A 116,531-nucleotide genomic window follows, 5' to 3' on the forward strand; every position below is an offset into this window, starting at 1 on the left:
GTTCTGTGTGAGTAAAAGGGGCAAAATTTGACTTTGAAAGTGAGTAAACATTAAGGACTTGCTTCTGCCAGACAGTGGCACACTGAACATTAGGTTAGTTCTTATATAGTTGTGTTGATGGTACGGCTTCTTTTCCTTTCTTTCCATCTTTTCCTTTCAAATTCCTTTCTTCTTTTACTTCCTTCTACCCAGCCCAAAGCAAAGATCTATAAGCAATGGTCTTGTTCAAAGTGTGGAAGCCAGCTCCAAAACCAACCAGATCTAACCTTGCTTCAGTTTTAAAACCTTGCTTGAGGGAGCCAGAATCCCTTTACTTAAATGACTTAATTTTCAAGCAGTATGAATCATGCAGCAACTGCACAAGCTCTGGCTAGAATATATTGTACATATGTTCTTTAGGCAGTAAGAGAATACAGAACTGAAGGTCATCTGAGTTACAACTACTTTGGGGGATTTTTTTTTTTTTTTTTTTAAAAACATTCCTTCTAACAAATGCAGTTTAAATAGGTTTGTTTATATGGCGTGGAATTGGAAAGGCCCAGACTAACCAGGCTTTACACAATGTGGCCTTCTTCCAAATTAATCTAAAATATTTTAATCCCTCTGGAGTTTCTTTATCCTCTGCATCTGGGCTATAGTGGAGACACATTTTTAACATTTCTTTGAGGAAAATTACCTTTCTTTCCCTCCAACTGTACTCAGCAAGGTCAATGGAGCACTGTTATATGCTATTTAAACATCTGAGATTCATCATATATCTGCACACCAGAAAGAATCATCATAAAAGGTCTAATGAATCCCGACTGCTAGCCAAGCAAGGGAGTCCCCTTACGGACACCGAGTATTAGAAACAAAGAGTACATGCAAAATACAGGTTTTTACACTTTAGCTTCATACAATTAAGAATTAAACTGCCCCTTAAGAAGGGGGCAGGGAATGCTTGTGACCCCCAGAACAATTTTTGGCAAATCAAACTAATTTGTGAGCCAAATTCTGAAGTCGTTGCATGGGCCAAGATGGTTACTGGGTCTGCCTGGGAGTAAGGGGCCCTCTCACCCTGTGGGACCAGACAGGGCCTGAGTGGGAGCCTGGTGGGGCTTCTCATTCCTAGGGAAGGAGATGCTGCAAGTCATGGTCAAGCTGGCTCCGGAGCTGGCTATCTCAGCCTGTGGCTGTGTGCCTATACTTGGTTTTAAGGACTTTTTGTTTTCTAGTTCAGTAGCAAGTTTATGGGACTGAACTCGTTTTACTACCCATGAACTGAAATACTGAGGGAGGCCTAGGTGGTGGGTGGTTTTTTTCTATTTTGATTTTTATAAAATTATTTTCCAGGCATTTCAAAAGCCAGTGTTCCTCCTTCGGCTGCCAGTGGTTCCAGTCAGTCTGAAATGGCCACAGGGAGCAGATACAGCTCTGATCTTTTGGAGTTTTTATCTGGAAAACTGTTATAGGGGGCATTTTTATCTGAAATACCGTTATATAACTGTTATACTGTTATAGATGACACCAGGGCTGGTTTAATACCAGAGTTTATTCTAGAGTCATTCTTCCTTTGAATACTGATAGGTCATGAAGTTCAGATAGCTTTAACAAAGTTCAACTAAGCATTTGAACCTCTGAAGGAAAAATGATATGTTGAAGGCCTTTGTTCTGTGAAGGTTTTTACCACAGTTTTTTTTTTTTGTTTTTTGTTTTTTTTTTCCCCTCATCACTGAAAGTCCTGCAGGGGCTGCAGAGAAACAAGCTTCTCTGCCATCCTGCTCCAGGCTGGTGTTGGCCTTCTCCTTAATCCTGGTGTGCTCCGCTTTTCCCAACTCTGATGTGCAGGTAACAGTGCTGGTGTCCGGCACAAGGGGCTGCAGGGCATGGGTTGTGGGGTGGCATGCCAGGATAATGACAGTCTGAATGAAATCATCTGCTAAGATCAATCACCCCAGGCTGTCCCTGCTTTTGAATGAAGAACCGTACCCACCCCAAACACACTTTCCCTGTCTTTTCATATAGTCAGAGGTATTTTGGGACCATTGCAAGCCATACAGTAATGGAATAAATTCCAAGTGCAGCAGGAGACCACATCGGAGGAAAAACTCATTAAGTGCCAAGGGCATTTCTTTTACTTTTCTTACTGGGACTGGAAAATATTCCCTAAATAATACATCTGGATGTAGAGGACTAGAGAAGGAAAAGATGAAAAACAATCCTTTAAATTCAGTAGGAGTCTACTTTAATGGCTTGTTTAATCTGCCAGCTGGCACAGCGTTGACTTCTTGCTACACATACTTTAAGGAGACCTATGTAGTTCTTGGAACCAAGTTCATATTAAGTTGTAGAGACTTAAATATTAATAAATTGGCAGGATTGCTTTTTGGTACTTAATAGAAATCAAGAAACTGCTTAGTCATCTCCAAAGATATTTCTGTCTCCTTTTTAATGTAAATACCAAAATAATATGGACTTAAAGCAGTAGCAAAGATAGTAAAAATTCAGATCTGTTCCCAATATGTGCCCTCTCTAAACTATGTGCACATCCTTCAGACTTTGCAATCGTATGTATACCCTGTACAACACCTTGCTTTGGGCAGAGTTTTTTCTAATGTCATTTGTGACACCATTTTGTTTGAAAGAAGTACATTATGAGTTTGTGTCTTCTCCAACGCTTCTTGGCCGGGAGAAGAACTGGTGCCATCTTTACATGGATTTTTATTTGGTGTGTCTTGCAAGTGGTATCACTTAATATGTGCTCTAGGGTATATTGCATAAATATTTTATATGACTGTAAGTGTTCATGCTTTTGTTTTTATCTGGCTTTGTGTGAAGGTATATGGGTACACTGAGCACAAACTTGAAGTGCAGTGTCAGCTATACAACTAACTTTTATACTTTCTGTTCTTAAAAAGTTAGGCTCCATCAATAAACATGTCTTCTGTTTTCAATTACTTTCAGCAGTGGAAAAGCAAAGGAGAAAAGATTTAACTGCAGACCAACCTGTCTTTTATATTTAGGGAATCCTTTAATAATATCTGAAGTGACACTTGTGAGTATTTACAACTTGTAAAGGTTTGATTTGGTCCAGGTAAGGACTGAAAAATCTGGCTAGTTTACTCATGTTTATTTATGAATTTCAGATCTAGCTTTTATTTTCTTTGTTCACCTTAAGGGTGCAAGCTATTTTCAGGATATTTATCTGGGGTATGGACTATAAAAATCCTTCAAATTTGTAAGCAATATGATCTGGGATTTTAGTTTGATCCTTCTCTGTATATCTTTTCCAAAGTCTATTTCTTTTTTCAGACCTCTATTCCCATTCTTCCCTCTGTTCCCTTGCCTTCCTGATGCTTTTCCCCCCATATTTAATAGGGTATCTTTGCAGAGATTGTCTCTCTATTTGTACTCTACTCCTTTAGAGCCATCAGATCTGGTGAGCTGTGAAGCACCCACCATCAGGAGGCCTTAGTGCACACGTGCCAGTCATAAATGTAATTATTTCTGGTTTTGTAATTTTGAAGAAGGCATAAGATTTGAAGGCTGAGTTCAACAATATTTTTTTTTTCCAGCTAGCCCATAACTAAAGATGAGGTGACTGAGTTATGAAAAACAATTTGCTTAGTAAACATAGGCTGCTTTCCTATTTGTAGAGCATTTACAGACAGATCGGAAATTGTCCTCCCTTCCCTCCCCTTCCACCTTTGTATTTCTGGTTTTGGCCAACATTTTGTACACATACAACCCCACTCTGTGAGTTGACTGTGAAAAATGTGCTTCATGTGCCTTTGGAGCCCAGCACTTAGACTGTGAGCAGCCATGTGTGCTCTGTGTCTCATTCTGAGCTGGGTGGACCTAACATGGCAACAAGGGAGGCTGGAGGAAACCCCATAGGGGTTTTGGATCCTTAGGGAAAAGGACTTAGGGAAAGGTAGCAGATAATGCACGGTACAGAGATTCCCCCCCCGCCCTTTATTTTTTGAAGGAAAATTAAACATTTTCTTTTCTGGACCACACAGACATTGTCTGAGGCACTGTTCCTAAAAAAATTAAACAACTGTAAAATTTATTGGCTTGATACAGTGCTCAAGTGTAACTTTCCTTTGTCACATTAATACAAGGTAAGTATGTATGTCTGTGTACTCTCAGTATTAAGTGCACAGGATACTGTCAGGTCTCACCTGTCTTGTTTAATTGACTCTGAGCCAGGCTCTGTTGAAAGTTTTGGCTGTTCTCCTGCAAGGCGAAGCAGTGCACAGTCTCATACAACATTACTGATGTACCAATGCATTGCATTACTGTCATGGTATTTGGTGGCAATAAGTGTTTGTGCCTGAATGTCTAGATAGCAGTCAGATTATTGTCAAGACTATTTAACAGCTTCTTTGTGTGAGTCTCATGAAGGCAGCCAGCGACACCGTAATCTTGCTGTGTCAGGTTTTATGCTGGCTCATGCACAGCATGAGTGGGTGTCATCTTGCCTATCATTTTTTTGTTGTAACAAAGCCTCACTGCTGTTGGGTCTTTGGTTTGGTGACATTGTTGTGTTAGTTTTTCCTTGCTTTCAGCTAAACTCAGCATAAAGTGCGGTCTATGATGTAAACTTCAAATATGGCAAATGGTTTGTGGGGCATCTATTTGCGGTACCTTGTTTGAGTTGTCCTGTTGAAAGGCTTTGCATTTTTGCTGCCCTGCTTTACCTCTTTAAAGCTGGCACTGACCTCATGCTTCAATTTTCAACCAAAATGACACAGAATTGCTGCTCATTAGAGATAAATTGATATAGCTACTTGGCAGGAAACAATCTGGGTTTCATTTGTAAAGATGGCTTTAAAAGTGTGAGCTGGAAAAGCCCAGTAGAAATTTCTGCAGCTAGACCCATTCCTGGTGGAATTCCACAGATTTCCATGATGCTCTGTCATTGAGTAACTGGACTTCCAGCTGCAATATATCTGTCATGGTGACATGCATTGTGTCTGTGCAAAGTAAGTGTACAGGTACTGGGACAGAAGATGAGTTAATTAAAGTTCAAGAGCAACTTGCAAGACCTTGAAAATGTATAATTAATTTTTTCTGAGGAACCGGTTGGATTCAAAATACTTAGTGTCTCTTAGGGCACAACTAGTAAGATCAGCAAACCAAAGAACTTCAGGGGTGGTTTTTTGTAGTATTTATTTTTTCTTTAAAAATGTAGGGATGACAACTAAAACTTGGTATTGTTGCTTATCGCTGGTTCAGCAGAGCAAGGAACAGAGAACCCTCAGCTCTCATTAGAGTTTATGATGCTCAGCACTAGGCAGAGCTGCATCCTAGGGCTGCATGTTTTAACAGGAAAAGAAGAAGGGTTGAAAAACACAAAAACAAAGCCACAGTAAGCTGGCTGCATTGTATCTTCATATTATTTTCTATTACTTTTTTATGACTGACTATGTAGCTTAATATATCATGATTTTGTATTCTGAAGTGCGTTCCAGAAAACATGTGAAGTCTGGCTGAATGAATGTTGCTGTTGGAACCTTACCTTAGACTTGCTCGAACATTTTATTATTTTTAACGGCACTACCTTAGCTTTTTAATTCAAGACCTGAGAGATGCAGAGAAAGAGTGTGAATTGAGTACTAAAACATTCATAAAACTTACTTGGACACAAATAAGTTCAGACAACAGATTGATGAAATATTGCATGTGAGCATGAAGGTCAACAGGGGTGGTGCAAGGGTGGGACAAGAGAGCAGCACCAAATGAGAAGGAAGGGAGCTTAGTAGCAGAAATTGGGGAGGCAGAGGCAGATACTTCCCATCTCTGATCTTGCCTGGAGAGGGAAACTCTTCTCTCCAGAGGAGAGGCAAGTATTGAGAGCTGCACTGCTACTGCTGGCTTCCTTGCCAGTTCTGGTGCAGAAGAAATGCTCCTGCACTTGGACAAAGCAACATCTTCCCTGGCTGACACTTGCCCTGCTCTAGCCCAGACCCTCTGCCTATTCCCAGAGCTGTGACTGCCGCTTCCAGTGCGAGCCTCTGCTTGTCATGATGGACACCAGACCACCCTGCCTTGTGTCACTCCTGCCTGCATCATCGGGTGACTAACTCCAGTCTGCATGAGTTGCCAGCATGCTTTCTTCTCCCGTGGCTTGTCCTGCTTCACGCCACTGTGGTGGTACCTCCCCATGTGGGCTTGTTGTGACTTTGTGCATCAAGAAGGGACTAACAGCATCATGGTGATTAGCACTCAGTGCATGGTCATCAGCTCCTGCGGGTATTTCTGTCCCCAGCTGTGCCTCCACTGCACCTAGCTCCAGTTTGGAGTCAGGCTCTGCCCCTCTCCCAGTTGGTTGCTGTCCTGGCTGACAGCTGTGTTGCTACACATCTGTCCTGATGCACACTCCACCGGGCACACTTGCAGTTATGTCGTTTCCCTCAGAGAGGAGGCAGCTGGCAGGATCAGGGCACGTGGTGCATCTGTAACATTTGCCAGCTGAGCTAGCCTGAGGCTTCCTCTCCAGAAGATGTGAAGTCAGATGAGAGAGCATTGACAAGAACAAGTAATATTTCCTTTTCCCTATGCCTTTAAAGGCACAAATTGAATGGATACAACGTGGCAGTTTTAGTTGTGTAGGCCAGAAACTGAAGACTGGCTTTTCCATAGTTGTGGCAGCTTCTTCTGCCTGTGTGATATTCTTTCCCATGCTCTGATTTTTTTCTAATAGAAATCAATGGGAGAATTGGCATTGCCATTTATAGGACAAGAGGAAATGCATTCTCCTCTTTAGAATCATAGAATCATAGAATCGTCTAGGTTGGAAAAGACCTTTAAGATCATCCAGTCCAACCATTAACCTACACTACCAAGCCCACCTAAACCAATCAAGGGTAGACTAGACTAAACCATATCCCGAAGTGCCACATCTACCTGTTTTTTGAACACTTCCAGGGATGGTGACTCCACCACCTCTCTGGGCAGCCTGTTCCAATGCTTTACCACCCTTTCTGTAAAGAAATTTTTCCTAATATCCAGCCTAAACCTCCCCTGGCGCAGCTTGAGCCCATTTCCTCTCATTCTATCGCTAGCTACTTGGGAGAAGAGACCAACACCCACCTCACTACAACCTCGTTTCAGGTAGTTGTAGAGAGCGATAAGGTCTCCCCTCAGCCTCCTCCAGGCTAAACAACCCCAGTTCCCTCAGCTGCTCCTCATAAGACTTGTTCTCCAGACCCTTCACCAGCCTTGTTGCCCATCTCTGAACACGCTCCAGCACCAAAATGTCTTTCTTGTATTGAGGGGCCCAAAACTGGACACAGTATTCCAGGTGCGGCCTCACCAGCGCCGAGTACAGGGGGACAATCACCTCCCTGCTCCTGCTGTCCACAGCATTCCTGATACAAGCCAGGATGCCGGTGGCCTTCTTGGCCACCTGGGCACACTGCTGCCTCATGTTCAGCCGGCTATCTACCAACACCCTCAGATCCTTTTCGGCCAGGCAGCTTTCCAGCCACTCTTCCCCAAGCCTGTAGCGTTGCATGGGGTTGTTGTGACCGAAGTGCAGGACCCGGCACTTGGCCTTGTTGAACCTCATACAGTTGGCCACGGCCCATCGATCCAGCCTGTCCAGGTCCCTCTGCAGGGCCATCCTACCCTCGAGCAGATCGACACTCCACCCAATTTGGTGTCGTCTGCAAACTTACTGAGGGTTCACTCAATCCCCTCATCCAGATCATTGATAAAGATATTGAACAAGACTGGCCCTAAAACAGAGCCCTGGGGAACACCGCTCGTGACCGGCTGCCAACTGGACCATTTACCACAACTCTCTGGGCTCGGCCACCCAACCAGTTTTTTACCCAGCGAAGAGTATGCCTGTCCAAGCTGTGAGCTGCCAGCTTCCCGAAGAGGATATTATGCGAGACGGTGTCAAAAGCTTTGCTAAAGTCCAGGTAGATGACATCCACAGCCTTTCCATCATCTACCAGGTGGGTCACCAGGTCATAGAAGGAGATCAGGTTGGTCAAGCAGGACCTGCCTTTTGTGAACCCATGCTGGCTGGGTCTGATCCCCTGGTTGACCTGTACTTGCCTGTGGAGTTCGCTCAAGATGAACCTCTCCATAATCTTCCCCGGCACCGAGGTCAGGCTGACAGGCCTGTAGTTCCCCGGGTCCTCCTTCCGGCCCTTCTTGTAGATGGGCGTCACATTGGCAAGCCTCCAGTCATCAGGGACCTCCCCTGTTAACCAGGACTGCTGATAGATGATGGAGAGTGGCTTGGCGAGCTCCTCCGCCAGCTCCCTCTACTCTCGGGTGGATCCCATCCGGCCCCATAGACTTGTGAGTGTCCAGGTGGCGTAGCAGGTCATTAACTGCTTCCTCCTGGACTATGTGGGCTCCATTCTGGTCCCCATCCCTATCCTCTAGCTCAGGGGCCTGAGTATCCTGGGGATGACCGGTCTGGCTGTTGGCTATCTGAGCTGGACCTAACCTGTTTTTTTAGTGATGTCTGTCTGTTCTTTGCTATTATTAAGATACAAGTAGCTCTTGACTGGAAGGTGTTGGCGTGGGCACTGGTTTTCTGCTCTTAGAGATTTCAGTGAGAGATGAAGCTGGCCAACAGTCAGGGTGTTGCCACACGTTTCAACAGTCAGGCCACAGATTTGTGACAAAGCGTGCAGGAGGACTATATAGATGGTGTGGACATTCTTGTGATTAGATTAACATGATGAAGCTGAAAGTCTTCATGGGTAGAAGCAGATAAAAGACAAGAGTAACTAGTGAATGCTATCCCATCAGCCTGCTTCCCAGTGTTTGAATGCACAGAAAAAGGGAATGCAAGTCAAGGCTTATTTTGGGACTAAGCACTTTTACAAATTGTTTTGTGGACTATGAAGTCCCTTTGATTTCAGTGTGTTTTGTCCTTCGAGATGGGGGTCTCACTGTCTTTACCTGGGATACCTTCATTTATGATTAAACATTAGTAAAGGGCAATGCAATTTTCAGCTGCCCTTTCTATCTGCAGCAAAGGCTAAATATTTCCTCGGTGATAATGATATGAGTAAAAATTGTTTCCCACAAGTAAGCATTGCAAGAGTAAAAGAAATTCTGCCTTTATGTGTGCGTGCACAAAGGTATGAGAGGACAAAGTAGCCTATATTGGCATAATCTGAGATCACACCATTTTCTGACGCGCAGGGTAACCTCACTGATCTTTTGTAGTGTATATTAGATGAATTTGGCCTGCGAGGGTGGAATCCAGTCCTAATTGAAATCTCTGGGAAGTCTGCCAGGGATTCCAACAGGACCAGGATTTCAACTCTAGTCTGTATACGAATAATATTTCAGTATCTTCTGATCTTTGGGGACAACATATTTGAAATACTTCAGAAGACACTTGAAGGGGAGAGTCAAGGGTCAGTCCTTCTAACATGAGAACCAGTGGCTGTGCCAGCAGCTTCCAGCTATGTTTTGTTTCTTCCTTTGTCTGCTAATGGGAAGTGATAGACAAATGTCACTGAGATCAGGGGTGGGACCAGTATATGCAAATCCAAATGTCAAGAGAAAGCTCTGCCTGGCACTTAATGTCAATGTGCAGTAGGAGAAAGATGAGGAAGGAAATGGGAGGAGTGGAAATGGCATACCCGCACTGAGCCTGCCCAAGGGAATAGAGACAAATGGGGACTTTCCATTGCAACTGACTGTCTCTGAGATGATAGGTCCTACTGCTGCATGCTTAGAAGTGTATTGCAGCATTAGCAGCAGCACGCTAGATGTTTGCTAATACCTCTGGTATGGTGCAGCTCTGTAATGCTCCTTCCCCAGTGCTGAATTAGATCATGGATATGAGAGATGGACCTGAGCAGGTATTTAAAGCCATGGATCTTTTAGTTGCAGACCTAAGGAGTGAACTCTGTGGCAGGAAAAATGTCCTATAAAAAGTTTCCTGTCAACACTTTCATGTGGTTCACCCTGCAGCAGGAGCCGACACAGGGCCTGGCACCTGCAAGAACACGTGTGGCACTCACTTTGGTAACCTATGCTGTGGCCAGGGTCATGAAACCTGTTCAGCACCTATTTGAATCAAGGGTCTGGACCATGGTGTGGTCCTGTGGGCCATCAGTAGTCTGCAGAGCACCAACTGGGAATCTCTGTTCTATGTAATCACCACATAGTTTTGCTCAGGATGCCACAGAGATGTTAACTTGTATGTTAATCAGGTTTAAAAATGCCCCACCAATGTGCACAAGCTTTTTTTACTCCCGTGAAAGAGGAGATGGAAAATGTACCCTATACCACAAACAGAGATTTTAACAAATGGGTTTTTTGACTTCCTTGTTGAAATTCTAGGTAATTTTCTGCCTCCTTCTCATAGAGTCAGTGGTTTGTACATACACATGTAGACAGAAGTGAAATGTTCTGAGAACAGAAATTGAGACTTTGAGAAACCTCCGAAGTTTGATTTTCTGATGCTAAGTATGAACTGCACTTGGTTGGTTTGCCATTGATAAATTTTCCTTGGAAGTCCTAAGAAACACGGTCAAATGAAACAAGACACAGTCTAGATTGGAATAAAACTGTGTGTTCACATGACCTAATACGTTGCCTTGAGTCCCAAATGAGCTATTCTGTTTGGGAAGGACTAAAGCTGCTTGATGCGAGTGTGTGTGTGCACGTATGTGTGTATATATGTACAAGAGTTCATTATCTGCAGTCAACATGAATACCTGGCCAAGTTTATAGTAACAATTGCAGATGTAGTTTTACAGGAAAAGAACATTAAAAACAAATTTATGGAGGAAAGAAGAGCGTCTTTAAATGTAAGCTTTGCTATTGGTAATATATGATTGCCAGTGATATCCAACATCTCAGATTAAAGAAAGAGCATGCATAAGGTGTGACAAAGGACAAATCAATCCATTGAAATCCACCTTTTGACTTCAACAAAGTTGCACCTGTTTCTGAAATATCTGAGTGGCACTGAATGCTTCTAATACAGAATAAAAAGGGGAGCAGGGAAAGTAATTTCCGAATGTTTTCTGACAGGTTTTCATAAAAACCAGATTTGTTTTGACTGAAGATAGATTAAGGAACTCTAATTCTTCCAGATATTGCAGTAGAATGCTTGTCATACCTGCATTTCATGGGTGCCAGATTAAACAAGTCGCACTTAGACAATGAATGTTGCTTGCTGAGTTGCTCTCAGCTGCAAAAGGGGCAACGAAGAGGTTCTGTTTTCACTTCTGAGGTGGAGGAGGTAGAAAGAAAGGGTGACGGTAGTCCTAGGGATACAGTGGGTATCATGGCATGTAGCCAGCTGGAGCAAAATATTCTTTGTGCTTCTCACTGACCAGTTCTTTACTGACATATGAAAGGTCCACACCTCCACACCAGGGCTTTGGGACAACTGAAGTGGAGACAGATGGGAAAATGGGACACTTGGATTAATGGGGTACAACTCACAAAGCTGCTTGCAGTCTCAGTTTATGTCAAGCTTTAATGAGACATTTAATCCTTTTTGTGGGATTATTAATAAAAAAAAAAAAGGGCAATGGCGGAATAACTTACGTCTTGTGTTACCACCTGATCCTGCAGTGAGGACAAGTCAGAGGTCCAGCTGCATGCATGTAGAAAACCTTTGCGTAGTTGGACTTGGAAGCCATCCCTTTACTACCTCTCTGTAGGAAAGGTTCAGAAAGAATTTCCTTTTATCACCTTTGTTCAGCCCTTCTCTGCAGCAGGCATTCCTATTTGTAGGATATGGCTTTTTCAGTAGTGATGTTACAGTTGTATCTAGTGGCCGGGACCAAACTGGGGGCCTGGTTGTGCTTTAGCCTTCTGTAAATGCACAGTGAGAATTTGCAATTAGTGGACATAACATAAGGACTAAGAGGCACAACACTGACTAAGGCTCAGTCCCTAAGGCCACAAAGTAAATGAGAGGTAGAAGCAAGCAGGACTATCCCCAGCTGCTGGGTTCACCCCGAATCATAGAATCATTTAGGTTGGAAAAGACCTTTAAGATCATCAAGCCCACTTGTTGACCTAACACTACCAAGTCCACCACTAAACCATATTCCTAAGTGCCACATCTACACGTCTTTCTGGGTTTAAAATGACTGTGGTCCTGAAGCTCTTCCCAAGGCCCTGCCTTGATTTCAGTTAAGGGCAGCACTCTGAAAAAAAAAAAAAACACCAAAAAACCCCAAACAAATAATGGTGAATCTCCAAGTAATATGGCACTGGGACATGATATCTCATTGGCCTCCTTGTTCTGCACTGTGCTACTTGAGTTCTCCTGGAAATTCTGAAGCTGTTTTTCTTTCCAATGGTCCTGCCTCCTGCTGCTCGGGATGAAGGAGGGAGGAAAAGAGGGAGGGAGGTGCTAGGAACTGGTCATGGTTTCTTTCATGAAGAAACCTGATATTGTCCTTTTTACTACTGCAGCCCTTTTCTGTGCTTCCTGTAGGTCCTAAAATTTCTACCAGCTCCCACAGAAATGGGGTCCTACAACAGTGCAGGATGGGTCTGAGTTGGTCCCCCACTTCAGTCACCAGTGTGAGAGGCTTGTTGGGCTAAGGAAGGAAGGGGAGGTACTTGGTGCACAGTGCATGCAGGTGTCTTTAGCTAGATAAGAAAGGAAATTTAGCAGAAAATCTCTCTTGTTACAAAGAAACCAAAGGCCAAATCCTGGTGCTGAGCAAGCTCCCCTTCAGGTGAATGAAGCTATGTTCTGCCCTCATTCTTTAATGAAGAAAAAGCCAAACTGCTGAGAACAGGGTCTGGCAGGAGCTCTGATCCATGCTCTCTTGCATGGCAGTCATCACAGCTTGCAATCTGCCTAGCAGTTGTCTGCGTAAAGCTTGCCCTGGGCATTCACAGCACTGGAGCGGTGAGTGATCCCATGTTAAGGAAGCAGGCGTGACCTTCAGGCTCTTTGGGCCTGAAGGTCACCAAGAGGAAATCTGCAATTGTTTCATTGTACTGGGAGGGAAGCAAGATGGCATGTGTGTGCACAATGCTGCCACCAGACGTGGCCGGCGTAGAGCCATGTGCAATACATAGCTGTGCTATATTAGGGAATATGCTCTGTCTTGAACTTGGCTCAACTAGGTTGAGGCTGGTGCAGAGGCTCAGCATAAACATTGCAGTCTGGGAGCTCATTCAGTGTAATGGAAAGGTGACTGGCAGGTCTTGAAAGAATGATATTTCTGTTTGTTAAAGACCTGAGTAGCAGTTTGTATTTTCACGTTTGTTACAAGTCTAGCTCATCTGTTTTTAAGGTCCATTGGGTGCTGAGTTGTCTCTGAAATCAGTGCTGGGAATAGGGTGAGGACAGTATTATATCTGAGCCGGAGCAGGAGGTGATTTTGCTCTCCATACTGGAATTATACAGATATGTAGTTGTGTGCGTACTTCTACCTAGCCAATTTATTTTTTGCTTTCAAAGAGCATATTCCTGTTAATTGCGGTTAAAATATTTTGTCACATATTTACAATTACTGTGCGTTCCTCTGATTTTCCACCTTGATGAAAGCTGGAAGAAGACAAAACTTTAAACTCCCTCATGGGATGAGACATAAAGGGGAGTGGGATTTGCGTGTGTATGTTTTGTACGGGGGGGATTAAATGTGGCTGTCCTTGAAGGAAGCACTTTTTAGCAAGACAGTGAAAAACTCAACAAATTTTAGCAATAAACCATGGTCAACTGAAGATCAAAGGCATTATGTGAAGTGCAGAGATGAAAAGGGGAGAGAGAGACTGCTACTGCTCTTGAAATGATGAGTATTTTTACAGGGAGATGGTATTTGCAGGGCACATACTTTGCCATGATTCTGATTCAGGTAATGTGGCAATGCTGGTAAATGTTGTAGGTAAGTTACTTTGTTTATCTGCCTTCTCTTAGTCTTATTTAGCATGTCTTCAGGAAGACCACAAGGATCACCAGACATCCTGTGGTCTAAAGGTTCAATCTCAGGGACCCTGAGAAGACCCTTGTATGTGAGGCTGTGGGAAATCTGAGGTCCTGAGCAAGAATTACCTTCAGTAGTTTCTGAGAGGTATTTTTTTTAAAAAAAAACAAGTGAGGTCAAAGATCTTTGTAATATTCTTCCATAGGTCCCTCTTCTGAGTCTGGTAGCAGAAAACTCCCGAGAGTTCACTTCACATTCTTTCAGTTGTGTAAAGGTTGAAAAGATGCTGAGGGTCTTGTTTTGAGGTAGAAGCAACAAAATGATAATTTTTGTGGTGTGCCCTTTCACAGTGTAAGAGTAGCCCATATTCTAGCAATTTACGTATGTGTGTGGATGTCAGGGGAACGGAACTGGTCAAATAGTTTCAGACATCTACTTCTATTTGCTAAAAAATATATATATATTTCTGCTTCTTTAAAATTTATTGATGACTTCTGATTGAATTGGGTGAAAAACATACCTGGAAATAATTCAGACAAAAAAATTAAGATATCGAAAAATTTTCTATCATGCTTTGAAAACCAACATTTTTATATTTAAAATAAAACCAAAGAACTTTTTTTTTTTTTTTTTTTGAGGTTCAGTGAAACATCACGTTTGATTTGAAACAGTTTTCTTAAGGACAATTTTCCTTTTTTCAGAAAAATGAAACTTTTTTGGTCTGACACGAAATTATTAAAAATGTGTAACAGGAAAAAAAAAGGATGCAATCAAAGATTAAAAAAAAGTAATTTCTTTGCACACTTGGGGGTTTACAAAGAGACATTTTCACATTTGGCTCTGAAGGCAGGCCCTGGAGCAGAGCTGGGTGGAGTGTTACATTTTGGCCCAGGATGTGTTCACTCATGAACAATTTTCCTTTTAAAAATAGAAGCATCGAAAAGTGTATGCTCCCAAAAATGGTTTGTAGAAAATACTTCAAATAATTGGTACCTTCATATATAAGCAAAGCAATTTTAGAATCTTCTGAGAGGCAAGAACACCCCAAGAAACTCTTGATTTTATACTCTCTTTGTGTGGAAATAGGAAACATTTTTAGAGAAATTGATTAAGTTATTGTCTAGTAGTATTCAGAGGCTGAAAGATAACAAGTCATTTTGGGGAAGACAGTGAACAGCACTAAATAGTTGACTTCTTCAAGTGGACCTTCTAGGTGATGACTCATTTTCTTGCACTGATATGGCTTCGCTAACTAAAGGTCGTACTGTTGACCTGACCTCCATTTCCCAAGTGGCTTCCTCATTTTTGAAAGAGGGATTTGGCTTACAAGTCACCTGAATGCCATGAAGTGGCTGGACCTCAGTTCTTTGAGAGGAGACACTATACTATAATAAACCCTAGACGTCCATCCATCTGATCTTCATCAAACAACAGAAAAGCACTCTGTAGGTGCAGAAAGATTGTTGTATCAGGGAACTTCTCTTGACTGCTGTGCAATTTCTCCTATGCTCCTGGACAGGAAAGAGGGAAGGAAGAACAGAAATAGTTCTGGGTTTTTTTTATTATCCTCCTCAGCTTTCCTCATGAGGAAGAGAGCTTGAGTTTTTGGAGAAGAGAGGTGGTGCTGAGGAGCATGTAGGAAGGGAAGGGGTAGAGGTATTGGCTGGGACATTTGGAGAGGGGATGGGGGAAACGTGGGTGCACAGAGTATGGAGCTAGGGGGAGGGAAGAAGTGTACCTTAGTCAAGAGAGGTGGAGAGAGGGATGTACTTGGCTGGGTAAGAACTGATGAACGTGCAAATAAATCAGATATCAAAACCTGTCTGCTTTGGGGAGGTAGAGTGGGGAAAAAAAACTTTGGGATTCTCAGTTCTAGCACATGAGTTGTCAGTCTAACAGTCAGCTCTTTATATTTGAAATCCCTGACGGTGACTATACTCCACAGACTAAATGCTGCTGCCTGGTACAGTCTTAGTTCCTGTGGACACTGTCACCTGCGGACGCTGCCATCTGCCCTCTGTGCACAGAAACCCAGCACGCTGCTTCGAACTTGGTTTCTAGTGTAGTGTACCATCCCTCCTCTGATCCTCATCTCCCAGACGGGGGGAACCACATCAGTCCTGCAACTCACGGGCCCTCTAGCAAAGGAACTGAGGCAGGATTTATCTGCACACGTAGGCTGAGATGAAAACACTTCTCAGGAGAAAACAGCAGATTTGCTTTTCTATGTTCTTCAAGGGGTACATGGTGGTAAGAGTAAACAAACACAAGATTTGAAAAAATGTCTTGTTACAACTTGCTTTTTATATATATCGCCTAATTGTGCATTAAAAAAAAAAGCAGCAGCAATTGTAAAGTCACTATTAGATTTGCAAGATTAACTTTCCCTTTGAACCTCCATAAAATATCCCCAGCCAGCCAAACACGAAGAAAGTCACAACAACAACAACAAAATTTTAAATCCCCCAAACCAGGAACAAATCAGAAAGAAAAACACCCCCAGGAAAAGTAAACTAATAAAATAACCTTCACAAACCCCCTACCCTCAGCAGTGTTTTAATCCCAAAAGGGGGGCAGAAAAAGCCACGGATTCCCTTAAGTCATGAGAGGCTTTGCTATTGCCAGTGATTTTATGGGGAGGGCACTTGGACGCTGCACCGGCGGGCAGGAATATGAAGCCACAAGACAGATCTACATCTGCAAATAGAGCACTTCAAATAATTTACAAAAGCACCTTGGCTTCGTTTCCCTTAAACTGCAAGCAGTTCAAAAGCCACTTCTGAAAATTTTAGTCTGCATGTGCACGCTGGCTTTCTCTGCAGCGTAAATGGCCGGTCTTGTACTAATGGGCTGGAAAACTTTTTTTTTTTTTTTTTTTTTTTTTGGGGGGGTGTATGTGGGGGGGGGGTGGAAATCCTCTGAGTGCAGCGCATAGGCTAGGATTGCAGAGGAAGCTGAGGCCTCTAGCCCTGCACAGGAAGCAATCTTAGAGCAGGCCTTAAATGCCAGATTCCAGGCAGAGTTTAACTAACCACTGACAGCTCTGTAAACAAAGCAGGGACAAAAAGAGAACAGCTTTCCCTTTTCTGGTAGTCATTTTTGGTTTGGGGGCTGCAGGGGAATTCTGTAATACTCGGCTTGATGGGATATAAACCAAGGCTGGAAAGGCTTCGTATATGAAGAACTGTAAAGGGGAAAATATTTCATGGACTAAATCATAAAGAAGAAGGTAGGGCATGGAGAAAATGCATGGATTAAACTAAAAAAAAAAAAAAAAATTGTTACTTTTGGTTCTTTGAGCAGGATTTATACATAGTTTGGCTCCTCCTGGGTGGTATTTAAAAGCTGTGGCTTATTTTCCTTCTCTTCTTTTCTCTTTTCCTTTTCTTTTCTCTTCTTTTCTCTTTTCCTTTTCTTTTCTCTTCTTTTCTCTTTTCCTTTTCTTTTCTCTTATTTTCTCTTTTCATTTTCTTTTTTCTTTTCTCTTCTTTTCTCTTCTTTTTCTTTCTTTTCTCATTTTCTCTTCTTTTCTCTTTTTTCCCCCTTTTTTGAAGGGAGGGTGGGAATAGACAGATGAGGACTAACTTTTGCAAAACTTTTAATTATCTGTGCAACTAAAGAAAATAAGAAATCTTTTGTGCAGCGTTTTTACTGCTTCCAGTAAAAATTGGAAGCTTAAAGTTGAAATTCTGCTGAATTGTTGCTTTTGTTTGTAGAAAAGACCTCTGACGTTACAAATAGCTAGTCTGCGGCTAGCAGATGTATACAGTCCTTACTTAAAGCATGTTGATTTAATTTTAACTAGGAAACTGAATGCAGGCATGGGCTATGTTTATCCTACAAGGCATTTCATTAATCTTGTTTATCTCAACAATACTGAGGAAGTTAAATTTTTTGATGGAAAAAGAAAATAGTCACAGCGAAGTTAAGAAAGCAAAACAAAACTAAACGGACTCAGTTGGTGAAACGCATCCATTGTGTTTTCTCTCTCATCTAAGTGGTCATCTCCCTTTTAGATTTGGATCTTTCCAGAGCTCAGAACGCTTGAACACCCACCATGGATGACTTTGAACGCCGCAGAGAGCTCAGGAGGCAAAAGCGTGAGGAAATGCGCCTTGAAGCAGAGAGGTGAGGTATTATGTATGGAAAATGGTGCCGGTGGCTTCCCTTTGATTAGCAGTGGCTTTGGGGATTTCTGTCCTAAATTCCAAAGTATGCTATAGCTAACCAAAGAGTCCTTGCTAATGATATGTGCCATAAAATAGCTTTACTTAACATTGTGGGAGAGGCTGGAAGTCAGGGGTGTCTAGTGTCTAATACCCATAGGCTCTTGTAAATGCCTTGGCTTCTGGTTATTTTGTTATATGGATAAATGTAAACAGTGAAGGTGGACTATGGCCACGTGAAATTATTGATAGGAAAACTCATGCTCAGGTGCCATGTGAGTGAGTGCTGTGCAGAAGGGATTGTGTTTGTCTTTTCAGACAGAGAGCTAAAATTATAAGATATCAATTGAAAGCTGAGATACACTTGGTATATGTAGTATAGCATATCTGAATTGTCTGCCATTACTGTGCAATTGTTGTTGTATTGTACTGCCTGTCACTTTTTATTCATTTACAGCGACTTTATGTGGGCAACAAGGGCAGCATTTGCTATCAGTTATTACAGGTTTACTTTGGTGCAAATGAGAACAGAACTTGACGTGGGTACGATGATGTCAATTTATGAAAGAAACAGCATGAAAATACTGGGAATGACATTTCATTAACTAACCCCATTTTACACCTGTACAGTTCCATTTGCTTTAATGGAATTTCCTATGATTTACACTGGAGTAAGCAGGAAGAAAGTCAAGCTCCATTTATTTTTGAAATGTCTTCGCTGATATAAAGATTTAATTTTGTTTATTAACACTGCAGGGATTTAAAAAAAAAATGGAACTTAGGCTTAAGCACATTTTGTTCTCATTTTTGTATTTAATTTCGAATATGGGCTTCATTTTCATTTCTGGTCTTTCCCATGTGTTGACAACACCATGGTGTTTCGGGTTCTGAATGCTGTAGGAGAAAATATATTTTCAGAGCAGTTTTAAATGGAAGTCAGCAGAATGCAATACTAAATATATTTTGTATGCTGCTTTGAACTTTTTAATAAGGTCCTGGTACATAAGCAGGGCTCTCTGACAGAAGTTAATGATTCCTGGGGGGGAAATCCCAGGTAGACGAGGTGCAATAGCCGCCTTTCTTTCCGAGAAAGTGTTGCTATGCAGAAGTGGGTATGTCAGCTCTCGTCAGGCTATAAGCTGAACCCGTGAGCTCTGGAAAGCAGCAGCGTTACCTGCAGATAAATAAACTCACGTGAAGCATGGTGGCCAAAGGCAAATGAGGCAGTAGCCTCCCTTTGCAAAACACAACCGTCACCTGGTTGGTCACCTCCCCAAAAGGCAAAGGAGCAAATGTACCGTGGCACTAAGCTGCCATCTCGTTCCAGAAGGTCTCCCCTGAGGCCTGGAGCAATGTGTTTTTGTTGGGCAGCATGGGAGGGATTGCAGAGGCCATGCTAGTGCACGGTATAGCACATGGTATTTATATACTTCGAGTGTACTTCTGCTTTAAGAAAATCTTTTCAAGGAAAGGCAAAGACTTTAGGGTTTGTTGCTAACAGAGGTCCTGGGTGACCTGTGGAGGATGCTGGGGGGTGTAGTTCAGGAGGTGTTTTCTACTAAGGAAAATGTTTCTTGAACTTCCCTGTGAAAGCATCCAAGCTCTTACGTGAGTGTGCAGAGGCTGTGGGGTGGTCTGGGCATGGCGATGTGGTGTGGCTGGCTTGCGGAGGCAGTGACAGCCGCAGGGGGGCTGGGGATCAGGGGCTCTGCCCTTGCTGCCATGGAAGCTGAAATCCAAGACTTCAGGTGTACCCCTAAGTCACCGTGTGGCCTGCAATTTCATGCATGGGCCCACCTCCTGTCCCTCACCACGCAAGAGGAAATTGGAGCCCTGGGGAGGCGAAAACTGCAGCCAGCAGCTCACCGGTGTCCCTCGAAGGAGCCCTCCCTGGGGAGCCCTGCAGAGCGATGGCGATACCTGCCCCTGCCCCTGCCCCTGCCCCTGCATGATGGGGAAGCCGGGCGGTTGGGCCAGAGAGTGATGGCTGCTGCTAAGAGAAACAACCTCCTCCTCACCCACCCACGCCTGCTTTTGGGAAGTGTTTTTGTCATGTCTGGGGCAGCTTTGCTGCGATTTTGTGTGGTAACATTTGTGGAGGAGGCAAGCTCAGTGGCAGCCCGGCTGGAGGAGAAGGGCTTGGGCTGTGTTCCTATTTTCTGCCAAATTGCTGCAGAAGCTCTCTGTACCCTTTCCCACACATTTGAAGGCTGTTAGCAACAAATTGCTGTATGCTAAATCTTGCTGTACTCCCTCTGCTGCTGCCAACTTCAAGCATCCAAGTATCATGAGTCAGACCCCTTAAAAGTCACAAGACTGCTTTAATAATTCTGAGATCTTAAAAATAATTTAGTGTAGCCTTTTTATTTTTAGTTTGCCTTAACAGTATCAGAGCCTGATTCTCAAGTTCAGATGTGACTCTGGGACCTACTGAAACCTGCTCCAGCAGGGGCAATGCCAGGGAGGAGCTGAGCATCTGCCCCTGTTGCATTGCACCACTCACGCCGAGCTAAGGGCAGTAGCATTTGGGTAGTTATTAACAAATGAATTTGTCATGCTGGATTGTTCTTGGTTTTTTAGGGATTTGGGGATCATCTTCACCTTTAAAAATACAAAGTGTTTGTGTACAGGTCTTAAGCTACAGCAATCTGCTTGCCAGACCTCCCTCTGTCTGAACACTTTTAGGTGTTTTATCAAGTTGATCATGTGGTCCTAAGAGTGGCATGGAGGCTGAAAATGCTCCATCAGCTCTGAGCACTGGTACCTGCTGCTCAGGCACAGGGCATTTCCCTGCACCCTCCCATCAGTGGGCTGTAGCCTTGCTATGGGGAAACCACTGCTGGTTGCAAGGGTTTCTGCTGGGAGATGGACAGATGGATCATTATGTGTAGGGTGTAACGTTTGCTAGGTTTCCCAGATACTGTTTAGGCTTTTTTGAGTGAACAGTAAACCCAGAAGTGCAAGCAGCCATATCAAACAGCAGAATTTGTAACTCAGCCAGCCACAGTGACGCATTTTGCCATTTCCTGGGATAAAGGCACATGGAGGGCCTGTCTTCCCAGCCTGACACCTGTGCCCAAGAGGGATCGAGGGGTGAAGATGACTTGTAGCAGCATGGACTCGTGCACTACATGCCCAAGAAGGAGTGACTTGACCTTATTTTGTCTTCCCCAGGGGCCAGAGGCCATGTGAGGACTGGTCAGTATACATGTGCCATCAGCTTCCCAAGTGTCTGTCATGCTGGAGCCACTGATGTCCAGCCACTTATGTCTGATCTTTGGAAATGCTTAGTGCAAGTTCGATCCTTGAGGGCTGATGTTAGGCTTTGTGTTTTGTTTTTTTTTTTCCATTAGAAAGCTGTAGGAAATGATGCTTTGTTGTGCTGTGTAGCCCTGGCATTCTGGGTTGATATGCTTAGGATTGATCCTGAGGAGGCTTTGTCTTTTAAAGACCAACAGTGCGGTTCACCCCTGGCATTTGCATTGGCTAGTATTCATGCTGTGGCAACTCAAATATAGATTGTCACCAACTCAGAAAGATACTGTTATTTTGGCATTTAAAGCCCTTATCATTTCAAGGTATCCTACATGTCTTGGATTCCCCACATGGGCTTGCTGCAGCCATGCAGAAATTTTGTCCAGCCAGAATTTTTTGACTATTTGTATTTGTCTGGGATTTCTGGAGGCCTATCAGCATATTTGGAGTAGCAGTGCAGACCTGTCTAGAGTGCATGTGGCCAACAACAGACATATGGCACTTTGTCCAGCTTTCTCCCAGGCTGTCACATTTACTGCACGTGCTCAGGCTGGTGGGGACCGAGCAGCTCTTGTACCTCATGGGGGAACAAGGTTTTCCAGGCATAGGCTGGAAAACCCAGGACAAAGTATGGCAACGTTAACTGTGCCTGTCTGCTAGCATTTTGCATATGGTTTGTATCAATCAGGTGCGAGGTCAGGGAAAATAGGACCCTACCAGCCATTTGGGTGATGGGATGTGCTACATCTCTAACTGCTCTGCGGCAAAGCCAAAGCTTTATCCTGCTGCTCAGAGCAAGAGGGAGTTGTGCGCCTGGGACAGTGGTTGTATAAAGCCCTGAGGTCCCTGTCCAGAGCTGGCTGAAGTCAGTGGGAAGCTTTCCACTGATTTCAATGGGCTTTGGATTAAGCCCTATCTGAGTTATTCCAGCCAGATGATTTATGAGACAGTCTCAGTGTCAGCCTTGAAGGAGCTGGACGAATGTTTTGCCTTCCCAGCCACAGGGTACATACCGTGCTGGAGTATCGGGGCCGTCACCGAAATGGGTTGTACTTAACAGACAGGAGAAATCCCAAATGTAATTGAGGCACAGGGGATTGACTTCTTTCAACAAGGGGAAAAACAAATGCCACCTGCTGCTTTGTGCCTCCTCCTAGGCAGTAAAAGATGTTCTCTTGAACAAAACCATCAGATTTTGTCATCTTGTTGTAACTGATACTGGAAGAATTTAGCCTGGGCCTGGGTAAAGTGTGTGTGTGTGTATCTGGAGGGGTGGTGCTTTGCGAGTATCTTACTGATGCACTTTGGTCTGTCTCAGCTGCATGCAGCTGCAGTGAAAAATTGAGGTGAAATACTTCTTGAAGTGACAATAGACCTACTTCCTTGACTTCAGCATAATTGAGAGCAAAAATTGGCCCCTTGAACTCTCTAAAGAATAGCTCTCAGGTTAATCTATATACCACTTAAGCCACAGTTTTATGATTGGCTGACTTGCCATTGCCCCAGCAATGTATTTTCACCTCTCCCTGGTGTTGGGGCTCTTTTAAAATTTATACTAGGAAACTGATCCAATTTGCTTTATTGCCATACCATCACTACTGCAGACTTCAGGAAGGTCTTAGGGTCATTGTCAGACTGGTCTCCATTTAGCTGAACCTTAGCTTTGAATCTGAACCACAGCTTTGCCCTGCATGATGCTCTTCCTTAATGGATTGCAGGTCATTTCACAGGGAAGGAGATGTATTGGTCATCCTGCTGTAAAAATGCAGCAAAGAGGAGTGGCTATCTAGCATCAAATCACAAGTCACTAAAAGGACTCTCTAAACCCACCATATTATTTTGTAGACTGTGTAGGATCTCCTGTCAGGGGCCACAGCTGCTCTGACTGAAGGACTCATCTTCTTGCAGACCAATCAGATATTACTAAAACCCACTGCCATTATGGTCAGCTTTATGGTTCCTGATAGCATTAATTACTAAAGGCAGTAGGTAAAGATTCTTTTTTTAAAAAAGCATCCAACAGTTCAATCACAAATTCTCCAGCCTCTCATTTAAACAGTTTTATAAGGCAATGTCGTTCATGTTCATGGACACAGGTTGGGGAATGCTCATAGAAATAACCCAGCTTGCAGGTCAGGGATGGCAGCAGCCTGCAACAGGCTGAAAGTCTCCTGGGGTGGTAACTTGCTCAATGCAACTTCAGCTGAAAGTGGACACATGGTTAATCCCCAAATTTATCTCGGTACCACTGAAAAAGAAGTCAAGTGAACTTCAGTCCAGACCTGTCTTCACAGGTACTGTTCTAGTGTTCCCGTTGAGGCTGGTGTAGCTCAGGTAGACATACAAAGGGCTGATTCACCAAATTAAGGTGGTAAAACCAGCAGGATCAGACAGGGTACATCTTTGCAAGACTTAATGAGAAGCACGTTGCTTATCTTCTGGATGGGTAAGACAGGACTCATTTGTTGCCACAGCATCTTAGTGCTTCTGGAGGGCAAGGAAAGGTCATCCTTGTCAGCCACAGAAAGTATACAATTTCCATTCTCCTGTGCAGGACAGTGAGGGTACGTGAGTGTTCATATTAGATCAACATTGATCACAAATAGTTTTTCTCTTTCCTGCAATGGAGTTATCTCTGGTATAGAGTGTACTTTAGTGGCAAATGTTAAACAATGTTGAGAGTTTAGGAATGAACATAGATGTTTCCATTTTAATTATCCCCTACTTCTTGAAACACTAGGACTTGCCCATGTCTTGTTCCCAAATGTCTGGTTACATTTTTATTAAGAGTTTTCAGAGACCGTGCTTTGATTCAGGCTTGTGCAACGGAATGACGAATAAGATCTTAATACAAATTTTCAAGGAGTGCATGTTTAAACATAAGAGAAGCTGGCTACATGTGCCTATCATGTCATTTCCCAATGTTCATGATTTATTTCAGAATAGTACTTCCAAAAATATTCAGCCTCTGTCCTCTTAAGGGCTGTGCCCTTGTCTGGTCCAAGCCTCTTTTGCTACTAAAACAAGACCTACAGTGGTTTTATTTCTCCATGAACTTCATATATCCTGAAGTTCCAAATACTTCGGGGGTTTCTGCTTGTCTTTCTGTAAAATACCTTCTGGTAGAGCTGAGACATGACATTTTCTGCCTAGGAGTTAAATATTAAGACAATGAATAAATAAGATTAGAAGTGCGTGAGTGTTGAAAACAAATTGAGGCAATGTGCTCCAGCTGTTAACCTGTCTTTGTAGCTACCTTGAATTCCAGGACTGACAGGACATATTTGCATTGTCAAGGTGAGTTTGGCCCTTCACATTTCCTTGACTGCTGTTCCTGCAGTTCTTGGAGCTCACTCTTAACCCAACTCTTAACAGAAAAGCATGACCCAGTGGCTCGTTAAAGCATGCCCTACTGCTGTCACTCTCAAGTGAGGGTGGATACTAGACAAATCTTTGCTATTGTAGCATTTCAGATGCCCTGGAGGAAATAACCAAACATATGCAAAGCTGAGTAGAACCTACCACTTAATTTTACATCTATTGTGTGTTTTGCAAATTATATTTTCTTTAAAGTCCTTATGGAGAAATGTTTCGTAAAAGAAGCTTTATTCTTCCAAATAGCTAGACATACAGAATATAAACTTTACTGAGCTAACCCCACTGCAATTCCTAAGCAGACAACAAAATCAGCTCCTCAGTATTTCCGATATTAATCCCACATGTATGTTAAGATCATTCTGTAATATCTGTACTACATCTACTATACCAGCCAAGCTTTTAGGAGGACAGCCCAAATCCAGCACCCGGACAGCTGGCAAAATGCCTCATCTTTCACGTCTTTCAACAGAGTGGCAGGTTTGCTTTGGAAGCACCAAGGAGTTCAGAAATTCTTGGGTGAAAAGCACCGCTTCCAAGCCTATAACCAGGTAACCCACCTACCGGCAAAGGGAAGTCTGCTCTTCTGTTGCCTATTGTATTTTTATTAGCTTTAACTAGACTGAAGTCCTTGATGAACTGGATCTTATTTAAAAGCCTAATAAATATAGGCATCGAGGCACAGCTTTTGGTGCTTGTTATTGACAACTTTAGCATGCATATTTAAAAGGGCACCATATGAAGAGTAATATAACATGGTATTTTATCACGGTTTTCAGAATTAGACTAAAGCATAGGCACTGCACAAAGGAAATCATGAGGCTGAAGGAATGTGGCCGGTATAGTACAAATAAGTGTCAATGGCTGTCCTGGCACATTTGTTGAAATGTTGAAAAATAACATCTCTAATATCTTAAGTGCAAATTGGCAGCATGCAGTCAATTAAGCTAGGGTAGCCTGCAGCGCTCTTGCAGCACTCTTGCAGCTCTGTGCATCTGTCATTGTAACTTTAAAAGGTGTAAATGATATCTGCCATCAGAATTTTCTCATACAAAAGACTTCAGACACTTGAAATGCAAAAAGCGGCTTTAACTGAACATTGGCCTAAGGTTTGTGAAGGCACAGAGCCTTCTTGTACCAGCCACAGCAGAGCAGTGTGGTGCCTGTGACTATAGGTATGTCTGTGCCTTGGAGGCAGACATGGAACCTCAGTTTCCCCAGCAACGTTTTCTGTTCCTTGGCAAGGAGTACATCAGCCCTTCACGTAGGTTACCTTCAGTTAACTCAGTATGGCAGAGACCAAAGATACTGTCCTAAAACAACCCAGAATAAAGGAGGTTCAGTTCTTGGTCCCTGGGTGTATTTTTGTCAGGCTCTTTCTTAGGCAGGGTGATCCCACATCTTCATTGATCTGGACAGCCAGTGTCAGATGTCAGAAAAACCTGCATGAACCATAGCTAAGTCTTACTAGATTCCTAACCCAGTCTCTCTTCATAAATAAAACCAGTTGATCTGTATTTCTTTCTAGACAGTAAGTATACAATTGAGCTCTCAGCTGCTTAGTCACTTCCCATGTGCCTAATATCCACAAACAGCACAAGAGGCAGGGTTAATTTACTTCACTGTATAAAGCCTTCTTAGGCCTTAGGATTGTGCATACCTCATCACACAAATGTATATGCTTACAAGTAAGTTGACTGAAAATTCTACATTAACCCTTCTTCTCTCGATTAAAAAAAAAGCCTTATTATTAACAGTGATGCTCTGCAACAAATTTAATTTAGTTTAAAGAAAAGCAAAAGGAATACTGCATTGTTCCCATACAAAAGAAGCTGATGGTTCAATATTACTCTGTCTTAAAAAATGTAAAAAAAATATTTTCAGGCAAATACATTGTGCATTGATATATTCACCTGCAATAATATATTCTGTAGCCTGCATGTGCTTGTTGCAAGTGGCTGATGGCATACATCCTGGTGGTCCAGCCTGCCCACTGAGATGGGCCATGTAGGGTCTTGATGCTTTTTCGGACAGAGGGACATCAAGTGCTGCTCCGGCAGCTGGTTACTTCTTGCAGCCTCTGCCGTGCAGCTTGATTGCTAGTGCAGCCCTCCTTACTGTTGCCTAAGAGGCAAGGTGGGAGCAAAGTGAGCAGGGCTGCCCTGCACTGCCTCCCTGCCACAGCACCCGCACCCTGGCCCCAGAGGCTGAGCAGCTACTTATGGGTCGTGCACCTGGAGCTGGACTTGAGCTGGGTCCTGAGCCCAGCTGCTGAGGTGTGAACTACCCTGTGCATGTGGTGACACACTGTTGTGGGTGGAGGAGGTGTTGAGTAGAGGCTGCTGTGGTGTTTAATTTGCTCTTTTGCTCTGAAGAGAAGAGAGGAACTAAAAGCAGCCTCTAAAACTGCAAATTTCCAGACTTGGATGGGTATGATCTCTCAGCTGTTAAATTGCAATGCCTTCTTTTTACTGAATAAGAATGTTGTTGAACTTGTTGCTTAATTGTGTCACTATTCTTCAGGGCATTCTGGGCTCAGAATGGTAAAAGTTATTAGGCACGATAGAAACTGCAGTTACTACTCTACTGTGAGGCTTTTTAAGGAGTGACATGAAAATGAGTTTAGCCAGTGGATTTCTAGGACCATCTGCTTAGTGTGAGTTTCCATTTTATTAACAACTTTATGATCTAATATCTGAAATTAAACCAGATAATCAGAAGATTAGATTTCCCTTTAAAAAGCCAAGGCCAATTTGTTTGCAGGGATAATAGATTAAATGAAGTAAAATCCTAACAAGTTTTACACAAGAATAAGCGTACTATGTAAACACTATCAAATTGCTGGCAGCCTGGGCAAAGTTACTCTTTCACAGCTCAGTTCAAAGAACTATAGAGGAAAAATGTGATTTGCAAATGAACTTCCGAACTGATTTCAACTTGCAGAAGCATCTCATTTGGTCAATTAGCTCCTGCATTTTTGGCTTTGTGCCTTTAAACAAAGCTTTAATTACTGAAGATAAATGTTTATAAGCAGCTTTATTTCTGTCATCATAACCTACTTATTAGCTCGCTCTAAACAAAGAAAATCATCCTTGCTAGCAGATTGTCTTTGTGTGACCAAGGTCTTTCATAGCATGAACGGAGACATTGGGTGGCTGTGCTTCTTGGGCAACTTAATTCATCAGCACGCAGCTCAAGAAATATTCCTGACCAGAAATAAGGTCGGTGGACAGCTGCTCCTTAGAAAAGAAGTTTGGCGACAGCTCAGTCCCCAGGGATGCTGGCATGCAGCGTGACCAGAGGGTTGGGTTAACAGAAGTGATACAGCTATGGATTAGAAGGAACCCTAGTCGTCAGCCTTGCAGCTGGGCCCTTCTCTTTCTGAGGAGCAGTGAGGTTGATGGGAAGTGGAAAAGTAAGCAGGACGCTTTTCTTTTCGTTTATTGGAAAGTATAAACCAGTGGGTACTGTATTTGACAGTTAAAGGTTAGCCTCATCTTGGTTGACATTAAGAAAATGTAAATAGATGTTGTTTTTCTCCCTTTTATGTCAAAACCTGTTGGTTGGACTAAATAAGCGTGCTTATTAATAGTCTCTGCTGGATAGTCTCTTGAGAAAAGGCCAGCATGTTTGTCATGCTGACGTGAAAAATCAAGGGAAAGCTGTAACTCAACAGCTAGTTTTGACTGTCCTTTTTTAAAACTTATTCTTTTTTTTTTTTTTCTTTTTCTCTGATATTTGCTGGAAACATGCCTCAGTGTCCTTCAGGGTAGCTTGTGATCCATTTTCAATGTGGACATTATTTAAGCCAACAACAAGGACTGCTCTAGCAAGAGGTTATCTTCTAGGCACACTGTGTTCTTGTGCAAAGGCCATAACAGAGGTGCTGAAAATTGGTACTCAAAAGTAGGGCTTCTTCAAAGGTTTTGTTAAGTTACTTCTCCATACCAGTACTTCCCTCTTCCACCAGCACGAGACAACATCTTGTCTACTGGCGTTTAAACTGATTCACTTGAACCAGCGCTCCCTTTGTGAGCCCTCTTTGTGTGATTTAAACCTGATGTATGTCATGGTAAATTTTTAATGCAATTAAGTGCATACAGTGGAAAGTAACCAAATTACCATGACTTGATTTACTGCTTCTCAGCTGAACCTTTTGCAAGGGAGGTATCTTATTGTTAAATACCGTGGGAGGGTAAGCCTGTTTCCATTTGGACATTGGTCATTGGGAGGTTTGCATAGATGTAATGCACTTGGTTTCAAACCAGGTTTGAGTAAACTTCTGCAACCTCTGTGTACAGACAAGGTCATTGTGACTGTGGTGAGGTGTATTGGTGCTGGACTCCCGATTGAGGAAACTCTGTTGATCTTCATTTTCCATGCAAATCCTGTCTCTCCTTACAGCTGCTTGTTTCTGTTCTTAATGTGGCTCTGTGGAGAGTTGGGTGGCACAGGTGATGATAGACAGGGAAGCTCAGACACTGACCTACCTCCAATCCCTTCATGTTACCATGTTTTATGAGGTCAGGTACAGATTAGGGGAAGGCTGGTATTAGATGGGTGAATCAGATGTTATGCACATCCACCAACTGCTACTGACCACATGTCAAGAAATGGAGAGCTCAGGGACTTGCTGCAAGCCGCTGTGGAGTCAGCAAATGACTACAGCTATTCCTGGTCCTGGCAGCTGGTTTCCTGCAACAGCTTGGATCATTATAGCTAGTTGTTTCAAAAGACTGTCCTGCAAAGATGAAAAGAGAGAGAGAGAGACTAGAAAGAAAAATCTGACCAACATCACTTTCAAAGTTAGAAAAGCACTGTAGAAGTGACTGAGAACATATACACTTGTTCACAAGGCATACAGCTTCTTACCGTAAGAGGGGTTCCTATGTGTAATAGCTTAATTCTCAGAAATATGTCTTTTTGGGTTGGGGGGAGGGGCGGGGTGTTTGTTGAGCAAATTTATGACTTCAGCAAGCAGACAGTTCTTACAGGACCAAGCTGGTTTTGTTTATAAAATTGCCAGCCCTCTAGTAATAAGGAGAAAATCAGATACTCTGTGTATCAATCCTGGGCATTTCTGAAAGGCATTATTATAATACAGAGGTGAGAAAGATACAGGGGTGAAGTTGGCCCCAGAGCAGAATGCCTCCTTAATATAAAAAATAAAACCTTTTTCATCTGTATTTTGAACAGAGAAAAGGAAGGAGGTGCTATAAATGCCTTTTAGTGAAATGGACCTTTCGGTGGGAAAAAAAGATATCGCAAATTTGTTTGTGGCCTTCATGTGAATTCAAAAACTTTTCAGCAAAAACTAGCTATCAGATTTTCACAAAAAATGTTTACAGTTAGAAAGTCAATGACCACAAAAGACTGTCTCCACTTGTCCCACTTGGTGCTTGTCATCTTGTGAGAGGACCAGAGCACAGTGGAGACTGGAGAGGAAAGCCCTTCTGACTATCCATATACAGATGATTTTTGTCCTCATGACCCCTTATAAGATGATTATACCGTTGCATTCATATGGCACATCATGCCATTCCTTGAAATGAAGTCTTCAACATCCAGTCTGGTTTTCTACCTTTTCCCCATGCAGAAAACTTCTATGACTGGATTGAGAGGAAAAAAAATCATGTGTATTTCCACAGGAACAGCATGTAGTTTCTTTAGAATAGGTTTCTTTTACTAGCCTGCAACTGCTAAGCTGAACAGTCCTCACAGCTTTTTCAAGTTCATCTTCAGCCCATACAAAATGATGAGCTTTTTCTGGGTGCTGTTGCTCAGAACATTCCTGAGATTCTCCAGCAGCTATTACTTCAGTGTCTTAATAAGGCAGTGCCATAGCTGGGAAAGACAAGGAGATGGCTTTTCTAAACAGTGGCTACACACGGATTCCTTTTATGGTCCAGCTTGCACAGTGGGGTATTCCTCTGAAGGTCAGTGACGCGGATAACAAAGTGCTTCCCACTGCAGCTTACTTTTTGAGTGCAGGCATCGTGTGTCTGGTGCCACACGTTCAGCCTGCTCTGAGAAGGAGGAGAAAGAAATCGTTTGGTAGTGAAATGTAAAAAGAGGGGAAAAAAGTGTTAAGTGCTGTGTATTTTGTATTGATGCTATTGCTGTGCTCACTGTGGCTGCAGGATGTGGTTGTGAATACCATGTACAGAATATGTGTGCATGCGCTGGGCTGATATTTTTTAAAAAATGCCCCTTATAAACTCCTCACTAGGGCTTCAGGGTTCAGGTCATCCCACAGCAATACGAAGGGCAAATTTTCATGTCATGCCCATGAATTTGGCTTTTCATTCTCCCAACAAAATGGGATAGAGTACTAAATGACCTTTTCAGACTAGTGAGTTATGATGGCTGGAGGGGTTGTCTGTACTGGAATGCCACAAGATGAATTTGTTTAAGCAAAAGGTTTAATTCCGCCCCCACTTCTTGTACAAGCTAGTGAGTTTTTTCTCTCATTAGCATGTAATCATCTTCTTATACTGAAGGGCTGCATAAGTTCCTTCAGGGCTATTGTCTTATTTCTCACCAAAATTTTTAAGGGAATGGATGAGTCATTTCAATATCCTAAAGAGAAGGAATGTATTGGTGATTAATTTAATATGAGAAAACCCCCTACTAAGTAAAGAAAATCTCATCGTGTTTTGTCAGTCCTGAATATATGTCTAGGATATACATAAATTGAATGAAGGAAATATATCTTCAAGGCAAACCAGAAATGTTTAGGCATATTCAGTGGGTCTGTAATCTAATTTTTCATTTACTGATTACTGTCAGATGGACTAATACAGTACCTAATTAGGCATGAAGACAATGAAAGACTCTACTGTGTCACCAGCTCTGACACTGTTTGAGAAAAGAGAAGTGCTTGAAGGTGTTGTTTTGGTGACTCACATCTTAAAAGTCTAACTTTCTTCATCTGTTTCCCCGTTGCTTCACTGGCTCCATCCTGATTTCACCTATCGTGCTCACATCATGCTTACAATGAGATCCTGATGTACCGACTTTGATATCATTATAGGTCTCGCATGCTTGTGGTTATGCTGGCTTTGGAGGGAATGTGACTTCTTGGTCTGTTGGCTGTATGGTTTTGCTGGATATAATATCTTGCTTTGAGGAGATAAAGGTATAAATGCACAGAAGTGGAGCAAAGATGACAAAACATGCGGTTTGGTTGATGAAAGTTTTTAAACTCTTGTCAATGCTTGCTGATAACAGAAGAATTCTGAAATAGAAACAGTTATTAATGAATATGTTTTAAAGCAGGATAGATCTAGGAGGAAAGGGTAGGCCCCCAGTTAAACTCAGAGCACCCATTTAACAGGCTGTGTCACACCTTCATAGCTGTTCCATGTTATGTTGCATTCAGTGTTATAAGGCTTGCTTTCACTCATTTCAGTCTGAATCCTGTTTTTAGTGGTTGTGCATGTTTAGCAGTTGCTCTGGATTTAAGGGATTGGTATAACTGAGAGCAGAGATCATCTGTCCTGTCCTCATTATACTGCTGGAAGAAAATATTGGTAAGATGTCTTGGTGACTAGGAATGACTTTTCCGTCACCAGCCCATCTTCCTTTATTTATTGGTTGTTCTTCCCTCAACTTGGGCTGTACCCTGTCATCAGTTTTTAAGCCAAATTCTTTATGGAAGTCAACAGGGAGTCCTGCGCAAAGGGAAATGACATAATGTTGCCCTTTAGTCCTACCTACAGAGAAGCAGACTTGGGAAACATGCACATTTTCCTAATTACCAAGCACTGAATTTACAGCATGTGTTCATTTTCTATAAACATCCGGCAGCTACCCAACATATTGTAAATTGGGCCATTTGTATTCAAGACAATTGTTTTTAATAAAAATATTCTGAATGTTGTCTTTATTTGGATTACATATGGTAAATGTTGAGGTCTTCACTGCTTTGAGGTAAAGAATGTGCCATTTTTATGGGCAACATTGAGTGTTCTTAGCTAAAATGTCTCCTTGTCCCACTGGAGTGCATGATTTTGTAGGCTGCCACCTTTTACTCAAACAGTAACTGCATTTTGCTAGAGATGTGTGTGTCTATAGTTTCTAAAACATTTCTGATAAGAAAGGTTTTTCTGTAAATGTAAGCTATTGTTCTGTGAACTGTCAGCTTTTACAGGGGATGGGTTGCAGGTTCATGGCCCACTTCTATAGTGCCTTCAAGTTGTTCTTCTGCAGGGCAGGATAAACAAAGTTGCAGAAGGGGTTTAAAATGAAGACTTTTTAAATAGGATAATCTCTTTGCTAGTTAGAATTCAGACTCTTTAAACCTTAAGTACTTAAATTAGATGAAGTAAGGATGCAAGTATGAGGGCATAAATATGAAATTTGGCCAGAGGAAGCTGCTTGAAAGGTAGATGAAAGTGATTCCTTCTGCTGGGAAGAGTAATGCCATTTTAACTCTTTTTACTCCTTCCTTTAGCACTGTAGTGCCTCTCATAATATAAGCTGCTTTATACATCCCCATAACCAGAGCATCTGAGATCTTGTCAATGATTTAGTAAATGTATATATCCCTGTAGCATCCTTGTAATGTGGTAGTGCTGTTCCTTTAGCTTTGCTAATAGGGAGTGAAGGGGGACTCAATGGCACAGCCAAAAACCTGCCAGAGGGGATGTATGAATCTGTTTTTCTTGCCTATTTGTTTATTAGATCTTCTTTAAGCTGCAGAATTTGGAGAATGATGTAGAAATCACCCAGGCCCACAGTTTTTAGCACCATCATTTTGGTACAGGCCATTTCTAGAAGCAGCCATGAAAAGCAGCTTTGGCGATAGGCTTCAAGAATCCTCCTCAATTTAAGGTCCTTAGATTGGAGGTTGTCCTACCTCTGTTGATTACATTTAATAAGAACTCCATGCTCTGGTGGGTTGATCTTGGCTGGATGCCAGATGCCACCAAGCTGCTGTATCACTCCCCTCCTTAGCAGGACAGGTGGGGAGAAAATGAGATGGGAAAAAAAAAAAACCCTCGTGGGTCAAGATAAAGGCAGTTTAATAAAAAAGCAAAAGCAAAGGCCGCACATGGAAGCAAAAAGAAGAAAGCAAAGATTTTATTCTCTACTTCCCATCAGCAGGTGATGTTCAGCCACTTCCTGGGAGGCAGAGCTTTGGTACATGTTGCGGTTGCTCTGGAACACAAATGTAAATAATGAATGCCCTCCCCTCCTCCTTCTTTCTCTTAGCTTTTATTGCTGAGCCGATGTCATATTGTCTGGAACATCCCTTTGGTCAGTTTGGGTCAGCCGTCCTGGCTATGTCCTCTCCCAAGATCTTGCCCACCACCAGCCTACCCGTGACAGGGGGGAAATGTTGGGGAGACAGCCTTGATGCTGTGCGAGCATTGCTCAGCAATAGCCAAAACATTGGTGTGTTATCAACACCTTTCGAGCTACCAATGCAAAGCACAGCACTATGAGGGCTGCTATGGGGAAGATTAACTTCATCTCAGCCAGATCCAATACACATGTATATTTTATTGCATGGAAAATTGGATGCAGAGCCTTTGATTATCTCTGCCACTCACTTACTGTTGACTCTTGGATGTTGATATGGAGATATTGCAGTGCATGTGCTGATGATTTCCCCTGGCAAGGGAGGATGATTAGGATGACACCCTGATAATACTGGACTTGTTAGCTGTTAGGTGGCTGGCACTGAGATGGCATGACCTGATTTGCATAGCCTATAGGGTTTTTGCAGAACAGCTCTGTTTTTAATTCATTAAAGACTTCTAGAAGCTGGAGAGGAGTAACAGCACCTCCTTGTAGCCCTTTTCTACTGAATTTTGTGGGATTGCACCTGGTATATCTTTTGTTTAAGGGCAGACTGAAGAGTCTTTCAGATGCCTGTGCAAGCTTTAGAGTCACATCTTGAATGGTCAGTGGATAGGGCACTTTAATGTGTTGCTGAGTGTCTGTGTGAGAAGGACGTGCAAGACATCTGGAGACTTCTTCTGGCCAAAACTAACAAACATGATGCTGATTTTTTTTGGTAAAGCATTCAGAAAATAGGGCAGGAGCAATACCAGAACCTTTCACTGAAGGTACTTTTCTGCCATTTGTGAACTGAATTCATGACCTGGGATAGCAGCTATGGCCATATTAGATTATTATTTTTTTCTCTTGTTTTTGTCTTCCTTCCCCCCCCTTAAACAAGAACCACGTCCCTGTTTCTTGTAAATGTGCCTTTGTCATCACGGGTTTAGGCTGTCATAACACATTTTACCTCAAGCTCCATCTTTATTCATTTAGTGGCAGACCTGGGAATAGAAGCCATGTCTCAGCCACAGGACCGCATTGTCTCTCTAAGGCAGAGAACAGCTGTGATGTTTCTTGCAGAGCAGCCTGCTCTGCAGTTTGCTTGCAAGCTGTATTTTGGGCATCTCAGAAACTAGGACAAATGCAAGTTCACCTTTTAATAAAGTGAGGTATGAGTCTCAAAAGACACAGAACTGCCTGCAACCTTGTTTACGAGGAAGAAGGGAATGTGGCAGTTGAACATGTATATTTAGTGAACATTTTGAACAGATAATAAATTAAGACTTTTAGGAAAAAAAAAAAAGTCACTTATGTAATTCAACTCCATTTGTTAGACTTCCTCCTCCCTAGCCCCACTCCCCATTATTTATGAATTAAATATGTTAGTAGTGAGCTGCTGACCACAGAATTGGGGAGGGGGTGGGATAGTAGTTATTATCCTGTTCCAAAAGCTGTAATACTGGATACCAGAAAGAATGGGAGTCAGATGTAGATGATGCTGTTGAGTTGCCATTGATAGAACAGAATGTACTGTACTATCCAGCTATGGTCGTTGCTGTGTATAAAACCATATACTATGACTGAAATGTGGATGTCAGTCTGTTGCACTTGTGTGGTTTATAGGCTCCTCATTACGTCGCTAAACTGTGTGCAATAGATTAAACTACCATTAAAATTCCATGTCTCAAAATGGCTTATTTTGCTGTGCTAACTTTCCTCTCCTTCCATGGAGAGTTGCATGCAAGTGGAAAGAGTCTTATCATTCAGGCAGTCAAAGGTTCCTGTTTGTTACTCCTTCTGTGGGCAATCCTTACAAAAAATAGATGAAATGCTTGTTTTCCATGAAAACCTGCATTGGTAGAAGCTTTCTGTGATGGGGTGCTAGAAAAGAGAGCTGAAAACTAGGAAGGTTTATCCCAAAGCATTTTTACAAATGAAATTTGGGAGGAGGGGGAGGAGGAAGAGTTCTACATTTCCTGCAAGATGACAATGAGCAGCTCTGGTTTTCTCCAGATGATAATTTGTTCCCTTAAGAAATAAGGGTAGAGGCCTTGCATCCTAGTACTGAGCTGTGAACCACGTGTCCTGAGAGGGCTGGGGAGCAGGGCAAAATGCTCTCTGTTTCTGGTGGAAGGGACAGCAGTCGATGTTATCACTGTGAAACATGTGCTGCTGCAACATGAATTGCTTTACTGCTTGGCTTCTCTCTGCATTATCTTGCTTAGCAATTCCTCTTTTGCTGCTAGGTGTACCTAACTTCAAATCTGTGGTGTTTCAGTACTATCTGGAGTCACAAATTAGAAAACAGCACCAAAGATTTAAACTGAATGTGAACTCAAAACTAGTTTAAGCTGTTATTCTTTTCTTGAACAGCAACTCAGTCCAAATCATTATTTTAAAGTATCTTTTTAATTCAAATCTTAACTTGAAGGAGCCAAACTCAAGCCAAACCAAAGCTGAGCTGAAAAATATACATTAGTTGAACTTTACGATCAGAACTGTACTGCAAAGTCCCTTACACATACGCAGTGAAGAGAAAAGCCTCTGCTCAGAAATTCTTGCAGTCTTAATTAACACAGGGTGTGCATGGCTGATTGACAGAGAAGTGGCAGAACGTACAGTCAGGCAATTACGGATAACACAAACTGTGGTCACAACTCAGCTCATTAACTGTGGAGTTATTAGCAAATGTGACCCAGGCACAGTGATTGCACTGAAAGACAAACTTTACAGGGAGATCTGAAAAATGACAAAGCAGGATCTCTCTCACCTACCCTTGCACCCCAAGATGCAACTGCTTACCTGAGACCAGGAGGTAAAAAGAAAGGATATAGTCCTGGCAGGGGGGTGGGGGGTGGGGGGGTGTAGAGGTGGGATTTTGTCACCCTGTTAGACCCATCTAATGGGTCATGTGCACTTTATCATGTACAGGTGGTGCGGGCACAGGCCCCTTCCCTCATTCATGTCACAGGTGTACCCTGCGCTAAAAAAAACCATACCAGTAGTACCTGCAATCTGATATCATGGGGTATCTCAGCAAAGCCTCCCAAGGATTTAAAAATTATATTAACAAACAAATTGCTTTTAATTTTTTTGGGTTTTTTTGGTTTTTTTTTTTTTTTTTCCTAGTTCAAAGCTGAAGGTAACCAAAACAGTAAGAATATATGTTGGTGAGTACTGGGAGTGATAAGCACGCTCTTTCTTTTGAGCTCTACATGTGATTCCCATCCTCCCCTTCCTCTCTGCTCCCATTTTTTTTGAACACTAAAACCAATCAGGACTCCCAGCACTGGGGTCAAAGCCCTCCATGCGAACCAGTGACTGCTTACTTTTACATGGCCATCTTCACCTTTCTGAAGATGTGTGGTGCTTTGGATTCTGTTTTCTTCTAAATTAAACAAGTTCCACATATTTCTCAGTCCCCTTACCACCCAAGACAAACAACAGTGAAAAGATTTAAAAGTGGAAGAGCAGACTAGGGGAAAGAATAAATTTTTAAAGCAACTCCTGTGTGATAAGTTGCTGGCAAACCGTGCCACATGACTCTGCCCCAGATGGTTTCCCAGTGGCACAGGATCGTACCCACAGTGCCTGGCCTGTGCGGGGGCCCCAGCACAGGCCCCTGGTCCTTCTCTAGGTTGTCCCATGCAATTGGGCTCTGGGCTGTTGCTGCGCAGGAGCCCCTGGGCACCCACGGAGGTATAGAGCAACTTGCATGCTCTTTATTTCAGCCCAGCACCTCGCCTTGCACAGGCGCTCAGGTGTTTGCCTTTATGACAATGGGTATTGGGCTTGTGATAAATATACCAAGGGATTTTTCTTCCCTCCCTTTAGTATTTAATGCTCAATTGTCAGCATCCAGGAAAACAGTGTTTAGACTGCATTGGAAACAGGTACCAATACGGCTAGCTGACGCAAGAGTGCTTTATTTTCCATTTTAATAGTTCTTTAAACAGGTTCTGCATTCGTATACAGCTCCTTTGTTGGAATAAAAATCTTTGTCATAGGCTACCAGACAGCTATAAATAGCCGTCGTGAGTATTTATGCTGAGAATAATCTCAGGAGAAAGTATTTTTAACTTTGCACATTGTTTAGAATAGGAAATTCTTTTAATGCCCACATTTTCCATTCCCGGTGCCATTAGCTTTTCCCCACCCCCTCTTACGATGTGTGCCTTGCTCTTTCTCCCTCTCATTTCCTTTAAGGTTCAAGGTTACAGCCAATCTGGTCCAGAGGCAGACTTGAGTTTATTATTTTTTTTTAAGGAAAATGCTAACTTTGGCCTTTTGCAACTGTGTGGGAATTCAGTTCATTTCATAGGGCTATCAGAATGTAAACGAGATATCTCACTAGGCTGTCACCTCAAATTGGGTAATGAATGAGCACTTTATTTCTCTTGCACATGGAACTAATGTGCTTGTTAAAATAACAGTGGCCAATCTATTTTATACTCCCACAGAAAGTATTCCACTTTTTTTGGCAAGTTTGTGAGAGCTGCTACTTGTACCAATACTCAAGTTAATGCTGGACAAGGAAAAAAAAAAAAAAGAAAAAAATATTATGCTGAACCATACTTGTAACTTAAAAATATGGTCCCCAGCAAAGCCTGTTCTCACACAAGTCAATAAATAATTGCAATCTACAAAATCATCAAATATTGTGTTAACTTGAGAGAAAGTGCTGTGTAGACTGTGGGCCAGATTCAAAGCAGGTATAAGCTGACTCAACTTAAAGTGCAGCCTTTAAGAGAAGTTCACAGTTGATCTGTGAACAATTGTGCAATCTAGTAAGGCCTTTGTTTTTTTTTTTTTCCTTTACAGATTGTTTTTAATTTTAAAAGAGACTGACTTATGCAAAGCCTCACAGTTAATGGGAATTAGGTAGCTTCTAGACAGGGGAAGTCTAGATCATCAGTATGAAATTTTAGCTAATTATTTGACAGCTAAAATTAGGTGAGATATGTCCTATCCAGAGAGTCAGATTTTAAAAGGTATTTCAATACCTTGTGAGATCGTCTTTGAAATCTCTGTGGATCTTTAATGGGGCTCCACAGAAGCCAATCTGTGCATGCTCTTGAAAATGTCACCCAAGCTGCTGCCAGCAGCTCTAGACCATCCTTTTAGCCCCTGTGAGAGGGGATGGTGTTTTTGGAGATGAAAGATGGATGTTTCAAGCCTCACTTTCTCTGCGGAGTTGATAAGGATAGAATTTGTGGCCTGTAACCCACCCACCCTGTCTGTAAAACAGTGCTGTTGACTTTATGGGAATTGTGTTTGTGTTTTTGACAGCTCATGTTACTGTTAATTTGGCTATTATTTTTGTGTTTGCCACATAAATATGTAGGTAGATATGTACACATATCCTGAAGTTTTGAAATGCTGCTCTGTCTTGAGGCAAGGGCTGGCAGCCACACAGCCCACTCACTGTGCTAATGGTAAGAGAGAAGAAATGGGGAGGACAGGAAAACTCACGCAAACCCTTTTTGGTGCAGACTGCACCTTGATTTGACCTGCTGAGTGAGCGATGTAATGTTCATAAAGATCAGGGCTTAATTTCCCACCTGTAATGTTGTTTGCCTGAAGATCACAGGTTATTAAATGTTACTGTTAAACAGAAAATTTAACCTTCAAGACTATGTAAATGTTAGGGAAACATGCTTGCTGCTTGGTGTCTGGAAAGAGGCTGAGTGCTTAGATACACCTTGCTGGAGAAACTGTGGTATAAGTCAAGCAGACAGGCAAAAGGGCTGGGTTCTTCTGCCCAAAGGCAGCTGATGACCTACCCCAAGCAGATTTTTGCAGTCTTGGGAGGTCTTTGCTGAAAACCATCAACAATCCACCTGGGAAAGAGCCCTGGGAAGTACAATAATGAGTATGCAGTAAGCTCAGCTACCCTGGGGGGACTACTGCCCTGGGCAGGCAAAACTCAGGGGGAACAGTAGCAACCAGGCGGATGCAGGACTCTGTTTCATGCCTTATCCTGGGGTCAGTATTGGCCATGCCATTCCAGCAGGGAGGCCAGAAACCATTGGAGGTCAACAAGAAGAAAGGTGATGGATTGCAGCCATGTTGACGTCTCGACTCCCAAGCCAAAGATGGCAGGGTGCGTCATGAATGGAAGTTTTCTGCATGTGCCATAGCCTTGACTGGGAGGAGGCTTTGCTGAGTTAGCTTTCAAGGGTGCCAGGTATAATGTGTCCGCTAAAACCTGGCTAGAGACCACCAAGTTTCTCACATTCTCAGTCTATGGGATTTAGTCAAATGATTTCTTTTGCAGTTACCTTGCCTTTCTTATCTGATGAAACTGTGGCTTTATTCAATCTTAGTATTTTTCTCCTTTCTCTGTTGTCTAGAATGTGACTAGATCAAATTTCCCCCTTCTGTCATGACCATTAGTAGCTTAATTTTTTTTTTACATGAAGTTTTTTTGAACAATAAAATCTCTCCCAGACTGCAGTTACATAATATTCAAGGTCACAATAATCATAACAGAATCCATCTCACTTAGTAGGACTGTGCTCATGGAAATGAAAATGCCCCAGCAGGATTTTTTGCAGGATTTTGCTACTGCACACATAATTCGTGAGACTTGATCCGTGAAAGATGATGCCATTTTTAGGCCCATTGCATTGAGCTGTTTCGTATCTTAAATTTTTTACTTGTGAGGCAGAAGTAAAAGGCATGTGAGCTCTTCTCTCAGAGCATAAGGGACAACATTTTAACTGCAGAATTTTTTTGATATTGCTGTTCTACGCATATTCTTAAGGGGCTTTGAATCGAAAGTGGCATGAAATTAAAAATTAGCATATCTATGGGGGTACAGGGTCTTCTCAGAGATGTTTTGTGCTTTCATTCCTTGTGTTCCATCTGTTTCCTCCCCACTGCCTTCTCAGCACCACAGTCCTCCATCTCTAGTTCACAGTCATCCTCCCAGGAATTATTCATGTCAGGAAAAGCTTTAATGGGCCTTTGGTGGCTTCACTGCAGGTGGAGAAATGGCGATCTAGGGGAAAGCTGACCAGCTGTAAAACTCATGGCTTTTTCTTCATTCATATTTTTCTATATCTGATATTCTTTGTCCTCTCTCCAGGATGGCTGGGAATGTATTTTATCTTTGAAAATTGTGAGACCATACATGACTCTCTTCAGACAATCTCAGGACAACAAATTTGGTGCAGTTTCACTGAAAGAAAAACCTGTTGCTAAAGGGACCTCCTATTCAAGTGAGACATTCATCTGGACTTGAAAACACAATTAAGTCCTCAGTATTGAAAAGTATATTGTAAACAAAGAGCTGTGTCCACTCCCTTGCTGCTTATGGGCCCCCCTCTGTGATGTAAACGTAGGACGTGATTACCTGAGGACACTGACATCAGTGATGCTGCACAAAGATTGAATTTGGCTTGATCTTTGTCAGGGATAGTCTCACCTTGCTAAAGGTGACTTCAGCAGACACATAGAAGCTCACAAAACATAGTCACTGCTTGATCAAACTTTTTGTTTAGAGTCTTCAAGAGCAATTAGGGCTGGTAACAGTTGATACAACACTTGTGGGGTAAGAATTTGTGCTACTGGTATTCTTCTGTGCCCATTGTGTACAGGGAGGGAGAAGTCCTTTACTTGATTAGTGTTATCTCTTTAGGATGAGCTATAATAACTTGTGTGGTTATTCCTGCAATCCTTTGTGTTCCAACTGCAAACATGACGGTGGTGCCTTCAGCATGGTCTAGAAGTCTGTTAGAAGTCTTCCACTGCTGTTGCTAATCCAGACTGAGCCTTTTACTCTTGTAAAAATACCAGCACTTTAATAGCAGATGTAGATGTGTGCATCTTTGGATTGCAGTGTGTCATGAAATGTCAATAACGTTACCATGCTTTCCCTGGGTAAGGATGCCTTCAAAATTTATGTGGTGGCTTCTAATCCATCTATGTGGGCTACAACCCTTGGACATGTACACACTCATTGCTGTCATCAGGATTTAAGGAAGTTTTCAAGAGCTTTGCTGTGTTGGGACCTGAATGGTTTTGAAGTGCCCCTTGCATTTCTGCAGGAAATCTGCACAAGATTAGAGTTAAGTTTTAGTGTGTTCAGCCTGTTTTCATCAAAACAGGCACTATTTAATTCTACTGATGGAAGTATGGAGGGCATATGATTTCTGGCACTGCACAGGTGTGCTAGAAGAGGTGTAAGGTGTGGGGAGTCGTCTTCCCCATAATAGAGCAAGGTGACAGTGTACTATGCAGCGGGTGGAAACTGCTAGAGAATAGAAACACCACTAGAACAAAAGAAATTTTGCCAAATGGTCTGTGTTGGGGGGGATGCCTGGCTACACCATCCTAGCGCACTGGTGAGACATTGCAAATTTCTTAAAATTCTGGGTTAAATTCTGAAAATACAATCCAGGTGACTACATTTGGTTTATAATGGTTTGTGTAATTTGATGGTAAAATAATAAAGATTATTTTAAAAATGTGTTTGACATCAGTAAAAATGCTTGGCTTTATTCTCCCTTCAAAACTTATGGGCAGCTTAACTTCAAAATTAAATGCAGGATCTTGTAAATATGGACAAAGGTAAAGGCACAGTAGAGTATCACAGTAACAGGCTCAAGACTGTGCCAACAGTGGTTAATTTCGAAGGAAGCATTAATTTCCTTTTCCTGTTTTTCAAGAATTTTTATGTGTAGGAGAAATGCCTCTGCTACATAAACATTTTTTAAAATAATGGCTTTAAAGGGCATGAACAAGAGCCTGAATCCAAATGTTTTGCTAGTACTTAAAGAATCTTTGTTTAACTCTTGCTTCCTATTTTTTTCATGCTGTACTATGGCTGGAGCCAAGATCAGTATAGGGCAGATGTGGACAAAAAACAATGATGAAATAATAGTATCTGCCTGTCCATCATAAACTGTTCGGTTTGTCTGGCTAGCACTTTAGCCAAAAAAAGATCCAAAGCAGCAAGAAGGAGGATGATTTTCTCTTTCTGCTGCAGATACAAGAAAGCAAATGAACACTACAGCGATTTGAGATCCCAGGTTCAAGTACACTTCTCAGAATATTTACTTGGTACATTCGTCATTCATCTTCAGGGGGAATAAAGACACCAGGTGATGTTTGTTTCTAAGAATACCATTTGGAAGTAGCAATCACCTGTGCTGGGCACGTGGAATGCATCTGGTTGCTTGGATAAACAGTTAGAGGAGCACAGTTGGTCTAAAATGGGGCTAAAATAGATCTAAAGACAAGAGCTGGAGCACCAGATTACTGCAAGGTGATTTGACACCACTGGGTGTGGAATATAGACCAAACTGGAGTAACTTTCTTCACTGTTGCTCTTCACCATCAATAACACCTCCTTAAAACAGATTGAGAGAAATTGCTGCATTTGGTGGAATAAACAAAAGTTACAGAATTAATAAAATATTTTGTGTGCTCTTTCAAGCTAGCTGCTGGGAAGGTGATAAAATCTGTCACCCAAAACAGAAGAACTTGATCCACCTGCGACTGCTCTCAGCAATACCATTGCTGACAGCATTTGAGCTGATGTGTGTATTTGTGGGTGATGAGGCCATCCCTCTGCTTTCTTCTACTGCAGCTGGTAGCATTGCTTTTCCTGCTGTTAATGCAAAGAAACCCAGTTGCTAATCCTTAGGTCTTAATCTAAATCTGCAGAGTGGGCAGTGAACTCTATAAACATGAGCTCTGGGACTGATTGGGACAGAATGCGTGTGTGTGAAGATTAACTAACTTTTTAGTGTCATAAATTTATTCAGTTGGTAAATAGTCCAAACAAATATTGTGTGCTGAGTTGTGAGATGTATCAGTTATTTTCTTTTTACCTGTGCTAGGTATGTTGTTCTTGAAGAGGTGTGTTGTCACATACAGTAATGCACACATGTAGAAATAAAGCATGACACCTGACTGATTACCATCACTTTGTGGAGAGGTGGATTGGAAATCTCATTATCCAGCCTACCTTTTAGGGAAGAGCCACACCATATGGAAGGGGATAGCTGGTAATTTGTCTTGATTTACTCAAACCAGTCTGTCTTTTCCAACCTGTATTTGTAATTTGTTCACAAATGAAGAAAGTTAAAGCAGAATATAGAGAAATTAAATGTTTGAATATAGAGAAATGAAATGTTTAACCTCATGCTAAATAATGGACCTTCTCTGAATTTATATGATATGTCTAAGCCTCTTATGAGAAAGCAGATGGAGTGACTCTTAACAGAAGGTAGCAAAGATTATGCTTATTGTCTCCTTTAACCCTGCTTCAGTAGCACAATTCCCACAACTGAGGACACTTAATAAGTAATGATTAAGTGACCTCTTCATTGCAGGCAGTTTCCTTAGAGTCCTCTGCTTGGCTGTGACCATATGCAGCCAAGATCTTGGGGTCTAGATGCATTCAAAAGATGGGAACAAATCAGGTTTTTTTCCATGCAGATTTCCTACTTTCCTTACCAGAAGTTTAAATATATTGTTAAAGAATTAGATAGGCTTTCCTCATTTGGTTTCAAGATCTCAGTCTGCCACTGTTTAGAGTGCATTATTTTCTGATCCCAGTGTTGTCTTAAAGTCTATAGGAAAAAAGCTGTTGCTTTGGGGTAACATGTGAAAGAACTGCCCTAAATGACACTGCCACAGAAAAACAACGGATAGAGGAACTATGTCTGTGGCTTTGACTTTCCCTTATTACTGATTCTTCCAATCCATCCTGTCACATACATTTGGGTTCATCAGGTAGCAAAGGACTATAATGCATAGGGAAGAGACTGCAGAATTAAGGATGCTCTGGCAATCTGATTTTGGCATGTTGAAGGTATGTTCTTACCATAACATATTTTTCTCCTTTGCTTTGTGCTTGGTTTTTGTAGACAGGCATGTACAATGACATATTACAATTTGATACAAAATAATATGGATTGTATGTGCAGGGGCTACTACTGTAAGCATGAATTGTATATATCTACATGAAAAGAGCTTGTTATATCTCTAGCCAGGCAGACTGTACAATTATTTCTGATCTGTCTGATAGTTGCACATGCAAATGGCACTTGAGCTTTGTATGTTTCACCTCTGGATGAAAGCTACTCTTCTTTATTCAGTGTTAGCAGGCTCAAAATTACCATCCTGTGCTTGTTTTAATTTTGGTTCTTTTGTTGGGCAGGGGCTGAATGTTTTTTCTAACTTTCAGAATTTTTGCCTGTAGAAATTTTTGGACAGAAAACTTTTTTATAAGGTTCTAACTCCTACTTTTGAAACTGTCTTTCACTTCTAAGTAAGGTAAGTGCTTTTGGAGAATTTCACATAAGTAATTATCCTACTATATATTAAAGATAATGGAGAGAAAGCTGGAAGTAACATGTTGGAAGTGATGTAGGTAGAGCAATGCTGTAGGTTGAAGTAAACCACAATGGTGTCTCTAGGCCCTTCAGCTGCTGTTTACTTTTTTTAATAGTTTGCTCTTCCTTTCGTTGTGATATTTTGGCACATCACACGGATGGGGACCACAATAATTATTACTTAATCTAGCAGGTTTGGGTTATAAACTGTAGTTTATAAGGTTATGGGGTAGAAAAAGTAGTCCTTTGGCCCTCTCTTTACTGGGGCAGGAAACTCCTGAGAGAAGGGAAGACACCACTGCCTGTTTGATGCCGAGCGTATGGCTGGGGTGCCGCCTTGTCTTTACATAGACTATACAAGATCAGGCAAGGCTCTATACGCCCACTCCTTTAACTGTGCTTTTAAGGAAGGATCGTGAAGCATCTGGCCCTCAGCTAGAAAGTCAGAATGCAGGAAATGCCTTTGCGTGTAGCATTTGCCAACTGTGGTTTCTGGTATGTTGGTGGGTGGGTTCTGAACGTGGCCATCTTGATAAGAAAATGCCTAAAGCCAGACCCCGTTCATCAAAGGATCCTTTTCTTTATCTCTCATTTCAATTAAAAGTAGAGTTTCTAAAAACAAAAGCCGCACCGTACTCCTCTCAGAATCATATTTAAACTCTTAAGCCTGGTCATGTCCATCAGGAGTAGCCAGGTCACAGTTAAGGATAAAGCTTATCTTCCCAGTTGAATCAATTTCCCTTGACTTTCTCCAAAGAATTTTGTATCCCCTGAAATTTTGCGTATCATGTCTTATCATAGATGAGAGTTTTTTCTGGGAAGATTTTAGATGGAAAAATAACAAAAAACGTTATAATGTTTCAAAAAGTGTCCCTATTTTGATTTTGTAAATTATAAAAATGTAAATATAAGAATATTCTCCTGTCTAGGCATTATTATGATTCATATTTTTCTTCCTAAGGAAGAATGGAGAAAGAAAACATCCCATAATTTGATTGGGTTATTTAAGAGGTATATTGTCTAGGTTTTCTTTTTTGAGAAGTACACTTCTAAAACTGTATTTGGGATTCAAATGGAAGGGCGTGGACAAAGCTGGGTTTTGGAAAGGGATTGTGTTTAAGAGGAATGCATGTTTAATAATACTGATAGGAATAAAATACCAATGAAGGATCACACTATGCTTGTTTCTTTTCTCTACAGTTTCTTATACTCCCAAAATGTCTGCTATCTACTATTCTTTGGGTTCAGAACTGGTCTAGGCCAGCTGTTTTTGTATAAGACCCCAAGTGTTGCAGATGTTCATTTAAATCCCATCAAGGGATGCAGAAGGAGTCTTTGTCCACGATGGTGTTTGGAGAGGTGGGACCTGCTGTTGGTCCCTTCTCCATTGCTGTCTCGTGGTATCTCCACTGGGGCTTGCTCGCAGCCTGTGGGGTCGTGCTGCAGAGTGAGAAGTTCACACAGCCTTGTTTCTCCCAGTTGCCTTCGTTGCATGAACGCCCTAGCTCCCACTGTGTGGGGTCAGGGTGCTGTTTTCCTGCCCTGTGGGATGCACACACCACTGCCAGGTCCTCCTTGCATGTGAGGACAGGTGGCTGGGACACGTGGGCGAGGAGGAAGGGAGCAGGGTGTCCTGTGGGCAGCATCACCCTGGGATCGCCAGCTCAATTACACCATTGCCCTTGGACAGGCTGCCCAACCTGGCCTTGAGGAAGGAGCCTGCTTGCCTGTTGCAAATCCCGTGCTGTCACAATGCTAGACATGAACCCATTAAGCACCCACCCAAGATCTGTTTGGCTTTGATTACGCGGTGTACTTTGCACACGTATCAGTGTCCTTGGTGATTTTAATGAGCATATCAGAAGTATGTATCTTGGCTCCCCTTCCCCTTTCTGAACACATTGGGAAAGCCCAAAGATTCTTGATTGATTTCAGAACTCTTTCGAGGCTTTAGAAGCCCTTGCTGAGATAGCATCTGGCTTATCAGAGCCTGAAACAGTCTTTTCAAGAGCTTCAACATTAAAAAAAGAGCCAAGTTTTATCACAGAACATCTCATCGATAGTTAGTTAACTTACTTGTTGGCAGATTGCAATGATTCAGTTTAATGCTTCCATTCTGCTTTTAGGCTCTACCTTGGCATTTGGAGCTGATGGGATTTTTCTACTTTCTACAGGGCCAAATCCTGAAGTCCTCGCTTAGTTTTTAGCTCAAAATTTCACAGCAATTTCAGTGTAAATGAATGAATGCTGATGAAAAAGCTGCAAACCTTTTTTGAAAGAGGAAAAAAAAAATTGTTCTCAAGCATTAGAAGTCTTTGAAACTCTGCCAAGTTTTTGAAAATGCTCCTGATTTTTTCATACTTTTCTGAAATGTTTATTGGAAACATGATTTTATTAGTTTTGAAGAGTTTTAGTGAATTAAAATTTCTAGTGGCCATTTTAGTGAGATGTTGCTAATTATTACTATGAAAACCTTGAAATGTTGGTGGGAAGCTCTGTAAGTGCAAAGAAAAGATGGTGCTACAAGAACGGGTTTGTCTCTAGTTGCCTGCACTTTGGAATGATAGAAAATGCTCACTTTCCAAACATAAGTTGTTTAGACTGGAAGGGTAAGTTCCTGTTATAATGACTTATTTTAGGAGGAAGGTTGTAATACTGCATATGCATTAATCTCTCCAGAAACTCTAAATCCTGCAAGAGCCCATGGAGGAGGAGTTCCTGGAATCCTTCCCATCCCATGAAGTTTATTCATAAAACGTGATGCTCTGAAGCCTTCTCTCAGGGCACAAAACGTCGTTATGAAACCATAGCCACGGGTCTAGAGCTCAGGCTGCAGCTTTTGGCAGATCTGGGGGGGAGGTTTGCCATTTGAAAATGAAAATTATTTTTCTTTGTAGCCAGTGGTCAATATTTCTCTATGCAAGTTGGACTGCTACTGACTCTTTTGATAGCTACATTATTTAAATCTCATTGAAGACAAATCTGTCAGCTGTTTTGGGGAAAAGGTTATGTTTCTCTTAGGCCACTTATGGACAGTTTTTCCATCTTAATATGTGGAATAGAATGGAAAAAGGAGACTATTCGTTAGTGGCAGATTGCAGAGGATGCAAGACCATCCCAGCTGTGAGAGCTGATAAGGAATTCTTTTGTGTTCAGTAGTGGCAAAGGGGATTTGCCTGTTCTTTGCCTAGTGAAAGAACAGCTGAGGTTTAGGCCCTTTCTTCACCATCTTGTAGCATGCCAAAAAACTTTACTGGCTAGTGCAAGTTTGGGGAAGGTGTATTTTTGTACCCAAATCAAGTCCCAAAGAACACTGTGCAGTGACATGGGAGATCCAGGAGAATTGTACAGGGATGCTGGTCCTTGTGAGAGTGGTCCAGTAATTGAGTTTTTAAGATTGTGGGAAGGCAATAATTCTATATTTATCAGTTTCCCTTAAACACAGAAGAACACTTACATTTGCTTTTCCTGCTCTCAGATCTATGAGGCTTTTCTCACTCTGTTACCCAGCTAACTGACAAACTGTTTGGCTGCTTAATGTAGACACATGGTTAAAGTCCTTATGCAATCTCCTGTGTTACGCCCACAGAAAAGAAGAGGTGGGGAATGTATGCCACCTCATCCCTGCTCAGGTGTCTCTGAGGTTATCCTCATCATATGACCCATCTCTCCAATCAATGTTAAGAAATCTTTATGCTGTTGTGATGATGGGTAGGTTTTGAAGGAGGGACGTGACACTGTTGTGACAGGGAAGCATGCCTGGGTTGCAGTTGTGCAGCTTGGGGACTTCACCTGTCACCCACATTGTGCTGCTTCATCCCTCAGTTGCTGGCTGCTGGGCTGATGGGGATGCTTTCCTAAGTCTGTGAACGATGGTGAAGAGTTGAGACAGACTCTGTCTTCAAATGGAGAGCACTGCACAGATGTTTGTTTACAAATGCATTTCTTCATGGATACCTTAATGTATAAGATGTTTAAAAATGAAAACCAAATCAGACCTAGAAAAATAACAAAACAACCCATGTACAGTGTAAGGGGTTGCAGCTGCCCCTCTTCTCCCTTCCCACAGGTCTGCCTCCCAAGTGGCTCACGGCTTTTTGTTGACAGGGGGACCCAAGGACCCATAGTTGCTGGAGGCTCAAGCGTGCTCAGCAGAAGATTGGAGCTGAGAGGCTCTCCTCATATGCTGTTACCTGTGTGGTGAACGGTTCAGATGCTAAAACGTTTAGACTTGTGGTCCAAGGCTTCCCATTCATGGTGCCTGCTGCTGGCCATGCTGGGCTGTGCTTAGGAGGCACTGGACTGCGGCGGTCATTTGTAATGGTGCTTGCACTTGTCTCCACCCAGGGCATCTGGGTAGCGTGGATGAGGTCTGGAGCCTCGAGCATGTTGGACTGTCCTGTTGCAGACAGGTCAGGACCCTTAACATGTGTTTGAGGGCATACAGTGTAGATGGCAAGAAAATCACGGTCTTAAGAGTTTGCTCAGACCTGGCCTATCCTGATAGTGTAAGGTGTGACCTAAGAGCCATTTTCCAGGAGAAGCTAGGGAGTAGATATGCAATGCCTTAAAGAGTTGTTCACGTGCCGTTGTTACTAAATTACAATAGATTTTAGGAACTTCGGTGCAGAAATAAGTATTAGCACTTGCGTACGCATAGAAATAACAAAGAAAAAAATATACTTGGGTCTTTTATTACACTGGAGTAATTTAAGTCCCCAGATCATTACGTCCTGATGCACATGCTGTGATGCAAGTACTGAACATTTATGGTGATTTCATTTTAACTCCTTGATACCCTTCTATGTGTATTACCCTGCAATAAATTACTTAGTTTTTGGTTTTTTTTTTTTTTTTTTAAAAGACCCTGTAGTGTAGACAGCAGTGCCTGTACGTGGCAGAGCCCCAGCTGCCTGCCTGCAGGGGGCAGAGAGGAATTTTGCTGTGCAGGGAGAGCTTTGCTCAATGGACCAGGTGCAGTGTGGTTTGCCTTTTTTCTTTTCCCATTGCTTTTCTCTAAAACATTAGGCATGAGCCATAGCTGGAGGCAAGAATCCAGCCTTGAGGAGTGCCATCCTGATCTGATATGACAGGACTTGAGGAAGTGTTCAGCCTTGACCCTTTTGTTGCTTTCAAGAGGGAAATCCCATTAGATAATAATTATACCGATGAGACTGGAAGATTCTGTGTTTAGATTTCCCTAAGACCTGAAGAAAGTGAAGAAAGAAACCTTTTCTGTTTGGGTGGGGTTTTTATGTTTTGGTCTCCTTCAAAAAAGGAGAACTGTTGGAAAAATAGAAGTTGGATGTATCCTGTTTCTTGAATAGTCCACAAAGTGTTACGCTTCTAACGCTGTTTAATTTCCTATTCGGTTCCTCCCTAGAAGAAGTTGGAAAGGCTTGCTGCACAGGGACAATGTTTCATGAGTTGCTAGGTCATCTTGGAAAATGAAAATGGATTGGGACAGGAGTGCTAAGGAGATTTATCAGACAGCAGGAGTTGTGAGTGAGTCTAAAAATTAGGATAGAGATTAGCATGCTGAAGAAACCTCTGCTGTGAACCACAGAAGTGAAGGGATAAGGGGGACAGTTCAGATCCACTCCTTGCCAGTTTGCTGAAGTGGATTTGAATGAAATTGAATGTATAACTAGCCCCTAATTTCCAAAGCATTTTTGTGTGGGTTTAGCAATCTGATTCCTGTCAAACCCAATGACTGTCATATTGACGCAAATACCAGACAATATTTAGAAAATTTGGGAAAGGTATTTTGCCAAGCAAGAAAAAAAACTCCCACCCTCTTGTTTAACATGCATTCCTATAGGAATCAGAAATACAGAAGGGGAAAAAACATACCAACGTGTTGACCATTCTAACAAAACTTGTACTGTACTGGTCTTTTTTTGGAATGTTTTTTGAAGCTTTCCACTGGCTGGAGACTTTTGAAGGAAAGAAAAGAAAAGACTCATCTTCTGTCTTCAATTAACTTTGTTAATGATTAACAGAGCAGTACAGTATGTGTGGTGTGTTTTAATTAAATCAGAGGAGACATGATTTGGACAAGATTTTAGTTTCACTTTGAAAGTTATTAAATAAACTGACACTGTTTGCTCTCCAAAAGTTCCTGGGAGCATCCGGTTAGTCGGTAATCCCTGTGCAGCTAGTGAAATAAAGCCCCTTCCAAAACACCTAAGGGCCGTTACCAGATATTAAAAATGAGCAGTCCAGTCAGACAGGGGTATAACTGATCATTAACCTGCATGAGGCAGGGTCCTGGTCTGAGGCTCCAATTTCATATTTTTAAGCTAAGTTCAGGGCTAAAAAAGGCCCAAAATGAGTATTTCTAGTCGAGGTTTGTGTTTTGAATACCTCCAAGTTGTTCAAGTGGCATAAGCTGTTGAACAGCCACTGCCTTCGGTGGAATTCAGATGGCTTTTGCTAGCTGAGTTCATGGGCTCTTTGTGAAGTCAAGGTCCCGACCGGGGCTTGGATGTTATTCACCAGTAAAATTCAGAGTATCATAAGATAGGAGCTTTTGGTACAGGAACGTTTCCATAAATTGGCCCAGCAGGAAATGGTCTTCTTTTTCCAGAGCTCTGTGTGTGTGTTCCTGTGCACACATTTATATAAACTCTGCCAGCAGAGAAGGATCAAGCCTGAAGCCTGGGCTCGGACCATGGCTTCAGACCGAAGTGAGACAGTGGATGCTGTATGTGGTAGCACACAAGGGTGAATAGTTCCCATGCTTCACACTTCATGAGTTTGCTGTTGTTTACTGGGGTGTCTGATAAGGAGCTTTGGCTTAGGCTTTCACCCATGCCTGCTCAGCAGTAAAATCAAGACATAACCTGTTTTGGCTAGAGATGCATCTATCCTCTATGTTTGTATCACACCTACCACATTGTGGCTCCTCCTGGCTTTTGTGGCTAAGTTTGAAGTCAATAATAATGTTTGGAGCATGCCTGTTAATATATTAAAAAACCCAATAATTTCATATAAAATCTGTTGTTGAAAGCAGTGTTGAAATTAACTATTGCCATAGACAGTTGGGGAGGAGAGAACTTGCATCTACATCATTAGCAGCTTATTCAGCTTTCCGTTTTGCGGACTCTACAAGTATTATCCTACATGGCTGTAAGCAGAAGTCCTACAAGTCCAGTCACAGGTTTTTGGGCTTTGAGTGTCATCCCTCTCACTGCTAAAGTTGAAATTTATTAATTGCAGTTGTTGCTCCAAGCAAGCTACAGTTCAGGTATAAATGAGAGACAGCAAATTTTGAAATTTGCCAGCCAAAAGAATAGATTGCTTTTTATTGCGGTGAGAATTGGCATGTGTCCCTGAAAAGCATAAAGCACAAAAGAATGGATGCGGAAGTGAATGGGGAAATGGTGGCCCTTCCCTCGGCTGCTGCAGAGGCTGGAAAGAAATGGGCTCCTGCTCAGAGCAGGAGGGGACCCAAGTCTGTCCCTTGCTAGTGATGGTGCCAGGGCATAGGGAGAGGAGGTAAAGAATTTTTTTTGTGAATGCTTCCCTCATAAGGTTTCCTCCATTTCATTTGTTCAAATGACCAGAAGGTAACTATATCCTGGCTGTTATATGGAGACTATTGTTTGGATCTTAGTGTTTATTTGAAAGCAGTGAAAACATGACATAAAACAAAAGTTATGCTTTGGTGGAAATAATCTATCACACCCGTGAAATATTATGCCTCTTTATTTCTGGATTGTGCATTGCCCCATAAGTAACTGATAGAAAATGCAAACACCAGCAAATATGTTTTTCTAATCAAGTTTCAATTTACAGTGGAAGTTCTCCTTGGAATATCATTTTAATACTTGTCTTGGAGTTTGTTTTGTTTACTGCTACAGCCATATATGCAGTCAGTAACTTTTCCATGTGAGGAGCAGGATAATATTAATACCTCAAGAACTGAGGACAGTCAGAGAAAATTAAATTCTCTTCCCCACAGAGGACCAAACTCCGGCCTGCGCTATCCAAGGCCAGCCTGTCCCAGCAAAGCAGGCATCAGATAGGACTGAGTGCTGCATGGGCTCTATATAGGTCTTCAGTATCTGGAAGTAGATTATTACAAGTGTTTACAATTTCAGGCTTCAGGCTCTTGTGTTTTCATGTACAGGGTTGTGTTCCTAATCCTGCAGAACTTGTCTATGCAAATAGTTCTATCGTCCGTTAAGGCATTCACTACATGCTTATGTGTCCATGTGAGCATGCAAACTCTGTTTGCATGTGCCTCCATGATTTGCACATGCATACATCCAACCCCAAAACTACATATTCCAATCTGAGTATGTATTTTAATATATATATCCACTTATGTGGCTGGGTAAGTATTACTCACAGGTCTCACTGAACACATTAAAATTTTTGGCACTGCTGCTGTTTATAGTCATCCAGGCAGATATAACTATGGGTTATGGTTAAAAAATAACAGGAGGAATAGATGTAGCCGTAGGATGGCTTCTTAGTACTGAACCCTGTAAGAGTGTGGAAGACTTACCACTGGGAAATGGCAGAATCTCCATTACTTGAGACGTTTAGAACTGGACTGGAGAAAAAAAACATATAGTAAGAGACAGTTCAGTGTTATTTGATGATGAAGTACATAGCTTGTTTTTATGAGTACTCAAGAGATTTACTCCAAGACTTTATGTATGGGTTGCCAGACTTTACCTACTACATATGATTTAACATGCCAAGTGTTCATCTGTGAAATGAAGTCCCTGCTCACATGCCAGTGTCCTAGAGTGAAATCTCACAGGAGGGTGAATGCAGATCCTTTTTGCCCTGTGAGATGCACACAGAGTTCCCTGCAGTGAACTGTATAGGGACATTTCAGAACAGACCTTAAAAAAAATAGAGTTTGTCTACTCCATGAGAACATGGAAGAGACTGTGGCATCTTCCATTTTCCCAGGGAGGGAACAGTTAAAAATATTCTTCAAACCAGGAACAGATGTTAATGTCATTAGAATGGATTTTCATAAAAAACAGAGTTCTGTTTCTCTTGCAAAACGCCAGTAGCTTTGCAAACTTCTCTACAAGTCTGCCTACTTATTTCAGACTAGTGGCACAGAAGAGAGGCGGTGCAGGGTGAGCTATTTACTGTCTCTGAAATGAATCAGATACATTTCTGTAAGTTATTTGCCTGCCCATTTTAAAACTGCCTCAACTTGGATAAGGGCTAAACAAAGAGCTAAAGAAACATTAAGGTATTTGAATAAGAGGGCAAGAACAGTGAGCTGGACAGCAAATCCGCTGTTGACAAACAGGTACAGAAAGGAATAGGCAAAATATGGAAAGGCATGGTCTGGATGGTGCGCGTTCCTCTGTCAGGTTCTAAATTCACTATAAACTCAAAAGAAAAAGGATTCATGGGCTCTTGTGATCAGTTCACTGAAAACTCTGCTTCACACGCAGACATGGTTAAAGTAAAAATAACAAACAAAATATTAAGTGGCTCTCTGGATGACCTCTGGACATTTTTGTTGTTAGTATGAGTAGATGTTGGAACCTCCCAGTAATAATTTCCTTTTGGAAAGCTCTCACATCTCCTTCCTTCTAGTTTTGCTGCTTTTAATGTTGAGAAGCTAGGAAAGACCTTGTAGTTCCTTTCATTGTTGTAATAGATGAGCCTACACTCTTATAGAGCCATTTGACTTGAGTTCATTGGCGTGAATGACACCTCTCAAGTGCCCTAGTTTAGTTAGTTTGTTTAGTTTTTTCTCTTTCTAGTGTCTTCCTTAGGGTTCTTGGTGTCCTAGCGCCAAGTAATAATCTCTGAAGCATCAGAACATACAAGGAAAGCAAGTTGAGACATGGATCTCCTGCCTCCATCATTTTTCATGCTTTAGATGCCCATGTGAAATTTTGAAATGGTCTAAGGGAAGGTGATTTGCCTCTTGCTGCTCCATATGCAAGATATTCAGCTCAGGGCCACAGTGTACTGAGAGTATCCCTTTCAGTTAAGTTACTGAAGTAAACAACAAATGTTTGGCTTCAAAATAATAAAGGGATTATTAAGTGCAAGGATCTATAACTGACTCGGATCCTCCTCCCACTTCTTTTTAAAGGGGTTGCAAGCATGGCAAAATCCTGGCTGTGTCAGCCTCTTTTAGGGGAACCAGTTCTGCATTGCTGTAAACTTATGGAGCTGCTGGGTCCACACCCGACTGATTGTGAATGCTTGGCATTGCACGTCTTGGCCTTGGCGGAGCCCTCCTTTGTGTTGCAAACTGAATTACAAAATGTCCCCGTAGCTCTTGTTAAAACAGTGATGTTCCTCAGCTGAATGGGCCTTATGACTTAAATGATGGGCACAGCTCCAAGGACAGCTGAAGGTGAAGCCTCCTGGACACTCACCAGTACAACCGTATGCTGCTCATATGGGTCAGCCCAGGTCCACTTGGCAGTATGCTCATTGCCTGTACACAGTGGATTAACGTGCCTGTGTCCAGAATTGCACATTTGATCTTGCAGCTTTGCAATCGTGACAAATCATGATTATAGCAATTTCTGGATGGGGCAGGGGGGGAGGGGGAGGGGGGAGGGTGATGGTGGAAATCAACACTAGTGCTGTCAAATTAAAAACTAGTATGTGGGACACCAACCTGCAGAGTGTTTTGAGCAGTTGTTGACAAGGATACCTCTCATAGATTAACACTACAGACAGTTGGGCAGAGAGACTGATACTGTTTGGAAGTGGGATTTGCTCACCTTATTTATTTTCAGTTCTTAATTTGCAAGCAAAGATGGCACACGAGTTGAGGATAGACTTGCGTGGTCAGCGTTGCTTATTGCTCAATCAGTAGGCAAATGACATCTATTCTTAGTAGTGCTGTAGAGGTATGGGCAAGAAGATGCAGTTTGGTGTTAGAAGTCTTGCTCCAAATAAAAAATAGGCTGACCAAGTGAATCATTGTGTTCCATCTAGAGTGAAGTTCTCCTCCAGACTTTTATAATTCAAAAAGTTATTTGGAAAAGTGAAGAAAAAGAAATTAAGATTCTTCTGGCTGCCCTAGTCTAAGGGGGACATTTAAAAACACTTCTGGGGTCTACTACAAGTGCAAGAGTCTTCCCCTATTCCTAATGACCCAACAAATAGGTCAGATTTGCCATCTAGAGCCAGAATCTGCATGACAGTGGGGGCAGATTTTTGAAAAATCTGGAACTATTGTTTGAAGATGTGAAGTGTAATGTTTTAGAGGATAGTCAATTTGCTTTTATTTTTTATCCTGCCTGAAAACAGTTTTGTTTTTGAGCACTGCAATAACCTAACTATTCCAGGATGGATTGAAAAGGGTGTAGAACTCACTCAACTGGGAAAAAAAAAAAAGTTTCTGTGACACAGTAGTAAATACAGACGTGTATTAGAAATCTGTAGAGCTGCCTTGGAACCCAGTTTATAGTTTCATAAACATCAACTCTTACATCTGGCATCTGATTAAAATGTATATTTTGGCAGAAGAGCGATACAATCTCTGTTTAACTAATGCTCTTCCAGAGGGAAGAATGCTGCTTCTGTAATTCCCCAGTAGTAGAAATGCCTTTTCCTGGAACAGTAAAGATGACTCCCTTCTCACCAGCATTTTTTAAGGACTCTATGCATTCACACTGCCTTACATGCCCTCTTTCCCTTGAGGACAGAGTAAAAGAAATGGAGATGGCCTGCCTGCTGCACCCTCATGTCATTTGCAGATCTCTCTGTCATCACAGAAATGGAAACCATGTTTTTCTTCCTTTGCAATCAGCACTGTTGGCCTTTCCTTGCTCTAGACCAGAATTCCAGTATATGTTATACACTAAAAGATGGGTTTTCTACATGTATTTTAGAACAAGGGGCTGGGTCTCCAGAAGTGTACGTGAAGAAATAGCAACTTCTTGGGGTATTGCACACCTGTCTCTGCACAAAAAAAAAGTGAACCTGTACATTCTTGCATGGGAATCCTTGACCTATCTATAAAGCACAAAATTGTTACCTTCTCACAAAAATCTATCTCCTTGAAACCATAGAGGGAGTTTTTGGGAGGAAAAAAACCCAATTATTGAGTGCAGGATTTGAACAGAAAGTAAGTGAATATCGGTGCCCCATGCAAAGTGCAGCCGTTGGATTCTTGCAAGCTCTTAGAAAAAAAACTGTCAAGGTTGATGCCTCCCTGGACATCCAGCATCCTCCATGGCTTCATGCAGAGAGGATTGCCTTGGTGCTCACTCCGAGGTAAGAGTGCCACCTACTGAACCCACACACTCCTTCCCACAGAAGGGCGAGCTCACAGGAGAGATTTCCCTTCAGAGCACTAATCCATCCACACCCACCCTTGTAATTTATGAGGTTTAACAAGATCAGAGCCTGGGGTGGAATGGCTGCAGGACTGCACAGTAAGCTGTTTCAGTTTACTCACATATGCGGGCTTAAAGGGGTATGACAGCCAAGCATGTGAAATCATGGTAACTGATGGTGCCTCCATTTAAATCACTTTGTTTGCATTTCTATTTCCTGCCTCATTCACTGCATTAGATGGAAGAACATTGAGGAGAGTCTGTTAGGTTGGATTTAGCTCCAGCCCTGTTTTTAATCCCTTTGCTAAACACAAGATGGTCTTACCCTGACTGCAGTTGAGCTTGCAACAACTTCCCACCTCCCTGGATTTGCTCCTGTTTGGCAGTCACCCTCCAGTCTTTTGAGCTATCTGAACCAGCTTGACCTTTCACAAGTTAGACTGGATGCAAGTGCCTGCAAAATGCTTAGACAATGATTTATGTCAAAAGGGAGGACTGTTTCCTGGATCATTGTTTTATATTTGGGTCCTCTCCCCTCATCGTCTCTCGGCAGGCTGGAATGTGACTTTCCGGCAAGCAAATACTTGTGAAGGCACCTCTGTGCAGTGCTCGGGCTGCTCGGTGCTCAGACAATCTTGCTAAACAGAGACACTTCTCGTGAAAGGTGAATGGGAATCAAGCATTTGTCAGTCAAGTTGAGCAGCTGAGAAATCTGCAGGAGTTTCTATAACTGGGGGCCCAGGCATAGCAAAGAGGATCTATTAGAGAGAATACAGTAAAAAATAATAATCATATGATCACAGAGCAGAGGGGGGTGAAGGGAGGGGAGGAGGATACAAGATAGATAATGAGCTTGACAATAGGCAAATAGAGAGTGTCATTGCGGGAGCTACCAGACTGACCAAATGGTTAACCTGTGGGGTGGAAAGAGCATCCAATGAGTCTTGCATGCCTGAAAGGGTAATAGCATTTTTATTATCTCATTCCACGCCCTGATCATCCGTCCATTTGCTCCCTGGAGCTGGCAGCAGTTTGCACTGATTCACACGCTGCAGACATGATCAGCAGATCATACTGCAGGCAGAACTTGTCAAGCCTTTCCAAGTGAGTTGCCAATTTATTATGATATCTATATGGATTTAGCCTTTTGGTGTTGTGTAGGAAGTGCTGGATGGTGGTGAAGGGAAAGGGGAACAGAATGGTGTAACAAGTTGGGAAGCTGGTTGAACTAGGGAATAAGCACTGGATGTAGACCAGGTTCTTTTGCTTCTCTTTTTGCTATATTGTGCTCTATTGTCCAACGGAAATGTCTTTGCATTTATGAATTTCTCTTACCTGAACTGCAGAATTTAAATTGCTTTGTTTGGTGGAAGAAGAATATGTTGGAAGGACTGGTTGCTAATTGGAGTTCTGTTAATAGGAAGTTTGCAGAAGTTTCATAGTTTGTGTGAAAGCTTTCACATAACTCAGATTGCTTAATTCACTGAGTAAATAAAGTCCTCATGGCACATTCATCCCTGAATGTGGGAGGGAAGTGAGAGAAGAAAATCAATTAGCCTGTGTAATATCACCAAAGAAATGATCTGCTTTATTTGGGTCCTGTGTTGTTTTGTTTGTCTGCTTTATATGTTGAGGGGTGGGAAACAGGACACTGCTGTGTTTCTAAAATACTGTGATTTATATCAGGGTTTTGTTTAAAATTTGGGAGAGGTTTTGAAAAGCAACTGGCATTTCTGGGTGCCTGGTTTTGGAGTTTCCAGCATAAAATCCTGTGCTCTTGGAGGGAGGGGGAGCTGAGGGATTTCTGAAACTCAGCCCCTCCAAGAAGTCCCTTCCAGGAATCTGAAATCCTTCGTCGTGATTTCAGAAATAGGGCAATAAATAATAATTTAACTAAGAGCATGTCAAATGGGTTTGTTTTGTGTTGGTCTGTGGTGGAATACAGCCACAAGCTGCGGCAGCCATCCCTCACGTACTGCTGTACGGGAATGGGGAGCAGCCGTGGCAGAGCATCAGTTTCTCTGCAACCAGCACAAGGGGAAAGCAAGGGAGGGGAAAGGGCAAAGTGGGTGAGATTTGGGTACTTCAGTGCTGATGTAACTGGTAGAAACTTTGACTCTTGATACGTACTGTGGGGAGCTGGCCCTGCGTGCTGTGACCCAGGCTGAAGCCTCTGAGGCGATCTTCAGACCCTTTCAAGGGTCTGCATTGCAGCTGGTTTAGCTAGATGTCAGGGTCTGGCTGTTCTGCTTAAGAAACTAGAAATCATTGGATATCTTTGCTGAGACAGATTCTCCTCCATTCCCCTTTGGGCAAGAGAGGGAACAGGCAGTGTGCTAACTTTATGCCTGGGATATAAGTGTTGGGCCAGCGCTGGGAGGAATGCCCTGGCTTGCGTACACTGTAGCACCCACGATTATGTTATGTGAAATGAGTTCACTGGAGTCAGTGAAATTATATCTGAATGAAAACAATTCAATCTCTTCCTCTTGAAGCATGATTAGCTATTATACTGTTGGTTTCTTGTATCTTGGGAGATTTGTATCCTGTAGCACCTTCTAAACAAGAGCAGACACACCTTGACAACCAGACATGGGTTTTCTTTTGTCAAGACTCACACTAGCATATTTGGGGAAGAAAAGCAAAGCTCTCTTTGGTGAGGACTCTCAAGAGAAATCAAATGTGTGGCCAAAATTTGGAAACTGATTTATTCCCTTTTAACAAACATCTCTGTGACCTCAGGCCAAAAGCAGGGAAGACACCTTTAGCATTACCCACAAAGGCTTCTTCAAAGCATTGCTTAGTGAAATATGTGATGAAATACTGCCCTTCCCAGGCTGAGGCATAACGTAATCATTCCAAGTGCTCATGTCTTCTCAGGAGACTGCAATGGAAAAGAAAAGGAGTATGAAAATCCTTATAAGTTAACTTACTGGAGACTCTCCAGGGAAAAGGAGGCAGCTTTTATTGCACTGTTTTGAATGAGGTACAATGTGATTTTTAACTTCTTGCAAACGTCCTCTAATGGCCCTGTTTCAGCTGCATCGTTTACAGATACTCTCTACACTCTCAGTGTACTTCTAGTATTTGTAAAAAAATTTGTAATTGCTAAATAACTGAATATAATCCTGTTAGCATTTGATACACTAGAAATTAAAAGCAGAAGCTCTCATTATAGCCAAGAAATCATTCCGGTTGGCTTGAAAATATAAAGACTGCTTAGTACATGTATAGGGATTGAATTGGCTTACTTTGCTGGACACTAAAATAAGTGTTTACTGTGCAAGTTTCTAAGGTAAGCAAAAGTCTGCCTTGCCAACAGGTAGAATGTTTTCTTCCAGCAAATTATAACTTTTGTTCAAAGTTCAGAGATCATTCATGGGCAGTTTGGTTGCTGGAAGTTCACTCTTTCACAGCATTTTCTGGTTGGTTCTTCATATTGCAGGTTATCTTTTCTGTTTCTTGGCTGGATGTTCAAGACAGATAATTGGCTAGTTTTGTGAAGAGAAGGGTGGAAGAGGCTGCTTTTCCACAGACAGCAGCAGTGTTGGAGGCACTATGTTATCTGGTTAATTCTGGTCCAAAAATTGATGCTATTCATTTTCGCTTAAAGCCATCTCCTTCCTTCCTTCTGGTCTTCTCTGTTGGCCATGCTTTTCATTCCTGTTCTCCAGTGGGCAATGGCCTGAATCCTTAATTTGTAAAAGCACTTTTACATTACTGAGGTAAAATAAGAGGGACATAATGTAACTAAAGATCAGATGCACAAAGATATTAGCCTGTAGCAAGCCTATTTGTCTCCATTTTGAAAATTAAGAATGCCAGTTAGCCTCTGAACATGGCTGTTGCCCAACAGTGACAACTGTGCCATGGACCAAGAAATAGGCAGTTTTCTTACAATGTTCTGTTCATTTGTGAGGTGCACTGTTTATATCCAAGTTTCAATCCCTGCTTACTGCAGGGGGGTTGGGGTTGGGCTCGATGATCTCTCAAGGTCCCTTCCAACCTAAAGCATTCTATGATTCTATGATTCTATGGTAAGTTGCACTCCAGTGCACTCCAGTGGGAATGAAATCCGAAACACTTGGGATAGTAGGTGAGTGCTCTTGATGCAAATATATTTATCTGTGGGTGGACCCACAGATTTATGTTAAACACTGTGGTAACAATACTCCATGTATACAGAGCATTCTTGACCTATTAGTTGTCGCTACCTGAATGAAATTAATGTGCTTTGCTGTCTAGTTTACACATCAACAGGGACAGTGGTTATTGAAGACTGAATGTCCAGTTCAAGATTTTGTAGCTGGATTTAGGAACTTTCCTCGTAGTGGGTCAGAAGCAATTTACTGGAAGAGCTGAAACATTTTTGAGTGAGATTATCCTTAGTGGAAGAAATATTATGACAGAGAAAGGACAGGAAACATCTCTGAGATTTCACAGCCTTCTTGCCTCAGTGAAAGATGTTTTTCCTCCTCCAGCACAAACAAGACATTGGGTGTTGGGAGCACAGAGCTGGATTAATATGTGTGGAGTTTTGGGCATCCACCTGAGTCTGAAGTCATGTAACTCTGTGTAAATCAAATTTCTAAGATTTTGTCAGAGAACAAGTGACTCTGGAGAGTTTCATGAAAACCCTGAGCTGAATTCTCCACCCTGTCCAAGCTTAGGTTCAAGCCAGGACAGTGATGAGAGATATCAGACTCAACCTGTTACTGCTCTCTGGGAATCCAAATGCCTGAAATGAGCTGTGAGAATTGTTTCTGATGAAAGGTAGATTTAGCAAAACCAAGAAAAACTGGGAGAGTTCTGGGCAGAACAGAACTGGTTGGGAGTTCATGTCAGGTTTCTGAGATCAGCTTTGTCTAAATGAAAACTAGAGGAAATACTTTTTTAAACTAAAATGCTTTTTTTTGGCACTTTCTAAATAAGAAATTACCAAGATGCATCTTTGCAATATTTTTTTGAAATAAAACATTCTGATCTTTTTTTTGAATCTTTTGATTCAAATTGACCTGTATTTTAAAGAAAAAAGTTAAAAGAAAAGAAAAAAAAAAACTATAGATGAAGGATTTGCCTTCTTGTTTCAGGCTGAATTAAAATAAAACAGCCCTGAACATTTTCCGTATCACTTCACTCTGACAAGGGTTATTTATTCTGCTTCAGCAAAACTAGAAAATTCATTCTTAGTGCAGATCTCAAGTCCAGATAGCTCCTCCACAGCCACACTGTTAGCATAGGTGTTCAACCAGCGTGGGATGGTGGTGGCAGAACTTCATCCTGCTTCTTCATACCCCTCCCTTTCCCTTTCCTGCCAAACCTGCAGTTGCAGGCCTCCCCATCCACCCTGTTCCCAATTCAGAGTAAAACAAGAAGGTTCAAAGAACCAGGAGATTCTCTGGTGATTATTTTAGGCCCTCTGTGTTCTTCTCTCCATATATATAAATATATGTCCATATAATGCAGATGCAGTAAACTAGATAATCTAAAACCATACGTTTAAAAATTCAACCAAGTAAAACACTTCCATCAATTTACGTTTAAATATTCAACCAAGTAAAACAATTCCATCAATTGTTGAAATAATTGAAACTTGGAGAACTGACTTTGTAACTTTTTACTCCTTTTGCATTTTATTTTGTTAAAGAAAACATTAAAAAGAACTTTCTTTGCGCTATTTTCGTGTACTGACATCTGATTTATATTTTGAGCCATGTAAGCACTTAAGTGTAGTAAAAAAGTCTTGACTTCAGTAAGGCCGTTTACATGTATAAGTAGCTGCAGGGCCAAGTTTATAATTATATATCTGTATAATGTTAGCCTTCATACATTTATCCATTCTAATTTTAATTCTCCATTTCATAAAATCTATGATCAAATTTTGGAGCCCAAACTAAGCTGATGTCGTCTCTTTTAATTTAGGACTCAGCCCTTTTATTCTCCTCCTGTGTTTTATTTTTATTAGTTGCTTTCTTTTTGTGCTGATGTGCAGCACATATTGTTAAAGCCACTTATTAGAGCCAGAATTTTACAGCATGGAGACTGTCCTAATAAGGGAAAAAAACCTAGCCCTTTATTGGTGAGGTAAGAGAAATCAGGCAGCGGATAATTTTTTTGCTGATTGAGAAGGATAAGGTGCGGTTTGGCAGGTATCGCATTGGTTTGGCATTTGCTGACATGGTTCCTCTCTTCTGCAGTTCAAATCCTTTGCAGAGTAGACAGGGAGGGTTTCCCCCACGCTCCCCTTTGCCTTTCCCTTCCCTTTTCCTTCTCGTTTTCACAAGTTCTCAGTGTTGCCATGAAATCTCCCTCTGACACACAAATTGGATGTGGTAATGAGAAGTTTTTGCAAGTTTAACAGTGCCATGCTGTAATCACCTTTTTAGGGAAGAGCGGGCACGTTGGAACATAGTTTTCCATGTGAGTTGTTCTACATCTAAACCATTTAAAGAGTTTGTGAAGTTGTCAGAAAAATCACACTTTAGTCCAAGGTATTATGATCCAATTTCTCTCTTCTCAAAAATCTGTCACTGAAGGAATAGTACTAACTAAAAGGTTTAGTTGATGCTTTTAAATTGCTCAGCTGTTTTCCTTTCAAATTACTTTGAAGGCTTATACTGAATTCCAGAGATGAGTAATGCATCCCAGGCTTAAATACAGGCTTCAGATCTGAAGTCAATAGAGTTCCTCAGGTTTTAAACTGAGTTACGATGAGCAAAGTTTCAAGCAAGGGCAGAAGCTGGTATCTAAATTCTTTCCTTCCTCAGTCTCTGTTTGTCTCTTGGCTACTAAAATATCAAGCCAAGTATTGGCTCTGCTTAAATTCACTCTGTGCTGCACCAGGAGACCAAAAGTGATGTAAAGTGGCTGCCCCCTTCCCACCTGGTGCCCTGGTGTGAGGTTCTTAGACTGTAGGAAGAATAACAGTTAACCTAGTCACTAAATGCCCAGTTTTCTCTCTCACTTGCTTATTTATTTTCTTCTTAGTTGGGTAAGTTTGATTGTGTCACTTGTGAAGGAAGTTTTTCCCCTTTTTCCCACCCCATCATAGTAATTCTAGAGTATATATCCTGTTATTGTTGAGGTTAGCTTACTGTAGGCAAAGGATGTGAAAGATAAACTTGGATGATAATAAAGAGAAAAGAAAAATAAACAGCATTAGTATCAGGGGTTGGATGTACTAGTTCACATTAAATATACAGATGCACCATAAGGAGTAGGCTACTCCCAAAAGCTTGCTGCACAACCACTTTTCTGGGGCTTGGTTGTGTGGGGTTTTTTTTGTTTGATACCTATTTTTATTCAGATCCTTCTTCCTCAAAGTCACAGTCTCTCTTGAAGATCAGGGACTTGGCTAACTTTGTTGTCTTCTTTTTTTAATTTCCATCCACCACATTTTCATATACCTTGACTAAGCAACAGTGAGAAATATTCAGATTCTCGTGAGCAAGAGGGACTCCAGCAGAAACTGGCATGCCAGCTGGGGAGGTTTAACTCTGTGCAAGCAGTTTTGATTCTGAACTCTGAATCTTTTCAGATCGCTTTCAATCTGCTTTATACTTCTACTTAGGAGGATCTGGTCCTGCTGTGGGTCCTCCAGGTAAAGGTTGCTGTATTACAGAACAACAACAAAAAGATTATTCTTGTTCCAGACAGCTTAAAACCTTGTTCAGAAAATATTTCCTAACTGGCATTAGGAGAAAATTTCAAAAATTTGAGAAAGCAGCCCCTGCGGAAGCAGTCCATGTACACTTGTTTTCCTTCCCCTGATACTCTAAGAAATGAGGAGGCCTGTCCTAGTGGTGTGTCCTTGAGACCAATGCACTTGTCACTACAGGATGTGAGATTTTGGCTTCTGTTCAGTTTGTTGTAGCTAAATTGCCTGCAGATTTTTTTAACCATAAAAATATATTACACGTTTCTGAACAGGAGGTTTTTGGCTTGCCAAATTCCATCTGCAATACGTTCAGCACTGGAGTTACTTCAGTGTAATTACAGAAGTACCTTCTAGCATCACAACTGTTGCTGTCCTGGCGCGATCCTTACTACAGGTTTTTGTTGTTTGGGGTTTTTTTGGTTTTGTTGGGTTTTTTTAGTGGAGTTTGTAACTCAGCAGTAGGATCATGGGATGGGTGAGCCTCACAAGGCTCAATACACTGTAGGTTTCAGCATCCACAAATGATGTGGACAGTCATCACACACTGACACAGCCATGGTGGAACCTTTATAGTCTCGTTGTTAATTTTGGGTTGTTCCTGGCTTTCCAGGTCCCATGAGCTACAGTGGCCTCTCCTTCGCCATGCGCTTCCTTTCCCTCTTTCTTTTGTTCTTCCCTTTCATCTGTCTCTTGCTACTGTGTTACACAGTATTTTGCAAAGCTCAAATGAAATTTGTTCCAACTATAACATATTCTCTTGCATACTAATTTCTTCAAAAGTAGCCTCCTATTTTTAAACTCTTGTTGAATCATAGCCTTGTGTACTTTGTGTAATGTCCATCTTTCATCTGTGAAGCAGGAGATTTTTAGGATGGCACTTCTCCTGTAGGAGCAAAATCACTGGCATGGATTCTGGGTGTGTACAATGGTGTTGTGCATCTTGGCCTTAGTCATCTGCCTCCTCCTGGAACAGGAGTGGTCAGACACATCGTGTCAGCAGTTTTCTTTCTCAGGATTTGAAAAAGCCCCAAAACCTAATTAGCAGAGGTCACATCTGCTTCCAAAGCTAGCTAAACTTTTACTTTAGTTAGAAAGATTGAGGCTGAGGACTAACTTTCTTCTAGTTCCTCTGTTACATTTCCCATAAAGGCTGTAGCAAAGCAGTTTTGAAGTTCTCTGCAAATGCAGCTTTTCCTCAAGACTTAGCAACATGCTAAAAAGCTCTCTAGCAATGAGATGTCATCTAGCAATGCTATCTTGGTATTCTCACAAGTCCTTATCTATATGGCCATGAAAGCTTCCCACTGACAGCATGTGCATTAGCAATGATTTGCAGCCCATCCAGTTGAGGACAAATATTCCTGTCTTGTGCATATCTGAGAGCTGCATTTGGTCCTTTGTCATTTTGGGATAGCCATGGGGTTAATTCCTTACTTGATTTCCTGGATTTTTCTCTCTCTTTCAAACTCACCCAACACCCTGCGATCAGGTAGGAGACAAAGTCTGGCTTGGTACTTCCCATCCAGTCCTGTGCTTATAGCTTCTGAAGTTAGAAAGGTGAATGCTCTGAACCTATGAAACGGTATTTGTTTCTGTTACATTTTCTGTCTGCTAGTTGTTTCTTGTGCTGTTCTGCCCTGGCAATCATACCAACGTGTTTTCTTTCCCCCAAAAGGATATAATTATGGTTTTCACAAGATTATAGCAACCAGAGGTTTTGCTGTTTAGTGCGTAGTGCCTGGCTTTCAGTCCCTTCCAGCACTTCTCAAGATTCATGAGATCATTTCAGTGAGAGCCTGAGTCCTGAAAAGGCTGAAAGTGTTGCAAGGGTAGGCAGTAGGGAGGTTCAGGCTTGGGGGAATTTAAGGCGCAGGGCTCACAGGTGTGGAGGAAGAAGATAGAGACACCCATTAAAATGCCATTAGGTGAAGAGTGACAGGGGCTGCCTGGAATGTGAGAAGAAATTGGAGAAGGAACTGGAAAAGCTTCTGGGGATCTGAAATACAGGAGAAAACCATTTGGAAGTTTTCTCTGTAACATAGGAAAGTAGGTAGTGGGTCCTTCCCTGGAGCTTCCTAAATCTTTGTTAATTTTGTGGGAGTATTTTGAGCAAACTTTGGGCAAGGATCCAGAAAAACTGTTTGTATATGCTTATAGCTATGCACTAACACTGACAGTTACTCTGTTCCATACTCATCTTGAGCTGGTAGAAGCACTCATAAGTATATCCAAGATCGCCTCATTGGCAGAGGATTGCTAGTGTTACTTAAGTTTTATGCCTGTGTTTACATTAGACCAATTGGTCTTACAATACTTTATTGATGGAGGTAACGCCTGCTGTGCTAGCCTCTGGATCCCCCAAATGGATTTTTTTTCACTGAACATTCCTGTGCCTGAGTCAGATGGGAACTGAAGCGCAAGGGAGTTTAAGCATCTCATGCAGGAACTTGCAGCAGAGAGGGGCCGAATGAAGACCTGTAAATCCCATATTTAGCATCTTAACTATCAGCATGTTAGCTTGAGTTAAAAGCAGGCTTAACTTATTTTTGCAATTTGGAGGATTCCTGATCTCCAGATCCTTTTGTTACCTCACAGCTGCTAAAGTTTTTGTCTTCAGACAGATGATTACCATATTCTTATTTACTCAGTAATCTCAGTCAATTGAGTTGTGGTAACAGGTTGGACCACACAATTTGTGAGCAGGAATTCAAATTTTCTTGTGCTTGTCCTAATTCTTTATTGTGCCAAATATTCTGCAATTTATATTGCCAAATCCTTGCTTGACAAATACTATATTTTCACGAAAGTATATTAAACATAGATTTGCTATCCAGTAATTGATTTTTGGCCCCTCCCAGTGCCTTTCAGGATGCATGACTTAAATTCAGTGAGAACGTTCATAAAAGGGTAAATTGAATTGCATCTTCCCTGCAATGGGCTCGGTGTGAGTATATGAATAGTTACTATGGATGGCTGGGAAGAGGACACTTGGATGAACCTTGGCATATTTGGATCAAGTCTAAGGTCTGTTCTCTGCTGTTGTTATTTCTAAGGACCCGTCTGCTGTGCAAATGCCTTGTTATAGGAGTCTCAGTGGCTTCCTAAAACACTCTTCTGTCTTGCAGTGCAGGTAAGACAGTCAACGTTTTGACTTTGAATCAAGACAAAGTCCTGCAAGATCCAGTGTTGGAAAGGTTGACTGACATTCAGGTCAGTCCCATCTACACTGTGGGACTGAAGAGGGTGCAGTGGGTGCCATGGTGCACAGAAACTTTCCCATGTGATGTCTTCTACAGTTTCTGTAGGACTAAAATCTCTCTGGTGTAGAGCTGGTGTTTTCTCACTCAGTCACCTTTTGGGAGTCCTACCTCACCACGTTGGCTTTCTGCACCTGTTGAAGCTTGAGAAACAGAAGGATTTGGCAGCAAGATAACTCCTTGTTTCCCAATGGTAGGGTGAGGACCCTGCACCCCATTTTCCATACTTTCGGGCACTTAAGTGTATCTCAGTTCACAGCCTGGTGCTTCAGAAAGGTGCCAGGCTGTGCTGAGGCATGCTGACCCTTGCACAAAGACTGAGGTGCTTTTGCAGTGACATGGCCGCAAGATCCCCTGGGCTAAGCTAGCTTTTTGCCGTTCCTTTCCCATTTCCCAGCAGGCACAACTCTTTTTAAAATGTAAACTACTGATTTGGAAGTACCTAGCAACAGAAGGCATTGCACAGAGGAGAGGCAGGCTATCACTTGCTCAGAGAGAGCTCAGGGGAGGATGTCTCTTTGTTCAGTATGCCAGCAAAAAAAGTCCCAGGATAATCAATTCTGCCAGTGGCTTTCACACGCTTTCAGGCACAGTGATGGAAGTCAGCATGGTGCAGGTGTTGGAGATGGGCCTGGGAGGAAGCAGCCCACGTACCTGCAACAGCTCCCTTTGGAAGCTGCTGGAAAAGCTCCTGGTAGCTTCAACAGGTTTTGAAGCAGGCATGAAATAGTGCAGTCAAAGCAAGAATCTTATCTGCTGCGTGGTTTAGGCTAAAGGAAGTACATTTATCTATGTCTCTGTTTTTCCATTCCATAAACTGGCATTATAGTAGTAATAATATCCACCAAGCAGAAGTCAGAAGGGGTTGCAAGGATTAATTAACGTTTGTGAAGCACGTTGAGATCTTTTAATGGAAAGAAGTTAGCGAGTGCCAAGTACTAATATAACAACAATGGGAAAATAGCCATCAGTCTGCATTCACTCCTGGAATGTAATGGATTATACCAGAAGTGTTGGCTTAAATATTTGTGTGTGTGTGTGTGTGTGTTTAATGATGAATTTCTTGATTACCTTTTCTTTAAAAATGTTAGTTGAACTTGTAAAAAGGCTTTGCTTCTTGGCGATGGAAACTTATCATCTCTTGTCTGCTCTCACATTTGGAATTAGACTCTTTTGCCTGCACTTGCAGTCTGTTACTGTTAGCCATATTGCTTTCTTACCACAGCAGCCATTTGTTGTCCTCCCCGCCTTGTTGCCCACCTCCCCTCACTTTCCTTCTACTGTTGATCACACTTCTGTCTTCTGTAGTCCCATCTGCTTTGTTCCCTCACCTTTGCTGCCCTGGACTCCCCTGCCATTTCTTTTGGCAGTATGATGAAATGCAGATAAAAGAAAGTATATGTTGTGTGGCATCAAACCAATGCTTTGTGGACCAGTGCTTTGGTCGTGGTGTGCAGAGGCAAGGACAATTACAACATGAAGTAATGCCATGCTCTCCAGCAAGGGCACACTTATCACTATCTGGAAGCAACCCAGAGCTCATAGGTCCACCCCAGGTTAGTGCTCCTCATCCTCTCCTGCAACCCAGGTGCCAATGCAGGAGCAGCGTGAATGTATTTTGCCTGTTGGACAGGCTGGACCTAGGACAAGGACTGAAATCTTGGGGCCAGGGTTTGTATCTGATGAACACGAAGCACAGAAGGGGCTGGAGGGAAGGCTGACCAGTTAGGGCAGAGGATGGCTGTTTAGCAGTGGAAGATTTGCTGAAGAACCAACAGAACCCGATCAATAACTTACTGTGAATGTACAACTGGCACTACCGCTCAGCAACCTGTGTCCATGCAGAGCTCATCTGTGTGGGGATGCTACAGCATAAAGCATTTAGCAACAGCTATTACAGACTGTTTCCCTCTGTGGAACTGCTATTCCAGAATGAAATTGAAATTTAAAAAAAAAAAAAAAAAAGCATACCGTAATAATTGCTGTAATTTGGAAACATGCTGTATATTGCAGAAAAGCCCCTTAGTCTGGCACAGTACCTTCACAGGGCAGTTTCTCTGTGTTAGGTACCTTATGCCTCTAACAGCTGCATGTGTCCCATTGGAAGTCTACAGGCCATGGGCACTTCTAGGGCAAGCAAACTTATTTTCTTCCATTTCCTAGTTTTTATCTGGGTATTTTCTGTGAATAACTCATGACTTGTAGATAGGATAGTTTGTTAGTGAATATTTGAAATGAGAGAGGTTTTCGTTGAACTTGAGAGTTCTGTCAGAAGGTTTTTTTACCCATTTTAAAGAACTGTGTCTTTTAGATTTGTATTTCCAGTGTGATTGATCAGCTCTCATGAAGTCAAAGTCAGCTTTCCACAGACTTTCTCCAATAGTTTACACTAAGTTGTTTAGTTGTTTCTTACGAGTAACTTCTGGAATAAAGATCGCAGCAGAGCAATGTAAGGGGAACAGGCACATCTGAGGGAAAGCTAACTGAAAGGATGAAGCCAGAATATTTTATTGTGTTTATGCGGGTGTAGTTGCAATGGCTGCATTTCAAACTTCCAGCTGTTTAAATTGCACAGTGCTGTTATATGATGTCTGCAAATCATTGTAACATTAGTGTGCTGTTCAAAGTGCTGTACGTGACCTTGCATATCTGTACAGGCCTGTTTTATGGAAGGGTTTTTTACCTTTCATGAAGGTGAAAGACACATCGGGATTAGCTTTTGGAGAGATGCATGGAATGTATCTGCCCCTAATCCTGTTAGCAAATGACAGGATCTGCGCTCATAATTCCTCTGCTGTCTCACTGAAAATGTCTCCTAATCACCTTGGCTGTTGACAGTAGGTTTCTTAAACACCTGAGAAGGAGACAGATGCTTGTCCATGTTAAAAATGAATAGCCATGAATTTCCCTTGAAACCAAGTAAGCACCTGCAGAGCATCCATGAGTTGTGTGCATGGGGAATCAGTACTACAAAACTTCGAGACATCTGATTTTCATTATTTTTTTTCCCATTCACCATATGCTGTAGCACTGAACGTATTTGTAATGCTGTATCCCCCCTAAAGTGGTTTATTTCAATTAGCATAAGGCTTCACAGTCCACTCTGTTTTGGTGCTTGTTCTGCTCTTACATTTCAGATGCTTTCCTGTTTGCAGCATTCATTTCAATATTTAGTCTGTTGTGGTATGTTAAGGCTGTGTCCTGCTCTTGCATATTTTGTGCCGGGAAGAGTGGATGAAAAAAAGATTATTCTATGATTATCTGAATGATTATCTGGTAAAATTATTTTTCCAGGCTCCCTGTGTGCAAATACATGCCTTGTTCCTGCAACACAGACTTTGCTGTATTTCTGAAAGCTCCAGCAGACATCTTCAGGGACCTGTCTGGCTCTGAGCAATAGTCATTTAGTTACAATCTTGAATCCCCTGGGAAATATAGAGGGGTTTTGACACTTCACAGAGCCCAGGCTAATGCTAACACTTATGCCTTTTATGAATCGAGCAATAAAAACAGCAGGTTCTGACCATTTGTAGGCATTTCAGATCACGTAACATTTCAGGCAAGGCCAAAGGAGTTACCAAGCAATGTGTAGTTTGGATAATCTTGACCCGCTATCTTACAGTTTCCATTCTGTTGGTCATGGTAGATTTTGGCTTTCCAGGCCCTGGACAGCTGTGTGAACCTGGCCCAATGCTGGATGTTAACGGCAGAGCCGCATACCCAGTCTGAGTGCTTTCGCACCCTGACAGATCCCTTTCCCTCTTCCCAGTCCCCTGGGTATTTCTCCATCAACGTTTCTCCATTCCCCATCTCATGCCTTGCAGGGATGGAGGCTCCTCATCCATTGCTACTGTCTGTGTCTCTCCTTCCCCAGCCCAGGGAGATGTCTTGTTCCAGGCCCCTTCCTACAGCCCAGTCCTTGTTTGATCCCCACTTCCAGCTTCCGGCCCCACTGATTCTCTCTCCCAGTCTTGTTCAAATCCATAATCAATTTCAGTCTTAAATCAGTGACTGATGCTACAGTTACGGAGCCATAGCTGTAGCCTACGTGCTGAGCCACTCTAGGTGCAGCTGTATTTCAGTGATATATGAAATAACTCCTTTCAAGATGGGTCCAGCACTATAGGTGAGTGTTGTCCCTGGTATCAGTCAACGTGATGCTGTGAACTTTCTTCCCTTCAGGATTCACCTGTAGTAGAGTCCTAGCCCCTGGTTCCTCATTACACCCTGCAAAACCTGACAGGCAAGTGAAGAAAAACCATGAATGCAAAAGGGGATTCTGCTCATAGGGAAGATTTGTCATCTTAGAAAACCAAAGCCGTGTTTCATCTCAAATTTCACATCTTGTTTTGGCAGGGTGGATGGTGAGTAAGTATATGCTGGAAGTTAATTGTGAGAAGGTTGGGCATGGTGATGGAGGATTAGAATGCGTGACTGAGATTGGTTTGGATGTTAATGAATCCAGTGATTCCCCGAGTTAACTTTTTTAGTAGTTGTTCTTACATGATATTCAATGGAGCAAATACAGGTTGAAACAAAAGCAGCTTCCTGTGGATAAGACTTATCCTCATGGTCCTGTACTTCCTTTTAAAATACAGTCCTCTTAAAATGCAGCAATCTTATTAATCTTTGTGGAGGGAATGAAATGCAAGCATCAGTTTGCTAAGAGGCTCTCTTATTTCCTAGTGTGCTGCATTAAACAAGCCTTCAAAGCAGGTAACCAGGGTGGAGGTAGAGAAACAGATGAAACTGAAGGGCTAGAGGTTGTGTTTCCAGGTCAGCGATACATACATAATTTCTAATAATTCAGTTTGTGCATTCCTGAAATCGTAGCTTTGTTTTTGTTTGCTAATTTTGGAGGATGCCGCATACGGTTTTGGAATAAAAAAATAATACCAGAAATAATCTGGTTGGTTTTGTGGTTTGGTTTGTTTTTTTTTTTTTAAAGTTTAAACTTTTTTTTTCTTCAGAAAACATTACCTGCTGCAGTTACAGGGCTAAACTAGATGGGCAATGAGCAGAGAAGAGTGAAAACCAATTCTCCTTCCATCCAATCTCCTTGCCTTTGTCTCTATAGTGAAACCTTGCTAAAATATCCCTTGTTTCTGTCACTGATGTAACTACACTAGGGTGGAGGAAGCCTGTACTTTGAGCACCATGTTCTGTAAATCTGATTTTAGCTCACCTAGCCAAGGTGAGCTTACAATTGCAGGGCTTGTCTGGAAGTTCTGCTTTATGCCATAGCTGCCCTCAGAATTGAACCGTTAGGAAGAAACACTGGGATGTTGTAAAAAGCCTGGCATAAAAAAATGTTGAAGTTGCTATTGCGCTCTAATCCCAAATGTAGCAAACCCAAAAGTGCAATTCAGCTGGAAAATACTTGTATCAGTCTAACAAATAAGCTGAATTTATTGTATTTTACCCCCTTTTTATTCATTAGTTTACCCCTCTCAAAGTTTATCCTCCAGGTACAGGACTAAGACAGACACTGTTCTGCTTAATCTGCAACTTTGATTGAGTTGTATTTTGGGAGTCCAAGCTGGAGGAGCTACAGCTTTGTTCAGTAATAGCACTCTCTTGCGTTTAAAGGGAGGTGGTTACATCAGGAAACTTGGCAAAAAGAGACCACTGCTATAGATATAGGGAAACTGAACAATAGTAATTGGGAATCCTCTTGAAATGGATTACAACTGTTGTGCTTGAATAAAAGAAAAAACTCCATTTCCTAATGACAGCACAATTTCCACTCCAGCCTCTGGTGGAAAAAATATATTGCATGTGATGTGAGTTTTTTATTTTTAAATAGAAAGAACAACTGTTTCTCATATTAATTTCTGAGAAAATATATATATTTTATAGATGTATGCATATAAAAAATACATATAGAAAAACTGCTGTTGGGCCATGAAAAATGGTCCTGTGCTCTTGTTCAGGTTCCTCCACAGAAGGCTGTAGAGTTCCTTGTGTGCATTTGCTCCAGATTCCCCACAGTCTGTCTGATGGGGCATCCATCCCTGCCTACACCTACCTCACGGTCATAGTTTAATGACATGACTGTGCAGCATGAGAAAATGGCCCAAGAGCAAAAATCCTCCTCATGCCTGCCTTCCCTCCCTTGCCTTAATTTAGTGATCTCTGATAGAGATCATAGATGATGACATGAATTTTGTACGAATTAAAAAGATGTTTGGAGGAAATGCAGAACTTTGTAGCTTGAGCATGACACATTGGAGACATCAGTTTGCCTAAAGGTGCCTATAAGAAAATTTAGGTTTCATTCTCAAATCTTTTGCATGTTTTCTAGAAAGACCACAATTCTCAATATGCAGGGGAATTTTTTAAGTTACAAAATGCCCATGTCTGTCTTCATTTTTAATTCCTTCTGTCTTGAGTAAATCTCTCAATCATGTCAATTGGAGTTTTATTTGCAATGAAATAAAAAAGAGGAGGAGTTAGATCTTAACTTTGAATACATTCAGTAAGCTAGTAATTTGAGGTATGAAAGTGCCTTGAAGGGCATATTGAATACAGGGGCCCAAAACCACAAGAAAGAAAATTTACGATTTGGCTTTGTAGCAATTGTGAATTGTATATTCTGGGGTGAATTCTGTAAGTCCTTACTTATGCCTCAGCTAGGCAAAATGCCCATTATTCTCAAGTCATATGCCTGAAATATTACTGGGTAAGGCTGTGGCATAAATTATTTTGGATTTTATATGCAATAAAGGACTAGAAACTGGAGGTGGTGGCAGCAAGCAGAAAGCAATTTGCTGCAGAGTCAACAAATGCCACATCAAGCACAGTGGTATGCACAGCAATTGGGTTTTGCTCCCACTTTTTTAAGTTTAAAAAAGTAAGCTTGTTTTGTACACTTTTTTCTGTGTTTGTCATCTGCCAGGGAAACATTTCTGGGTGAATTCCACTAAGCTTCAGGGAAAGCAGTAAAAAAGTAATAGTTATCAGCTAGAAGGCACTTGGCCAATTATTGTTTTCTGCCCAGTTATTTTTTTCCTTTTCATGTGAAACTTCTAAATTAAAACAGGTTAAATATACCACACTGGTCACTGGCAGGTCAATGTCAAGTCTGTTGTGGATGAAGTAAAACTGCAGAGCATTACAGACTTCGCATATTGAGAGAATTACATGCTTTTCCCTGGGACATTTCCAACAAGTGCTTTTATCTAAATATAATATATGTCGGAGGCAAATTTGACATTGTTTCAGTAGCTGAAGGTTTTTACCCTTCATGTTAGCAGCCCTGCATGCGATTTATGCTGAGGTACTCAGAGGCGATTTACCAGAGTTATTTGAATGTGGTTGGAGAATCTGCTTGCATTTCATATTATGAAACAGATCATCAGTTTTCAGCCATGAGGAAAAAAAAATAGGCGCGTGCATGAGTCATTCTGTCTTTGTGCAGAATGATGCAGTGATGTTACAGACCTGGCTCTAACTACGAGGCCCAGGTTTTAGGGCTTGTATCTAAAACCAAAGCAACAACGTTGTTATGAGCAGAAAACTGCAAGAAATGAGACAAGGTATTGGAAATCCCGGGCGTCTACACAACTGAAACTTAGATTTTCAACTGAAACCAGTAATTTGGGAAGCTAGGATCTGTCCTAGAGGCTTCAGTGCTATCTTCAGCAATGAAATAAAATCTCTGGCTACTGTTGGCATGAATTACTTGGTAGTCACCAAGTATTTTTGTCATCAGTATGGAGTCATTTTCTCTTGTGGTTATTGGCCCGCATATCACTTTTTATACTTCATTCTTCCATGTGGATTGCTTGCACCTTAGTTTTTTTTAGAGTCAAACTGCTAAAGGGATGAGTGTACTTACTTATCTGTGAAAAAAGCCTAAATGTTGAAAACATCAAAAGAAAAGAAATCATAAAGAAGAATGTACACAAGCTGGACCACTCAGAAGACTTTTTCTTTCCCATACTTAACTGTTTTGTCATGCAAACAAAATAATGATCTCACAGCCAGATCCTTAACCAATGTAAATAATCTAAAGATTTTGCTCAGCTAAAGCAAAAAATGAGTTGTTAAAATACACATTGTTTTATCTTTTAGGTATTCTAGATTGAGGTTTAAAATAGGAGAAAGGCTTCTAAAGGTATGGTAGGAAATTAAGGATGCCAGATCTGACAGAAAGTATGTTCTTCTGCTAACCCATTCAGTAAACAGAAAAATAGTAATCCTTGAACTCTTTGGAGCTGTGAAAAATAAGAAAGGATATTGGAAACACACGGTATGAACATGATGTACATGAGAAGGGAATACGTTGAAAGATGTATCAGTCCCTCTATTTTTCCCAGACAACTATGTGGATAGCTGGGTAATTTGCCTGCTCAGGAGTGTAGGCTGTGTAGCTCTAGAGAATGTGCGGGTGAAAGGAGTAAAAATATTTGAGAGACATAGATAAATTATGAGCAGAATGAGAAAGCATGTACATTCTGTAAATGGAAGACTCTAGTGTTTAAGTCCAGCAGGTGCCACTGTATAATCTAGTCTAACTTTCCATACCTAAGAGATAATGGAATTTCACCAAGTTGTGTCTATAATGAGCCCAAGAATTGCTATTTCACTGTAGTATAACTTGCAAAAAGGCACCTATCTTAATGTGGAGATGCAAGAGATGGATGTTCCATCATTTCTTGTGTACTTAATCACCCTCACTGTTAAAAACATGTGCTTAATTTCCAGTTTTAATTTGTCTGGGTTTAATTTCCAGCCATTGGTTAATTTTATCCACTTGTCTCTCCTACATTCAATATGAAAAAAAAATGGTGCATGTCAAATTGAGAAATATGTGAAAAATACGGGTGTTAATAACAGCATTCATGCACAACATTGGACTGAGAACTGTGGTGGCATGTCTGCATGTCTCCAGCATAATCCCCTGTTTTCACTCACTACATCTTTTTGAAACATGAGCATTTTGGACTGGAATTCTGCTTGTTCCCTCATAAAAATGAATCTTCTTAGAGCAGGTCTGAGCAGAATGCTGGCAGCTCTCATTGGATTATGGAGGAACGGTTAGAAGAAACAGTTTTCCCCACAACTCCCCCCCCACCATTCACCACATTTTTAGATATGACTTGAATGAAATGCAGCTGACATTTGACACGCAAAGCTTGACAGAGGCATAATCATCTGGAAGCATGTGCACTTGTTATGTTTTTTTGAGGCGAAGACTGATCAGTTGTTTATATCTACATTTTGAAGCATGCCTATCATAACACAAATTAAATGAACAATAAAAAAATGAAAAACATATGAAATCATAAATAAAAGGGGACTGAATATCAACAGTGACATGAAGAGAACTCCCCAATGGGTATTGAGTCCATCCTCACCCCATCCATCCTTTCAGGAAGAGCCTGGGTAAATAGAAAGTCTTTCTAAGAGTGCAGAAGGCCAACAAATGCAGCTTCTGTATTCTGAGACTGGCAGTGAAATTTGTCATCAAGGACGTTTTACTGATGTCCTCTGTCTGCCATCACTTAGGAGATATACAAGTCAACAGATGCCACGTTAACTGTTGTGGTGTTAGGTAATGAAGTGTGAAGGTCTTTAGAAGTAGGTTGGTAGATTGCAAGAGGAGATGCAGCAGTTTGATACAAGATGAATGATCTGATTTCTTGGGGTAGAGCACAGAGAAAGTCAATCTGTAATAGATGTAAAGGCTTCTAGAGAACAAAGTTGTGTGGGAAAGAGCTTGCTGAATAGGTACAGTTACATCTAATTGAGGTATGTGTTAGGAGGGCAGTGCTATGAATGCAAGGTGTTTTTGCAGGTAGAAGAAAGAGAAGACAGACTGGCATTGGAATGAATCATGGCGGAATGAAGATGCAAATCTGGGCTGCCTGTTTAAGTGAAAAATCTAGTCTCAAAGGCTTTGTTCTGTTTGTAAATTTTTCACTTATTTCTGATACCCTTGAGGTGGAGTCAAAGCTCAGGTCCACAGCTCTTCTTTCTCCCTGCCTCCTCTAGAATGGAGTAGTGTGATTCAGTGTGAATTAGGCATTGGCTTTTTTCCACCCCTGTGAAAAATGAAAAATAATTTAGATTCATCAGGTTTAGCGTACGACTCACTGAGGGCAGGTAACGCTACAAACAATTAAGTTTCTCTTTAATCAGAATACACACTGTTTAGAACAGGGACCAGACCTTCCCTTATCTTTATAAAATGCCTACTGAGCCCCTGAGCTTGATTAGGAAATTTCAGTGTTGTCATAATTCAGACAATAAATAATAATATAGTAGTACTGGGCAAGAAACTCTAAAACCAGAGTGCCTCAGATAATCATAGAATCATAGAATCGTCTAGGTTGGAAAAGACCTTTAAGATCATCCAGTCCAACCATTAACCTACACTACCAAGCCCACCTAAACCAATCAAGGGTAGACTAGACTAAACCATATCCCGAAGTGCCACATCTACCTGTTTTTTGAACACTTCCAGGGATGGTGACTCCACCACCTCTCTGGGCAGCCTGTTCCAATGCTTGACCACCCTTTCCGTAAAGAAATTTTTCCTAATATCCAGCCTAAACCTCCCCTGGCGCAGCTTGAGCCCATTTCCTCTTGTCCTATCGCTAGCTACTTGGGAGAAGAGACCAACACCCACCTCACTACTACCTCCTTTCAGGTTTGATGTTTGAACTGATTTGCGGTTTCAAGTGGAAACCAGTTGAAGCTGGATTGCATGAAATGGTTTCAGCCCCATAATCACCCTAGCTATTACCAAGTTTCTTGCTGGGTTATAAGTTTATTTAAACGCAGTGCTTGACATAAAATAGAGAGGGTGCTGAATCTCTCCAAAGAAGTTCTAGGGCAGATGCCCTCATTGCCTGTGTTCCCAGTCCAGCAGAGTTATGGTCTACTCTAGGCTGTAGAGTCCCCCCATTCATTAATGTTTTAGACTTACTCAAATAATCAGGAGATTTGTTGCTGACTTCAGCAGGTTTGGGATTTCAGCCCTGGAGGTATAAATCTGTCCTACCCGCTCAACAGGGCAGAATGTCTGTTGTTACTTGTTATCCCTACCTAGCGTGGTGGGAAATGTCTTCTCACATAGATGAGATGCTTAGTCTTCTGTACTTGAGTTGTACTGCATGGGAAGTATGATAGACTCAGCACTAATGCTTTACTAGAACAACTTACCAATAACTCACAGAGATTACCCTGCTTTTTCTCACGTCAGAAACATAGAGAAGGTAACAGGAGAAGCTGCCAACACCTTTTTTTTTTTTCTTTTAGTTGACATTTAGACCAAAAGCATGTTATCTTTGGTAACAGGGTGTAGGATGGTTTCCAAGTCATCATCTTTTCATCTGAATATTTAATAAGAGGTGTCATGTATCAGAAGGCTTAGCATACCTCTTTGAGATCACGCTGTGCTGTGCTCTCATTGCCTGAGATAGCTCGAACAGCTAACTGTAGAGAGAGACTTGCCTGCAAAGACTTCAAACCGTTATGCAGAAGGTGGCAGATGGATATAAGGTTAGTTTAATTTATTGTGGGGTGTGTATGCGTGCTGGGCAGCGAGGCTGTTCTCCAAGGGTGGAGAAACAGCACAGGCCAGCGTGGATCATCAGATTTCCATCTGTCTGATATACAGAGCTGAAAGCTCAGAGTCATACTTTTTGTTATTTGTTTACTTTTGGTCTAAAGAATGTCAAAAGATGTAGGCAAGTGCAAGATAAGCTCTGAAGAGCTCCCAAATTGATTTTGCTTGTGATGGGTGGCTAGGAAGAGCTGTAACAGTGGGAGAATGAGGGTCAGTTGGTCTTCCCACTCCCAGGGGAGGGTGCTTGAATTTATGTGTCTGCCTGTGGTTTACTTTCTACATGAAATTTATTTGATACCCTAGGCAGCAGGGGAGGAGGAGACTACTTAGATAACTAAGGAAAAGAGAGTGATGTGCCAGCTGAGTTAGGGTGAATGAACTCAGTGCGTGAGGATTGAGAGAATGGCGAGATGAACGCTGTAGTCAGAAAAGCATTATTTTTCATGGGCAGAAATGGCATTTGTCTAACTTGCGCTATCTTTCCTATGACTGAATTTCTCATGGAAAGTCAATGGCAGTTAGGGTGACTATGTTGAATTGTTTCATAAATGATTGTGCTGTCAGTTTGCTCACAGTGTGGTCATTAGCCCATTAATTACCATAGCCAACCTGAACCTGCGTTTTCAGCCTCCTCTGCTGTCAGTCTGGTGGTGTGGTGGCTACTTAGGTCCCCTCCAGCAAACCTTGTATTTGTGAGGCGAGCAAAATGGCTGTAAAAGTACAATCTGTGAAGTAGCGTTAACATAACTGTAAAGAAAATATGATACAGATCTATAAAATACTGCTATTAGTTGTTGATATGACTATTTCCAGATTACTGGGGACGTTTCATGCATCCATGCTGATGAACAGAATTGAATGCTTAAGATTATCCTTATGGGTGGAGCCCATATCTGGTGTACTTGCTCACTGTAGAAAACCGCTGTGATATGCAGTGAGGCAGTGGATATACTTAAAAGGATATTGAGAGAGACTGTCAGCTTTCTTAACAGATGATCTACGTGATAAGTGTCCAAAGACAGGAAATACATATCTGCTTTCATTTGGCTTATTTAATGGGTACCATTTGGTGGGAGTTTTTTGCTTAGGGCATTTTTTTCTTCTTCTTTTTTTTTAGTTTTCTGAGAAACTGGTGGTTTTAAAAAGGCATTTTAAGAGGCTTTTAAAAGCAGTTGTTCTCCTTGCTGTGTAGGAGTGTTCTGTGTGGATACAGAGAGTAGGGTAAACTACTCGATCCTCCCATGGTCTCACTGCAAAGACAAATCCTGAGCCATAGGCACTGGGAAGTGACTCAGTCATGGCCATTATCCAGCTGCCACAGGCTAAGAGCAGCATGCCCTCTCCTTTGCCCTTACATTCAGAGTTCAGAGCTAAAAAGATTGTAGGTTTCTTGCAGCCAGAACATCTTACTAACAAGTGGGCTTTCTGCGGTCAGTTTGCTAATGCAGTTTTATTCCAGACTCTCTTTATTCTACAAATTAAAGACCCCATTGATTTATTACTGTATTTATATGCTTTCTGTTCTAGACTTAAATGAAATGTTGATCCCCCTTTAAATTGCTTACAAATGACAGGAAGTGTTTCTCCTTGCCTTCCCTGTGTCACCTCTAGTGCTTTTAATTAATCACCTTCCTTTCTTCCTCTTCCCCCTACTGTGATCCTTCATGGCTGTGCTGCTCATGGTTTTTGCCCTCTTTGAGAGGAGCTGTTTCTACAAAGTAAAGGTTGCAAGCTCTTGAAGTGGAGCATGAAAGTAGCAAATCAAATGCTTCATTCACCGAGGCCAAGAAAAGTTGCATGGGATGAAAATGCTGTTCCAGGTCTGGCAAGTGGCTCAGCCATGTTGGGTTTTTAATTTCCTTTTTTTAATTTTGAAAGGAAAACTGGAATAATTCAATCTCTGATGAACCTATACTTTCACTCTTTTTTCTGAAAAGGAGAAAAGCAGTACCAGAACGAGGTGATGGGAGAGACTGGGACCTAAAGAATCCAATTCACGACTAGTTTTAGTTGCTTTTAATGATAAAATATTCCTTGAAACACAAGTTTAACTGTGTTTGTTTTTTCTTAGTGCAGAGCTCTTTTTTTTTTTCTCTAAGTGCATTGCTGTACAGCTAACCTAAATGGGTGACTACCTAAGTAAGGGTGACTTCTTAACCTTCATGTATCAGACCATTGCTGGAAGCAAAGTAAATGAACGTGCTGACTGGGTCTGGCACATGTTAGCTTCCTATTTCACTTTCCCTGCACAGAAAGATAAGAGGAATGCAGGCCTTTCCCTTTATCTCACACAGTAATAATGCACCTCAGCAAAGATTTGAATGGGCTGCAGGATTATTAGGATTGTAGTGTCTTGCTTTCCTTTTCAAGTAGGATGAAACTAAATGTAATCATCTGTTGCGTTAGACGAACACAATGGGTTCTCAGCCGTAGGCTTTCATCACAGCAGTGATCTTGTATGATTTTGGCCTGGCAGGGCTCCAGGCTCACAAAAATTTTGTAGGTGTCAGATGTTTGGCACTCAGAACCGAGCACTGAGAGCTGTTGTCATACTTGTGTCTCCCTGCTTTATAGTCTTTCAGTTTTAGAATACTGTCACCATTTTAAGCATGTTATATTTAGAGGAGGCTAATGAAAATCTTCTTGGCTAAGTCCAGCTTCAGTTACATGGGTTTGAGCAATAGTCTGCTCAAATGCTGTTGCATGCATTCTAGCAGGATCATGGTGCAGCCTAGCAGGATGTTTGCTCAGCTACAGAGCTTGGCTTTTATGGTCCTGGTATTTTCTAGGAGCAAACTGACAGTGTGGTGTGGCTGCTGCCTTCACTATGACTGTTTTGTCAAGTTCATTTCTGAAAAAGAAAACAAACCCAAGCTTTGAAACTGTGCATCTCAACTTGACAGCTTATTTGCTAAACAGCATATGGAGCAGCCACTGCAGCCATGCTTACTGTGCTCTGATCCGCTGCTTTTTGTAATTTTTCAGTCACAGTGTCCTATATGCTACAGCCCCTTTTTTTTCATATCCCTAATGCTCTGTTGCAGGCTGTCCTACCAGAGAAACGATGATGATGAGGAAGAAGCTGCCAGAGAACGTCGCCGACGGGCTCGACAGGAGAGGCTGCGGCAAAAGGAAGAAGGAGATCTATCAGGAGAAGTAACAGAGAAATCAGAAGTTAATGCCCAAAACAGGTAAACGTCTGATGTTGTTTACTGACAAGTCAACAGTAAGTTTTGTTCAGAGTAGAGAAGTATCTTGAAGAGGGCTGTTTTGCTACTTAAAATTTAAGCACCAGGTTTGGCCATTCTTCCTTTGAAGAGGACCTAACACTGTGAGGAGCGCCACTGGCTGTGTCTACACAGTGGGGTGGGAGCGTTACTGAAGCTGGGCTTGAGGCCATGCTCATAACCCATTCCCAGGGTGTCCTCAGGGCTGTCTATGGGGTAACTCAGCTGGAGCTCATGGAAGGAAATCCCTCTGACGCATCCTGCTATCAGATTCCCTCAGACATGACTGCCTCTGGCCTCACAAACCTCCACATCTTTTGTCCTATTTATAGGGGCCATGGTAGCATGGGGCCAAGGCACATGGGATTGGTAGGCACCCAGGCCTTGAGGTGCAGCTGAAACATACCTGCAAGGTGCTGGGTGGGAGTGGTAGACCTCAGCCCTCATCTGGCCTTGTCAGGGTCATACAGTTATAAACAGCAGAAAAGCTTATGGAGTGAGGTGCCACTTGTCACAAGCTGAGTGGGCAGAGCTGGCCTTCCAGTCTGTCCATCATTTATTCAGTTTCACTTAGTCACAAACAATAAACCCAGATTTCCAGTATCCATAACACAATTGACAGAAGAGACTAGAAATAATCATTGTGATATCAAGCTAATAGATACTGAACACAAGTAGCATTCTATTAAAGACAAGGAAAATGGATATAGATAGGAAACCAGCAACATTTCTGATTGTATATTATAATCTTTTTCCACAATAGAGGGGGGGAAAAAGCTAAAAAGAGGGAAGAAACCTGCACATAGGAGAATTAAACAGCTGAATTTTGAAGGAGTCAAAAAACCTCCAGGCACTGAGAGCAAGATCCAGTCCTGACACCTACAGGTGTTGAATAGCATGTCTTAAATTAGGTGCTCTGCTTGTTCCATTTTCTAACAGATTATGTCCCTGTACAGACAGTCACAACCTCACCGCACCCTTAGTTGCCAGGCTGTCCCACTATGGACTGTATCTGCGGATGTTGTTGCTGAACAGGAGTACCTTCCTGTTGCTAGAGAAGTTCACTGAAGTCAGAAAGTATCTTGCTTGTTTAACATCTTCAAAAATTTTCCCTGGTGGGAAGGCTGTGCATAAGACACGTACACCTGAGGCCTAGCTGAAGGGGGCCTTAAAGCAAGCTAAGGTCTTCCAAGTACTCTGCTGCAGGATGCAGAGGGGGAGGAGGAATTTTTCAGGGCTGTTCATGTTTCAGCTGCTCCAAGCATCAGGGACTGTTCCAGTGCCTACTGAGGTCAGTAAGACTCCCAGGGACTTCAGCAACTGTTGGACCTTGCCTAGAACGGAACCTTCCCAGGCTCTGACATTGTGAAACACTACATTCCTATACATGTAGAAATGCCAAAATTAATCCCCGGAACCATTTTGCTAAATTTTGAAGTATGCAACCTGTTGTGTTTTCAAACCATGGAATGATGTTACAGCAAGATATTTTTTCTAGAATCATCTAAGCACATACATTGTTAGAAAGATTTTTTTTTTTTTTTTAATGCAAAAATTGTCACTTTTATGTAGTGTGGCAGAAGAGGAAACCAAGCGTACTACAACCACAGGGGGAACAGATGACGAAGCTGCGTTGTTGGAGAGACTGGCAAGACGGGAGGAGAGACGCCAAAAACGTCTACAGGAAGCCCTGGAACGTCAAAAGGAATTTGACCCCACGATCACAGATGGGAGCTTGTCACTGCCCAGCAGGAGAGAAGTAAACAATGTGGAAGAAAACGAGACCACAGGGAAAGAGGAAAAGGCTGAAACACGCCGAGGACGCTATGAGATTGAGGAAACGGAAACGGTTACCAAATCATACCAAAGGAACAACTGGAGGCAAGATGGGGAAGAAGAAGAAAAAAAAGAAGAAAAAGACAAGGAGGAGGTACAGGAGGAGAAACCAAAGGAGGTCCCCGTAGAGGAAAATCAGGTAGATGTGACAGCAGAAAAATCCACAGATAAAGAAGAGGTAGTAGAAACAAAAAATCTAGCTATAAATGCAGAGGAACGCAAAGCAGAGAATGATACAAATGCTGTGCTGGAAGGGGAGCAGAGTATAACTGATGCTGTAGATAAAGAGAAGCTTAAGGATGAGGAAAAGGCTGAGGAAGAAAGGAAGAAAGCAGAAGAGAGGGAGAAACTGGAGGCAGAAGAAAGGGAGAGGTTAAAAGCAGAGGAAGAAAAGAAGGCAGCTGAGGAAAAACAGAAAGCAGAGGAGGAAAAGAGGGCAGCTGAGGAAAGGGCGAGGGCTAAGGCAGAAGAGGAGCAGAGGGCAGCTGAGGAAAGGGCGAGGGCTAAGGCAGAAGAGGAGCAGAGGGCAGCTGAGGAAAGGGCAAGGGCTAAGGCAGAAGAGGAGAAGAGGGCAGCTGAGGAAAGGGCGAGGGCTAAGGCGGAAGAGGAGAAGAGGGCAGCTGAGGAAAGAGCAAGGGCTAAGGCAGAAGAGGAAAAGAGGGCAGCTGAAGAAAAGGCTAAGCTAGAAGCAGAGAAATTAAAGGAAAAACAAAAGATGGAAGAAAAGAAAATAGAAGATAAACAGGTAAAAGAGAAGAAAGTACAAGAGGAAAAACCTCAAGCAGCTTTCCTAAGAAAACAGGTACAGTAAACATTTTGCACCAAAATAAGACACCTGTGGTTTGTGAGAAATGTAATGCAAGGGAAAAAAAAAAGATTGAATTGGAATTTCCTCACAGATCTATTCCTGCATTGAAATGACTAATGCTTGTGCTCTCTCCCTTGCTCTCTCTTTTTAAAAATAAAGCTCCTTGCTTCTGCTTACCAGTAATGCAGTGCACAACATGCCTGACTTCGCTTCATCATTCAAAGAAAACCTTGCATGTTCAGACCTCTGCATGGTTTTTTTGCTGCCTTTTTCTCAGCTGCTAAAAACTGGCCTACTGCAGTAACAGATGAAGTGGAGGCAGACACATCTTGGCACAAAATGTTATGAGCACCTGGTAAACTGTGTGAGGAACATGTGTGTTAAATGCAATCACAAGAGAGGGCTCTCTGCTGGGTCATATGAGCATGATGCCACGCAAGGGAGAAAGGCCCAGCTGGGGGAATGGGAGCATTTGGAGAGGGTGGAGGGAGCACAACTGCACACGGAGATGTGGGCACAGCAGCATATGATGGAGATGTGGCTGCACACAGGATTGGTACATGAACACAGTGTGGAGAAACACAAGTGCAAAGAGATGCGATGTTTTCATATTAAAAAAAAAATTATTAAAAACCCAAAAACAAAGGGGGAAGAAAAAGAGATTAAAGTGGAAGCTAAAAAGGAAAAGTTACCAGATGAGAAGCTCCGACCTACCTTCAAAAAAGATCAGGTAACTTTTAAACCATTGATTTAGATGTTGTAGGGAAACTCAAGATAAGAAAATAAATGAGACTTATGAGTGAAAGTTGCTTGTTCAGCAAAGCACTTAAGCATGTGCTTCACTTCAAGAACGTGGGTAATCCTGCTGAAATAAATAGGGATGAAGCTACTTATCTGCTTAAAATGAAATAAATGCTTAAGTATTTTCTTCTTTTGGGGCTTTAGAACCAAGTCCTGTTTGTCTTAGAACAAATATTTCAGGAAACTCTGTTCAGTCAATAAGGCAGGGATAGTTTGCACCCTAGGGATGAATTTTTCAGGACTGTATCAACTAATCATCCTTCCCTGGTTTCCTCCCACTTTACTGTGAACTTTTTCCCTATGACTGAGACCTACTCTTACAATAATAATAATAATAATCATCATCATCATCATCTAGGCCCTTTGGCCACCTGACTGCCTTAACTAAAGATTTTCCCCTAAACTGCAACGCCCCATGATATAAACCATGCATACCCAAGATTCTTCTTTTGTTTTAAAGAGAAAATCTACAAAATTTACTGCATTGCATTTCCACTGTAAACACAGGAGCTGGTGCCATGGTGTTTTACTGTATGGTAAGTAAACAAGATTTGGAGACCATTTACTCTTCAGGTTACAGCTGGACACAGGGAGCCACCTTCAGTGTTGTGTAGCAACTGTACTTTTGGTTCAATGCAGCAGGTATCAAAATACCCCCTGATTCTAATCAGACATTGAGACTGGTCAGGGCCTTGGAGGTTTGGACCCATTTGGGTTCAGCCACGTCTGTGTAGCTTAAAGGGAGGCACAGCACAGAGATCTAGTAACAGGCAGCTTGCTGCCTCTCCAGCTGCTTGGGAGCATTGAGAGTTGTAGAGGGTCTGGTCCGGGTCCTTAGTTGTTGGATTAATTTGGAACATGCTGTAGATGCCTAGCTCACCCTCAGAGTGATGAAGGCAAATCATGTCACAGGGTTTTATGTCCAGTTGCCTGGCTTGATCATCCAAGGTGTCATATTTTAAGTAAGGTACACATGAGATTGAAACTGCAAATGAAGTCATGAAGATGGTTAGAAAGAAGGTTCCTAATGAACAGGGAGACAGACTGACAATACTAGAATAAGTTACTCTAGAAAGGGGAAGAGTTAAATGAGACCTAATGGAGATGCTTCAGAATAGTACACTAGAAAAACTAAATAAACACTCTATGCTAAATTAACCTGATTGCAAAAGCAGAGGAAAGAGCTGCACAAAAAAAAAGGGGATGGATTATATTAAGAGCTCTTATAAGACAGAATCAGCTTGCAATATTCACTGTTGTGCACAGTCTTTGAATATTACAAGTAAATGTACAAAGGAGGCCGTAACTGACCACAAATATTGATCGGGGGAGGGGGACTTGAGACGCAATCATCCTGCTTGTGTTTATGTGGAGCTCAGTCAACTCTCACTGGAGCTCTCATGCTTTTAAACCATAGCCACAGGGCTAGATTATTCCAGGAAATTGGTAAGACTTTTTTAAAAGTGACTTGTGATTTTAGTGCTTCTAGTTTTGGATGCTCAAGCTGAGACAATTTAAGGGAGTCCCACTTTTAGTGCAATGCTGAATACCCATCCGCTGGAAGGTAAATCTTTTGCATGTGTATCAAGCTGAGCATTCAAAGTGTTTTTCTCAGTTTTGAAAATCTCAGTTGTTGCTTCTTGACTTGTGAAGAAAAATTGACAATCTGAGACTCCAAACAAAGTCAAGATCAGGCTCCCATCACCACTTCTTCCCCCCCTTCAAGGACATACAAATTCAACAAGGCCTATTTCTGAAGCATATATGCAGTTAAGAGGATGGCAGTATATCATGAACAAGATCCTGAAGGCATACAGTGTACCTATATAATCAGATTTTGCTTTTGCAGTTGTGCAACACCAGCACATGTCCTTTCTTAATGTGACCAAAATCTGGCCCTCAAAGTTCAGGTTTTGATCAAATTAGCAAGCAAAATCTGTCTCCTTTTCTGAACTGCCCCAAAATTTTTGGTTCTCAAAAGTGGCCTGGAAAGTTCACAAGAACAAGCTTTCTCATGATGTGAGACTCCTGGTATTTCCTGCTTCCAGTTTGGCTAGACATGCGGCAATAGTTGCTTTTCTCATGGTATTTGGGTATGGTAGTTGGCTCTAAATGGAAGCCCTAGACCCATATGCCCACAAGTTTTAAGTCACCAAGTAATTGAGCCCAAATAAGGAATCAAATTTGCCAAATGGTCCAAACCTCAGTCACTGATTCACTGAGGTCTGAAGGTGTTCAAGCTCTGGATTTAGAAATCTCAACTCTCAAATATTAGCATGACACCCTAACAGGAAAGAAGCAGTATATGGAAAGATTAAAAATATATAAAAGATATAAATAAATAAAGCTGGAAATTAGCTAAACATGCTTTTGGTCCTGTTCTATCTTGACTTGATGGTCAAGGTTTGTGAGAGCATGTGAACTGTTTTCAGTTCAGGTAGTACCACCTGTCTACTCCAAGTGGAGTCAGTGTAGTCCTTTTTACTGAATTTAGGAGAAGCTGAATTAACCTGTAATTTAGGGAAGCACTGAGACAAGGGAAAGTACTTTTTATGTTGCCTGCCCTTGGAATGGGACATAGTGGTTTCTGCTTCTGTGCTAATCAATCTCTGTTTTGGCATTAAAATTAATAGGAGAAGGATTGGGCCCAAAAGCTGTGAAATATTTCTGTAATATCTTGTTTTATCGTCTTTTTGAATAAAGAGGCCAAGCTGTATTAATGGCTTTCTCAAGTGCAGACACATTACCATAAATCCTACTGGCTTCTGAAATGCTATTTCCTAACCTATTAATTTTTAAACTATATTGTTTTAATATTAGTTTTCTCAGCAATTTCAATTAAGATGTGAGAGATATGAACCTCCCCAGTGGACTTCAAAACATCAGGCAGCTGGAATTACTGGCTTTTTAATGAGACTTAGAAAGGTCTTGATGAAAATCTCAGCAAAGGAAATCCTATGCTCTCAAAATCCCAACACAGACATCCTGGCATGTGAAATCTTGCAACAATCAACATCGCCGTTTTCAGAATCACCCTGACTGGGACTGAAGGGTTAGGAGATTGCTAACAGGGAGCAGAGATTTTTGCTGTGAACATGATCACTAGCTACAATCTTGCCTAGATTTGGGAGCACCCAAAAGATGTTATTGTTTGATGGCATTCATTAGTCTCAATGAATAGCCCTGGTTGTCTCAGCCCAGCTCCTAGAAAACAGAATACGATTCCTTGAGGCTGCTAGCAATAATGGCCTTGTTTGCTAGCAGTCACAGCATCATGGCCAAAGAATGCAGAGTCATGAAAACTGAACTGCCCTCTCATCCATCAGGGTGCTTCTGCCAGGTTGTGGCTGTAGCCCATTGGCAGGAGAGGGTGGAGAAAGCCTGCACTGCCGCAGCCTGCTCTCAGGACAGAGCGAATGTTTTTGTGCGTTGTGTCCAGCATCCCTCTCCAGTGGTAAATTTGCTCAAGAAGTTTAACTACCCAGTACTCACTTGTAGTTCGTGCCGCCTTGGCATTGTCCGTTGTATGAGTTTCTGTGAGTGAGCAAACTGGCCTCAGGTAAAGTCAGAGACTGACTTTGGGACTTCACTCAGCAGCTTAATACAATGCCTTAGGAGGATCTTGATTCTGAAGACTCTGAATTAATCCTTTATTGGTAATATTGCATTTTCAGAAGTTCTTCTTTGATCAAGAAGGATAGAAATTTGATTTTATATGTGGGGGTGTGTGGTGTGTGTGAATTAGTTTTTTATTTCAAGGTGAAGGTTGGAACACCATAAAAGCAGTTGTGTTGCAAACAGGACTGTTATGGAAGTCCTTTTTTTTTTCTGGTCAGCAAATGGGATGGCAACAGGCTTCCAAGGGACAAAAGTATTATTCTTTTAAAGGTCTTCATATGAAATTTCCCAGAAGGTGTTGCTTGCTTGCCAGCTAGAATCTTCTTCCAACATGGTAGAGCTGGAAAAAAAATTGAGCAAAAATATTTTGGAGGTAAATGTTTCATCTGCTGCTGTTGAAAGTTTATTTAGGCTGGTAGTCTAACTGAGGAGGAATAATTCTACCTGAGGATAAAGAACTTAAATCAGTCCATATTCTCCTTCTCTTATCAGCATCTAGCCATGACTCAGCATGCTGGGATCAGGCCATCTGTGGTATTGATAAATACTTCAAGCTCATAGCTCTGAAGGAATACTGGAGAGTGAAATCCATGCACTAAATATACTTGAGTACTGTTAAGAATTATAGGACAAAGCTTTGTAAGGATAGAAGGAATTTTTGCTCTAGTGTTTCCGGAGAGAGCATTTGCTTCTTCGTAGGATTAAATATTCATGTCTGATAACAGTATCCATGACTAGCAACTAGCCCCTGGTAGGACTGTGCTTTGTCAGAGTAAGTTTTACTCTGATATAAAGATAATTTTGTGTTTTGGCCATTATTCTTGCAATACTGAAGTATCCATCTGCTATGACACTGGAAAGAGCATGAACTTTGTCGAGCAAACTTGACCAATCAGTGAAGGTTATGTGTTGTTTTTATTGCTCCAGTGCCCTAAACCTTGTACCAAGAATGTATCAATAGCCTAGTCCCAAAGAATTTGCAGTCCAGAATCTTAATAGGCAACAGCTGAATGATGCTGCAGTGGCAGGGAAGAGGGTTGGGGTGCCTCAGTGGGGTGCAGCTGCAGAATGAAGCAATGTGGTAGCATAGTCCCATGGCCGCAACAGTCTTTTGCAGAAGACTAATAATGTTATTCAAGATGTTTTCATCTTGAATTCAGATCAGGACAGCAGAGTCGTGGCTGGTCACGGTTTAGAGCTTTACAGGTTACTTCTGCCATAAAGCACACAAATATTTTGAAGACAGTTGCTTAGTTAATCATTAATACCAAGAAATCTGTGTTCCTCTGCTGTTATTTAGAATGCCTCATTGTGACATCTTTGTTTTTTGTTTGTTTTGTTTTTGTTCTATGATTCATGATATCTCATGAGCAGGTAAAAGATGACAAGGATAAAGGAAAAGCACCCAAAGAGGAAATGAAAAGTGTCTGGGATCGCAAGAAGGGAGTTCTTGAACAAAAGGCACAGAATGGAGAACGTGAACTCACTGCCCCAAAACTTAAATCTACTGAGAATGCTTTTGGGTAAGTTCCAAGTAAGCATTGGGCTTGCTTATGTTATAGCAGAGCAGGGGGCCATCTCAGGGTCTCTCTTTAATAGGCTTGTGGCAGCTGAGTAGAAGACTTTGGTTGGCAACATCAGCAGAGGCTCTAGTGTTCATTGGGTTGTAGGTATGAATTAAGGCTCCTGGCCTATTTTCTAACTAACTGCCCCCACATTGTTACAGTAACAAAATGAAGTGCAGAAAGCAGATGTAAATAATAGTCTTGCTCCCTCAGTAGAGACGAGTGGCTTATTTTCGCTCTGCTGGAGTTTTCCTTCCTTGAAGGATGTTTATTTCTAATATCTGCACAGAGGCCAGTAATGACCACAGCCCAGATTTTGTGTTCTCTAATTTTTTTAAGTCAGATCTCAACCTTTACTGACGTAATCTACTTCCAGTTACCCACCTGCTTTTAATCAGACTCTGCATATCAGTATGAAGCACAATCCAGTTGGTAACTCTTGAAAGAGCTTCTCTCTTGGTTTCAAGGCAAGCCTTGAAATTAATGGCTTCTCTATAAAAGTGATATTTCAGTTGGGTGAAAACCTCTCCTAGCCAAAAAGTTCTATTTTTTTCTCTTTTTATAAGCTGTATCACAGTTTGGTTTTTATTTTTCTTTTCAAGGGGCTATATTGGGAAATTCAGTGAAGGTAACAAATTTCTAGTGGAAAGTTTATTAAAAAAAGGATGCTGCCTGTTAAAAAGAGGGGATACATGAAGCAGAGCAGAAGTTCTTCCTTTTAGCAGAAAACCAGGAATAGGTTAGAAATCTAAATTTTTTCCTTCTGCACCTCTTTTCCTCTTTTACATTGAGACAGGCAAAGAAAAAGTTAAGCTCTCCAAGCACTTTTAGAAATCTCTGCATGGCAGATGGGATTTGCTGTTGTATCTCAGCATTCCCCTCGTGATTCTTCCGGGAAAAACAAACTTTCTCAAAATAAAATGCAGTTCAAAAGTCCCTGGAGATATGCTGACCTAAGGCCAGAAGACAGGCAGAGATGGAGATGGAATAGCAGGAAATAGGCCTTGCTCAGAACTGTCCTGCTTCATGACTTGGGTCACATCACCAATAACATGAGAATGGTTTTCTAAAAATATTTTTGTTGTGTTTTCATTTGCTTTACTTCCTGTGGGAGACAGGCCTTAGTGGCAACATGTAGATTTGAGTTTCCACTCCTTTTTTTCTTTTTCTGTTTTTCTTCTACTATTTCCCAAATGTGGGAAGAAGCCTGTTTAATAGCTTTTTATCAGCTTGAGTAGAAGACTTGGGTTGGCACCATCAGCCGAGGCTCTAGTGTTCACTGGATTGTTAGGTATGAATTAAGGCTCTTGGCATATTTTCTAATGAACTGTCCCCACACTGTTGGGCTTTGTCTGGAACTATCTTTCTTCTTGTTTTTTACATGAAATATCAGGTACTAGTTAGGAAGCATGTAACTTGGCTAGCTGTCAGTGGTGAGGATTGAGAATAAAATAGGGTAGTGGAGGCTAAAGAAAAATCTTATCTGTGTCTTGTTTGTCTATGTCAGTCAGTAAGAGAAATACAGAATAAAACCCCATTTTATGGCTTCCCCTTCCCATCTCCCCTCCCACCTGCCTCCCTCCCTATTCTCATGCAAGACTGCAAAAGTCCTAAATATGACGTAATATATTTTTGCACATTGTTCTGACATTTTTGGCTCCCACAAATCACTTCTTTCCTTTTCCTCCTTGTCTGAAAGCTGGCAACCAACTTCATTTCTTAGCACCAAAGAGGTGCTTACGAAACTCTTCCTCTACCCAGCATCTCAATACTAATTTCCCAATGTCGACAGTAGGGAACAGAGATTCCCAGAATCTGTTGAAAACCAGAGGAGATTGGGAGGTGGAGGAAAATAAGGAGAATTACTGCCAGTTTATTGTTTGCTATTTTGGATTATGCAGAACCAGTAGGGGAAGTCCTGTAAGCTGAATGAGAGTAAAATAAACTAGAAACATTACATGTCCTTCTTTGTAAGGAGGACAAAAGAGTCACCTGAGGTCACCAAACAAAAATGTTAAGACTAGATTCTACCTTTGGCTTTTATCATTAGAAAGCTAAGAGTAGCTGTTAATTTCATTGAGGCTATCTGCACTGAAGTCACTGAGGACTAAACTTTCATCTGTGCTGATATAAAACAGAGTGGCTATTTATTAAGAGGATCTTGGCAAATGTTGTGTTCTCAGTTCTCTTAATTCTGAGGGATGAGTATTTGCCCTTGCCAGGGATATCATTATGTCTATCAGAAGTGTCCTCTTGCATCTTCTTTGGGCCCAAAACTTGCAGATCTGTGTAGGCTGGCCACACAGACTTCAGAGACCGAGAGGCAAAAAAACCCCAATTAATGATGTTCCTGTGATGTTTGCTATAGAAGCTACAACCTTGCAATGAAGCAGGAAAGCCCTAAATAACCAGGGATTTCTCATGGCCTGTGCAGGACAGGTGCACTGGATCTTTAGAAATACTTAGTGCCGTGTAGAGGCTTGTGGAACATTTTGGGTTCTCTCTCTGCAAACTGAATCAGAGGTATTTCAGGCTGAACACCCAGAATCATACCTTGCACCTCAGGTACTGGCCCTTACTTTGGTTTTGAATGGGCTAAATGAAATTTTGAATAGAGTTTCCAATGTGTTCTCACAATGCTTTAGTTAATTGTATATGTATTTTTAATTAAAGAAAACATGAGTTCCTTTCTTTAATTAGACATCACTACCTGATGCAAGCCCTTATTCCTGACCACTTACATTAACTTGATGCTTATGGTGGAGGGTGATCTTGTGGTTCTACTTTCATGGTTTGATTCCACTGCAAAAACTCATTCAGGAATAGGGCCTGCAGCAGAAAAGGATTGTGATAAGGTGATATTACGGAAATATATATTATGTACTTGTAACTCTAGGTTAGAAAATCAGACATGAGAATGTACTGGGGGTACATACATTCACAGATCTCTGGGATATTTTTTTTTCTTTAGCTTGGCTTTGTGATGTCACACTCTTGCATACAAAAGACTTTCTAAAACCAAGTAAACACATTGCAAAATAAGTGCCAAGTTCTTCTACTATAGTGTTGAACTTGCACAGATGAAGTACAGCAGCTGAATTCACATAATAGCATCAGTTTTGTTATGCTATTTTGCCATGTGTTTTTTAATGATACAATTCCTAAATCATGCATGCCATGCTAGAACTGAATTTCATCCAATTTGGTAAGATCATGTGGGGGCAGAGGACTCTTAATAGATTCTATTGTGATATTGAAACCATAGATAATTCAGCTCTGGTCCTAGAGCCTGTTTTATATGGTTAACTCCATCTAGATGAGGCATCTATCTGAATGAAGGGCACCTTTGCAGGATTGGGTGTGATTCACTGGATTGCAAATTTAGATGATGTTTGTTCTTCATGTTGTCATCTCTAATCTGATCGTCTCTAACAGTTATTGTTATTGTTGGAACACTTGATTTGTACCGTCTTGTGGTATTATATTCTGCAACACTCTGGTTACATTAATGAAGTCATTAATATCCAGCTTTTTTAAATGCCAACAGAGCAGAAAGTTTTTTAAAAAAAAATCCGTAAGCACATGCCCTTTCTGTCTCTTGTGAGTAGCATACTGATACCTGTTAGGTGCCTATCTCCTTGTCAGCAGTAATATTAAACACGCTCAGGGAGTAGACACTTGTCTAAACACTGGTGTGGTAATTGTTTAACTAGGCGATGCTATCTGACTCTGTTGAAAGTATGCACTTCACCTATGCAGATTCTTTGGGTTTTTTTTTTTTTTTGGGGGGGGGGGATATTCTTTCTTTCTGTCTCATATATTACAGCTAGTTGGAAAACTTCTGGTTTTCTCCTGTGGAAAGTTGCCATTAATAAATAATTTCCAGGTCCTTAATAGAAAGCCATACTTTCCCTGGAAAATGTCAGCAAAAGATCTGATGAACATTTCTGTTCATACAGGCTGGGAGAGTTCAAGTGATAGGTGTTATAGATGAGATAGGAACCTTTTTAGGTTTTTAAAATGCTGTTTAAGCTGTAAGATTCTCTCCCCTCTCTTGTCTCCTTCTGTTTTCCTCAAGTCAAGTAATTTATTCTGTCCCCAAAGGTGCTTGTTTTTTTCTAGAGTGTTTTTAAAAAAGTCTTGCTTTTGAAAGCAAAGGATTAATGCATCTTTTATTACACGGAACATAGCATAATATTTTTGCTATGAGTTTTTTTATATGTAGATTTATCTCATTTAAAATCAGCAGAGGGGAATTAGTTACAGCTTTCCATTGCTTTGTTTTCTGTATGATGTGTAATATGCTTTTGGAAGTGTTTCCGCTGTACACAAACTGCAGAGCAGAGGTGTGAAATTGTAAGTTTACTGTTTACCATAGAGATGGTGATGAGATGTGATACCTTTTGCTGAAGTTACATGAGATGTTAAATATTTCAAGCTCAGTTACTGAGTTCTCTTAAAAATGGAGGTGGCCTGAGCTCTCAGGCCAGGTGATGCAGCTCCTATGCACACAAGCAGACGAGAGACTCCTTCCTCACTGGCAGCGGAGGGGAGATGTGCTTCTTGTAGTATCCCAGCCTACTAACTCCTGATGAAAATATTTTGGACCTGTCATAGATTTGCAAGGAGCAAAAGGTCTTATAAGGCAATATCTTTGAGTGTCAGACTCTCATGTTGCTGGTGAATGCATGGTGGTGGGTGGCTGTGGCCAGTAAGAGAAAACCCAGGGTGCATTACCTTCCCTTTCATTTCTTTCCCAGCCGCTCCAATTTGAAAGGGACCACAAATGCTGAGGAAGCGAAGCCAGGGTCTCAGGTTGAGGTTGGAAAGCGGCTAGAAGATCAGCGCCGTCGCCGAGGCGAGAATGAGGAGTTTGAGAAGCTGAAGGAGAAGCAGCAGGAGGCAGCAGCAGAGCTGGATGAACTGAAGAAGAGGCGGGAGGAACGCCGGAAAATCCTGGAGGAAGAGGAGCAGAAGAAGAAGCAGGAGGAGGCTGAGAGAAAAGCCAGAGAGGAGGTAAGTGTAAAATATGAAGTACTGGACTCTGTTTTTATTGCCTTGTTGTTACTGCTTTACTTCCACTGGCCTTGCATTAGTTGATACCTCTTTACAGCAGTGTCTGCACAGACACTTTTAGGCAACCATGGCTAGTTTGCAACTTACTCATTCAGGTGAGTTGTTCCTGTAACAGGGAGGTTGATGGGTCTGTATTTAACAAAAGGGCAGAATGAGGCCATGGGAGACTGGCTCATAGGTGAGGGAAGAGCATGCAACAAGGAAGGCAAGACCAAACCCAAGCATACAGGCCAAAGTGTGCTTCTTGTTCTTGGATCTGATGTTGCCGTGTGGGGAACTGCTGCTGTGACTTTGCCTCAGATTTCACCCTTTATCTGGGCTCTCTGGGTTGTGTACTCTTCTGGGCATCGTTGTTTCTTACCATCTGTCAGGAGATCATCTGTCACAACAGACTTTGATTTTAAATATACTACCCAGCATTAAAATCACCCCATTTTCTAACCTTCAGATTTAACTGCAAGTATACCATATTTGATATCAAATTACCATATTGCATAGATGCTCTAGTGAGGACCCGAGGTAAAATATGCAGTCATCCAGGGTAAAAAGAAATGTTACAGCTCTATCCTCAGGAAAGACGGGGCTCTAAAAAATGTCTTCATGAGTCAGGATTTCATCTGTGATAGTTGTGAATTTCTTATCTTCTTAGGGATGCAAAATGTTGGGGGCAGTGTTAAAGCCACAGAGTTCTTAATTTATTTGGGGTGTCTTTTTGACATTACACAAATTACATTATAAAGCGCATGTCAAAATTCATCTGCTGCAGATGAGCTGGAATGCTAATGTTATATATAGTTATGATGGGCTAGATCTCATTAGGAGGATATTCTTGTCTATTTGAATATTGAGCACCCAAGCACATCTGTTTGCTTGTACTTTCTCTGCCAGAGGACTCTATAAATAGGATTTCCAAATCTCTGGTGCATCATTTAGGAATCTTAGCTGTTTGGAAAACAGATGGTAGATGAATAATAATAATGTTTGGCAGCTGAATGCCAATTGCTTTAATATACTAAGCTGTTTACAGTAGAACTCAATAGATGCTGAGACTGCACAATACCTTGCTGGTCAGACCCTGCTGACCAGTGCTCACAATGGTTGTGCTTTGAGGGCTTCTGGTTTGACTTGTAGCTTATGAAGTAAAAACTTGTGTTATCTCTTTGAAGGGAAAACTGTAAGCATTTAATCTTCACTTTTTTGGGCACCTATTGCTTTTTCCTTGTGAAGTATTAACCTTGGCACAACAAATGCCAGAGTGGTTGTACAGAAGAACAGTACAAAGATGGTACATGAGGATACAGAGAAACTGAATTTGAGTATTTTTATAAATGTGCCTTTTTCTGTCTTTAAGTGGCACTATATAGCAATAAATCTGATGACCTCACTGTGGGGAGATGCTATAGCAGCATAGACTAGCTGTCTTCCCTGCTTCCTTAACACCATGATGGATTAACAGCAATAGGTTGCTAGATATCAGATAGGTCACTGAACTTTTTTGACTGGCATGAAAATCTGTTCTCAGAAAATTTGGTAAATGTTTGCATGACTGCAAAGCCCTGTAATGGTGATATAGTTCCTGAAAGAATAAGTGACCATATTTTTTTAAGGAGGAAAAGAGGAGGATGAAGGAAGAAATTGAAAGGAGAAGGGCTGAAGCTGCTGAGAAACGTCAAAAGATGCCAGAAGATGGTGTATCTGAAGACAAGAAGCCATTTAAATGTTTCAGTCCTAAAGGTTCATCTCTCAAGGTAACCTCCCCACTAACATTTGTATAGTACATAAAAAGTAATGGGGGTTGCAGTCCAAACCAACAGCCAAACACCAGCAGTGTGGAAATACTTGAAATCAGACGTGGGACAATGCTCTGAAATAGACCTTAGCCTGAAGCATTTAGCTGAAGGATTTCATTCATTGGGATGATTAAAAATTAGAGATCCTTCCTAAAAATAGAGTCTAGACTGGGAGTTACGTGTTCTTGTTGATGAAAAATGTCCAAAAAGGATCTTCACCTTGAAGAGAAAGTTATTTTTGAAACTTAGAGCTGTATTACTGTGTTGATTTTCAATGTTAGTTTATTATAGGAGTGCTTTGTGAACTGGGGTAGATAAAGATCACAAATATTCTCTCTCTCCTTCCACATCCACAATTACTTTCTTCCTTGCCAGATTACTTTGTCTTTAAGCATATTCAGCCTAATCATCATTAATTGAGACTGCCCCATATGGGAGTTCTAGCTTATGTCTAATCCCATAAAAATAACATCTAGAAGTACTGGGCTGGATTTAATTTTCTTACATAACAGGAAAAAAAACTCGTTCTGTTGCTGCAGGAATTTCTAAGTGGTCTTCTGTGGCCTATATTATATTGGAAGTCAGATAAATCAATTAAATGGCCTTTCAGCATGGAAGAGGAATCCTGGCCCCACTGAAATTATTGGGAACTTTGTTTTGGTATGCAGTTCAGTTGTTTTCTGAACTCAATCTCAAACTACAGATCTATTAATCATTTTCAACTATCTTTTCCTTTTCTCATTTTGTGTCATTAGTCATTTAAGAATCAAAAATGTTTGTCCAAAAAGCCCCCTTAGTGGGCACTAGGAGAGAAAAGAACCAGGCAGGAGGCTATCAGGTGGGAGCTCACTGGACCATGAAGTGGATCTCCGTGGGATTAAGAACTGCATTCGTTGAGTGATGAACTGCATTTGGTCAAAATTACACTTCTGCTCACAGACAGCTACATTTTGAACCGATCTGGGGTTTCAGCCTTATACTGTTTTTGGTCCAGTTCTAGCAAATACAGTGTCCAAACACTTTTGACTGGACTTGCCTTTGACTTCTCAGACACATCTGAACCTGAAATACAAGGAGAATACATACAGCTGTAAACAAAGATTGCCAAGCTTCACTACTTGCTCCTATTAGATAAACCTGGTCTTGCCATTTTGGTTGCAAGAGACCATGTCAATAACAGACACTATAAATGAAAAGCTTCTTCCCATCCCTCCTGGGAGGGCTTCTTTTTCTTCTTTCTGTTTATTGAGATGCCTTTTATGACATACATTTGGAGCTTTAGTTCACAGATGACTCAGAAGAGAGGAAATTATACTTCAAAACACATAATAGAAAGATATACATCATAATTTTGGGGAGAGTGGGAAAAAGCACTGGATTTGGCAGGAGGCTAATAGCTTTCAGAGAACTTTTGGACTGATGCTACACTATTCTACTAAGTGTATTTTTAGAGGGAAGCTGGAATTTTCCGAATGTCCTTAAGCAGCCAAGGTCCATTTTTTTAATGATGATAATTGCTGCTGGTTTTTATGGCTTGTTAGGTAGTTGTTGTTTGTTATAAAAACTGATGTATGCAACTCTAAACATTTTTTCTGTTTCTCTCTTTGAGAAATTAGTGATACTGCATGTATTCCAGTCTGGTGTCTGTGGGTGGCCAGAGTAGATATGTAATGCTGTTGAACTTTACACCCTAAACTGTTTCTTGGCCTTTTGTGGTCAATAGCTGAGGAGAGAATAATCTCATTTTAATAACCTGGTGTCAAATTTGATGTCAAACTCCAGTTTTTAGAAAACACTATGTTTTGTTACCTTTCATTTGGACAGACTTCCCGGGCTGGTCTAACCTGGTTGGTACACAGCTTTCTCATTGCCTGTTATGCACTGTCCAAGTTATCTTTTGACTTGAAAAGCATGTGGCACATATTTTCTTCCTTGATTAATGTATCATCTGGTTGGATGTGTCATGAGTCACCCTAAATGCACAGTTGTGGGTGGGTGGGTGGAATTACTAATGAAAAAAGGGAGGCTCAGTATTAAAATACTCCGATACATGTGCACACTCTGACTTCTCCTAGATTACAAACTGGCAAAGCATCGTTTTCTCCTTCCTTGTCCTTCCTGATGCGATAAGTTTTGGGGAAGAAAAAGAAGTTCCTGGGAGTGAGTTAGATGAGGAAAATAGGACATGCTGTTTACTAAGTGAACTACAAGAACAAAGGAAAGAAGGGAGATAAACTGAAAAGGAGTGTGGCATATTACCATCTTATGGACACTGCATTTACCCGTCAGGCAGGGCATGGACTAGCATGACATGCAGACTCAGAATTGAGAGACCAAACGTGCAACTCATCTCCATGTATTACATGGCTCATGGATGCACATATATAAATGTATGTATACAAACACAGACATAATATACATATGTGCTTATATTTAGAAAGAACTACTGTGATTATCTAGTCTGGCTTCTAATATATCACAGCCTACACAGTGTTGACAACTCCTGTTGTTTTAACTGTTAAATACAGTGTTTTGCTGAAACTTGAGACGCTACTTCAGCAGAACTACTACTGCAGCATGGAGTCCTCCCAGTGACAGCACCAGGGCTGGTCCTTTCTGAGGAAGCATGCAAAGTAAATACAGGCCAAGTTCATCACTAGCTCAGGGACAGAAGCAGCTTGGATTTCTCAGGGCTGGTGGAGTCCCTGCAGGCTGTAGCAGCAGTACCAAACCTCTGTTCAGCCTCTGCCCTCTATCTTGTTTTTTTTATAAGGACGAAGACTGGAACAACCTCTGCTGCTCTCCCATCCTGCTCTAGCTCATGCTTTCCCTAGTTTAGTTCACACAAAGAGTGCTGCAGTAGAAGAATGAGATTTACTGCATAATCTTTGTTCATTTTCCTTTTTAGACAAGTTCATTCCTCATGTTTTCTTTAGGAAGGAGTGTTATTGACTTCTTGTATAACTATTCTCTAGATTAGTCAGGAGAGAACAGGATATTTCAATACTAAGTCTCCTCTTGGGGGTGAGCTCCACCAATACAGAAATGTAAAAGCTGTTAGGCATTGAGGGGAGGAAGCAATGGCAGGAGGCCGGAAGCCTGGGATGTCTCCTGTCTTTGCAGAAAATGTCTCCTGGTAAACACGGGCTGATGTGGCAGCCCACACACTCTGCAAGGCAATGCTGAAAGCTGAGGCAGGAGATAGGACTTTTCAGGGCTTTTTTTTTTTTTTTTTCTTTCCTTAAAGACCTGTCCTATCTCATTATTGCTCTCAATACCTGACAGCTGGAGTAGTGACTGGAAAGAATTAGACTCTATACAATCAGTTCTTCCTAGATGAGCTACTGTTAATAGCACAGGGAAGATAGAGTGGTAAGAACAGGATTTGTGACCTTTGTTTTTCCCCCATCTTTGATGCTGATGGCAGCACTCTAGTCAGTCTGGCAGGTAAACTGAAGTAAATTGGTGCACTCTGCACAGACGCTGCTGACAGCAGGAAAAAGCCTAACCCTGCTTAATGAAGCAAAAGAGTGGATGAGCTGCTCAGGGAGGATAAGGAGAAGCCACTTTAATCCCGGGAACTACTACTCAAAATGGATTTCCACAAGGTTCTTCCACCTGTTGGATATGAGGCAAAATTATAATACAGGGATTTCTGTTTTCTGCATGCATTTCTTATTCTCCTTCTTCTTTTGACCCATTTTTTTGGGAAGAGTTTTTCTATATATCAGTTTACAACACTTTTTGTCGCATAATATCTAATACACAGTTTAAAATTCCTAAGAATCATTTAATACCTTTGTATGAAGCACATTTTACCTGGAATATCTAAACTTTTTTTGTTTCCCAAGTCATTGGCTCAAATTGTGTGTTAACTCATCCTCTTCCATTCTGTTCTTGGAGAATGTACAGACGGAAGACAGTGCACTTTGACACCCACACTTTAACTGCCTTTTTAATAGGCAAGATATTTCTTGCACAATCAGCAAACAAAACATGTCTGTATAATACTGAATGTGGATAAATGCATACATATATCTCTGTATAACATCTTGCTTAATTTATTCCTTGCCGCTGGTATGTGCCGACCCCATTGAGTAAGGCCCTAACCAGGTGTGAGACTCCGCATGGTTTTGATTTATGTCCGTTAGTTTCATTTCATCTGACTTTACCAGCAGAAGGGTAGGGTGCATCTAGGCATTTTGTTGTCTAATCTAAGCTTCTTTGGCAGTTAATAGAGAGAGCAAGAGCCACCCTCAGTGAACAAGCATTCCTACCTTTCCTAGGGTGAGGTGAGGTCCTCTGCCTCTCGACTGACTATAGAGGGAACCAAAAATGAGTAATTTTGACTAAATGCTTAACTGTCAAGCAACTGAGGTTAGTGGGAAAGATGCAGCGTGAGATCCTATGTTCTTTCTCTCTGGTCATAATTTAGAGGCCAGCAGGTTGACTTTTCGGAGTACGTGTGTGTTCTGTGTCAGAAGCTTTGGAAAGTGTTCCATGGTGACAAAACATAGTCCAAGCTATTTAACAAGATCCTGTTAAAATGAACGCAGCAAAAAGGTTGTCCTTATTTCCTGATCTCAAATTGAGGAAATATCTTGCATTTTTTTCTAACCACCTTGCTTTGCCTATTTCTCTTACAGATCTATTTTGTAATACTGTTTACTGTATGTGCCAAACATTTTAAATTCTTTGCATGGAGTTTGTGTGGTGTGCAGTGGATAAATGACCTTTAGATGTTGCTGTGCAGTCTAAATGTATTTGACCTACGTGTTGAATACATGTGTGTATACAGGTGTGTTTGCTCTAAGTGTATTCAATGTATGCTTCTGTTCCATGCATGCTATGTTTTGAGGAAGATGCTCTAGAACAAATTCTCATATACATGTGCAGAAAATGTTTTACCCATCCTCGTCTTCCTTGGGAAGATGACCATGTTCAGCTCTGAGGGTTGTTTCTTAACTCTGCTTTCTTGTTTAAATTATTTTGTGGTTTGCTTCCTCACTCTCCTGTTCTGAACAATCCCTGACTTATTCCTGATACCACAGCAGGTGCTCTGAGAACCACTGATTCCAGCCAGTTAAGAATGACCCCATGCCTTTGTACTACAGCCCCAAGAATACACGTCCGTCTTTTCCCCAACCTATGCCCTTCTTATACCAGTGACTGCTGTCGCCAGGTTTTCCTGCTGTGTAGAAACGTCTCTCCTTCCTGAACACAGGAAGACTATAAAGACTTTACTGTTAGCATCTCTTAAGATCTGTCCTTTTTGTAAGAGTTCAAGTGGAATCTCAGTTCATCTGAACGAGAAGCATCTGTAAATGAATTATTAGATCGTTGCCTTGAGTCCTGGTTCTTTGAGGTAGTCCATTTTTTTTGTCCTTGCTGCCAGCCAGGGTTTCACTGATTGGTGCAGAGAGGTAATTACGTGTTCATGCAGAGCACGGGAGAAACTCTTGTTGGTATAACTCATCGTTTTGGTGCATTGCTGGTTATGACCCAGAAATCAGTGTTGTGGGAAACTTTTCCTGCTGTACCATAATTGAGGACAGGTGACATAAGTTACCTTACCATCGTAGAACTGTTTAGTCACTTTTACTCAAATAATTTACTTGCTCGTTTTATGGCAATACCGACTGTATTTCCTCTGGGTGAAACTAAGTTGTAAACTGTTAAGGCTGGCAGAGGAAGAGGCACAGCTCCGGACCCGTGTGGGTGTGCATGGCTCTTCAGCTCCTGCCTGGTGTGTTGCTGCCACCTTGTGACAACAGTGCCTTGAAACAGTCGGTACATATCCGAGCAAAGCTCATCTTTCCGCTCAGGACTGTATTTAGATCATATATTGGCAACTAAAACTGTTCGGGTAAATTACTCTGTAAACTGTATATATATCTTTTTAGAGGTGCCTTTGAGCTGGATTGTTGCTAGCTGGAGTTTCTCCAGTGAGCTTGTTTGGCAAATTCTGCACTGAAGGGAACTACCTCAGTTTTTGCTTGTATGGGCTTGAGAAATAAAACATGCATGCCTTTTGCTGGGATTGTTGTGGGATTTAGTATTCTGGTACAGCCTGGATGCTAAGGGCACCGAGGAGAACCATTTAAAGGAATGGCTCTCACGGCCTTATTTTGAAGGCACGAATGCCACAGCAGTCACTGTTAAAGTAACTTGAAAATGGACAACCCATACTGAGACTGGGGAATCCACAGGAATCCAGACAGGCTGATTAACAGTAATTTCTATCCCCTGGAGCTGCTTGTGTATATTTTACTCTTAAGTGAAACTGTAGAGCCTGAGACAAGAAGTGGAACAATGCAATGTGGAAGAGACATGAGGAAGTTAATTAAAGTATTTCCTGACCCAGAATGCAAATAGACACACCACCACCCCCCACCCCACCCCTCCCATCATGAAATGTTTTAAAACTTTATTCAGGGATGGAGTCTTTTTGTTTTCAAATTGTCGAGAGATTTAGCACAAGTCTTAGGAGACCTTCATGATTCTTTTTCACTGGAAACATTACAGTATTTTCCTACACACAGAGTAGAAAATAATGATGAAATGTAAGATACCAGTTTGTATAATAACAGCTGGTAGATATTGACTCAGCAGTGACCCTGCTGAACATGAGCAGAGTACAGTCTGATTGGGTTTTTTTGAGCTCAAATTAAATTGTCAGTGTCCTGCAAAAACATGCATGAGATAGGGTGCGTGGCTGAAGTCCAAACCTGGCCTAGTCTGATGCCTCAACTCAGAAAAACTTTATTAAATTTGCTGTCTGTCTCAAGAGATACATAGTTGCTCTTATGTGGGAGAGATGAGGAAATTTGACATAGATTTTGTGAATATCAGCCCCTTTCATAAGGCAAACTTCTTCCCTTTTCTCCTTTCTGTATTGGTGGTTTATTCTCTTGTTATAAATGAGGCACTGAAGAAATATGCAGGATGCAAATATTAATGCAGAAAATATATCCACCCTTATGAATCTGTAGCATAATAGGCTCCTAACTATAAAATCTGTGTGCGTGTCTGTCGTGATTTCTGTTGGAATGCATCTCTTTCAGATTGACCTTTTGTCATTTAAAATGACATTTTAGTCTGGCATTGTACAAGCTGCCTTTTTATTAACTTTAAACTTATAGCTCTTGCATCTCTCTTTTCTAGATAGAGGAGCGAGCAGAATTTTTGAACAAATCCGCTCAGAAGAGGTAAAGCAATAAAACAGTAGGTTCAGTCAAAACAGCAGTGTTTAATTGGAGGGAATAATAATTTATTTCTCTCTTTTTCTACTTCCTACAGTGGCATGAAACCCACCCACACGACAGCAGTTGTCTCAAAGATTGACAGTAGACTTGAGCAATACACTAGTGCAATTGAGGTAAGTTAATTCCGGGTCACGATGGCTCTAGTTACTAATGGCTTTTGGGACTTCAATCAGCCTATGTTTTACTGTTCAAGAATTTCAGGGGTTTTTGGTCACAAACTCTTTTTTAATGTGACTTGAAGAACAAAATGCTTGAGGCACACCTATAACCAACATCTGGATATTTATCTAACCAAAACCTCAGACTGGTGTCTTCCCTTTCATGCTACAATTTACTCTGCTTTGTAAGCTTGGAGTAGCTCTTGAAGGACTCAGCCAGCATCTCTTGAGTGACAGTTGCATCCTCTTCTTGGCTGATGAGAGTACTATCAGCGGAGAGCTGATGGTCATCCTGAGCAAAGCTGACTTAGCTTATTTAAGAGAGCAAGGAACTGGGCCTGTGTTGCTGGCTGCCACTTCAGAGTGAAATTCCTTGGCAAAGAAAGCCACTTCAGTGAACTAGGGAGTTAAGTAGCGACGAAGGAAAAACAATCAAAATAAAATGCTGAATTTGACCCCAGGTGATTTTTGACAAGTAGTGGTTAATAATGTGCCTTGAAGCCAGAATTGAGGGCTTTTTCTTTTCATAGTCCAAGGGAAAATAAATGTTTGGTTTTTTGTTTTGGTTTGGGTTTTTTTAGCTGTTTTTATGTAAATCAGTGAGTACAGGCAACGTGAAAGCTACTGCTTAATATAACAGGCCAACTGGACTGGGTGAGTAAGTGTCATGGGAATAGAACAGTATAAAAAGGGATATTATCTTGATAGCTGTGATTAAGGTCTAGCACTTCTTCATTCCCTGCTGGATTTTTTTTGTCCTCTTGTTCACGTATAGAGTCTGAGCATGGCATTCCATTAAGGTATTAATTGGTTAGGCTTTATTATCCTTTAACTGAAAGGAAACTTTAGTAATTAAAGATCAATTAACAAAGGCTTTTTTCTGTGACTGCTGTCAGTTTAACCTTTCTGCTAGGAAGGTTAACAGTGCTGGAGAGTTTTATACTGTGTGTCAGTTCCTCATGAAAAAAGTGCATGCATGACAGTACTGAAGGCTCAGGCTTGCCTCCAGCACCTAAATCGAGCTGGAGTTAGCTTAAACCCCTCCATTAGAGATGAATGTCAGCACGGCACCCAGCAGTCCTCATATCATTGAAGTAGGAGCATACAGCTTCTGTTCTTCCACTTCGCTCTGCGCCTTTTCTGGATGAGGCATAACTACCCTAGAGTGACCAAGGGCTTTAATTTGGCACTGGGGGTTGATGTTAAACTCCTTAAAGAGAGTGGATGGGTTGGAGATACAGCTCCATCTGTCATAAGAAAATGATGTAATAGTGAAGTCAGGGTTTGTCAACCCATAAACACTGGACCAGCCCAGCCACCAGCTTATATTAGGTTCTTCAGTATTTTCAGTAGGGCTGTGCTAAGGTCCTGAGTCTTTATGCTCCATTTAGATATTAAAAAGCATAACTCTATGGCAAGAGGCAGGCAGTGCAGCTTCACAGCTATATACAGCTCCCATCTGACCTGAAATTTTTCCTTTGATGAGTTTCTGATTTTTCCAAAAGTTTCTAAATCTGACTTGCTTTGCAACTAGAGAGGCAAAGCCTCAGCTCACACAGGTTCTTATTCTCCTCAAATCTGTGTTATGTAAAATGTACAAGAATTTTGAAAAGAAGGAACAGGAGGAGTTTGGTACTCCAGTACAGTGTTTTTGGTAACCATGTAAAAGACACACTGCCAAAAAAACCCCAATCCCTCAACCTCCCACTCTTTAGGAAACCACCTCATTCCAAATATAATGTAATTGCTGAAATTTACCCCTAGAATCCTGAGTGGTGAGGTTAAGTCGTCTGGGACAGATGGAGCAGAGTCTGATGCTGAATGACAGAGCAGCCTTTCTCCCCTGCCTCTGCATAAGGATTTCCTTAGCTGTGTCCCTGAAAGAGCCATGCTTACAGGATGCAGGCGCTAAGACTTGACAGAGGACAAATGAAAACCTTGGAGCAGTTGTGTGCAGAGCTGTGGCTTGCCATGAGCTTTAGAAATGTAATAAACGCAAAAGTTAAGTGACTGCAGTTTTCATAGCTGGTTGTGTCAAGGGTGCAACTGCAAATCAAAAGGGGGAGAGTCTCAATGGCATTTCTTGAGCTGGGTACTCCTTTCCATCTTTGTGTGATCATCACTAGAACCACTTAGAGCTGCTGCATTCCCCAGCACTGCCCCAGAGTCAAACCACCCTGCAACTCCAGCTCTTAATGCCAAACACCAACTGGCCTCAATTCTTCTGCAGGGCACAAAGGCTGCAAGACCAGCTAAGCCAGCAGCCTCCGACCTTCCTGTTCCAGCTGAGGGTGTCCGTAATATCAAGAGCATGTGGGAGAAAGGGAATGTTTTTTCATCACCCTCTGGGACAGGAACACCAAATAAGGTATGTGTTTAATTTTACATAGTGATTATAAAGAATTATGTTATGGACTTGACCTTGCCATTCATGTTCCTGTGAGTAAGCCTGGCTCCTGCTGTTGACATCACTGGTGAAGAATATCCCAAAGGATCCTGAGGTCCTCAGAAACCCACAAAATTGTGTTGCTGCAATATTGAGTGTAACGGAAGAATTTAGTGACATACTGAGCTAAGTTATGAGACATTCCAGAGCCACATCAGATATCTTAGACAAATATATCTGGGTAGTTCAAGCGGAGTACAAAGAAATTCTTTGTGTTGGGAAAGATTCTTTGGGGGGGCAGAGGAGGATTAAATAGGCAAGATAATGATGATGTTTTATAGATAATGCATAGAAGCATTTGTGAGGCCTTTATCTTTTCTACATAAATCCCTAAGGAAACATTTCCTTTCTGTAAATTGATGTGAGTTGATGAGCATTCATCATAGCCAAAAAACTGAGCCGTGGATTGAAAGGGGTTGTTACAGATAGTAACAGGTAGAAAGTTCAGTAACTTGTTCTAACCCTTTAAAAAGGTATTTTAATGATTTAAATTTTAGGCCACTTAACCCCTCTATTATGTGTGTTTTTTTGAAAAATTTTAGTTTAACAAAACAAAAATGTAGACTTAGACTGGTGTCTCTTCTTTTAAGCTAAAGATTTTTTTCTCCATGGAGTCTGGGATTACGACAGGAAGAGCAGGTATATGTCTAACGTTTATTCCTGGGTTAACACCAAAGTGGAAATGATTTTGTCAGTCCACATTTATCATTATTGAAAACTAGAGGGTAGTAGTACTGTGCAGTTCATAGGGACAATATCTTGAGAGCACACAGGATGACTCTTAGCTAGCCATAGTCTCAGTGAGGACCTCTATATTAAACTCAGGCTTGGCTTTCTTTTTAAATCTAAACCATGGAAAATATAGCAAAAGCTATTCTGAAAGTCTTCTGATTAGATTTTATTATTTTGCAGGAAACAGCTGGACTGAAGGTTGGTGTCTCCAGTCGTATCAACGAATGGTTAACCAAGACCCCAGAGAGCAACAAATCACCTGCTCCAAAACCTTCTGTAAGTAAACTTGCAACAACCATCTCTTCGGTAGGTGGGTTGTCTCCTGCGGCAGAGGTGGTGATGGTGCCTCCTCAACCAGCTGATGGTATTTGGAGGAACTTTGCTCCATGTCCTCGCTTGGAAGTTCACAGAAACCCTCTGGCTGCTGAATTCTGGGTAGTCAGAAAAGGGTGTTATGAAACAGGGCAGTTCTCATGTTAAAGATTAGGGGTGCTCTAAAAAGACAGTGCTTAGAGAAGCACTTCTCTGGTAGAGAAGTGGAGAATCTACCACCTGTGAAAGGCCTATCATTAATTTAGAAATTACCAGCCATAGACCTTGGATGAAACACTTGTGCTTTGGCCCTTGCCCTGTAAAAATTTTCCACTTATATTTTTAAACACAACTGAAATACTGTAATCCTTTAAGAGCCTAAGTCATTTCTACTGAAGGCCCTTCAGCATGCCCATTACTTCAGCAAGAATCAGAGCAGAAAATGCTATCAAAGTAATAAGCTGGGAGTGTAGGAAGCAGCAATGTGGATGTGGGAAGGAACAGAAACAGGTCATTGTGGGGTGGGGAAGGGTAGGGATGAGGAACTGGAGCGCAGGCATCCGTATTGGAGAATGGCAGGGCATCACTTGTGGTGTTAGCGATTCAAGTTTGGGATTTTATTAAAGAACTGGTTTCTTCCTATATCTTTGTGTAGTGTTTTTCTGCCAGTCCACTTGCCTTTTATAAACGGTGCAGCCTGACAAATGGTTTCTCAATTCACACTCATATTCTTCCCAGAGAGGAGCTTGAAATTTGCTGTGTTGTCCCTAATGTCAGTATTTACTGGTAGCTGCATGGAGATTGTGTCCTTACGGACATGAAAATAGAACCAAAAGTAGTCATTGTCGCTGTATTTATTCACAACCACTGAAATCCAGCACAGAATTTGCCTCCAGATTTTCCTCTTTCTTTTAAGTTGCATCTTTTAGATAATGTAAAACTAACCTCTTGTTTTCCCCTCAGCCAACTGTTTCTGTCTATGTCTTCATTTCCTTCTTTCTCAATAGATTGTTCTTTCTTCTTTCAATATCTCTGCTTGAAGGAAGCTGCCCTCCTCCTATTCTTCTTTCGGGGTCTGTTTGCTAAGGTGGTCAGGTAAACCTGTTTATAATTGGCTATGAAGAATGCTATACATCTGTAATGTGTGATTTTTACTTTTTTTTTTACCAGGATAAATGAAAGGGAAACCTAGAATTTCTTAGTTAGCAAATAACTTCCTAACCCCATCACATTCCACCAAAATAAAGAATCGTTTGAAGCTTTTGTGACCATCAAGATTCTTCTGGGTTTTGGGACAACATTCAATTAAAAGTAGAGGGAGCAAAGAACTCAATTAGTTTCATGGTGAACCTAAATCACAGATCCCAAATGATTTCAGGTTTATGGAAGTGGTTTTGTGATAATGTCCACTGCAAGTAGTTTTGTGATAAGGTCCACTGCAGTTTTGCTGTTTTCTTCCTTCCTCTGTTACTGCTGTACATGCTTTTTGAAGTACAGAATTGGCTTAAAGTCTTAACCATCAGCAACCCTCTTTGGCTGTAAATTATGATCAATTCTAGGGCATCTCTGTTGGGTGCAAATACCTCTTGCAGAAATCACATTTCCATTCATCACTGGGCATTTTTCTATCCCAAGTTAGAAATTCTCATGTGCAGAAAACTACCTATCTACGGATGGCAAGAACAAGATTCTGGAAACTGTGCAGGACTTGAACACTTTTTGAAAAGGACAGTACTTACATCCAAAATTGTTTCAACAGTCTTTTATTTGCCAACCACAAAGGTAGATACCAATCCATCTGTCCTTAAGCAGGTGCATTGCTATTAGCCTAGCATATTTCATCTTGATTTGTAGCCCTGCTTCTCCCCAAGAAGCAGCTTAATATTTTTACTGAGTTTTGCTGAAAGTCTCCATATACACTCATTTTCAGAGAATATTATTATTTTTTAATGACTTTACCTCACCTGGTTTTTTCTGTCAGGCTAGTGATTGGTACATGCTAAGGCTTTGAAGGATGTAATGGAACTTCAAATGGATATGAAGGACTACAGTGTTAAATCCTGAAACCTATATTTAAGAATGCAGAAAAGGATCTGCTTTTCTGTTGCATTAGAAGTCCTTCTTCATGTTTTTTATAGTTTTTTAATGAAATATTTTGATTTTGATCTAAAACAACTGAGGCAAGCTACTTTTGAATTCCTCCCTAGTAGAAAATACTATTTCTGAAAAGATCTTTTTTTTCTGTAAAAATTGGAATTGGCTTTCTTAAAAATGGTGCAGTAACTTTTCACTGTACTCCCTAGGATGAACGTAGTAAATTATGGCCAGTCTGTGCAATACTAAATAGATGCAGCAGTATTGGTTTTTTTTGTAAAGCATGTATATGTGTGGAGTGATTATGTGAAGTGTCATTTTGAACAGCTTTATAATTGATAGACAATGTAATATTTACCACTGGTGGATGCTCCTCAACTTTTCTTATGAGGAAGTCGCATTTTAACTTTTTCTCTACCAAATTAAAATAAACCTGAACTAATGTTGGTTTTTGTTCTCTGACATTAATGTAAAAATACAGGATTTAAAACCAGGAGATGTATCCGGCAAACGTAATCTGTGGGAGAAGCAGTCAGTTGAAAAGTCATCTTCTTCTAAGGTAACACTTCACTGCATTGTTAAAAGGATAATATCTCTGTGGGAGGCTTTCTAGGGGGAAGGTGCTGTTTGCCTTCATACAGTCAGTTAGTTGGAATTAGGCCTGTACATGTCTTTTGTTACTAACCTGCCTTTTTAGCTATAAAAGAAAGTACAATGGGGCACAGAAAGCCATGGGCAGCATGTAACTTTTATATTCTTATTTGGCAGAGCTGTGTTGTGCGTGGAAATCTGTCCTTTGCATGGAGTACATTTTTTTTTCCTCTTATAAATAGCTGTGTTTTCCCATATTCAATTTTAATAATGCTTTATTACTTCTTCAAACAGGTATCAGCTATGGGGAAAAAATCAGAGACTAATGGTAAGTAATTCTGATAATACACCTGTATATTAAATAGAAACTTTGCCACATTTTCTTACAGGCACATCTGAGTTTTAAAATTCTACGGCTGTTAAAGTTGATGCAACTCCCCCCCCCTCCTTTTTGCCTTTACCTTTCAAAAGCTCCATAGTAATACCATCAAAACATGAATGTTTGAGAAAGAAGCCTAAATCATCTTTCTAGGAGGACTGAAGTCTAGCAGTGCTCCAGGCATGTTTGCAAAGCCTTGTTAGTGTGACATGCATAGCATGTTTGCTGTAGCTGGAAAGCGTCATTGAACCGTGTAAGGTCTGAGGAATGGGGTGGTCATTTAACCAATTGCAGCAAATGCAAGGCATCTGGGAAAGGCTCTTTTAAAGGCTGCAGCAGGAATGGATATGCTTTTCATAAGTGCAGAGGGGAAACCCAAAAACGAGGCTGTTGCAGCAGCATTATTTGAGCAGAAAAGGAAGATTTCAGTACAACTGAGAACGAGCCCTGCATCTGATTTTAAACACTGCCACTGGGTAATGGTGAAGCCTGATGAAAATTCAGTAGTGTTGATTTTTAAAAAGAATTCCTCTGGCTGGTTGTGAGTCTCATGTGCTCCTGCATACCCAGACTGGAATGGCGTTCAAACGCACTCAACAGCAGCACTGCTTTTGCTGGATCTGTGCATTGGTGTCTTCTCAAGGCAAAAAGAGTCCTACTACTGTTATTTCAAAACTACTAGTTTCAGAAACACAACCTAATTGTAGGGAAAGAAACCAGCAAAATTCCCCTCCTAGCTTTTGTGCACTTTCTAAATTTTTATTTTAATCTAACACATTCCAAATAAAACCGATTAAAGGAAAGATGTGCCTAAGGACCAGTGGGGAAGAATGAAATTCACTGATCAATTTAATAGCTTTAAGATGTCTTGCAACATCCCTTGACTCTTCACTAGGAATGAAATGATCAAATATAGAAAAACTTTTGGTTTTCTACCCATTAATATGTGCACACATTTTTCTTCACATGCGTATGTGAAGCCATGGCTATGGTATGCCTGTGAACTTTTCTTATCAGTTTAGAGTCATGCAAACCAGAATTGCCTTCTTCCTCCTCTTATCCTTTTTCAAACCGAGCTGTTAGGAGAGGGTTTTTCAGGCTCGCTCAGCGTTGGCACTGCTCTGCTCCCATGGAAGGCATTAGTGGTTGTGCGTCATTGCCTACGGGAGCAGACCCCGCTGAGCGGTTCGGTCGCTGCTGAGCCTCTCCTCTACGGCTGAGTAAGATGAGGGCTTCAGCAGAGGGGTTGCAGGAGGAGGCTCTCAGGAGCCAGCTCTTGGTCTTGCCATGGACTCGGAGCGTGTGCACCAAGCACTGCAGCAGAGCCTGCCTTAGCACGGCAGCTACCCACGTGTGGCTGGGGAGAGTGCTGGGTGCAGCACCCCCCGCATTTCTGGGTGGGAAGTTCCTGATCTCTCCCTGAGCTGCTTCCTGGGGCTGTCAGACGCTGAGAGAGGTGAAATCCTGCTTGTCCACTTGGAGACCACTTGGAGACCACCTCTGAGCAATCCCAGTACACAAGCACAACAGCATCCAGCTTGTGTCCTGCCTTCTTACATGCCGTCTGTTTATCTAGAGCCATGCCTTCTCTATTTTAGAAATATGTTTGGGTTATTTCAAGCCATCTTTAATCTTTCTCTTTCTCAGCAGGTTTGAGACAATTTGAGAAAGAGCCGTAGAAGGCCACTAAAGACGCTGGACCAATCAGTTGGGGGAAAAAAAAAAAAAAGGAAAAAGTGCTAAATTGTTCTTTTTATATTTATGTTTATTTACCAAAATGTCTTTTTGCATTATCCCAGTTAAAACCATGTATATTAGCACTGTATTTAATAATCAGTCTAGACATTCATCATAATAGTACTGCCTTTGCACAAGAGCCTTTATTCCTAAAGAAACCCATGCTGTGAAATATATAGACTCTCCTACTGATAGTCATAACTAACTATGTATCTGAACAGTGATTTCAGCTGGCATAAGAGGTCAACCCAAAATGCATGTAAAGTGAAGTTGCTTAAGCAAAGGTGTGCAGTAAACCTATAAAAACAATGGTTACTCTGTGATACAGAAGTCTTTCTTTCTGCACTTTAGACTAAGGCATGGAAGAAATATCTTTAGTTGACAATGTAATATTTTCTGTAAGTTGCCCATGTCATGAGAAATACTGCATCAATAACGTGTTTTAATTTTTTTTGTTTTATACTTTTTTAAGTATCAATTTTTCCATTCTAGTTTAAGTTAATACCTAAATTTGGATGATTATGTTAGCTGACAGCGGTACTGATATTTCTTTTTGTTGTTAGTGACTAGTAACTGAATGCAATTTAGAATATATACACACATAGCTTTACAAAGTTTAGCCTAAAGGCACTACTAATGGTAGAATGCTTTAATACGTGCTAGAGTATTATATTTAGTAATAAACATACATAATTAGCCAATATCACAGCTTAAAAAAATAAAGACAAAATCACACACTTTTCTATAACAAGATATCATAATTGCCATTAGAGGTATGGTGAGATAAGTATTAAAAAATTTTAAATGTCAGTTGCCCAGTAACGGGTAACTAAAAAGAAAGTATAGTTTTTAAAAGAGGAAAAGGTAAGGGTATAGAGGGTCAAAAATAGGTCACTTGTATAAAACATTGTAGTTTAATTTATATAAAACTACCATAATTAAAAAGAAAAAAAAAAACCTAAACACAGTTGGAGCTTGTTTCAAATGACTGTACACTAAATCTTGCCATCCATCAGTGCCGTACACTAAGTCCACCTAAAATGAAGTAAACCTCTATCTTTATAGTGCTTCTTTTTAACTCTCTCTCCCGAATATCTTATTTACAGGTGTTTTCATTTGTATATAGTAAACACATGGCTATAAGACGTCAGCTTGGTTTGAATTTACATGCCATACAGTTTAGCATTTACATCCTACAGTGTATGGGTGGCATAAACTGGGCAACTGAAGTAGCCCCTGAGCACGTTGTTAACAGCTTTGTTGCGCATGGGAACTACCAGGATCTGCCTTTTCACCACTTCCATCTCTTATAGCATCTGACTTCTTCCTAAAGAAGAATAATGTTACATTTCAACCCTAAGATGAGCTCCTGTGCTTGGCTGAAACATCTTGTTTACGTATAGAGGTGCACGTAGTTATCTGTAGGGGGTGAAACTGTGCCTGACATTGTCTGTGAGTTGTCATGTTTTTTTGTTTGGGGGTTTTGTAAACACTCCTCTGAGTCTTTCAAATACATCTGATAGCTGCAATAAAAATGATTTGTTCAAACAATGTATTCTGAAACTGCATCCACAATAAATGGAATATTTCCATCAGCAGCCCCGTGTTTGTTAATGAGTAGGAACGAGACAGTTGTCGTAACTGGGATGGGAATCGGGCTAAGGCCGTGTAAAATAATGTATCATTACAAAGAACCTCGAAGGATGTCTCTCCTGATGTACTATCCTACACCACACAGCCAAGTCATTAAATCAGCGGCTTCAACCTACATATTCTTAAGGAAAAAAAAAAAAAAAGAAAATCTTAATTGTCGTGCCTATCAGTACAAAACAGGAGCTGTGCATCATCTAGAAGTCAGCGTGCTCAATGAAGCAGGTCCTGACCTAGCAGCACAGCCATCTGCTTTCCTGCTTTGAAAAATGTTTTCTGTGTGAGAGCTGTCATATTTCTTCTGTGTACCTCGGTGGGATGTGCTTCCAGGTTTGGATGACCGTGGGGACCA

General features: G+C 41.4%; 1 protein-coding gene across 1 annotated transcript; it reads left to right on the plus strand.

Moving 5' to 3' along the window:
* The first annotated feature begins 17,931 nt into the window (after positions 1–17,931).
* On the plus strand, positions 17,932–114,471 carry CALD1 (caldesmon 1). Its single transcript, XM_075712530.1, has 15 exons — positions 17,932–18,002; positions 83,139–83,285; positions 84,894–85,959; positions 86,612–86,695; positions 91,759–91,907; positions 96,710–96,764; positions 96,828–96,965; positions 98,633–98,773; positions 105,980–106,023; positions 106,115–106,193; positions 108,469–108,606; positions 109,597–109,692; positions 112,304–112,381; positions 112,708–112,741; positions 114,443–114,471. The coding sequence occupies exons 1-15, from the start codon at positions 17,932–17,934 to the stop codon at positions 114,469–114,471; spliced, it is 2,349 nt and encodes a 782-aa protein (XP_075568645.1).
* The last annotated feature ends 2,060 nt before the right edge of the window (positions 114,472–116,531 follow it).

Source organism: Pelecanus crispus, chromosome 1 (genome assembly GCF_030463565.1).
Source record: "Pelecanus crispus isolate bPelCri1 chromosome 1, bPelCri1.pri, whole genome shotgun sequence".
Taxonomy (NCBI): Eukaryota; Metazoa; Chordata; class Aves; order Pelecaniformes; family Pelecanidae; genus Pelecanus; species Pelecanus crispus.

Coding starts and splice junctions, on each gene's coding strand:
- CALD1 (XM_075712530.1), top strand. CDS start 17,932: ATGGATGACTTTGAACGCCGCAGAGAGCTCAGGAGGCAAAAGCGTGAG. Junction 85,960..86,611: donor CAGCTTTCCTAAGAAAACAG/GTACAGTAAACA, acceptor CCAAAAACAAAG/GGGGAAGAAAAAGAGATTAA. Junction 109,693..112,303: donor CACCTGCTCCAAAACCTTCT/GTAAGTAAACTT, acceptor GTAAAAATACAG/GATTTAAAACCAGGAGATGT.